This window comes from Colossoma macropomum, unplaced genomic scaffold (genome assembly GCF_904425465.1).
Source record: "Colossoma macropomum unplaced genomic scaffold, Colossoma_macropomum, whole genome shotgun sequence".
Taxonomy (NCBI): domain Eukaryota; kingdom Metazoa; phylum Chordata; class Actinopteri; order Characiformes; family Serrasalmidae; genus Colossoma; species Colossoma macropomum.
The window spans coordinates 35,795,648-35,939,826 of record NW_023494790.1 but is presented as its reverse complement, the minus strand read 5'-3'; the positions used below and the strand labels follow the sequence as shown (position 1 = coordinate 35,939,826).

The 144,179-nt window shown below is 39.4% G+C and overlaps 3 protein-coding genes and 1 long non-coding RNA gene across 5 annotated transcripts; 3 read left to right on the top strand and 1 right to left on the bottom strand.

The window, feature by feature from the left end:
• Positions 1-29,847: 29,847 nt before the first annotated feature.
• On the bottom strand, positions 29,848-33,502 carry LOC118808895 (neurexophilin-1-like). Its single transcript, XM_036571777.1, has 2 exons — positions 33,180-33,502; positions 29,848-30,634 (listed from the first exon to the last, which is right to left on the bottom strand). Exons 1-2 carry the CDS (start codon positions 33,231-33,233, stop codon positions 29,897-29,899), a joined length of 792 nt encoding a protein of 263 aa, XP_036427670.1. The 5' UTR covers positions 33,234-33,502; the 3' UTR covers positions 29,848-29,896.
• A 13,419-nt stretch (positions 33,503-46,921) lies between these two features.
• LOC118808894 lies at positions 46,922-52,136 on the top strand. Its single transcript, XR_005007317.1, has 4 exons — positions 46,922-46,967; positions 49,909-49,968; positions 51,962-51,985; positions 52,109-52,136. It is a non-coding gene; the product is annotated as an uncharacterized LOC118808894 (long non-coding RNA).
• A 2,220-nt stretch (positions 52,137-54,356) lies between these two features.
• On the top strand, positions 54,357-86,767 carry LOC118809689. The gene is made up of 34 exons (XM_036573213.1): positions 54,357-54,367; positions 54,781-54,798; positions 55,792-55,797; positions 56,252-56,269; positions 58,899-58,913; positions 59,380-59,397; positions 61,149-61,163; positions 61,628-61,645; positions 63,426-63,449; positions 63,661-63,684; positions 63,888-63,911; positions 64,103-64,126; positions 65,667-65,797; positions 66,817-67,074; positions 67,151-67,252; positions 67,365-67,491; positions 70,919-71,049; positions 72,469-72,726; positions 72,803-72,904; positions 73,037-73,163; positions 73,753-73,877; positions 76,278-76,541; positions 76,614-76,712; positions 76,839-76,956; positions 77,280-77,407; positions 79,685-79,948; positions 80,018-80,119; positions 80,215-80,332; positions 82,172-82,279; positions 83,193-83,371; positions 84,483-84,646; positions 84,735-84,980; positions 85,197-85,359; positions 86,404-86,767. The coding sequence occupies exons 9-34, from the start codon at positions 63,434-63,436 to the stop codon at positions 86,506-86,508; spliced, it is 3,507 nt and encodes a 1,168-aa protein (XP_036429106.1). The 5' UTR covers positions 54,357-54,367; positions 54,781-54,798; positions 55,792-55,797; positions 56,252-56,269; positions 58,899-58,913; positions 59,380-59,397; positions 61,149-61,163; positions 61,628-61,645; positions 63,426-63,433; the 3' UTR covers positions 86,509-86,767.
• A 34,881-nt stretch (positions 86,768-121,648) lies between these two features.
• On the top strand, positions 121,649-141,063 carry LOC118809695 (pancreatic secretory granule membrane major glycoprotein GP2-like). 2 transcript variants are annotated; one of them, XM_036573219.1, is made up of 13 exons: positions 121,649-121,687; positions 129,150-129,206; positions 130,225-130,248; positions 131,261-131,281; positions 131,385-131,411; positions 133,162-133,182; positions 134,247-134,267; positions 135,374-135,484; positions 135,712-135,896; positions 137,852-138,009; positions 138,099-138,344; positions 139,595-139,757; positions 139,940-141,063. In XM_036573219.1, the coding sequence occupies exons 2-13, from the start codon at positions 129,161-129,163 to the stop codon at positions 140,027-140,029; spliced, it is 1,113 nt and encodes a 370-aa protein (XP_036429112.1). In that variant the 5' UTR covers positions 121,649-121,687; positions 129,150-129,160; the 3' UTR covers positions 140,030-141,063. The 2 variants fall into 2 exon arrangements, with proteins under 2 accessions (XP_036429112.1, XP_036429113.1); XM_036573220.1 differs by having other exon boundaries at positions 121,652-121,697.
• Positions 141,064-144,179: the final 3,116 nt, after the last annotated feature.

Here is a 144,179-nt window from a genome sequence, read left to right as displayed (position 1 = left end):
CTGGACCGCATGGTTTGTTGTGTTTTTTTTCAGCAGGGAAGCGACGTGGCCCAGAACTGGAACTGGAGTAGCAGGGTTCTGGATTGATTATTGGACTTGTCAATTGCCCAACGCTGTACATTTCCGCATTGATTAGCTTTCATAACTCGCCAATCCTTTACGTTCTTTTAAAGTGATGGGTTTTTGGACTCAAGACTTTAAAATAAGTCTAAAAGCGTCTAAAATAGTTTGTGGACGGTGACGCCATCACAGAATAACACGACGTCTGCCCACTTTTCTGGAATTACAGAACGCTTTCATGGTGGCAGTTGAGCCCAAAACAGCTTAAACACACCGGCACTGAGTCATCAACAGAGGAACAGAAACACCGTAATCTTAGCAAACGACAAAACACCATGACGTCATGATAAACATGTTTTTTCCCCTTCATAGCGCAAATCACAAGTAATGAAGACCAAAATGGCCCATTCCGAAAGAAATCCATTTTTGGACCAAATTACAAAGACCCCCAGGTATCAAAAAGACAAGGACGGGGAAGAAAAGAATCAAAATCACCCCTGAGAACATCGCAAAAGCACTTTTTTCCCCTCTTCTGCGCCGGTCTTTGAGGATTGCTTGTGAGCCTGGGACAAAAACTAAGGCCAGTAATTGGTGCAAGGCCCGGGATTGATCGCGGCGTTCACGCAAAGGGCCTCGCCGGCGCCATTTCATATTCCGCTCTCGTCCTCGGAATTCCTCCGTTCCTAAAAACTCAATTTCAGAGAAGTATGAGCTATTGATTTTTTTCCCTCTCCTTTCCCCTCCTGCCACAAATATCGCCTTGTGTCTGTCGCGAACGCCACGGCTCCCTGCAAAGCTTGAGGTGTTCGTTGGAGGGATTTGGCAGGGCTCAGGACCACCGCCGCCTGGGTTTGACCCCGACACCATCGAGCCTTCCTGGTTATGACTTCTCGTCCGTTTAAAAGGCCCCTGGAGAGGGAGATTGCAGAGCTGGGTATTTGAACTTCCATATATTTGAGGCTGTTTATGACCTTATCTTTGGAAATGTTACCACTTAAGCCTTTGTTTTGAGTTTGTAAAAGAGGAAATTCACTGATTTTTCAACATTTCTGCATAATTCAATTGCAGAGTGGTGATAGGAACCAGGGGTCGCCATGACTACAATGCAAATATAGACATTTATTTACCATCCAAAACCACCAGTGCACTCTTTTGAGTTTGTTGGTAAAATAGTGGTAAATTTAAAAAAATGACTTTGGGTACTACTTTGACTTACAACACCTTGCATGTATCAATCCACCATGAATATCTTAGAGACCCAGGGAACCTAAATCTGTGTTTTCTTTGATAAGGTTTAAGCTTAAATAGGTTAATCTTATTCTTTCAGACAAACAGTAAACAATTTACTAAGTAAACCCTTTAAAAAATGCTCTAGTGACCAATAAATGACCGATATATTTCACCACATTTCTCTCCTCTCAATGTAAACTGGGCCTAATCTTGGGTAACTTCTCCGTAAGCATTCCCCTGACCAATCACAAGGCTGCGTCTCTTGCCCCTCCCACACAAAAGAGTTTCAGAGTCAGAGAAGATTAGCGAGCTAATGCTAACCCAGCATAACCAAAACTATCAAGCTAGCCCACCTCTCTGCAGCTGCCTGTCACCCATTTATTTGTTTATCCAACACCAACGCTGTTCATCTGTCCATTTATTTACACATTGCTTGTCTGTCCATCCGTGAATATTTTTGTCCAGTTTCCATCACATAAAGAGTGGATAATGATTTCAGTTCTGTATGAGGGGCGGAGCAAGCTAGGAGTGTTAGACAGAGAGCTGTCAATCAAGCTGCTCATTAGCCACACCCACACGGTTCTCATATAGGTCTGGTCAGCAGTTTTTAAGCTGTGTTTTATCATATTTATGGCATATTTTTCATTCAAGCTTTGCTGGAGGTTTAATATAACTAAATGTATTAAAGACAAAAAAAATCTAAGATAAAAATTATAAACTCTATCCTTTATATAAACTCGATTCACAAAAATTAACAATATAAACATTAAAAGCAAAAGAAACTGCAGGGATATTTCACCCAAATTGCAAAAGGAATATTGCACATGGAGTATTGATTATATTGATATATAGATATATAGATATATATATATATATTTCACAGCATTAAACTCTTGAGGCATCTGGTTCGCCACCTCTGTCAACAATTTTAACTTGATAAGTTTCTTTAGAACAGAGCATTAAAATTGTACATAAAAACCCAGTTCACTCACTGTTTGTTCACTGTGCTCTCTCTGGATTATGCTGTCTTGACATGGGGAATCTTACATGTTGCATGCAACATCATTTCTATGCAACTTACACAAAGCAACTCAAAAACAGTTGCTTGCAACATGTTCACATATTCCCCCCACATGTATACTTTTTCCAGTTTTCACTGTCGTTTTTCTACGTCTATATCAGTCTTTTATCTATCTAAGGTTCTTTACTATATGTTTCTCCTCAAGAGAGGAGAAAATAAATGTAGCTATCACGATTGATCATGATAACAGCATGCTAACAAAGAAGAATGAAAGGTGGCACAAGCAGCTGTTTAAACAGCTGTTAGCATTAGCTGGCTACTTAATGCATCTAGTTACAGAAATGCTACTTTTGAGAAACTCATGTTGGCGCAGAAAACTGACAAAATGAAAAATGACCAACCTTGAGTCAGTCGTCTGCCTGATAAACCATATTCCGTGTCATTGTCTTGTCCGCTGATCCGCCGAAAACAATGGCTGGGCGGTTGATGTGATCACGTGATGTGTTATCGCCATTTTGATTGGCTGTTTCACGAAACGTGTTGAGACGCTTGCAGCTGTTGCAGCTGAGTTTCAAGTGAGTTGCAGGTCACTTTCCGTTCTACAATTTGAGTGCAGTTTACTTTCATGTAGGTTTCAAGCAACCAGGTTGCATGAAAATTTCACCGTGTACTGCCAGTCTTACAAAGTTACATCCATCTTTCTTGACTTGACCAATCAATGCACATCAGGCTTATAATACATTGGAAAAGATGGCAGAATCTTGGACGGAGGAGAAAGGGGAGCCTCCTTTTGCAGTTATTTGAAGATCATCCATCACTGTATGAGTGCAGCGCTTCAGGGTATTGTGTAACATCAAGAAAGTGAATGCCCTCCGGGAGATCGCTGGTATAATTGCAGAGTTAATATGAGCCTTTCCCCGGGTGAACTGCTGTCACGGAAATTCGTATTTTTGCAAAAGTGTCAACAGCTCAACCGATCAATGAAGGTATAATACGAGAAAACTTTTCAGTCTTTCGCCTTCAGCTCCTCAGAAAGGTTAAAATACACACAAGTGACTGTGCTGTCACATCAAAACCCACTCAAAAAACTCCCTGCTCGGATCTCACCTTCATTAGCTGCATTAACAATTACCAGAACAACCTTGTCAACTTAAAAATGTAGCCAGAATCAAGGTTTGGTGTCCAAACAAGAACTAGAGACATTCATCTATGCTTTTATCTCCAGTAGGGTGGACTACTGTAGTGGTCTCTTAACTGCACTTCCCAAAAAGGCCATTAAACCAAGTAGGTCTCTTAGATCCATGCATAAAGGACAGCTAGCAGATCCCAGAGTCCAAAGTAACTGTGGTGAAGTAGTGTTGAATTCTAAGACTTGCACTTTATGCTTACTGCACTTTGCCTTTAATAAGCAAATTTTATTAATACTTAGGTTTTTCATTTCTACTACTGTACATTTCATATTTTTAGCACTTTATTTTTATAATTTTTTACTCTTAAGCCATATAGCTGAATGAAGAGAAACCCAAGCTATACCTGGAGGTACCCAGGCCAGACTGGTGTTTCTCTTTCTAGGCTTCTGTTATCCTTCATTGTGTTTTTGACAGATCAGAGTAATCCCACCACATCCCACTGACCAGAGGCTTTCTTGTTGTCTGATGAACTGGGCAGCATTTACTCTCCTTTTGACCCCTCTTCCCGCCTGAGGAGTGTCCGTAGCGGTTATTTGACTACACATTGATCACTGCAGGTCATGGTTTGTGTAAACTCATGTCTGATTTACAGAGTTTGGATGTTCAAGTTTGGAACATCAGAGTTTGGATCACCAGTGTTTGATGGTCAAAGTTTGGGTTGGCAGAGTTTGGATGGTTCAGGTTTGGATGACCAGAATTTGCATAATACAAGGTTAGACCTCTAACTGGCAAAGTTTGGACCACCAGAATTTATAATCACCAAAGACTAGATCACCAATGTTTGATGGTCAAAGTTTGGATCATCAGAGTTTGGATTGGTAAAGATTTGATGAGCAGAGTTTGGACTGATAAAGTTTGAAAGACAATTATCAGGTTTTCATCACCGTAGTTTAGGTCACCAGTGTTTAATGGTCAAAATTTGGATCAGCAGAGTTTGGATGGTCTAAGTTTGGATCACCAGAGACCGTACAGGTCAAGTTTGGATTATCAGAGTTTTTAATGACCAGAGTTTGGATCACCAATGAGCGCTTACATGTGCAACAACAATGTCATCATTATCTGATTTCAACTGTTATCTGATTATTCAAGCAACCCCTTAAAGAGCATACTCTGAATCATTGGATCGGATAAAAGAGTCCTCAGGTATAGGCTTTATCAGATTTCTTTTGTTTTTCTGTTGAACCAGATAGACTCAAGCTGCCCAGGAAACAGCAAACAGCAAACACTTATTTCAGTGCTACAACTGTGAAATGAAGACAAATGACTGTATTATGTGCAATTCTGAGGCATGAAAACTGTTTAAAAGTAAAACTGTCATGAAGTTTAAATTTTGCAGGACATGAATCTATTTGTGAGTTTCTAAGCAACAGTCAAAATGCACATCATACAATCTGATTGTAATGTTTGACCAGTAAGCAGACGCTCGCGGATATAAAACACAAAAGAAGTTTTACTTGGGGATTCTGGCAAGTATAACGTCGTCAAAAAACAGGCATGGGTCAGTTCCAAAGTAAACAGCAGAAGACACAAGACGACCATAACCGACAAGAGAAAAAACAGAGCAAAGTCCAAAATACATGCGAATAGTCAAAACCGAAAATCCAAGAAACCAGACAACAGTACAGAAGGGCAAATCCAAAAACAGAGTCAACTAGAAAAAGGGTAGGCAAACAGTCATACACAATAACTCACAACAGGAAGAACGCTCAGTCGTTTCACAATGGAAAGCAATACCTCGCAACAAACCTAACTATAGCCCGGGCTAAAATACTAGCTAGGTAAGTCATATGACCCACAGGTGAACATCATTAATACTCAGGCGAACTTGAGCGGTGATAGGCCGCTGATGACCTTTCCGGAGTCACGTGAGTATGCGGAGGATTCTGGGAAGTCAAGTCCGGAGTCATGTGAGCAGGCGGAGGATTCTGGGAATTGTAGTTCATTGGTTGACTAGCCGAATGCGTGACACTGATACATCATCAAATCTGATTATTGAGTGACTCTTGTAGATGAGTTTTCTCATCATCAGATCACTGAATTGCTTGGATGAGTCGACACATTGAACAAATAATTGCCAAAGTCTGATTTTCTGTATTTATCATGATTCGATAAACAGACTCAGAGTTTGGACTGTTAAAGTTTGAGTTTCAGCTCAAAATTCAGCTCACCAAACGTTGGTGTGGTGCTTTTGTTGCAATGTATATATTACAGTGTTGATTTGAGGATGGATACTGAAAGATGCAACAAATAAACAGGCTCGAAGTTTTCAAATTGCACCACTTTCATCTCTTTCTCGGTATCTGGAGCACAGAGAGCAGATGAGATGGAGCGCAAGTGGAAGACGCCAACAAAGACTGATGATTTGGAGGACGGCAATAAAGAAATGCGGGGAGGAAGATAGATCTGTAAATCCCTCATTTTTCCATCATTTTTTTCTTTTTTCCTTCCCCCTGCCTGCTGTGATGACACATCTTTCTCTTATTCTCTCCCTCCTTCCCCTGTCATTCCCAACCTTCGCTCGAATTTGTCTGCTCCGTTTCCCCTCTCCTCTTTTCTGTTCTTTGTTTCATTCTGTTAGCATTGTGTCTTTTTTTGGGTCTATCCATCCCTTTCTCCTCTGCTCTGTCTTTTTCTGTTCATCCAGTTTGTTTCATTCAGGTTTTCATTTTACTGGTATTTATTCATCATCCCTCTCTTTCAGCTTCATGCCAAAGCAAATAATCCTGGGAAGACAGAACACTGTGCTGCGTTATGGAACTGTAATGACAGCATTTAAAGGGGAATTTCACTGACTTTTTAGCTTCTATAAAGTCTTCTTTAAAAATCTTAACTCAGACTCGACTACTATAAAGTCTTGGTCTTGACTCAGACTCGACTACTATAAAGTCTTGGTCTTGACTCAGACTACTATGAAGTCTTGCTGACTCAGACTCGACTACTATAAAGTCTTGGTCTTGACTCAGACCCGACTACTATAAAGTCTTGGTCTTGACTCAGACCCGACTACTATGAAGTCTTGGTCTTGACTCAGACTCGACTACTATAAAGTCTTGGTCTTGACTTAGACTCACTGTGTCTAGGTCTTGGTCCTGACTCAGACCCGACTACTATAAAGTCTTGGTCTTGACTCAGACTCGACCACTACAAAGTCTTTGTCTTGACTCAGACCCGACTACTATAAAGTCTTGGTCTTGACTCAGACTCGACTACTATAAAGTCTTGGTCTTGACTCAGACCCGACTACTATAAAGTCTTGGTCTTGACTTAGACTCACTGTATCTAGGTCTTGGTCCTGACTCAGACTCGACTACTATAAAGTCTTGGTCTTTACTCAGACTCGACTACTATAAAGTCTTGGTCTTGACTCAGACCTGACTACTATAAAGTCTTGGTCTTGACTCAGACCAACTACTAAAAGTCTTGGTCTTCTTTCAGCCTCTGCCATTCCCGGTCTCAGTCTTGATTCAGCTACTAAAGACCATTGTTTCTTTTTTTCCATCCGGTCTATCCATCCCTTTCTCCTCTGCTCTGTCTTTTTTCTGTTCATCCAGTTTGTTTCATTCAGGTTTTCATTTTACTGGCATTTATTCACCATCCCTCTCTTTCTTACTCTGTCTGTTTCATGCCAAAGCAAATAATCCTGAAAAGACGGAACACTGTGCTGCATTATGGAACTATAAAGAAAGCATTTAAAGGGGAAATTTACTGATTTTTCAAGTCTTCATAATTAAATGGTTAATGTAAAGTCTTTCAGAGTGGTTTGGTGTGAAATGCTCTGTTTTAGAGAAACTCACCCAAGTCCTGTTAATTGTTCACAGTGGTGGTGATAGGAACCAGACGTCCGAAGCTCCCTCATAGAAAGTTTTTAAACAAAATGGTTATGAATATGCTGCCGGATGCCTGAGACTTTGTTTTTCGATAGAAGTTTTGTCCAATAATGCTTTTTAAAATTAATTCATGGTGGAGGGGTACATGCAAGGTGTTTTAAGGCAAAGAAAACTACCTTTATTTACCTTTATTTTACCATCATAAACATTCCATAGAAAAACTCAGACTTATGTGTGTTTACTGGTGGTTTTGAATAAACCGAGTCATAACCAAGACTTTATAGTAGCCGAGTCAGACTCAAGACCAAGACTTTATAGTAGCCGAGTCAGACTCAAGACCAAGACTTTACAGCAGCTGAGTCTGAGTCAAGACCAAGACTTTATAGTAGCTGAGTCCGAGTCAAGACCAAGATTTTATGGTAGCCAAGTCCGAGTCAAGACCAAGACTTTATAGTAGCCAAATCCGAGTCAAGACTAAGACTTTAGAGTGGTTGAGTCCGGGTCAAGACCAAGACTTTATAGTAGCTGAGTCAGAGTCAAGACCAAGATCTTATGGTAGCCAAGTCCGAGTCAAGACCAAGACATTATAGTAGTCAAGTCTGAGTCAAGACCTAGACTTTATAGTAGCCAAATCCGAGTCAAGACTAAGACTTTAGAGTGGTTGAGTCCGGGTCAAGACCAAGACTTTATAGTAGCTGAGTCAGAGTCAAGACCAAGATTTTATGGTAGCCAAGTCCGAGTCAAGACCAAGACATTATAGTAGTCGAGTCTGAGTCAAGACCTAGATTTTATAGTAGCCAAATCCGAGTCAAGGCTAAGACTTTAGAGTGGTTGAGTCCGGGTCAAGACCAAGTCTTTATAGTAGCTGAGTCCAAGTAAAGACCAGCTGAGTCAGAGTCAAGACCAAGATTTTATGGTAGCCAAGTCCGAGTCAAGACCAAGACATTATAGTAGTCGAGTCTGAGTCAAGACCAAGACTTTATAGTAGCCAAATCCGTGTCAAGGCTAAGATTTAGAGTGGTTGAGTCTGAGTCAAGACCAAGACTTTATAGTGGTCGAGTCTGTCAAGACCAGCTGAGTCAGAGTAAAGACCAAGACTTTATAGTGGTTGAGTCCGAGACAAGACCAAGACTTTATAGTAGTTGAGTCTGAGTCAAGACCAGATGAGTCAGAGTAAAGACCAAGACTTTATAGTAGCTGAGTCTGAGTGAAGACCAAGATGTTGTAGTAGCCAAATCCGAGTCAAGATCAACACTTTATACTTAAGCTTCTGTTTGAGGATTGAGAAGTAAACAGTGTTGGGATTGTAGAGATGAGTGACATCACAGCGGTGTTGGGAAAGATGTACCTGCAGAAAAGCTGCATTAAAATGGATAAAAGGGAAACGAGTGTACGAACACATACATCAGGCAGACCATTACAGCTGGAAGGCTGGACGAAGAATATGTCTGTTACCGGTCACTCTCGCTGTCAATGTGACTCTGCTGCAAGAGGCAATCATCGGGAACGGGGAACACGGCAGAATTTATGACCCTGCCTCCTCACTCAAATTGGATTTATGGATGGAGGAATAAAGGCCACATTTCAGCAGAGCACAAGAGAACCACAGAGCGAACACATAAGAGAGAGTGCGAATGAGAACAGGAGCGAGAGAGAGAAGAGAGATAGCGAAAAAGAAAACGAAAGAAATAGAATGTGTTCCAAGTAATTTACAGGCCTGTGTTTGTGTGTGTATTTATGTCTTTGTGGGGACCAAATGTCTTCAGTAAGTTGAAAACATTTAGTAGTTTGCTGTTTACCATACCAAGGTCAAGAGGTCAATGTGTACGAAATTTGTCAGACATCTTTATTTGAGAACCCACATCTGTTATATAAGTTGAGACCACTGGAAAAATTTGTGTTCAGCTGGCTTCATAATGGCGTATAGTGCTTGGACCCCAACGATTGCCGCTTGTAATGTAATCTGTACACGGTTGTTTAGCTCTCATAGCAGTTAGGACAGTTCACAGATATTTAATGTGTACATCAATATTAGACAGCAGATGAAATGGTAGCTGATTGTATTGGGTAGAAACTATACTTTGCATATGTTAAACTGTTAACCTTTTTTCATTCACCTTTCAAAAGAAATTGTAGAAAGAAATCTGAATTAATCACAGCCTGAATATCTAAACCTGGATTAATCACAGTCTGAGTATCTAAACCTGAATCAATCACATTTTGAGTGTCTAAACCTGGATTAAACACAGTCTGCGTATCTTAAAAAATCACTGTCTGAGTACCTAAACCTGGATTAATCTTATTAAAAATCTTAAATCTTAAAAATCTTATTAATTAAAAGCCTGAGTATCTGGATTAATCACAGTCTGTGTGTCTAAACCTGGGCTGATCACAGCCTGAGTATCTAAACATGTATTAGTCACATTCTGAGTGTTTAAACCTGTATTAATTACAATCTGGGTATCTAAACCTGGAATAATCACAGTCTGAGTATCTAAACCTGGGTTAATCACAGTCTGAGTGTATAAACCTGGATTAAACACAGTCTGAATATCTTAAATAATCACAGTCTGAGTATCTAAACCTGGATTAATCACAGTCTGAGTATCTGGATTAATCACAGTCTGAGTATCTAAACCTGAATCAATCACAGTCTGAGTATCTACACCTGGATTAATCTCAGTCTGAGTATCTGGATTAATCACAGTCTGTGTGTCTAAACCTGGGCTGATCACAGCCTGAGTATCTAAACATGTATTAGTCAAAGTCTGAGTGTTTAAACTTGTATTAATCACAGTCTGGGTATCTAAACCTGGAATAATCACAGTCTGAGTATCTACACCTGGATTAACAGAGAATATTGTTAACTGCTGTTGGAAATCAAGTTAACTGTGTCTGTATCTGTTGGGTTTTGTGAAGCTGAAACTCATTCAGAAAGCTACTTCTTATTGTCCGACTACAAGCCAAAACAAATGGCATAACAAGAACACCACAAATAAACAAAACATATCTTTATCTTTAAGCTTTTTTCTTCATCTCTTTTTCAGTTTTTCTGTTCCAGATGTGTACATTCTTTTTTGAGACAGTTGCTTTTTTCCCCCTCACTCAAGCATCTTAGAAAACATATTGATACAGTTAAAACCCAGAGGTTATAACCCAGAAGTTATTAGGGGCCCCCTGGTGGTCGCTGGGCCCTACGCAGCTGCTTATGTCGCCTATTAGGTACAGCTGGCTCTGGATGTGTGCTGTAGAGAATCTTATTCGTCTCTGTCCGGTTGGGAAGGAAAAACAGTTAGAATATTTTTCTCTGCAGTCTGTCGTCCGTGCGGTGTGTAAAACCACTTCACGTATCATTACCCTTTCTCCCCTCTGCAGCCATTTCTCTCTCTCTCATTTTGTCATCTTTGCATTCATTCCTGCCCTTGCTTCCCTTAACCTCTCACGTCCAGAAATACACCAATGCCCCTCGGGCTTCCATCATCACCCCCCTCCCATTCTGCTCCCACATGTTTGCAGAGATGCCTCTGAATAGTATCTCCTCACAACTTTGATCTCCATCCAGTTGAGCAGCGGACGTTTGTGAGTTGCCGTGAAGTTGAGTTAGTCGATATGGACCCCAGCACCAGCTTTGTTTTATCTTCTCCTTTCTTTTTACTGTTGTAACTGAAATGCACAAAACAGCCTGTTCTCAATTCATCATGGCTGTGATGTCATAACCATGAACACATTTGCATGTGAATGCACATTGATAAGGAATGATACTGATAAGGAATATTGGAGCAAGTTCTTGGAGCGTTTACGGTCCACTTTTGTGGTGCATAAAACCACATAAAATGATAAGGGGACTAGAGGGGAAAATGGAAGAATGGAAAACATCAAGGCCCAATCCCATTTTTTGTTTTTACCCCTACCCCTTGTTTTCGAGTGTCACCTTGCCCTTTGGAACTTAATTACAAGGGTAGTGGTTGAAATCTTACCCTCAAATAAAAAGAGCATTACTTCATTAACAGCTACCAGCGCTGCTCTGTAGGCGACGCTGCCAGTCTGCAGTGACAGCAGAGGAGGGTAAAGTTCAGCTCCTCACTGCTGGGCTTTAGTTACATTTAGGGAATCATATGCCTTCAAAGGGTGAAGATACAACCACCCCTAATTCTTTGGTAATAGATATTCAGATATTCGGCAGCTTCTTGTTTAAATTTTCCTGTTCCACCTTAAATTGAGCAGAAGCTTTGACACCTGAGGCACCAGAATGTAACACCTGCACCATTTAAGGTGGAAGGGGAAATTTAGCTAGCTAGCTATGGAGACATCAGCATACTACCAGCAATTTTTTATGCTTGTAACAGACCATAATACGTTGAAACGACATTAAACTAAGATAATACAATGGTTATTGTAATTACTCATATTTGTGGGTTTCTTGGCCGTCTTGCTGATCTTTCTTTTTTTCTCATAACACTCTGTTTGGAGTGTTTCTGAAAAACCTCCGTTTGGAGGGTCATGTAGCCCTAACACTTCGCCCTCCCCCTCTATCTCAACAAAAATTGGGACACCCTACCCCTAGATGTGAACATGCAAAACAGAGGGTAAGGGCTTAGAGGTATGGGCAAGGGTTGAAATGGGATTGGGCCCAAATCTGAAATGTTATCTTAAAAGTTTGTAAACTTGCTTAAAAATAATGTATAATGGAAAAATAATGTGAACATGAATAGAGGAGAGCCATATGACTGATCATGTCCAGCATTAGTTCTAAAACATGACATGTAGCAACAAGTACCAGTGAAAAACTCCAGCAGCACTGCTGTGTCTGATCCACTCAGACCAGCGCAACACACACTAACACACCACCACCACGTCAGTGTTACTGCAGTGCTGAGAATGATCCACCACCCAAATAGTACCTGCTCTGTGAGGGTCCATGGGGGCCCTGACCACTGAAGAACAGGGTAAAAGGGGGCTAACAAAGTATGCAGGCAGATTGGAAGGATCCATTTTCAGGTTTATTACCAAGCACAGTAGATACAAGAAAAGAGGCAGAGTCTGAAGACCACAGCACACCAGACATGCATGCAGGGTTCTAAAGTTGCCAGATGCCACCCTTAAATATCTGCCGGGTCATTGGTTTCCACCTTGCTGTGGGGCGGGTGTTTGCACCTTTAAGAGGAGAGTTGTTTGCTGCTGTTTACTCTTCACCCCTACGTTTGCACGTTCATCCCCCCTGCAATGCCCCCCCACGCACATTTTCATTGTGAGCATGTGTCTATCAGCGGTCAGCAAAACAACAGTCCAACAGTCCACTTGCACTTTCTCTTAGCAAGTAGTGAACAGCGGAACTGACACTGCCCCCCCCACCACCGCTCACACTTACAAAGATGCCTACATGTTGAAACCACCCCAATCACCCCCCTCCACACACCCCCACCTTCCTTTTACACATTGATGCTGCCACATTGCCAAAACCCCCTGCCACCCCTTTGCCAACCCTGGTGAAATCCCCTAGAACCCCCACTGTAGATAGGTTACTGGGCATTTCCTTTACCATTGTTTTTGCTTGTGCATTCTGTTTTCACGCTCTTACGTGGTAAAATGTAGCCATAAAATTACTCAAGCTGCCCAACAGGTAAGATTTATTCATAGACTCGTTCTATTTATAATGTTTTTATGAGCGTGACATAGAGATTTTTATTCTCTTGAACAAAGCTGATGAAAACAGCTCATAATTTTGTTGCAACATTTCAGTTATTGGCTTGAATTTAATTTGACAGCTTTCCTATGGAGGCCTAACTCAGTCCCATAGTCCCAGAGAGAGAATTCATTTTTATTGTATAGCACTTTCCACAGTCAGGGTCCCAAAGAAACTCTCCAGAAATATGGATCCAGCCTCCAAATGAGAAGTGCTGAGGGAGACAGTGTAAGGAAAAGCTTCCTAAGAGCACAAGGTAGAAACACTGAGAGGAACCAAAACCCAGAAGGACAGGCCATCCTCCACTGGGCAGCACTGGATAGTGCAGTTAGGATACGAGTAGGACAAGGAAGAGTAACCAGAGGCACTGAGATCATACAAAGAAAGACATGGGAGATACGCTGATGATTGATAGGAAAATAGGTAGAATAGAACATGGTGGAACACATACAGGATGGTAGATGTAGAACGTGGTGGAACACATACAGGATGGTAGATGTAGAACGTGGTGGAACACATACAGGATCATAAAACTCAAAGACCCAAATGCATTCATTTTAGCTATTAAAATCAACTAATTACAATATCTAGTTATTACACAAGTCAATGAAAGAACCCATGAGGGAAGTAATACAAGTTTGTGTGTGTTTAGGAATGAATGTGTGGGTGGACTGGTGTGTGTGTGTGTGTGTGTGTGGGTGGACTGGTGTGTTTGTGTGTGTGTGTGAGTGTGTACGTGTGTGTAAGTGTGTAGGTGGATGCTTCTCTGTGTGTGTGTGGGCAGGTTTGATGAGATCTTACTGTCCTGATTCCCATCAGATTTGCAGCTCCTGTTTATTTACTGTTCATTTTTAGCTTTAATTGCCATTGTGGTGACTATCGACTTAGTCATCTCAACTATTGATCAGCTGCCTTCAATAGGGCCAGGGACAATCTATCCTCCAAGTGAGTGTGCATACATGCGTGTGTGTTTTCCAGTGTGTGTACGTGCATGTGTGACAGAGAGGAGACCAAAGGAACGTACCGGTGCAAACAATCGACCAAATGTGATGAGGTTAAGTCCCCTTGGCCCAGATGGACGAGCTAATGGTATGGAGCGGCGGTGAAGGTAGGGGGGACAGGGTGATTTTAGTGGTGTATTAGAGCTCAGGCATGTTATTTATATCTAAAAAACACCTCACTTTCTGTTTGCATCCTGCTTTATTTGCATGACCTTGCATGATACGATGGTTGCTTGTTGTCCTTTTTAATGTTGTTTCTTCCTACACTGTTTGGGGGATGGCTGCACATGGTAAGCTTTATTTGAAGATCTTTCAAATGGAAATCTTCAAAAACATGTTTAATGATGACTTTGCAGTAGTAGCAGTAGTGCAGTATTGTCCAAACATCAAAAAAGTTTCTTTTTTCACTATAAACACTTTATAAATGTAGAATAAACACAGTTATTTGGTTTCTGATGTCTTAGTGCACTTGAGCTATTACATGGATTTCTTCAATTCCATCTGCAGCTAGGTATTGGGTGGCAACTCCTTGAGGAGAGTTCTGGAAATTGTTGAGCAAATAAATTTCTTTCTGCACATTTAAATGGCTTTAAATATCTTTTTCAGAGCTTTATCAGACACCATCATGCAAACAAAGCCTTTGGGACATTACAATGCCGACATCAAACAGAGATCTTTGACATACCGCCATCCAAACACCACTCAGAGGTTTCTGGGACACTGCCATCCCAACACCAATCAGAGGTCTATCAGACATCACCATCCAAACACTATGCAGGACTTTATTGCACACTGCCATCCAAAGACCAACAATGAGACCTGGGAGAGCACCATCCAAACACCACCAAGAGGTCTATTGGACAGCACCGTCCACACACCACTCATAGGTCTATCGGGTTGGACACCACCATCCAAACACCACCCAAAGGATTACTGGACAAACCATTCCATCATCCACCAGAGATCAATCAGACATCATGATCCAAATACTGCCCAGAACTTTATTACACACCACCATCTTAACACCAACAATGAGACTATGGGACACCACCATTCAGACACCACCCAGAGGTCTTTTGGACAGTACCATCCAAACACCACCCAGAAGTTTATGGGACACTGCCATCCCAACACCCACCAGAGATCTATCGCACACCACAATCCCAACACCAAAAATGGGGCTATGGGACACCACCATTCAAACCCAACACCAGCCAGAGGCCTATTGCCCCCGCCCCCCACCATCTTTTAAGACACCACCATCCAAACCCTACTCAGGGCTTTACTGGACACCAACATCCAAAAATGACCCAGACGTCTATTAGATGTTACCATCCAAACCCTACCCAGGGCTTTATTGGACAGCAACATCCAAAAATAACCCAGATGTCTATTGGACGTTATCCTCCCAACGCCAATCAGATGCCTATTAAACTCCACCTTCTTCTCAGACATCACCATTCTGACTCTGCCCAGAGCTTAATTGGACACCATCCAAACATGGCCTAGAGGTCTATCAGACACCACCTTCCAAACACTGTATAGACCTTTATTGGACATCACCATCCCAACACCAACCAAAGGTTTATAGGACACTATTATCCAAACACTGCTTTAGGCCTTTGGGACAGCTGTGATGGGATGCAATTGGGACATAAACAAAGCATAAAGAGAAATAAGATCAATGACAGGACACAATCAGTAAATGCAGAGCTGATGACGAGAGGTTTTGTTGCTGCTAGACTCAGGATCAAATGTTCCTCTTATAAGATGGTGTGGAGTTTAATCCATTTGTCCAACATATGGGGGGCAGGAAGAGTTTGACAGTATTTCCACTTGGGTGTTCCTGACTGGTGACTCCAGTGGTGATTCTAGTTAGGAGTAGTCTGCCCTTGGGGCAAAGCACTTAAGGCACTATTCTGATCCCCCAGCTGGGCAATGTTAGGCAGCAAAGTGACAAATTTCCTTTGTTAAATGGATCAATAAAGTAACCTAAATCTTGTTGAAATTTTAGGCGACATTTGAAAAGATTTGGAAGGTGGTCAATGCATTATTAAATGGATGGTGTAACTCTCTCTTGCTCTCTGACACTCTTTCTCTTTCTTTCTGCATCTCTCATTAAGCCTCAAACATCTGCCTTCCCTTCCCTCTCTCTTTCCAAGCTCGGGAGACAGAATTCTCGGCCCTTTTTGCTGACGCTCCTCATTTCCGTTCATTAGTTGCTACCTTCTCTCAGTGAACCCAGCAGGCATTATCCACATCAGACTCTGCCATATGCTATGGCATCTGGCAACACTCTCCTCTCATCTCATTCTCTGGATCTGTGCTACACTGTAGAGCTGCAGACGAGGACAGAGGCAAGAGAGATAAAAGTAATGACCCGTGTCCTGCTTCTGTGGGTTCATCTGATCTTTTCTTTTCGTTTCTCATGTGCACAATTTGCTATTAACAACAACCACTTGACCCCAAAGAACCGACACAGCAGAAAGACGTGAGTGATGAGATATTGTTACTGGCACAAAGTCAAATGAAGATGAATTTGTTAATGAGGGTTAGATTTTGGCACCTGGGATGCTGCTAATTAAAAAAAAAAGTCATGCGGTGCAAAGTTGGTGACTGTCTGGGAGCTTGCACCCAAACTTCAATTCAGTTTAATATTTGTATAGTGATTTCCCAGTAGATACTGTCCCGAAGCAGCTTTCCAAAACTGCGAGTGCGGCCCCCTAATGAGCATCACCAAGGGACACAGTGTCAGGAAAAACTGCCCATGAGGAAGAAACACTGAGAGGAATCCAAGACTCAAAAGGAAAAACTCCATAAAAGTATGAGGAAGAAATACTGAGAGGAATCCAAGACTTGAAAGGAAGAATTCCTTAAGAGCATGAGGGGAAGAACCACAGAGAGGAACCAAGACTCAAAAGGAGATACTCCCTAAGAGCATGAGCAAGAAGCTCTGAGAGGAAGCAAGACTCAAAAGGAAGACCTCCCTAAGAGTATGAGGAGGAACCACTGAGAGGAACTAAGACTCAAAAGGAAGACCTCCCTAAGAGTATGAGGAAGAACCACTAAGAGGAGCCAAGACTTAAATGGAAAAACCCCCTAAGAGTATGAGGAAGAATCAATGAGAGGAACCAGGACTCAAAAGGAAGACCTCCCCAAGAGAATGGGAAAGAATGACTGAGAGGAACCAAGACTGAAAAGGAAGATGAGCATGAGGAAGAACCACTGAGAGGAACCAAGACCCAAAATGAAGACCTCCCTAAGAGCACAAGGAAGAACCACTGAGACGAACCAAGACTCAAAAGGAAGACTTCCCTAAGAGCATGAGGAAGAACCACTGAGAAGAACCAAGAATCAAGAGGAAGACCTACCTAAGAGTATGAGGAAGAACCACTGAAAGGAAGCAAGACTCAAAAGGAAGACCTCCCTGTGAGCACAAGGAAGAACCACTGAGAGGAAGCAAGACCCAAAATGAAGACCTCCCTAAGAGCATGAGGAAGAACCACTGAGAAGAACCAAGACTTAAAAGGAGAAACTCCCTAAGAGCATGAAGAAGAACCACTGCAAGGAACCAAGACTCAAAAGGAAAACCACCCGAAGAGCATGAGGAAGAACCACTGAGAAGAACCAAGACTTAAAAGGAGAAACTCCCTTAGAGCATGAAGAAGAACCACTGCGAGGAACCAAGACTCAAAAGGAAGATGAGCATGAGGAAGAACCACTGCGAGGAACCAAGACTCAAAAGGAAGACCTCCCTGAGAGCAGCAGGAGGAACCACTGACAGGAAATCAAATGAAGCCATATTTACTGTTAGCACTAGAACCTAGCAACACTGCTACAGCCAGACAACCTCACCTCTCCACCAAACTTCACCAACTCAATAAACTTCCAAAAAATTAAAACAGACGTGCACCCAGTAAGGAAAAAACACTAAATGGAAAAAAGACTCTAAAGGAGAAACTCCCTAAGAACATGAGGAAGACATGAGAGGAGCCAAGACTCAAGGGGAAACCCATCCTCCTCTGGGCTACAGAATTATACATGGAACATGGTGGAACACGTACAGGAGGGCAGATACAGAACATGGTGGATACCATCCAGGATGGTAGATATACAACATGGTGGAACACATACAGGATGGTAGCAAAAAGAGGTCTATATAGTACTACAATAATGCTCTTGGACTTATAACAATAGTAGAACCATTTTTGGTGCTATATAGAACCATTTTTCAAAGAGTTTGAGAAGAATGGTAAGGAACCGTATATAACAGGTACTCAATCATGGTGAAGAACCATCTAATTAGTTAAAAAAACATTTAAACATTCATATGGTTCGACATAGTTGTTAGGGTTCTATATGCTACCACTGCCTAAAGAACCCTCAAAGAACCGCCCTTTTTAAGAGTATAGATATAGAATATGGTGCAGAAGTTCAGTTTGAGCCAGGTCAGAATGTCCAGAAACAGGTCAGGAGTTCATGCAGGGGTTGTAGTCTTGATGCTCATTCCAAACCATGATAAACGTCTGATGTGAAAGTTCTTTAAAGTGTCCAGAGCATGGTGAAGCTTTTTCTTGCTGCAGAATGACATGTACAAGCAGATCCGAAGTGGTCAAATAGGTTCAGATGACAGCAGGAAAACCACCCACATGACGCCATAATGAGGGTAAATGACACCAGTTGCAGATGTTCTCACTTATTCACTTTAAATACTCAAACATCAAATCGCAAATGGGAGAGGCCACTTTCCATGCAATGGAAAATAGTCTGAAATTATCCTCCTGGGGTTGTGCAGATGATTGGCTGGTCATAATTCTCTTTACTCTGAGTGTAAAAGTCCACTAATGTGAAGTTTATTAGCTGCATTAGATGCTTTTAGAGTGAATGCAAACAACTTGTGCCTCTTAACCTGCTTGCTGTGCTTCATTGTAGTGGATTAATTTATACGATAGGTGGACCTCATAAAGTAGCCAGTGAAGGGAAGCACAGTGTGTAATCCCAAACACATTCAGTGGTGTTGAAATATGGACTCTGGGGTGGTCAGTCCATTGTTCAGCTTCTTTGTTTGATGTGTCCGTCTCCTTTTCTCAGTGAGGTTCTTCTTGACAGCTACACATCCTTTCAGACCCATAGCGCTGAGTCATCTTCTCACAGTGGAAGGATGGACAGAAACACCTGTGGATGTTTTCAGATCTGAAGCAGCTTGATTTTCACCTCTCTCTCAGAGATGAAAGCTTTAAGTGCTGTTTATCTGATGGGGGCAGTTATGTTGTCTAACAGATCTTCCAGGTGGTTGTTAGGAGTTCTGTACCTTTTAATCACTTTTTGGAAACTCTTATTTTGTCATTTAATTTTTGTTTGACTTTCTTCTTCCTTTTGTGCATGGGTTGTTTTATATACAGTCTCTACAGAAATACTGGTAACACTTTATTTGGATGTTCCACTGTAGATGATCAGTATATCTTTAAGTAACGTTCAACGAAATATCTATTAAATGTAACTGAATTTGAAGCTGAGTGTGGAAGATTTGATTAAATCTAATCCTAATCCTAATGCTAACCCTAACCTCAAGGCAAAACCTACACCTACTCCTGAACCTAACCCTGACCATAATGTTGGTAATAATCAACTGAGTATCACCAAAAAGCTTGTTAATGATTTAAGTATCTGTAGTTCTATAGGGGACCATCCACATAAAGTATGACTAAAATATCTCCTAAAAAATTAATGTCTTGTACTTAATGGCTGTTTGACTGGTCTGTAAACAGGGGAAGAGTGGTCTCTGACTTTTTCACGGTGCTGTATTTGGTCTGTTTTTCGAGCGTGGATAAGGCTTGTCTTGGACTGAATTGACCAATGGTGATTTGCCATTGAAATGCCATCTTAGTTTAGGCTTAATTTAAGGCTGGGAGGCTCTGGGAAAATGGTCAAGAGATTGCTTGTTATAATGTGCTTGTCCTTAAGCCTGTGATTGGTCTCCGTTATTGATCCTGGACAGCAGAGTCTGCATTCTCTTGACCTGCCATTGATCACAGTCAATACATTTAAAGGATAAACAGTGGACATGCCAACAGTGAGACTTTAGTCTTTGTGGTTTGAGATCGTGGATTTAAGCAGTAAAGATTAGATGTGTTTAGTTTTAAATGACATTTATGTCATTTTTAATTTTGTATATATTTGAAAGCCATTATGGAATGAGCTGACCAGTGTGTGTTTACTGTAAGCCTGTTTTGTGAATTAGTGAAATGATCTACAGTCCATGGATGGAATGTATGAGTTATGGTTTACAGCAGGGCTTCTGTTAGCAAATATGCTGCCTCTGTTAGCAAATATTTGACATCCAAAGCATTTGACTTTCAAATACAGATCACAGTAATAAATGAAGACAGAGGGAATGTTGATCAGTTATGAACTGAAGTGCTCTGTCTGACCTTCTGCCTGTAATTTTGTCTTGTATTAAAACCCATTTCCAAAAAAGTTGGGATGCTGTGCAAATGTAAATAAAAGTAATATGTGGAGTAAGTAAGTAGGTGAGCTGAGCGACGTTTGTTTATTTGATGTTCGTTAATGACGTCTTTAGAGGGCGGCGCCGAGCGACGTTTGTTTATGTGATGTTTGTTAATGACACCTTTAGAGGGCGGCGCTGAGCGACGTTTGTTTATGTGATGTTTGTTAATGACGTCTTTAGAGGGCGGCGCCGAGCGATGTTTGTTTATGTGATGTTTGTTAATGACGCCTTTAGAGGGCGGCGCTGAGCGACGTTTGTTTATTCGATGTTCATTAATGACGCCTTTAGAGGGCGGCGCTGAGCGACGTTTGTTTATGTGATGTTTGTTACTGACGCCTTTAGAGGGCGGCGCTGAGCGACGTTTGTTTATGTGATGTTTGTTAATGACGTCTTTAGAGGGCGGCGCCGAGCGATGTTTGTTTATGTGATGTTTGTTAATGACGCCTTTAGAGGGCGGCACTGAGCGACGGTTTATTCGATGTTCGTTAATGACGCCTTTAGAGGGCGGCGCTGAGCGACGTTTGTTTATGTGATGTTTGTTAATGAAGCCTTTAGAGGGCGGCACTGAGCGACGGTTTATTCGATGTTCGTTAATGACGCATTTAGAGGGCGGCGCTGAGCGACGTTTGTTTATGTGATGTCTGTTAATGATGCCTTTAGAGGGCGGCGCTGAGCGACGTTTGTTTATGTGATGTTTGTTAATGACGCCTTTAGAGGGCGGCGCTGAGCGACGTTTGTTTATTTGATGTTCGTTAATGACGTCTTTAGAGGGCGGCGCTGAGCGACGTTTGTTTATGTGATGTTCGTTAATGACGCCTTTAGAGGGCGGCACTGAGCGACGTTTGTTTATGTGATGTTGCCCTTTAGAGGGCGGCGCTGAGCGACGTTTGTTTATTTGATGTTCGTTAATGACGTCTTTAGAGGGCGGCGCTGAGCGACGTTTGTTTATGTGATGTTCGTTAATGACGTCTTTAGAGGGCGGCGCTGAGCGACGTTTGTTTATGTGATGTTCGTTAATGACGCCTTTAGAGGGCGGCGCTGAGCGACGTTTGTTTATGTGATGTTCGTTAATGACGCCTTTAGAGGGCGGCGCTGAGCGACGTTTGTTTATTTGATGTTCGTTAACGACGCCTTTAGTGGGCGGCGCTGAGCAACGTTTGTTTATTTGATGTTTGTTAATGAAGCCTTTAGAGGGCGGCACTGAGCGACGTTTGTTTATGTGATGTTTGTTAATGACGCCTTTAGAGGCCGGTGCATTACTCACCACCACCCTCTGAAGGTCCTATTACGAAACATCAAACAAACAAATGCATTCTTAACAAATATCAAATAAACAAACATTACTCAATGCCGCCCTCTAAAGGTGTCATTAACAAACATCAAATAAAGGAATGTAAAGTAAAGTAATGACACGTCTCAATAAATATGTTTTCTCCTTTCTTTTATTTGTTATCAGCTCAACTGATAAAAACACACATAAACAAATTATTGTAAAAGCTACCAGCTGTGGAAAATAATCACAGTCATCTTAGAGAATTGTGATTAGGCGATTGTGATTATGTAACAATTGTATCCTGACTACAGACACTTGAACCTTCAGTGACTTTCTTGGCCTTCTTGATAAGCAGACTGACCAGGGCAGTGTGTTGAAAGGTCTAGTGTAATTTGAGAGGGAATCTGGTGAAGGTCATTGATCTCCTCTGAGAAAGTGAATAAGCAATGTAGCACTAGCAATTTTACACGTCCTCACACACGCATGTCCTTTCGCTTGGTGTGGGTGGGCTGCATCTCTCCGTGTTCAGAAAGAGAGAAAGTCACTCTGTAACGCTCCCGAGCCCCTTACTGAGCTGGAGGAGCTGTTTCTGCTCTCTGTTCTATTACGCCTCGGAGGAACCATCGATACACAATCAGCGTCTCTCATGACTTTTCATTTCAGTTCCTAAGAACAAGATTTAATTCAGAAGCCTCTCCATCCAAAACACCCACCATTCCAATCCGTCTCATCATCACAGAACTGAGTCTTCATAATGAAGAGACCTGAGCACCCAAATCTACTGAGCTTATGAGTGACGGTGATGAGGCTTTGGTAAACAAACACAGACATCAGGCAGTGATTTATAACCATTTCATGTAGTAACTTTCTGTGGGGGAGCTTGGTGGACGTCTGGTTCCTATCACCACCACTGTGAACAGTTCTGACTCTGTAAGTTTCTCTAGAACAGAGAGTTTCACACCAAACCACTCTGAACGACTCTGTTTACATATTAAATTAATTTAAATTAAGAATTCGGAAAAAACTGTTAATGTTATGTATTTTAACAAAAATGACTTTCAGAATACAGTATTCTCATTAACTATTATCATTTTTATTTTTAACTTTTTTTTTTAACTTTTATGAGTTATGACTTTTTATGTTTATGCATTTTATGAGTTTATCTCAAATGAATTTATTATGGCAATATTTCATCTATCTCTCTTTCTTCCTTTGTTTCTCTCTCTCTCCCTCTCTCTCTCCCTATCTGTTTCTTTCTTCTTTTGTTTCTATCTATCTATCTATCTATCTATCTATCTATCTATCTATCTATCTCTTCCTTTGTCTCTCTCTCTCTCTGTTTCTCTGTTTTGCTCTCTCTCTCTCTCTCTCTCTCTCTCTCTCTCTCTCTCTCTCTATCTATCTCTCTTCCTTTGTTTCTCTCTCTGTTTCTGCTATCTATCTATCTATCTATCTATCTATCTATCTATCTATCTATCTATCTATCTATCTATCTATCCCTTCCTTTGTCTCTCTCTCTCTGTTTCTCTGTTTTGCTCTCTCTCTCTCTCTCTCTCTCTCTCTCTCTCTCTGTAATTAGAATGTGTTGAGCGTCCGCTGTAGCTGGATGCTCTCTGGATTAGGTGATTGATTGCCAGAGGTGGAGGGCTCTGTATAGAGGGTCTTGTTGGGGGGGTGTGAGGAGAAAGAAGGTGGTCTCAGCTTTTGTCTACTTCCTTTAGTTCATCTCACTGTTCTTCCCCTGACACAATCCGTCATTTTCCACCAAACACCGACTGCAGCCAGTAACGGCAGTAACTGCTACATTTATCTGCTTTAACTTGAATTCAGTTAAAATAACTAGCTAAATAAATGACATTCAGTCATATGCTGAAATTTGGGCACCCCTGATCAGATTACATTTCTAGGTGAAATTAAGTTAACACATCCTCTACAGTGAACAAACCTAAATATGGCATTTTCTGCTCATTTTAGTGCACCATTTATATTTTAACATATTGGTAAAAATATAAAATGTGCCATAACTTTGCACAGAATATTTTTTATGTTTTTTTTCCTCCAAGTATGTTAAATTCAGCAAATAAACAGTAGTTGTGCGTTAAAATGTGTTTTATCTGGGGAGATTTTTTAATTTTTTAATTTTAAGAGATCTATGACTTTTAGTTAGATTTAACACGTCTGCTAAGTAATAATTCCAGAGCGAATTGCCTTCTGTAACTCTGAGCTCCCTCAGTCCTGTTTGAATCACATCACAGTGATATAATAATAAAACCGGTAATAGAAAACAGTGCTGCAGTTTTTTTTTCCTTTTTTTCGACCTGAAGACGGTGCTAACAGCTCAAATGGAGCTTGATTTGACCCAATTCATTAACCCTCCTGTTCATGACTGAAATCCACGTTTTTGTTGAAGGCCGAATTACAAAGAGAAAGAAAATGGACTCAAAAGCTCCTCTCGTAAGGCAGTACATTTTCTGTCTTGTTGGGTGGCATTTGGTAAGTTGAATGAACCAGAAACATTACAAAGGAGGAGGAGACGATCACCGGTCGAAATATGATTGGGAAAGCTTGTAACGCTCAACATGGTGTCTATTAGCGAGAACGTCCCGCCCTTCAGTAAAACGAGCCAATCAGCTTGCTGGTTAAGCCGTGAGCAGGAAAAGGTCCCCCTTGTTGTGGAGATTGGCACAAGCGCAGCAGCAGAGCAACCTGAAAAAACATGTTTTTTGTGTGTTACTGAGCTGAAGGCTACAAACTATTCCTGAGTTTTAAGTCAAATTGTATCAGTGGTTTCAAATCTGTTTTGAGTTTTTAGGTCTCGGGTTTGTAGGAAATAGTGTTGCAAAGATGGCTGCCGAGTGAAGAGACTTTCCTATAATAAACCCACTTTACTAGCCTTATGCTAGTCTATATGCCATTTAGTCGCACAACATACCGTAACAGCATACGCTGCTGTATGCCTGTTTCAGCCAAGGTAATTAAAATGTCAGTTCTTTTCTTCTATTACACCTTATATATATCCCGTATGTAACTATTTACTCCAAAAAAGTCAACACTGTTAGAACAGAATGATGAAAATGAGTGTAATAACGTTTCTTTCATTTTTTGAATACTCTTGCCTGGATCTGTCAGTCCTGCTCTGCCTCAATCCAGACTCAATGACACATTTTAATTGCTTTATCTGGCCATTAATCACCGTAATTCAAGTGTCACGGAGGCAGAGCCTTCAATTATATGGTTCACGCAACTAAACAGAGACTGACCGCTGAATGACATCACACTTTCAGAGGAAATTAGTTTTATAAAGCCGCCTGAAAAGGTCATTTTCATTTTAGATTTCTGTGTATTGGATTACTGTATGAGGTCTAATGATCTAAATTCAACAATATTAATTAAAAATTGACTTTAACATTGATTTAAAGCAGGATTTCTTTTTTTTCTCTTACCCCAATGTCTACTTCCACCCACTTGCTAGGCCTCCCTCCATTCTACCAAGGTGGAAGGGTACTAGCACGTTCTTCAAGGCACATGAAGCTCCACCACAATCTTTTCAAACTGCTGTTAACAAAACATCATTGAGGATATGCTAAATACGAATTGTATTGCATCAGCCAACAGCTGCACCCATTGGCTAGCATCACACTATGTGTGATGGCGGGGGAGAGGGAGGACCATCACCCACCCAGAGAGCGTGAGGACAGATATGTTGACCTCACAATCCCCCAACAATAGAGCAAAGGCGCCACGAGAGCCTCAAAAGCATTGAAATGGCCTCTTTATTGGTCATGCATTCCGGCAGACCACACAGTGTTACTGCACTGTAACTACAGTCCGATGGTTAATGTCTATCACCAGCACTGCTGAGGATTCATTCAAGCATGATAGGATCCTCAGGGTCACACTGGCATGATGAGCATATTTCATTACACAACCTTCCTAATTAGTCAATCTCACATGTGTATGTGAAACGAGGATGATGAAGGTGTTTGATTTCATCATTAGAGACGGCCCTCAGGCAAGAAGGAAAAACATCTGTTCACTGAGATCAAGGAAATGAGTGAGCGCCAGGTTCAGGTCAGGTAGTCTGAGACTGAGCTGTAGGACATCGTAAGGCCGCGAAACGCTCAGAAACAGCCCTGATGGTCAACGCAGCAAAGCAATTAATCCTTTCTAATTAATGTTTAAATACACTCTGCTGTCATTTTATAAGTGACTACTATGAAATATTCAGTATCTACTATAAATAATTCAGTAACTACTATGAATTATTCAATACTTACTTTCACTTATTCAGTAACTGCTATAAATTATTTAATACCTCCTACAAATTATTCAGAAACAACAATGAATTATTAAATAACTACTATAAATTATTCAGCATATGTTATGAATTATTCAATAACTACTATAATTTATTTAGTAACAACTAAAAATTATTCAATAACTACTATAATTTATTTATTAACAACTATTAATTTTTCAGTAACTACTATAAATTATTCAGTAACTACTATGAAATATTCAGTATAAAATTACTATAAATTATGTAATTATTGTAAATGAATCACTACTAATTATTATTCAATAACTGCTATTATTTGATACCTACTATAAATTATTTAGTAACTACTATGAATTTTTCAATAACTACTATACATTATTCAGTAACAACTATAAATTATTTAATAATTATTATGCATTATTTGGTAACTACTATAAATGATTCAGCATCTGCTATGAAGTATTCAATACATACTATGATTTATTCAGTAACTACTATAGATTATTCAGTAGCTGCTATTAATCATTATAAAAATTATAAATTATTTTAAAAACTATAATTATATGCATTAAACAATATTAACTATTTTGCTATATAGCTTTGGCAGATTCAGGCTGCAGTTTGAGTGGCTGGTGTTGGTACATATCAGTGTTGAGGTTTAACAGTAGACTAATTTTAATGTGAGCTCATTTAATACACAGGAGAGTGAGCTTATTTGTAGCACTGTATAACAATATCTTATTTCCATTTTGATGATATTATAATTCAGCAGATGCAGTGACAACCAGAAGAAAAATGTACACAGGACAAAACAAATCAGGTGTGGAACATTTTTGTTTACCGCAGGGTGCGATAGTGGCGATTTAAAAAATGCCCTCTTTTTTCCATTTAGACCTGAAGTTCATTATACAAGCTTTACGAGTGGAAAATATGGCAAAATATGACATCACAATACTTTAAGACATTTCAGAATGCATGACACGCATCACAGTGTTAGTTTTGATACTGAGATTTGATAAGGATGAACAGCCAAAATAGAACCTGCAGTGCTACACATAAAAAATGCTATAATAAACCCACAACTATAATGTTTTTTATGTTTTACAAACTGAACTAAATCCAATTAAACTTAGTTAGGCTCACTATGAACTGAAACATGTTATTAGTCAGTGTTCGTTAAGTACTGTCGATATCCACAATATGCTCAGAAAAGCATATTAGTACATAATTTATCACAATATCGATTATATATCATCATATTGTCCACCCCCAACAAGCATGCCACCGGCTATAAAATGCCATACAGCTTTAGAGGCCAATTAGCACACTGAATTTTTATTTGAATGTGTTTGTAGTTAGTAGTTACCTATACCAAGGAACAGGACAGATGTTGATTAAAAGTGTTTCTGAGGATTGAATCCTTTTCTTACAGTACGATTCTCAAAAACGTGTATATTTTATGTCTAGAAAATGTAAGTAAGAGACTGTAATGTCAAGAATAAGCTGTTGAGCACATTAGTGGGATTAATGAAAGCCTATTGCAGGCAAACTGCTCAGTGTGAAGGACACTAAAAGTGACTTTGAGGGTACTTTTTAAAGATGGAATGGTTTTCTGTGACCTTGGAGTTGCAGTTTGACAGTTATGCTGTCGTCATCTCAGGATTAGTCAGGATTATCTCCAAACCAGTCGTACAATGACAAGTTCATTTTGTTTAATGCAGACACATACATACAAATCTTACCTAGGACATATATATATATATATATATATATATATATGTATTTTACAATAGTGTCAGGTATGCCGCTGTAGAGCACCACCATGGATTTGAAATATAGCAGTTAAGATGTGATTGAAGACTTTAGCTTTAATTCAAGGAGTTTAACAAAAATATTGCATTAACCGTTTAGGAATTACAGTCATTTTTAACATACTTCCTTTTTCACAGACTCAAAAGTAATTGGATCAGTTTCATGGCCAGGTGTGGCCAGTTCCCTCCCCCTGTTAAATTTAAAGAGATAAAAGCTCTGGAGTTGATTCTGAGTGTTGTTGAAGAGGGTCATCATTAGGCTGAAAAAACAAAACAAACGAAAGTTTAGGAGCGGCCAAATCAAGAAGGAATGCACTTGTGGGCTCAGTAGGCCCCAAAAGGCCAAGAAGACCCCAGAAGACAGGTAAAGTCAATGATTGCATAATTGTTTCTGTGGTGAAGAGAAACCTGATCCCAACATCTACTCAAGTCAAGCACATTCTAGACTACAGTGATCTATAATCGAGAGATGCCTTCATGAATGAAAATACAGAGGAATTACCTCAAGATGCAAACCAGCTAGAAGACATCTAAAGTTCTGGAACAAGGTTCTTTGGATTGAGGAAACCAAGATCAACTTGTACCGGAATGAGGGAAAGAGAAGACTATGGAGAAGGAAAGGAAGGATCCAAAGCACACCACATTATCTATGAAACATGGTGGAGGTAGTGTTATGGCGTGAGCCTGTGTGGCTGCCAATAGAACTGGGTCACTGGTGTTTATTGGTCATGTGACTGCTGATAGGAGGATGAATTCTGACGTGTATACAGCTATAGTTTCTGCTTTGATTCAGTCAATTGCTGCAAAATTGATAGGACAGCGTGTCGTAGTACAGAGCATACTTTTCACTTAGTGAAGACAAAACTGAAGGCAGAAAGACCTACAAACAAGCAGCAACTGAAAGCAGCTGCAATAAAGGGCTGGCAAAGCATCTCAAGGAAGGAAAATTAGCATTTGTTGATTTCTATAAGTTCCAGACTTCAGGCTGTCATTGACTGCAAAGGATTCTCATCCAAATATTAAAAATAATCCTTGTATTTACAAGTATGTTAGTTTGTCCAATTACTTTGAAGCCTGTGAAAATGGAGGGACTATGTAAAAATGGCTTTAATTCCTAAATGGTGAATGTGATATTTTTATTAAAGCCCTTAAATGAGTAATGAAAGTCTGCACATCTTGACCACATCTTGGTGGTCCACAAAGGCGAAATGACCAAAATTGTGTCACTGTTCAAGTACTTATAGACCTGACTGTATATATAAATTGAAAACGCCAGCTGCTGTTTACAGTCTGTCAAAATTTCATGACAAATCGATCGACACACAGTCTAAAATGCTATTGTGCAAAAGTTTTACGCAGCCAAAACTGTTTAAAACTATATAACATTGGAAAAAATACAGATGAACATTAAAAGAGTAGAGTTTGTTATTAAAGTGTACAGAAGAATACATTTGGAGGAACACAGGTTTGGGTTCTGACTTCTGCACGCCGGTAACAGTAAATACTGGACTTCCTTGAGGACAGCTCTGAAAATGGTCAAGCTAACTCACTCAGGCAGAGAAAATCACAAGGCATGGTTTATTTATTTATTTCTATTTACTCTAATGTTAGTGTTTTTTTGAACAAATAAACACTGCACAAATAACTTTATACATAACTGTTGGTACTGTATTGTAAGGTTTGACTACTTTGGGTCAAATTATATTTTTTTGTTCACCATTCAGACTCTTGCATAGGACTGTAAACAAACATTTATTTAACATATGTATATAATTCTTAATAGTATGTTAAGGAATGAGATGCACGAATGGGAAACATAACCGGATTATTCATGTTATTGAGACATTGTTCAATCTGAATGCATTAAATGAGTGGAAAATAAAAAATCCTTGTACGTCTTATATGTAGTATATGTATTCTCAAAACTCCATGACCAGTTTCTCCTATTTTGATGCTCCTCAAAGTTTCCTTTCATTGTCATATATACAATTTACTCCATGTCAGCATGCTCATTTACCCTGAGGGCAGGTAGGGCATTGCATTGTGGTAATTGTAGTCCGGGCAGACCTTCTGGACCAGCCTGTAGTCCGTGCTGTAGAAGGAGACGTAGATGCAGATGACCCTGAGGGGTCTGGAGCAGATCCAGGAAATGTAGCTTTGCGTCTGGCCCTGAAAGCAGGTCTTTGATGGATCGTAGCTGCACAGTGAGGTGCGCTCGCTGCGCTCCACCTTTTCGTAGTCTACACGGCAGGTGAAAGTCTTGGAGTCTTTGGGGTAGACCACACTTTGCCGTTCCAGGTCAAACTCAACCGCCTTCGCTGGTGGCACCAAGCTGACGGAGACGTTGCCCTGGCCTGTGGAGTTGTGGCGGAAGTAGACGCTGAACGTTCCATTGCTGTGGTCCACGATCTTCCCGGTGATGAGCAGGTTCAGTCGCACCGTTTTGATGTTGGAGTAGAAGTCGCCCCAGCCAAACAGCTTTTGGAACTTGTCGGTCTTCACAAGGGGCCACCGTTTCGCCCAAGACGATGACTGAGGACGAGCATCTCTGGCCTTGGACTCCCTCTGCGCCTGCTTTTCCTCCTTTGGGAAGCGACTATTGAGCTCCAGGAGCAGACTGCTGGAAGACTTTGTGTTGATGGATCGTTTCCACCTGGGCAACAGAGCAGCTCCATTCTGGAACCGAACGTCCACTGGCTCAGACTGGACAGAAGATGAGCTGCCTTGGGCATTCTGGTGGCCAAGAACTGACTAAAGTAAGGAGGGAACAAAGACATAAAGGGGTAAAAGATATTTAGTAACAGTTAGTTTATCTATCTGTTCATTTTCTTTTGCCTATATATAAATATAATTTTATTCTAATGCTTGTACTTTTCAAATAATGTGCAGGAAACTGTAAACGATATTAAGAATTTTTAGATGTGAAATAGAATGTCTCATATTAGAAGAGTGGTTGTCAAATCAAGAGGAAGCTGTTATAACCAGTGGATAATTTTAGTGTGTTATCATTTAGTAACTTCTTACTGGTCCCCAAAATATGAAATGTTTTATTAAACAAAAAAAATGAAATACCTTTTTTGTATCTAGCAATTTTTGTAGTAGCAATTGTCATGTTTCCAAACTTCTGAACAGTCATGTCTCTACACAAAATTTGCACATTATTGGTCAGTGGTCAGTCAGAAACATATCGCTGTTGTCGGAAGAAAACCTCATATCTCCGAAAATGGTAACTTTACAGGAGAAGGAAAAAACCTACTTTACTTTTAATGGAACCAGACTTTTTTCCAAGTCATTTTGGGCCATTTCTTTCGGTCCATTCTTTATGAAATTTACACACAGTGTAAAGGACAACAGACATTTTCAGATTATGTCAAAAACTGAAAAATGTCAAAAATAGAGGTACAAGGTTTTCTTCCGACAACAGCGATATACAACACAGTGCAAAGGAGTGTACTGTGCAAAACTGTGCAGACACCACCCTTCATTCCTCCAAACTTCAGTCTTACAAGTTGGTTTTACATTTTCTGCTTCTCCAATCACAGTAATCCCAAACACATTCAATGATGTTGAAGTCTGGACTCTGGGCTGGTCAGTCCAGTGTTTTGAGAACACCAGCAGCTGGAAATGAACTGCTCAGTGTTACTGAGCTCTGTTAAAGCTGAGTAGACTGATAAATCAATGTGATCAGTTATTAATCTCAGTGTTACTGAGCTCTGCTAAAGCCTGAGTAGACTGATAAATCAATGTGATCAGTTATTAATCTCAGTGTTACTGAGCTCTGCTAAAGCCTGAGTAGACTGATAAATCAATGTGATCAGTTATTAATCTCAGTGTTACTGAGCTCTGCTAAAGCCTGAGTAGACTGATAAATCAATGTGATCAGTTATTAATCTCAGTGTTACTGAGCTCTGTTAAAGCCTGAGTAGACTGATAAATCAGTGTGATCAGTTATTAATCTCAGTGTTACTGAGCTCTACTAAAGCCTGAGTAGACTGATAAATCAATGTGATCAGTTATTAATCTCAGTGTTACTGAGCTCTGCTAAAGCCTGAGTAGACTGATAAATCAATGTGATCAGTTATTAATCTCAGTGTTACTGAGCTCTGCTAAAGCCTGAGTAGACTGATAAATCAATGTGATCAGTTATTAATCTCAGTGTTACTGAGCTCTGCTAAAGCCTGAGTAGACTGATAAATCAATGTGATCAGTTATTAATCTCAGTGTTACTGAGCTCTGCTAAAGCCTGAGTAGATTGATAACTCAGTGTGGTGATCAGTTATTAATCTACGCATTATTAAACTCTTTTGAGGGATGATTCGGCAGTGGACATGTTTACGAGTGATAAGTTTAGCATCAGTGTTGTGCTGGACTAAGAAAATAAACAGAGAATTTTGTAACTTCATACAAATCATAAGTGGAATTTTCTGTAAACATATTAAGGGCAAATTACACAAAGAAAACTGCTCGCACGCAATAGAGGGGGGAAGGTGAGAATGAAATAAAATTACAACAGCAGAGTTTTTCCCAGGTGCCTTATCAGTATGTATTCTAAATGTATTTGCTGCTGTCTGAAGAAAACCTTGTATCTCCATTTTTGTCGTTTTTCAGTTTTTGACATAAAATGAAAATGTCCATTGTTCTTTACATTGTGTGTAAATTTCATAAACAATGGACCAAAATAAACGACCCAAAATGACTTGGAAAAAAGTCTGGTTCCATTGGCTTACATTAAAAGTAAAGTAGGTTTTTTCCTTCTCCTGTAAAGTTTTCATTTTTAAGATACGAGGTTTTCTTCCCACAACAGTGATATGTTACTTTATTATGTATTGTAATGGAATATGTTACTGAATACATTTAGGGCAATGTATTCAGTGTTGAGCCATCATTACAATTTTAAAGTATTTTCCCCAACCCTGCTAATAAACTGCAATTAAATCCCTTTTTAATGTACTCTGTGTGGTCATTTCCCTCAAAGACCACAGCTGGGCTTCCCTGGTCAATACATTTCTCAACTAAAGTAAAAATCCACACAGTTGGCAGATTTTTCCAGCGTGACCCCTTTGCCCCCAAACCCCTGACCACAGGAGGGCTATGTGTGATATGACTGATGACCCCCAGCTCTAATGAGAAGATTCAGTCCTTCAGGAAAAGGTAAAATCCTGGACTGGTGCCCTTTAACTAATGATCCAACCCCATGGATCCGTCCCACGTGTTATCATTAATAACTAATGCTCGTTTGAAGATCATACCTTCCAGCAAGTAGGGCTTCAGAACTAGTTGGAAAGGCTCTGCTTACCAGGCACACCGTCCCGTTGAAGAGGAGCAAGGCGAGTCCCTCTGGAGAGCGCATCTCCTCCAGCTGCTGCTCGCTGATCTCCCTTATTACTCATGCATTTGAGTCCGTATTCACGTCCAAGCGATCGAGTCCAGAAACCCCACTTTCAGAGCTGAACCCCACAGCAAAAGTTGCATGATGCAGAAGACGAGGAGACTCAGTCAGAGTGCTCCAAAGATCTGCTCCAAAAAGTGATTAAAATGTACGGAAATGTACTTTCCAGGTGACGGAAAGGTGGCTGCTACTCGTGGACAGCATGAGCAGCGAATGGGAGCAGCAGTGCCTCCTCCTCTCTCTGCACTCTGAGTGCTGATAGAGCGTGTAGCGCTCCCAGCACTTCAGCGCTGCTCTCCAGCGCCCCTGCAGGACTCAGAGAAGAACTGCAAGGGGGCGTGGCTTCGCTTCCAAAGCAGCGCCTCGGCGTAGAAAAACCTTAAATATAGGCGGGGACTGTCGTTTAAGTCTGTGGTCATGGTGATGCGTGTCAGCTTACAGTTACAAAAGTGTAAGCAAACCCTAATTTACATTCTTATTAGCTCTTAGTATCAGTATTCTAGTGTCCTGCTGCCCAAAGCCTGTTTACTGTGTAAAAAGTAAATATACAGGTGAGTTTTCTTTGCTGTTTTAGTGAAATAAATCATTCTACTTTCTAAAATTAAAGGAAGGTCCTGGACAAGCAGTTAGAAACTGTTTTAACTCTGTCTGTCTGCCCTGCGATGGACTGGTGACCTGTCCAGGGTGTTCTGGCCAATGACTGCTGGAATGGGCTCCAGCTCCCCCCGCGATCCAGAAGGATAAGCGGCTTAGAAAATGTGTGTGTGTGTGTGTGTGCGTGTTTTTAACTGTCTTTGTTAGTTTAGCTCCACTCACCCCCATTCATTGAGGACTTGTTCAAGTGCGCCCTCTGCTGTTCATCAGTGTAACAGGAGAAACAGAAAGAGGCCAGGCTCCCTTTAAACCGGCTCTGGAACTTTAAATATGAGTGGTGATTGTTGTTTAGCTCCGCCCCCAGTTCAGTCTTATGCAGTGACTGGACGCTCCTGGACTAATTACATGCTTTTGTTGATTTTCTTGATGAAAAGAAGTGACAGCACACTCTACAGAGAACACACTTCTGCACGCTTTAATGCACAATTATTGTTCATTTGCTGAATTTAACAGATTGGAAAAATAAATACAACATAAAATGTGGCCTGTGCAAAAGTTATGGCACACTTTGTATTTTGTGTTTTATTTTTTCCCCAGTATGTTACACAATAGAAGCTGTGCACTAAAATGAGCAGACAGATGACATATTTAGGCCTTCGTGTGTTCCTCGTGGAGGATGTGTTAACTTATCTTCACTCAACATCAATCAACATGTCATTTGACTGGGGGTGCCCAAACTTTTGTACCAGCTAACAAGCATTACCATGGCAACAGACTTCTAAGAGTAGTAGTAATTCAGACATAGTATGTTTTTCTACACTCTTAAAAAGATGTTTCTTCAAGGGTTCTTTTTGAAGGGAATGGTTCTATTTAGAACCATGAGTTCTTTAAAGAGATATTTGAATGCTTAAATCATTCTTCAGATTGATGGAGAATGTGTTGTAAATGGTTCTATATAGAACCTAAAGCACCAAAAAGGGTTCTGCTTTTGTCTTACTCTCTTAAAAAGATGTTCAAGCTGCTCAAGAGTTCTTTAGGGAACAGTTCTATTTAGAGCCATGAGTTCTACGCTCTTTAAAAAGATGGTTCTTCAAGGGTTCTTCAATAAAGATAATGGCTCTATTTAGAACCATGAGTTCCACACTCTTAAAACAATGGTTCTTTAAGGGTTCTTCAGTAAAGGGAATGGTTCTATTTAGAACCATTTTGTGCTGAAGTGGTTCTTTGATACAGAGATACAGAGAGAATCAATAACACATTAGTGTTAAGGCCCAAGATCCTAGATGTTAAATGGCCCTGGGCATTGATCCACACTCCCTCCAGCAGGGGTGCTGGGGCCCAGTTACTTCTCTCTTTGTCCAGCAGAAGGTGCTGTAGATCATATATCATCGGCGGTTTCTGAGTTTGCAGCTGTACAAACATTGCAGTCTTGGAAAGAATCATCTGATGAAAAATCCAGGGTGAGCAAATGCCTGACGATGATGCTGTCAATGCCATCACCACTGCTTTGATAAGGGAACATTCCAAAGTCTGAGATCGTTCCTCAGTTTCTCTGAAATGAAACAAAGAACTGTTCTTTTGTGAATTTCTCATACCATGAATATTTTTCTCCTGTAGCATTTCACTTCATTTGAGGCGTAAAGCAGTGCCGGTTAAACCACTTCAGCTTGGCCTGTTTGATCTACCTTCAGGCCCGTCCGTGGTACGAGTTCATGAGCACTTATGGTCCACATTCAAGTTGGTTTCAGTTGTTATAAGCTTACTTGTGTTTCATTGTTAGACTGTATTTTTGAACGAACGGTTCTTTATTTTCTGTTTTTGTGTCAGTTTCAAATGGAGATTAAATATGTGAGCCTATAAAGAATGCGGTGTTATTATCTGACATCAGTAAAGCGGGTCTTGTACAGTAAAGGCTGTATTTACTCAGCAAGACAGGCAGGCCTACTGCACAGATAAGACATGTTGCGCAAATTATATACATATTTATGCAAAGATGTGGAATTACTCATACTTTTTTGTGTTCAGTAATATCTAATGATCAATAATAGAATTTAGGGATAACATACATAATAAGTCTAACAACAACAACAACAATGATAATAACAATAACAACAACAAAAAACAAAACAACAATAATAATAAAAAGTTATAGAACAAGATGTCAAAAGGTTATTTTATATGGTTGACTAGTATTCAGTAAGTCACTATATATTTATTGTTATTTCTTACTTTAAAGTATTTGTTTCGAGATTTGATCAACACTTTGCAAATGCATTGCTTCCTGGATATTAATTTTATTACAAATAGTGATGCACAATGATATCAGAATCATATCAGTGCTGGACAGATGAGCAACATTTCAAATCACTGTTTTATCCTCCATGAGAGAAGAATATTTGGGCTACTGCACTAAAATATCTCCACAACCCTTCAGAAATAAATTTCATATTTTTCTGTAATGTTAATCTGAGCAGATATAGTGTCAATTTTTACATTCTACAAATGTTTATGTATCGGCCTCTGCAGATATATACATGAAAAAAATCAGATATCAGCATCAGCCATTCCCTTATCGGTACATCCATAATTATGACTTCATTCATGATGCAGGTCAGCTTTCCTAGTCATCTCTAGCACTATTCATCATTCTGAGCTCATTTGGCTTTTTTACAGCTTCCTACACATTTTTTAAAACCTATGAAGCTACATAGTAACACTGTACTAGAGTTTTGTTATGTATATAATGTATATAATGACACAAGTATGAAATGACATTTTTTTAATGATGAAATGTTGATTCTTTAAGTATATAATGACACGTATTAAGTATATTATGACACTTTTTAAGTATAAAATGGCACTTTTTAAGTTAAAAGGACAGTTTAAGTTGAGCTTAAGGTGCTTGCTTATATTATTTTAGCACAAGTCACACATTTTTTCTTGCTATTCTTATACCATGAAGATTTTACTGCATTTCACTTCCTTTAAAGTAGGACTGGACGATTAATCAGATTTTATTTACAATTATGATTTTTGTGCCATATTCCATTTCGCAGTGGTGCCCTTGTTTAGTCCCTCACTCTCAGCCAGGCCATGGTATGTTCAGTTCAGCTCGAGCAAAGACTACAGAAAGAGGACCTTTGGTCAACAAGAAATGTGAATCTAATTCAGCTGTTTGGAAACACTTTGGTTTCAAGGAGTCCAATGAAAAATAACAACAATTACTGTGCAAGATTCCTTACACAGTGACGCCCAAGGCAATATGAACAATTTGTTTAATCATCGCAAATTCTGTTAAAAAGGTTTTTGGAAGTTGAATAAATACACGATGTTTCCAAAGTCAATGAGTAATCACGTTAAATAATCATAATCTCAGTATTGACTAAAATAATCGTGCCTTCATCGAGCAGCCATAGCATACCAAGGTAGTGCAGGTTACACGATTTTCACTCTCATGTTCCACATTCTTGTGAGCTTCGATTAAACCTTTTACAAACTCACTATTGTTTCATTGCTGGATTTCATTTTTTGACAACTGTGTCTGTATATTGTTTCCATTTGATGTGTAAAGGTGCTTAGCAATGCTATTCTAGTGCAAGAGGTGCGATTATTGTGGATTTTAAGACCAATAAATGATCTAAAATGACCTTGTGTGACTTCTCAAACATGACAAAGTGTTTTTAAAAATAAAGGCTGTATTTCCTCATATGAATGGCACCAGTAAGACCGGTTGAGCTATTGCACAGATGAAATTGCAGTTCCACAAACATGCTGCACACTTGTGGAGTTACTGAAATTAATACTTTAAAATATAATGCAAATATTCATTATTTTTATTTAGTAGAATTCTTGGTACTGTACAACTTTCACATCATTCTGGACACATGTAAAATGTCTTCTTTTATATATGAATAAGTGAAGCTTATTAGCACCATGTTTGAACTTTAAAAAGAAGCAAAATATATATATTATCTAAAAAATATTTTGCTCACCCCTCCCTGTTTCTAAAAAGTACACTGTTAGAAATAAAGGTTCTTTTGCAGGTACATTTTTCATTCATCAAGGTACAAACACTGTAAATGTTCCCTCAAAGGTACAACAGTGGTTTTAAGGCCCGATTGTGAACCTTAAATAAGTTTTTCCAGGTGAAAAGTTCATATTTGTACCTTTTCATAACCGAATGTTTTAAAACAGAACAGTATAAATAAAAGCCTGGAGACGAGACGGGAGTCAGTACAGCTTAGAACATATCATTTCAGTGGATTATGGTTCAGTTATGTTCCCTGACTGAAGGTACTGAGATGGACCCTTGAGGGTTCCACCCCAGTGACAAGAGGGGCACTGCCCCAGAGACAGTTCTGTACCTTTTTTTCTGACAGTGTAGGGGAGGAGCTTATATCTTTAGTTGTCCATTATCCTTTCCTTTTCTTTATATCCTTTCATCCCCTGAGGACACGAGGAAGAGATCCTGAGATAAAAAAGTGAGAAATGGAGGAATCAAAGCCTTTAAGCCAAAGTTTATTTATTTATTTTACAGCAGGCATTGTCACAAAGCAGCTTCACAGAAAATCCGGGTCCGTGCCCTCATGAGCGTCACCATGGGTGATAAAATCAGTGGTGAAAAAATCTCCCTAAAAACATGAGGAAGAAACCTCGACAGGTAGTAAGAATCAAAAGGGAACCCATCCTACTCTGGTCGACACCAGAAAACAAGACAAAAACAAAGAGCAAAATGAACAGAAGATAAGATTTTACAATTAATATACAATATTGAAAATAGAGAAAAGGAAAAGAAGAAACCAGCCGCTCATTGGACAGAAGTAACCAATGATAAGAAAGATGACTACTGTTAGAGGCCTTTCAGAGTAACAGTGAGAAACAGATCTGTGAGAATCTCACCGTTACCAGTGAAAACCAGTGACTGCTGTTAGGGGCGAATCACAGTTAAAACCATGAAAGTCAGTGACTACAGTTGGAAGCCTGTCATGATGATACATTAGTCTGAGTATGAGAAGAGCTCTGAGTATTATGAGGCAGGCGACACAATGTCTACAATTAAATTGTTTCAGTCAGGCATCAGTATCGACCGTGGCATGCAGGAGAGGCTTTCTGCCTAGCACTGGACAGCAGGAAGCTCCATGGTGGTCAAACTGGTCCAGAAGGTGGGCAACCAGGGGCATCTGAAGCAGATGAAGCAACAGCATCAGACGCACAGGATGGGCAGTTGTTCAGCTCGGCAAGGAAGGTAACAGACATGAGGCTCCCTGAGATGTCAGTGCCCCTCTGCTCCACTGTCAACAAACCTGAGTGAGTGAGTGCGTGAGAGCAGCATGCTGACAGCACTGATGTTGTCAGTTCTCCATAATATTCTACGTCCATGAACCCCAGATCTGCACCTTTAATCTAACAGGAAAAACTAATTACCAAAGGCTCAACTACACAAATAGGATTTTAGCCTAGACTTAAAGACTGAGTACTGAACACTGACTGGAAGGTTGTTCCAAAGCTGGGGAGCTTTGTATGAGAACACTCTACGCCCTGAAGTAACTCTATTAATTCTAGGTACTAATAGTGAGTCAGCAGCTTGCGATCTAAGTAGGCCTGATGGTTCATAATAAGAGATAAGTTCTCTCAGGTACTGAGGGGTGAGGCTCTTTAGCGCTTTATATGTCAGTAGAGGAATGCAGAATTTAATCCTGTTCGTCTGAAGATTGTTCCCGTGCTGAAAGATCTGCTTCGCCATTTGAGCGCTTTCTTCTGCAGGTTTACATCCAGCATGTCTTTGTACACTTTGGAATTAAAGTGGCAGGCTTATTACATACTAAATCTCATTACTCAGTAATTACAGGGACTTCAATGCAAACTGGCTGAGCTATTCTTAAATTATAGAAGTATGTGATAAAACTTTGGGCCCAGGCCATTTAAGGGGTTAATGATCCCATCACACAATGTTTGCTCTATTATGCTCTTCAGCACGACAAATGAACACCAATACGTTCAATACATTAGAATGCTAATAGCACTGCTATGTCTGATCCCCTCGTACCAATGCAACACACACTAACACACCACCACCACGTCAGTGTTACTGCAGTGCTGAGAATGACCCACCACCCAAATAGTACCTGCTCTGTGAGGGTCCATGGGGGCCCTGACCACTGGAGAACAGGGTAAAAGGGGGCTAACAAAGTATGCAGAGAAACAGATGGACTACAGTCTGTAACTGTAGAACTACAAAGTGCACCTATATAGTAAGTGGAGCTGATAAAATGGACAATGAGCGTAGAAACAAGGAGGTGGTCATAATCTTATGCCTGATCAGTGTATATCAGTTCATAAAATGAATTGAACTGTTCTGAAATAAAACACTGACTGGGCTTATTGAGAGGATACGTTGGCCTTAAAGGATACAAGGGACTCCTTAAGCATGGTCTTGACTTTTTTAATTTCACACATAAAATGTGCTTGACTATGTTAAAAGAGAGATGAGTAATAGTTTATTATGGTGGGCTTACTGGGGGCTAAAACTTCTAAAACTTGTTTTGCCTTTGATGGGAAAATTTGAATAAATACACACTTAATCAATAGTCAAATAGATTAGGCATGTAATCAATAATCAGATTAGGCATTGGCTAAAAGAGAATATTAATTTCTCTTAGCAAGGGGGAACATAGGAAAAGCAATAGGCCATAGACTGCGTGCATTCTAGCTTAGTGAACTCCCGGAACCTACATGCAGGTGTCTGAGTGAACTTTGTGAACTCACATGATATCAAATAAGAATGACCTTGTAGGATGGGATGGACTGGTGCGAACTGGATGAAACCAGCTTTTTAAAAAGTAGTGTTGTTTACATTTGGAAATAAAGGGGGGCTAAGTAATGAAGGGGTTTTGTATCTAATGGTGACTAAATGGAACACCACAAAAGTTGATAAGAAGGGTGGGGTGACATTATAGCACCCCAGATAAAGGGTATAAAAACGCTCTCTTCAAAAACTGTATTTTGCAGTCGGGATCTCCGGAGACCACTTGACATTCGATGCTCATTAAAGCAAAAAGCCTTTTCCCTCTTTCCACAAGAGCGTCTGAAGTCTTTTTTCCACTTTTTCCTTTTTTGAGAACTTTTTCGAATTAAAGTAGTTATTAGTGTAAGTGTTCACTGTTACTTTACCTGATTACTGAGTTCACTGCTGTTCAGACCATAACAGTCTGCAACATAATAGTCTGTCTTTATTTGTCGGCATTGCTGGAAACCTGTTTCCAAATTCCATGGTTGGGTTGCTTGTTCTGGGTGTGGAAACATTCTTAACATTATGAACATCCATGTAGCCAGTCCACAACAAGAGATCATTCCTACCGCCAGCTCAACCATTCACATTAGAGGTCACCAACTTTTCTTGATGCGAATCACAAAATCCCACGAAACAGAGGAAAAGCTTAAAGCGCTAGTCAGACGAGCTGAAGATAAATTGGCCAGGCACTGCTCAAAACCAAATGTACACTGTGTTTCTTCAGCGGGTGTTGGAAAAGATTGTGATTACAGTCTTTTTTAAATTTATTTTTCAGCCATTATGTATTGAGGTGTCAGCGAAGAAAAAGATGTGGGTAATATTTGCGCTTCAAAGGCGAATGCTCTTTTATTGAACAGGCAGTAAGGGAGAACCGCTGCTCAGCGCTGCTAAAACGACCGAGACAGCAGACCATACACTGCGTAATCCAAACTGAATAGCACAAGCAACACATCTTTAAGCCAACAACAACAACTTATTTGCAATAAACGTCTCTCCTACCGCAAACACAGCGCCTCCCAAGAGCCTCCTTGCATGGCCATGCCTCCTAGGCACCAACGGCAACGTGAGCCAGTAGCAGGATACTATAATATTAATTAAGATTAAAAATCTCTTTTAAAGGCATGTTCCCTCAAAGTTGAATTTTAATGTTAATTTCAAATGGATTATGAATACGAATGTGCCTGTATTGAGTCACCTTTTACGCTGCACCTTCTGCAATAGTGTTGCCAGAAATGCACAGACTACTACTGTCTATAAATGTATGGCAGTCTATAGAGTATATAGCTCATAAAGTGGCTATTGATCATATGGGGAAAACACACACATTATACAAAATTAATAAGGCGCATAAGATGGAGAAAACAGTGAGATCACAATAAAAGAATGTACTTCGATTGCATGAAGGTGTTTGCTGATGACAATAATACCTGCGAAAATTTCAACACTGGCAATCGTTTCAGGAATCCTTTGTAGTTTCCTAGAAAGGCAGAACCAACCTCTCACGCATATGCCATGTATGCCATTCCAGTGATTCCTTTCTGTTCAGTAGCTCTGCATACTGACTTAACTCCTACCTACATAGTTGCTCATTATAGGCTTAGTGAATAAATAGTGATGATATGAAAAGATAAATTGTTCTTGTCACACCTCATTGCTTCATTGTGCAACTGGTAGAGAGTGAAACAGGTATATTTATTCCATGCTACTTGAGGCTAGACCATACAGGCCATGAACCTTTGACAGGAGGCAACCATGCATTAGCATGTTTTATTAGTGCATGTTTTCAACCAGTGAACAATCACTTTAAAATGGGCTTTTGAAATGCACTTGCTGTTCTCAGGAAAAGAGCAACAACTAATGTAATGTGCTTGCACGCAATCATAAAGATACACTCAACATTTTTGTTCTTAATGTGACGACATAATGTCGTATCTTGTTATGCATGTCCTGGTCTGCAGTGTGGTTTTCTGCCAATAGTTGTTTTCTAAAATGTCATCTAAGGGGGTGCGGGAACAATCTAAAACTTTTTACATTCCCTAGCCGCGGCCTCCCACCAAAATTCAGAGTGATTGGTCAGCGTTTTAAAGAGATCTGTGCCAAATAGTGTTTTCAGGGCATGTAAGTCATTTGTGTGAATGACAAAATCCAACCTTATATCACTTTAATCACCATCTTATTTCCTACAACGCAGCACCGTTTTGGTAACTAAGCCACCTTTAGTAAACAAAGCCTAATAAAGTGAACATTGTCTTTTTGTTCCATATGTTTACACAGATTTTAAGATGGAAAAAGAGAAAACATCTGAAAACAGGGATTTTCTTCTACTTTATTAGTATCTTTCAGATGTCAGTATTTTGGTTTTAAGTATATTAATGAAATTGACAGTAACAGCTGGTAAAGCTGTAGTTATTCAGAAACAATGTTCCATATTTTACTGATGTGTGATGTTTTTATTTTCCTTCACTGGACAAAAATAAATCTGTCAATGTTTGACACACAGACTCATGTCAGTGTTCATATATAATTTGATGTGTGTGTGTATCTATCAATTGAGCTGTCTGTCTGTCTTACTGATATATAATATATAATGCAGTTTGGTGGGAATATATATATATATATATATATATATGTGTTACAGTGAACCCATCCATGGGCTAAACTGTAACACTGCACTTTCTGTCATTTTGGGTGGAATTGTACATGAACGGTAGGTGCTAGAACAAAAGGTTCAAGCAGAGATGTATATGATGCTTGAATAAAATAATGATTATTCCAACTTAAATATTTTTAAAATTATTATTAAGAACGAAAATGCATTAGGTTGTGCCCCACTCTCCCCTTCTCGTTTTGATTTGTACTAAAGATCAGAAACTGAAAGGCCACAAAACAGGCAGTTGACATTGGAATAAAGGATCTCAAATACAAAAAAACCTTGATATCTTTTGATGTATAGCGTAGAATGTAATGATTCTTGTTCTGAATGTTTATTTAGAAGGCTGGACAATTAATTGATTACGGCTATTTGACAGTGCGACTTGTCCCTTGTAAGTTTTCTATTAAATAGCCCCTTTATTATTTTGTTATGTGGTGCATAAGGTCTCAGAAACATACGTTTAAAGGATATTTAAAGGGGGGGCAGTCATGGGCTGGGGGTTAGGGAACTAGCCCTGTGACCAGAAGGTCGCCGGTTTGATCCCCTGAGCCATCAGTACGTGCCCTTGAGCAAGGCACGTAACCCCCAACTGCTCCCTGGGCACCGCAGATAGGGCTGCCCACCGCTCCGGGCAAGTGTGCTTGCTGCCCCCTAGTGTTTGTCTTCAGCAGTGTGTATGTGGTGTTTCACTGCACGGATGGGTCAAAGGTAGAGGTGAAATTTCCTCGTTGTGGGACTAATAAGGGCCACTTAATAATAATATAAGATCAGGTGGAAACACTGTTAAACAAACTTTAAAGTGAAACAATTATCCAAACAAAGGGTGCATGGTGCTTGTTTTTACTGGCCCTGCAGCGTTGCTGTGGGTGTGGTGATGATTTGATAAATTGTCAGTCAAGTACATAGCTGGCAGACTGACAATTCAGAAAAACTTTAGATGAGAAATCAGACAAGAATTTACCTTAGGGGAAAAACACACACACACTTATATATAAATATATATATATATATATATATATATATATATATATATATATATATATATATATATACACACACAACAGAAATACTCTATACACTATATAGCATGTTCCTTCCACAATATAAACAATAAAATTTGTACAGACCCAGAATATAATGGTGAAAAATAACAACTTCAAGGAAGTATCGTACCAGAAATATGCATTAATATCATTTGTAATTTAGACAACATTGGTGTGGAAAATCCTTACAGGAACTGATTGAATCATATCCCTCCCAACCTTTTTTAAAAGCTTGTACATTTTCTATTTTAGGCCTAAAAACAATCCATTGTTCTCATCACCTCATGAATGGATGTAAGACATTTGGTCTTAAGCAGGTTGGGGAAAACATTACATGGTCATTATCAGGAACGAAAGTAGTTTTTCACAACAAAGCAGGTTGTACATGTTTGTTGACTGCATATTTCAGGTTTGTCATGTGACTCTTGCTATTGTGATGAAGACATTTGCGGAAGGATTGTCCTTGATTGCCATTTGCAATTTTCATTTCAGAATCAGAAATCATAGCCGTCGGATAAGACAAATAAAGGTTTTATTTAGAACATTAAAGCTTCCTTATTCCTTCTTCTCTCCTGCGAATTGTGCAGGTGAGGTCTATATAATGTTGCTCAGCAGGAAGCTCCATGATGGTCAGACTGGTCCAGAAGGCTGGCGAGCAGTGGGCACCCAATCAAGGCAGATGAAGCAACAGCTACCAATAGGTTAGAGAGAAAGCCAGTCCTGAGCTCAGATACTGCTAGAATCAGAAAGTCATTGACACCTAGTGAAAAAGGGACAGAGTTAAACACAGAACAGTGCAATACAATACAATACAATACAATACAATACATAAGTGCTGTACAATACATTCCAAATCAATACTTAATTTAGTGCTCATTTAAGTGCTGAATAAACAGGTGAGTCTTCAGTCTGCGTTTGAAGACAGCGAGAGACTCTGCTGTACGGACAGCCAGTGGGAGTTCGTTCCACCACTTGGGTGCCAGCACAGAGAACAGTCTTGATGCTTGCCTTCCGCGCGCCTTGAAGGATGGTGGGTCAAGCCGAGCTGTACTCGAAGCTTGAAGGGCTCGTGGTACAGTTCGAGATTTGACCATTGCCATCAAGTAGGGAGGGGCTGGTCCATTTTTGGCTTTGTAGGCAAGCATAAGGGTTTTAAATCTGATGCATGCAGCCACAGGAAGCCAGTGAAGGGAGCGCAGCAGTGGGGTGACGTGGCTGAACTTTGGGAGATTGAAGATGAGTCTTGCTGCATTCTGGATGAGTTGCAGAGGCCTGATGGCCTGCGTTGGAAGACTAGCCAAGAGCGAGTTGCAGTAGTCAAGCCTTGAGATGACAAGAGACTGCACTAGCACCTGGGTGGCCTCTCTCTCTCGAGAGAAAGGGTCAGATCCTCCGGATGTTGAACAGGAGAAATCTGCATGACCGAGTTAGAGTCGCAATGTGAATCGAGAACGACAACTGGCCATCCAGAATCACACCAAGACTTCTTGCCTCTACAGACGGGACAATCAGAGAGTTCTCGAATGAGATGGCAAGATCATGATGAGGACCTGTAGTTGCAGGGATGAATAGTAGCTCAGTCTTGCTAGGATTGAGCTTTAGGTGGTGAGCTGCCATCCATGAAGAGATGTCAGACAGACATGCCGAGATCCGACTGGAAACCTGTGTGTCAGAGGGTGAGAAAGAAAGCATTAGTTGAGTGTCATCAGCATAACAGTGATAAGAGAAGCTATGAGATGATAATCAGAATCAGACGCACAGGATGGGCAGTTGTTGAGTTCGGCAAAGAAAACACACAGAGAGTCAGTTCTGTAAAGAGTGACTGATTACAGTTTACAGTGTTAACAGAGTGCAGCAGTGACTCGAACAGGCTGAGCTATTAGAGCATAACTAAAAATGTTGACAGCACTGACATTGTCAGTTCTCCATAATAGTCTACGTCCATGAACCCCAGATCTGCACCTTTTAAATAACAGGAAAAAGTAATTACCAAATTCTCGACTAAACAAGCTGGTTTTTAGCCTAGACTCAGGCTGTGTCTGAGTCCTGAACACTGACTGGAAGGTTATTCCAAAGCTGGGGGGCTTTGTATGAGAAGGCTCTCCTCCCCGATGTAACTTTATTAATTCTGGGTACTAATAGTGATCCAGCACCTTGTGAACTAAGGAGGCGTGACGGTTCATAAGAAGAGATAAGTTCTCTCAGGTACTGAGGGATGAGTCTCTTTAGAGCTTTATATGTCAGTAAAAGAATTCTGTACTTTTTTAAAAAGGTCTATAACATCCAAATTAAAACTATACTGAATACTGTTTGCATGAAACTCTACATATTGACATATTGTGTTGATGTGCCTCTTCTGGCTTGACCAGTCCTAGAATGCTTAATGAGAATGAAATAAGTCATACCTACCTAAGTGATGTCATATAGCTTGTGCCGAATCAGAAGGTATGGAGTGAGAATGTATTTTAAGAGCGTGTATTTTACCTGGTAAAGCAGGTTCATCTTGATTGATGGCTGCATATTTCAGCTATTTCTGTCTTAGCATATATAAATTCTTCCCATCAGGTGGCGAGCACAGAGCGGCTCCAGACACTGCGCTAGTTGCCTACAACCTGGTAAGATATTGCTTATTACTATTTGATTTGCATCTCAGATTCCATCATTCTGTCATTATCATATCAGGTGCCAGAGTTATAGGCTCTGTTATTCCTGTACATTTAAAATAAATAAATGGCACAAAACATTTACAGTAAAATGGAAATTATACATACATAGAGCAAACAAGCAATAAATTAGACTAAAGGAGTAACTGAAGAAGGCACCCGACCTTAGTTTAGTAGTCTCTATCTCTTTTTTTGTTGCCTTAAGTTAGGGTGGAATAGAGTAACCCTACACATCAAGGGTGGGCAACTGCAGCCTTGGGGGTCCAGTGTTCAGCACCTTTTGGCAATTTCCCTGATTTACCACAGCAAAAAACTTAAGCTAAAAAAAAAAACACTAAATTTGAGGAGAAAATGATTTGCTGTCCATGCAAAATAATTGTACTTTACAAGAAATCTTAAACGTTGCAGTCCAGAAATTAGTAGCTCTGATAAGAATTCAAAGGTCTGAAAAAAGTAGAAAATGCTGTATTTTAGATCAAAGTACTTGAGATCAGACTTGCTACAGCACAGTAATATATGAAATAACACTGAACATTACCAAATAATTCTTGATGAATTTTTTTTGCATTCTTAAATTTAGCACACTGAAAAAAATGGCCGAGCAAGAAGACTGAATACTAGATTTCCTGACTAAGTGCAGAGGGTGCCGGTCGGACTTCTCGATCATCCAGTTGTGTTTTTGTTATGTGCTGCCAGAGACTGTCTGGGCGCAGACTGTTATAAATTAAATATTTAGAAAATCGATTTTTGACATTTGTGAATCGATTCAGAATCGTCCACGTCTGCATCGCGATGCATCTAAGAATAATTCTTTTTTTGCATTCTTAATTTTAGCACACTGAAAAAAATGGCAGAGCAAGAAGACTGAATACTAGATTTCCTGACTAACCGAGGAATAAAAGACAAAGAGACAGACTAATAAATAACTTCTAAAACAAGATTATTGATCTCATATATCCAGATCTACAGTATGATTTTAAATCTTGGCAAGTGCAGAACAATTTGCATTGAACATACCTGATTCATGAGGTAATTACAAGGTTTAGCTGGTGTGTTAAAGCAGGAAAATGAGCAAACTGTGCCCTCCAGGGCCACAATCGCCCACCCCTAACATACATAATAGCTCAATACAAACGTATAAATCAGCAGTGATGAACTGAAATGATTCTGTCAAGTCGAAGCTCCTTAATGTCATGCGCACCGAGTGCAACAAAATTCCTACTTGCACGTAGTTCCTACTGACATCAACAATATAACACAGCAGCAATACAGTACATTGAGTAATGACTAATAAACAGTATTAAACATAGATAGTAGTGACAAACCTCGTCAATAAAGTGACAGACTTATTCGGATGGGATATTATATTGCTGCTGCCTGGACAAAACTTGGCATTTCCAGTGCATAAAAGAGTCACAATGATTGGACAAATATAAATGCTCCAAAATTACTTGGGAAAAATCTGTTTACATTAACTTCAATTATAAGTCAAGAGAGTTTTTACCTTTTCCTAAAAACCTGTTCTGACGATGATATGTAGGTGTATAGCAGAACAGGGCAGCTTATTCTAAGAGTAAACAATAGAAATTACAGTTTTAAGATATATTGATAAAAAATGTATCTAATAAAAGTTTACCTGCCATTATTTGCAAATCTGTATTATTGCATGGATCGTGCAAGCATCATTTTGGTGACTAATGAAGTTCTACCTTCAAGACTGAACTTAAACAAGTAACATAATGTAATGTTTTGGGCTTGAGATCTCAACATTTACACTGACACCTTTATACTGAGTGATGGGCACTGTCCCCCTGATAGACAGACAGATAGACAGAAAGATAGATAGATCTGAACCCAAACTCACAAGGAATTGCGACCACAAAACCTTTGTTGAATGTTATATTAATTAGGATACCCATTAGATATAACCTTAAAGGGGAATTTAACCTTAAATCCAATTTTAACAGGGTAATTAAATAAATAACCACTGCAAATAACTACCAGTAACTACAAAATGGTCCAGCACCAAACCTTCATGGTCAGACAAATGTCCTGGGCATGTATAAAATTCTCAGAGTAGGAGTATTGATCTAGCATCTGATCTTGTCTGTAAGCTCTTCATAAATAAGAGAGGAATCTGATTCACTCCTACTTCCTAAGTCAAAATCCAATTAAATCTTCTTTTTTTATTACCAAGTATTTTCATTATGCCTGAATTATGACTGGACTGGGGAATCGAGTATCTTTTGAAAAAAGTGAGACGTTGACACTTTCCGTGACATTCCTCACTCCTATTTAGATGTTAATCTCACCTTAAGGTTTTTTTTTCCCCTGGAGGGGCAGAAAGCTGTGGAATGCGAAATAGATTTGAAAAGAAATCCTGAAATAAAAAAAATAAATAATAACATGAAACACAATTTATTTCTTGCCCTGTTCAAACTGTTACAAATGCATGTAAAGCATCGTCCACTTTATCAGCTCCACTGACCATATAGTTTCACTTTGTAGTTCTACAATTACAGACTGTAGTCCATCTGTTTCTCTGCATACTTTGTCACCATTGAAGAACAGGGTAACAAAGTGAGCAGAGAAAGAGATGGACTACAGTCTGTAGCTGGTGAAGTGCAAAGTGCTCCTATGTCATAAGTGGAGCTGATAAAGTGTGGAAACAAGGAGGTAGTTTAATGTTTTGGCTGATCTGTAAACACGTTTGGTGTCCATTTCAAAATGGTTTATAACTAAAAGCCAGTGTTAAAAATTGCAGATCCTCTGAGCACAAACAGCTGATCAGCTCATCATCACTATCAGCAGCTCATGCACGGTAGTTTGTATGCATGCACTGATTCTTCTGTGATATTGTGAAAAAAAAGCATTTTGTTTTATAATTTTTCAGATCTTCTTCTCAGGATGGGGTATCTGCTTCCACTGTGTTTGGCCGTCCTGCTCTTTATGAGTAAGTCCATGCACTGAACATTACGCCTGAAGTGAGGTCAAAGGTTGCTACTAGATCTTGGTTTTTATTGTATGTAATATCATTAGATGATCTAGTACATGTTTCTGTCCACCTACCTTGTACTTCCACTCACTGTTCACTACACAAGCTCAGGCTTCCTTATAGGTCCACTATATAGGTTTATAGTTACAGACTGTAGTCCATCTGTCGCTGCACAGCTTATCAGCCCCTCGCCACTCATCATAGGTCAGTTTCCGACCACAGGGCCACAGTTGTCTGGATATACGTAATGTACTTTTCAGTATGAGCCTCTCAAGTCGTGCGCACAGGCATCGAACGTTACATTCAACAGACTGAAAATATCACTTCCTCCACACCTCAACCTCGAGAGCAGGGAAGAGGCACACCCCTTGCCAGTGTATGTTAGCCCCAAGCTCATGGCTAGCAGGTTATTACAAAATATTGTACTTTTATAATGTTGAATGCTCTAATAAACTGAAAAAATGATATTTCCAGGCACTCTATATTTTTGCTACAGACACCACTGTATCGTATAGAACCGAATTTTGAATTCCATGAATCGTTACACCCCTAGTTTTCTACACGTCAGCGTCAACGCTAGTTTGAGAGTGGTCCACCATCCAAACTGACCACTCATGAAGGAATAGAAGATGGCAAACTGTGCACCAACAGATGGGCTTCAATCTCCAACTGTCCACTAGCAAGGTGGAGCTACGAGAGAGGCCTTTGTAACTAAAAAAGTGATGTGTGAATGTAAATATTATATGCGATTCAGTGGATCTCAAATGATAATAAACACATTTATGCTGAAGTCTCTTTCCCACAGGGCCTTTGCTGTTGGGTAGAGGGTTGATTTTAGTATTTTAGTGATAATCCTTTAGTCCCCTTGTTTGGCAGTGCTACTGAAGCCTCTTATCCAAAGTGGCCAAGCTTAATACAACTGAACCAGTCACTTTGAGGAATGAGTCACTGTTCTTCAAACATAGAACACTGGCGACATCTGCTGGCCAAAAGTGTGTAAATGTGCTGTGAAAACTTGAACGAAAACATCCTGAAACAAATGAACATGAATTTATTGATAATATAGGCATTTATATATTATCATTTTATTATCATTTTATATTTAATAATTTTCATCATGTTCATTATATGATTTGTGTATCACACAAAGTGACAGCCGAAGTATAAAATAATGTACTTTAGTATATTATTTACTTAGTACAGAATGACACGCAGCTTCAGTGGTCTATTTAAGTGTTCATTATTACTCAGGTTAACCTTAAAACATATAATATGAACAGGAATATTCAAGATTTCACTCATGAATTTCTAGGGGTGCCAACACCTGCATATCGTCGCTGTCCAAAGAAAAACAAATATCTCCTTCACAGGAGAGGGCAAAAACACTCTTACCTTTCAGTGCAAGTTAATGGAAAGGGATTTTATTCTAAGCAATTTTGGAGCATTTCTATTGGTCCAATCATCATGAAATTTTCACACATTGTAAAGGACAACTACTGAGCTCAAATGATGCAAAAAAGTAAAACTCGTAAAAAATGGAGATACATAATTTTCATTAGACAGCAACGATATATAGAACTGAAGAAAATATTTATTTCATGATAAGACTGAGGTTTTTGTCTTAATCATTGTACTTCAAATAAAGATAAGATTTTTGTTACTGTTTTTAATGAAAGATCAAAAGAACAAGCAATAAAGAATGTTTTTCCGGCCTGTTCATTCATGCTTTCCAGGGGTGCCAGTATTTGTGGAGGGCACTGTAGCTAACACCTTTTATTAAAATGATGTTCAGATAACCATGTATTCATAAGAAAATCTAAAGTTTGATGGGTGTTCAAGGTTCTAAATATACATGATCACATGTATATATAAGGACGTGGAGGTGAGTGAGTGATTCATGGTTCATTCATTCTGACTCTTTGTTTCTTTCTGTTTCTCTCTCTAAAATTAGGCGGAGTGGCAAAGACATATGGAAGTAAGTTGAGAGATATTTTCCCGTTTACAGAGTTAAAGAGGTTAAAGAAATTATCATATTGCATAGTTCCTGTGCTCTTCATTTACAAACATAACCTCTCTCTCTCTCTCCCCCTAAAATTAGTGCCAATGACAACGGACCCGGAAGGCAAGTTGGCTGAAATTTTCTTGATGCATATGTTTATTTAAAGAAAAGGTTGAATAACAGTATCAATAACAATAAGTAAAGTGAAAGCGTGCAAAAATGAATGCTTATTGGGCCTCGTGAAGATGATCAGATATTAAAATACTGAATATATATTTATATATATATATATATATATATATATATATATATATTTTGAAAGGTTTTGAAGGGTATAAATGTCAAGAATATATTTATAAGGAGTTGGAAGTGAGCCAGCAATGTTTACATTGGTCTGTCTCTTTTTGTTACTCTCTCTCTCTCTCTCTCTCTCTCTCTCTAAAATTGGACTTGGTAGCCACGACAGTTGAACAAGGTAAGTTGACAGTCATAATTTACTGCATTTAGAGTGCCACTGTCAAATTCCACTCTCGAGAGGAATCTGTATCAGACATATTCTCTTTTTAAAGCAAAGTCTCCCAAATCTCCCATATCTGTTTGAGTCCTGTGCAAAACAATGCATGTTGCAAACTCTTGAGGCTCTTTAACTCTTTAGTAAAGACAGTGGTTGCATTTAGAACCATAAACACTCAAACCAATTGCATACTCAAATGGTTCTTCGTATGGTTGTTCTTCAGACTGATGAAGCTGTACATGGTTCTATATAGAAGCTTTTTGAAAAAGTTCTATAGAGCACTTTTCTGATATTATTACGAAGCTTGTAAATATATAAGAATCCTTTTTGTTGCTATATAGAACTCTGTTCAGAAAGGTTCTATGTAGAAGTTATATGGTTCTACATAGAATCATGCAAAGAACCATTCACGCATGCATATGGTTCTTTTAGTGTTCATGGTTTTATATAGAACCACTGTCTTTACTAAAGAACCCTTCATCTTTTTAAGAGTGTTCAGAGGTATTGTATTCCAGTCCCAGATGGCCAGTGTCCAGCATGGTTTAGTAATTCCCCTATTAAAACCCACCCACTGAATAAACAATAAAGTTTCCAGCAGCTCCTGACTCGATCAGCGCTGGAGAGAGATGTTAAGAGCCCCAAATTAGTGTTATTGGTAGTGTGAATTTGCAACTTTCAGTAGGAGAGTATAAAGTCTCACTGACCCTTTTGGGGTTTTTATAATGGCCACAGTAGAAGCAAAGCCCTTTGTGCATGCATTATTGCCGTTCTATTGCAGTGAACTAATAAGATTATCTAAAGTAATGGATAACTGTGTGAATCAGAAAGATGATATCACTATCCTTACATGCCAGCTCTGAAGATCTACAGAACTTCATTAAGGCTTTAACAGTAGACAGTTTTCAATGAATTATCCTCCCATCCAGCCTCTGCAGCAAGCATACAAAAGTTCAAGGCATGCTCAGCTGCTGTCTTGTTACCTTGTTTAAGAAACAGCAAAAGCTCTCCAGGATCTGAATCCTGGGTGATCAACAACCTCTCTATATACACATTCAAAGTCTGAGTACATGGAAGAATCGGGTACATGGACTCACCATATAGCTGTGGCCGAGGAGAGAGCTTTACCTGTGAGCAGGGACATGACAAAGGCCATCTTAGTTGAATCTGTGGGAAAAGGATGTGTCAGGACTTGTCAGGAAGGGCCAGCCTAATAGAGAGTAGGGATGAGCCAGAGGTAGATGGGGAAGGCTTAAAGACTACGGACCACATGGAGCATTTCATTGAGGGTGGTATTGAGGTGCAGTAGTTGCTGAGTATGAGAGCCCAATAGTTGCCCTTGGGCCAAAACAGCTGCCTGGAGATCAAGCAGGCCTTCTGGATTCTGGGCGGGGAAGTGTTCTCTCCAGACATGTCTGAATCCGTTGTCCCGTTTACTCAAAAAACACAGTATTAAAGTCCACAAAACCAGAAGCAGAGTCAGAAAACAGTCCACAATAGTCAGAAAACCAAGATAGATCCAGCAAAAGTACCAAAGAGAATCCAAAAGGCAAAGTCCAAGAGTAAAGATGACTGTCCAAGTACACCATAAATCCAGGAAACGTGGAGAAACAAGGCTTAGTGCGCAGACAAACTGGCAATACTTCACAGAGAGCATGTGACGTTGTGGGTCCTTATAAAGGGAGATGGATGTGCTGCAGGTGAATGAAAGGAAGGTGTTACTAGAAACAGTTATTCATAATAATACAATATGAATATTCAATATTCATAATAATGTGTATATTTCTCTCTCTCTCTCTGTCTGTCTGTCTCTCTGAAATTGGACTTGGTAGTCACAACAGATGAAGGTAAGTTAACAAACATAGTTTACTGCATTCAGCGTGCCACTGTCAAATTCCACTCTCGAGAGGAATCTGCATCAGACATATTCTTGTTTTAAAGCAGAGTCTCCCAAATCTCACCTAATGAATAATGTATTCCAAGTTTGATTCGCATGTTGCAAACTCTTGAGGTGACTACACTCTTAAAAAAGACGGTTCTTCAAAGGTTCTTTATTACAGACAATGGTTCTATTTAGAACCATAAACACTCGAAGCAACTGCATGCTTAAATGGTAAGGGTGGTTCTTCAGACTGAGCAACAAAAGGGTTATATATATTTGTAAGGATGTGGAAGTGAGCCAGTAATGTTTACATGGTTCTGTCTCTTTTTGTTACTCTCTCGCTTTCTTTCTCTGTCTCTCTAAAATTGGACTTGGTAGCCACGACAGCTGAACCAGGTAAGTTGACAGACATAGTTTAATGCATTTAGTGTGACACTGTCGAATGCCACTCTCGAGGGGAATATGCATCAAACATATTCCTGTTTTAAAGCAGAGTCTATTAAAACCCACCCACTAAATAAACAATAAAGTTTCCGGCAGCTCCTGACTCGATCAGCGCTGGGAGAGAGATGTTAAGAGCCCCAAATTAGTGTTATTTGTAGTGTGAATTTGCAACTTTCAATAGGAGAGTATAAAGTCTCACTGACCCTTCTGCGGTTTTTAGGGAGAGTGGGGTGATCACTTTTGAAGTGTCCTTGATGGCCACAGTAGAAGCAAAGTACTTGGGCTTGCCACAAAGCTGTGGCCCAGGAGAGAGCTTTACCCATGAGCAGGGACATGACAAAGGCCATCTTAGTTGAATCTGTGGGAAAAGCAGCAGAGGCACAAAAAAATTAATCAAGCACTGCATTGAAAAATCCCTTACACAGGCCAGGGGACCTGTTGTATTTGTCAGGAAGGGCCAGCCTAACAGAGAGGAGGGATGTGCCAGAGGTAGATGGGGAAGGCTTAAAGTCTACGGACCACATGGAGCATTTCATTGAGGGTGGTATTGAGGTGCAGTAGTTGCTGAGTGTGAGAGCACAATAGTTGTCCTTGGGCCAGGAAACGTGGAGATACAAGGCTTAGTGCACAGACAAACTGGCAATACTTGACAGAGAGCATGTGATGTTGTGGGTCCTTATAAAGGGAGATGGATGAGCTGCAGGTGAATGAAAGGAAGGTGTTACTAGAAACAGTTCAAAACTCAGGTGAGGCTGACCTCTAGTGTCGAGGGCAGATATTACACCTGACAAATGTAGTCCATAAAGCTTTTGTTCCAAAAGACACACCACCTACTGATTTTAAGAAAAGAAAATAATAATCAGATATTCAAATATTCATAATAATGTGTATATTTCTCTCTCTCTCTCTCTGTCTCTCTGAAATTGGACTTGGTAATCATAACAGATGAAGGTAAGTTGACAAACATAGTTTACTGCATTCAGCGTGCCACTGTCAAATTCCACTCTCGAGAGGAATCTGCATCAGACATATTCTTGTTTTAAAGCAGAGTCTCCCAGATCTCACCTAATGAATAATGTATTCCAAGTTTGATTCGCATGTTGCAAACTCTTGAGGTGACTACACTCTTAAAAAAGACGGTTCTTCAAAGGTTCTTTATTAAAGACAATGGTTCTATTTAGAACCATAAACACTCGAAGCAACTGCATGCTTAAATGGTTTTTCGTAAGGGTGGTTCTTCAGACTGATGAGAAGCTTTTTGAAAGTATTTCTATAGAGCAACAAAAGGGTTATATATATTTGTAAGGATGTGGAAGTGAGCCAGTAATGTTTACATGGTTCTGTCTCTTTTTGTTACTCTCTCTCTCGCTTTCTTTCTCTGTCTCTCTAAAATTGGACTTGGTAGCCACGACAGCTGAACCAGGTAAGTTGACAGACATAGTTTAATGCATTTAGTGTAACACTGTCGAATGCCACTCTTGAGGGGAATATGCATCAAACATATTCCTGTTTTAAAGCAGAGTCTATTAAAACCCACCCACTAAATAAACAATAAAGTTTCCGGCAGCTCCTGACTCGATCAGCGCTGGGAGAGAGATGTTAAGAGCCCCAAATTAGTGTTATTTGTAGGGTGAATTTGCAACTTTCAATAGGAGAGCATAAAGTCTCACTGACCCTTCTGCGGTTTTTAGGGAGAGTGGGGTGATCACTTTTGAAGTGTCCTTGATGGCCACAGTAGAAGCAAAGTACTTGGGCTTGCCACAAAGCTGTGGCCCAGGAGAGAGCTTTACCCATGAGCAGGGACATGAAAAAAGCCATCTTAGTTGAATCTGTGGGAAAAGCAGCAGAGGCACAAAAAAATTAATCAAGCACTGCATTGAAAAGTTGGCAAGCTCTTCAGTGGCAAGGCACCGGGGGTGGATGAGATTCGTCCGGAGATGCTTAAGGCTCTGGATATTGTGGGGCTGTCGTGGCTGACACGCCTCTGCAATAGTGCATGGACCTCGGGAACAGTACCCTTGGACTGGCAGACCGGGGTGGTGGTCCCTATTTTCAAGAAAGGGGACCGGAGGGTGTGTGCCAACTATCGGGGTATCACACTGCTCAGCCTCCCTGGGAAAGTCTATGCCAAGGTGCTGGAAAGGAGACTTCGGCCGATAGTTGAACCTCAGATTGAGGAGGAACAATGTGGATTCCGTCCTGGCCGTGGAACAATGGACCAGCTTTTCACCCTCTCACGGATTGTTGAGGGGGCATGGGAGTTTGCTAACCCAGTCTACATGTGTTTTGTGGATTTGGAGAAGGCTTACGACCGTGTTCCCCGAGATATCTTGTGGGAGGTCCTCCGGGAGTATGGGGTGCCGGGGTTACTACTCCGGGCCATTCAATCTCTGTACGCCCGGAGTGAGAGCTGTGTTCGTATACTCGGCATTAAGTCGGACTCTTTCAGTGTTAGCGTTGGACTCCGCCAGGGTTGTGCCCTGTCTCCACTCCTGTTTGTGATATTCATAGACAGGGTGTCAAGGCGTAGCCGGGGTCAGGAGGGCATTATGTGTGGAGGCCGGAGGGTGGCGTCTCTGCTATTTGCAGATGATGTTGTTCTTTTGGCTGGATCACATGGATGCCTCCAGCGCACACTGGAGTGGTTTGCAGCTGAGTGTGAAGCGGTTGGTATGCGGATCAGCACCTCCAAGTCTGAGTCCATGGTCTTAGCCCGGAAAAGGATGGTATGCCCACTCCAGATAGGGGGAAAGGACTTGCCCCAGGTGGAGGAGTTTAAGTATCTCGGGGTCTTGTTCACGAGTGACGGGAAGAAGGATCGTGAGATCGACCGCAGGCTGGGACAAGCGGCAGCAGTAATGCGGTCGCTGTACCGGACTGTAGTGGTGAAGAGGGAGCTGAGCCGTAAGGCGAAGCTCTCTGTTTACCGATCGGTCTACATCCCGACCCTCACCTATGGTCATGAGCTGTGGGTAATGACCGAAAGAATGAGATTGCGAATACAAGCGGCAGAAATGAGCTTTCTTCGCAGGGTGGCGGGCTACACTCTATTTGATAGGGTGAGGAGCTCGGCCATCCGGGAGGAGCTCGGAGTAGAGCCGCTACTCCTCCGCATTGAGAGGAGCCAGCTGAGGTGGTTCGGGCATCTGATCCGGATGCCCCCGGGACGCCTCCCGGTGGGGGTGTACCAGGCACGGCCTACCGGAATAAGACCCCGGGGTCGTCCTAGGACCCGCTGGAGGGATTATATCTCCAAGTTGGCCTGGGAGCGGCTTGGGGTCCCCGGGAATGAGCTGGAGGAAGTTGCGGGGGACAGGGTCACCTGGGATTCTCTGCTCTCCCAACTGCTACCGCGACCCTATCTGGACTGAGCGGTTAAAGATGATGATGATGATGATGATGATGCATTGAAAAATCCCTTACACAGGCCAGGGGACCTGTTGTATTTGTCAGGAAGGGCCAGCCTAACAGAGAGGAGGGATGTGCCAGAGGTAGATGGGGAAGGCTTAAAGTCTACGGACCACATGGAGCATTTCATTGAGGGTGGTATTGAGGTGCAGTAGTTGCTGAGTGTGAGAGCACAATAGTTGTCCTTGGGCCAGGAAACGTGGAGATACAAGGCTTAGTGCACAGACAAACTGGCAATACTTGACAGAGAGCATGTGATGTTGTGGGTCCTTATAAAGGGAGATGGATGAGCTGCAGGTGAATGAAAGGAAGGTGTTACTAGAAACAGTTCAAAACTCAGGTGAGGCTGACCTCTAGTGTCGAGGGCAGATATTACACCTGACAAATGTAATCCATAAAGCTTTTGTTCCAAAAGACACACCACCTACTGATTTTAAAAAAGAAAATAATGATCAGATATTCAAATATTCATAATAATGTGTATATTTTTGAAAGGTGTTGAAGGGTATAAACATCAAGCATATATTTATAAGGAGATGGAAGTGAGCCAGCAATGTTTACATTGTTCTGTCTCTTTTTGTTACTCTCTCTCTCTCTCTCTCTCTCTCTCTGTCTGTCTGTCTCTCTGAAATTGGACTTGGTAGTCACAACAGATGAAGGTAAGTTAACAAACATAGTTTACTGCATTCAGCGTGCCACTGTCAAATTCCACTCTCGAGAGGAATCTGCATCAGACATATTCTTGTTTTAAAGCAGAGTCTCCCAAATCTCACTTAATGAATAATGTATTCCAAGTTTGATTCCTGTGTAAAACAATGCATGTTGCAAACTCTTGAGGTGACTACACTCTTAAAAAAGACGGTTCTTCAAAGGTTCTTTATTACAGACAGTGGTTCTATTTAGAACCATAAACACTCGAAGCAACTGCATGCTTAAATGGTTTTTCGTAAGGGTGGTTCTTCAGACTGATGAGCTTTTTGAAAGTAGTTCTATAGAGCAACAAAAAGGGTTATATATATTTGTAAGGATGTGGAAGTGAGCCAGTAATGTTTACATGGTTCTGTCTCTTTTTGTTACTCTCTCTCTCGCTTTCTTTCTCTGTCTCTCTAAAATTGGACTTGGTAGCCACGACAGCTGAACCAGGTAAGTTGACAGACATAGTTTAATGCATTTAGTGTAACACTGTCGAATGCCACTCTCGAGGGGAATATGCATCAAACATATTCCTGTTTTAAAGCAGAGTCTATTAAAACCCACCCACTAAATAAACAATAAAGTTTCCGGCAGCTCCTGACTCGATCAGCGCTGGGAGAGAGATGTTAAGAGCCCCAAATTAGTGTTATTTGTAGGGTGAATTTGCAACTTTCAATAGGAGAGTATAAAGTCTCACTGACCCTTCTGCGGTTTTTAGGGAGAGTGGGGTGATCACTTTTGAAGTGTCCTTGATGGCCACAGTAGAAGCAAAAGCCCTTTGCACATGCATTGTTGCACCCGGTCAATCTCCATAGGCTCGGAGGTAGAATGACCAATTGAAAGGCTAGGAGAGGAGCTAGAGGCAGGGCGGCCTCTGGAATGAATGAGATTATCCAAAGTGATTGACAACTGTATGAAATTGGAAAGATGTTATCACTATCCTTGCATACAAGCTCTGTCTGAAGAACTTCATTGAGGCTTTAACAGTAGGCAGTTTTTAATGATTTCTCATCCCATCCGGTCTCTGCAGTGAGCATACAGAAGTTCAAGGCATGCTCGGCTGCTGTCTTGAAACCTTGTTTGAGAGGTAGCAGAAGCTCTCCAGGATCTTTACTGTAAACTGGGTAATCAACAACCTCCCTATATACATGTGCAAGTCTGAGTATGTGGAAGAATTGGGTACTTGGGCTTGCCACAAAGCTGTGGCCCAGGAGAGAGCTTTACCCATGAGCAGGGACATGACAAAGGCCATCTTAGTTGAATCTGTGGGAAAAGCGGCAGGGGCACAAAAAAATTAATCAAGCACTGCATTGAAAAATCCCTTACACAGGCCAGGGGACCTGTTGTATTTGTCAGGAAGAGCCAGCCTAATAGAGAGGAGGGATGTGCCAGAGGTAGATGGGGAAGGCTTAAAGACTACGGACCACATGGAGCATTTCACTGAGGGTGGTATTGAGGTGCAGTAGTTGTCCCTGGGCCAAAACAGCAGCCTGGGGATCAAGCAGGCCTTCCGGATTCTGGGTGGGGAAGTGTTCTGTAATGAAGCCTCTCCAGACATGTTTGAATCCATTTTTTTCCATTTACTCAAAAAACACAGTATCAAAGTCCACAAAACCAGAAGCAGAGTGAGAAAACAGCCCACAATAGTCAAAACCCAAGATAGATCACAAAACCCAGCAAAAGTACCAAAGAGAGTCCAAAAGGCAAAGTCCAAGAGTAAAGATGACTGTCCAAGAAAACCATAAATCCAGGAAACGTGGAGATAGAAGGTTTAGTGCACAGACAAACTGGCAATACTTCACAGAGAGCATGTGATGTTGTGGTTCCTTATAAAGGGAGATGGATGAGCTGCAGGTGAATGAAAGGAAGGTGTTACTAGAAACAGTTCAAAACTCGGGTGAGGCTGACCTCTAGTGTCGAGGGCAGATATTACACCTGACAAATGTAATCCATAAAGCTTTTGTTCCAAAAGACACACCACCTACTGATTTTAAAAAAGAAAATAATGATCAGATATTCAAATATTCATAATAATGTGTATATTTTTGAAAGGTTTTAAAGGGTATAAACATCAAGCATATATTTATAAGGAGATGGAAGTGAGCCAGCAATGTTTACATTGTTCTGTCTCTTTTTGTTACTCTCTCTCTCTCTCTCTCTCTCTGTCTGTCTGTCTGTCTCTCTGAAATTGGACTTGGTAGTCACAACAGACGAAGGTAAGTTGACAAACATAATTTACTGCATTCAGCATGCCACTGTCAAATTCCACTCTCGAGAGGAATCTGCATCAGACATATTCTTGTTTTAAAGCAGAGTCTCCCAAATCTCACTTAATGAATAATGTATTCCAAGTTTGATTCCTGTGTAAAACAACGCATGTTGCAAACTCTTGAGGTGACTACACTCTTACAAAAGATGGTTCTTCAAAGGTTCTTTATTACAGACAATGGTTCTATTTAGAACCATAAACACTCGAAGCAACTGCATGCTTAAATGGTTTTTCGTAAGGGTGGTTCTTCAGACTGATGAGCATTTTGAAAGTAGTTCTATAGAGCAACAAAAAGGGTTATATATATTTGTAAGGATGTGGAAATGAGCCAGTAATGTTTACATGGTTCTGTCTCTTATTGTTACTCTCTCTCCCTCTCTCTCTCCCTCTCTCTAAAATTGGACTTGGTAGCCACGACAGCTGAACTAGGTAAGTTGACAGACATAGTTTAATGCAATCAAAAACCTCTCTATATACACGTTCAAAATCTGAGTACGTGGAAGAATTGGGTACACGGGCTCACCACATAGCCGTGGTCCAGGAGAGAGCTTTACCTGTGAACAGGGACATGACAAAGCCCATCTTAGTTAATTCTGTGGGAAAAGCAGCAGGGGCACAAAAAAATTCAAGCACTGCATTGAAAAATCCCTTACACAGGCCAGGGGATCCGCTGTACTTGTCAGGAAGGGCAAGCCTAATAAATTGGAGGGATGTGTCAGAGGCAGATGGGGAAGGCTGTACGTGGCCTACATGGTCCCCCCCCACATTGCTTTTTTGGGCTGAGCCACCAGGCGCTCACCGAGGAACACTACCCCAGGCCTGGCTCCCGGGGTAGGTCCCAGTAACCCTCTCCTGGGCACTGTCTTTTGTGTCCCTTAGTCATGGAGAATTTTGGATTGAGTTAGTCTGGGGCTTCACTCCAGACCTGTTCACACTGGGAGATCGTACCAGGAGCATACTGCTCCAGACGACGTAGCTCTGAAGATCCCTTGATCACACAAGCCCTTCCTCCACAACATGGCCCCGATCCAGGAAGGGAACATATGACCAGCGCAATATAAACCCCTGTTTTGCTCATATTCTTTTTGGTATGGATGCAGAATTAGAAAAAGAATCATTGTTTGTTTGTAATTGTTTGTCCATCTGTATTTCTGCCGGCAGTATGTCCATATTTTTATTTGGAACATTTGACTTTTCTTCTCCAGATAATGACATTTTCTATAACATTTGACTCAGTAAGTCAGAACATTGACTTATTTTGTAACAAAATGACATTTTGAGATTAAAATTTTGAGAAAGTAAGTTATTGTTTCAACATACTTTGCTGAAAAATATTGATGGCATGACATTAATTAGTCATAATAATGCTAAATTTTAAGAGGTCAATCGTGAGACAAAATTTGACATACAGCTGCCAGAAACCAGACAAAACAAAATGGACTTTTCACCTGACAGAAATAGGTTTATATTTTGTTTGACATGCATCTCTAAAAGCAATTTTGTTGGTGCCAAAAATACATCAGTCGTTTCAGATGTTAAATAGAGCACATAAACATAAACGTGTTTACCAGCCTTTTTAAAATCTCAGCTTTGTTTAGTTAATATAGATGCTAAATTATAATCATCTCATTGCATTTTATGCTTTGAAAGGGAAACACCAATAAATGCATCTGCAGTGAGGCAGAAATAAAAAATAGTAGCAACTGCTCCTTTGATCTTATTGTGTTCCCTAAGAGGCGTATTCAGTAAATTACAAGTCATTTTTCAACACCAAAATAGTGTTTGCAAGAGAAGACAACTTTATTGGATCTGCCTTTTTGTTCTAAACATTCATGTTTTATAGTTTGTTCTTACTTTTTTAATGATTTCATGTATGTTTACAAATAAACTCTCAAGTTTCTCAAGTGTAAGCTCTTAATCTGCCTTTTAATTATTAGCTGATTAAGTGAATCTGTTCTGGTGCAGCAGACGAATACTGTAATCCTGTTAAGCAGATGATGAATATGGTGGACTGAGGATTTTGTGCTGAGAAACTATCACCAGCCGATCGCATTAAAACAATGTTCAATCAGCCATATTTTCATAAAATTAAAAATCCGGAGGCTGATGAAGCTTATTAATATCAGGCAGATGTTTACAAGAACAGGGAGGTGAGTAAGTAATTTGTGGTTAATTAGTTCTGACTGCTCCTCTCTCTCTCTGAAATTAGCTGTGGCCATGACAACTAATGAAGGTAAGTTCTTGTGTACAAATTTAAATAAAGAAAAGATCACATTACATCATTCATTTGGTCTTGATTTACAAACACTTGTGTACTGTTCAAAATTTTGAAGGTACTGAAGATTATAAATATGAAGCATTCAGTATATGTACAAGGATGTGGAAGTGAATCAGTAATATATGCTTTTCTATTCTGACTCTTCGTTCCTCTCTCTGAAATTAAGAGCTGACAACAACATCTACTCCAGGTAACTTGATGTATATATTCGAATAAGGAAAAGATCATATGACATCATTCATTTGGTCTTTATTTACAAACACTTGTACTGTTCAACATTTTAAGGGTACTGAAGGTTATAAATATGAAGCATATATGTACGAGGATGTGGAGATGAATCAGTAATTTATGCTTTTCTAATTCTGACTCTTTGTTCCTTTCTCTGAAATTAAGACCTGACAACAACATCTACTACAGGTAACTTGATGTATATATCTGAATAAAGATCATATTACATCATTCATTTGGTCTTTACAAACATTTGCATACTATTCAATATTTTGGAGAGTACTGAAGATTATAAATATAAAATACATTTATAAGGATGTGCTGAATCAGTAATTTATGGTTCATTTGTTCTGACTCTGTGATTCTCTCTCTAAAACTAGGCCAAGTGATGACCATCAACGAAGGCAAGTTGACAAAATCTATATGAAAATTTGATCAGAATAAAGATTATATTCCATCATTCCTTTATATTTATTTTAAAACACATGCATACAGCATCCTCCATAAATATTGGGACAGTAGGTCAAAATTTGGTTACAAATGAAAAGATGAACATGTTAAAGCGAAAGTCTGAATCTGACATCTTTAGTTACACAATCAGTTCAATTAAAAGATCCAATTCCAGAGTGTTTAACAGATGCGGTGACAAGCTTTGAATCAGCAGAAACATATTTAGATTTTTCTCTTCCATTTTATTTAATCGTCTGCTACAGTTTTATCTGTCTTTGAAATATAAGCGAAACTCTATTGCCTGGCTTCAGTAGTTTTGATGAACTTGTCATTTTTCATTGTCGAATATTCCCCCTAGTGTAATAGGTACAATTAGATAGTTGTAACAGCTTTGCGGGGCATAGTCACTGAAAGAGTCCTACCTGTCCAGGAAAGCGTTTGATTTTTTTGAACTATACTAGCATAAACTCTGCCTAAGCGTGCAGTTTGTGGGCCATATGCATTGCCGAAGTAATTTAAACGAAAATACATCAAATTGTCATCAATTCAAGTGTATTATCTAGAGCTACACTCTTAAAAAAAAGATGACTCTTTAAGGCTTCTTTATTAAAGAAAATGGTTCTATAAAAACCATGAAATTCTTTGCATGATTAAAGGGTTCTTTGTATTGTAAAAGGGTTCTTCAGACTGATGGAGAATGTGCTGCTGATGGTATATAGAATTTTTTCAAAACGGGTTCCATATAGCACCAAAATGTGTTCTTCTGTTGTTACAAGGTCAAGCTTGTGACCCGCTTTGGTGGTATATAAAACCCTTCTCAAAAAGGTATTTATATGTTATACTTACAACTTTGTGGGAACAATTTGGGGATGGCCCCTTCCAGTTCCAACATGACTGCACACCAGTGCACAAAGCAAGGTCCATAAAAACATGGATGAGCGAGTTTGGAGTGGAAGAACTTGACTGGCCTGCACAGAGTCCTGACCTCAACCCGACAGAACACCTTTGGGATGAATTAGAGCGGAGACTGCGAGCCAGGCCTTCTCGTCCAACATCAGTGTCTGACCTTACAAATGCGTTTCTGGAAGAATGGTCAAAATTTCCCATAAACACACTCCTAAACCTTGTGGAAAGCCTTCCCAGAAGAGTTGAAGCTGTTGTGGAAAGCTTGTGGAAAGCTGTTATAGCTGCAAAAGGTGGGCTGACATCATATTAAACCCTATGGATTAAGAATGGGATGTCACTCAAGTTTATATGCGTGTGAAGGCAGACGAGCGAATACTTTTGGCAATATAGTGTATATATGCATATGTATACTCTCACATTTGTTCTCGAGAAAAGTCCTAAGAAAAGTCTACGTCAGATTCATGATGTGTTCTTATACCTCAGAACTGTTCGCGCCTTTGTGCTATTGAGTGTGTGTAGAGTCTGATAAGTTTTTTTTTTCTTAAGAATGGTTAGTATTTGAGGCCCAATGTTCTGTCATTTGACCAGGTCTATCTTGGCCGCTCTTTCCTCCTGGACCTGGTGTCGTTCCACGTGCTGTTACCGGTGATGGAGGCTACACAATGATTCAGCTGAGCCAGCCACTACAGTACTTCAGTAGAATGTACAACCAGTTATATGTGAGTAACACAACAGAGCAAAATGTTTAAATATGTATTCTGTTAAATGTCTTTTTTGCACTGTAGATTAATCTAAGCAAAACAATAAAATGCTGATTTGTATTATTTAAATATTTATTGTGAAAGACATATGACAGCCATAGACATCATCTGCTCAGGCAAAAGTGTCCCAATGCTGCCATTCCATAGATTTCACTGATAGGTTGACAATCACAAGGAAAGTCAGGAAGAGAGAGATTCGTTCACATGAAATCAGATCACTCACTGGTGGAACCCCTGATATTCAGAATAGAGCCAAGAGGTCAGTCCTTAAAGTCTCTGCAGTTTGTGGGAAGCCTGGCAGTAGCTGTCTTCTGTTCTTGCAGCAGGTCATCTGTTAGGGACATGAGAAACAATGCTGATCCTAGATGAAGAGCTGTTCTTGACGGATGATGTCCATCATTCACAACATCACATAGAAAGAGGCAATGTCTATAGCTTGGTTGTTTTCCATTTACCAGTAGCCCCTACTAGGGTTTTACACAAATCACTTCATGCGAATCCCAGTTTTAGGTCTTTGAAATGCGAATCTGATTTGAGTCTCGAGTCTGCAAGGAGACTCTGAGACCGATTCTCTGAGGTGCAAGTCTCAAGTTTCTAAACTAAACATCTGTCAGGTTTGACACAGATTTGATTCTTTCATTAAAGAAAAACTTGCAGTTTGAAGGACAGAACTGAAGTGCTACTCACAGTAAATGTGTTAAAAGAAAGTCTATAGTTTGTAGCATAATAGGTAATCAAGCCAACGTTTTAAGACATTTTAAAGAAATGTGATCTGTAACTTACTAAAACATGAGCCTAGACTAGGTGACAACTGTGCTAAATTAGCCGGTGCACTTCACTGCAGTGCTGAGATTGTCTCACCACCACTGAGCAGAGCTAATTTCAAAAGAGATGCTCTGCAACAGTTTCTGTGCTGCTGAATGAGCTTTCACACAGTGTTCAGAGCAACTACAGAATTCAATTTTTTTCTCTTTCAGCTCAGCATGGACGGCTTCCTTTCTTTCACATCCCTCTCCTATGACACCTATGTCCAACTTTCGAACATTGATATCATCGCTCCACTGTGGACCGATCTTGACATGTACACCAGAGGAGAAGTCTCCTATGAGCAAGCCACAAGCGGTCCTCTTCTGCAGACAGCCACAAACGAAATGAACCGGATGTTCCCTGGTTTCACTGCTTCCTGGGTCTTTGTGGCCACGTGGGAGAAGATGGAATTCGAGCCTGATACAGGAGTAAGTGCCTGTCCTTAGAATTCAGTCACAGCCTGTATGCCATCAATTTTTAACATTGATCATTCTTCTCTTGAAGGAGGTGACTTTCCAAGTAGTCTTGGTCTCAGATGTTCAAGGCCACATTTTCATTCTGATGAACTATGGTCCCATTCCAGCTGTCAATTCAGAACCCTGGAAGGTAAGAGAAGCAAGCTCAAGTTAATTTTATGATGCTACATTCAAAGATGAGATAGCTAAATGTAATTGTATTTATTATGATGTTAAGTTTATTTAAATGTTTCTCTTTATAGGCTGGCCTTCAGACACAGGAGAACTACCAAAATTTCACCATTCAGATACCTCTCAGTGGCCTTTCTACAAGTACTAATGTTGGAATACCTGGTCGCTGGGCTTTCCAAGTTGCCGGTCCAACATTTGGTAAATTTCTTGTTATTTTGTCTTTGATTGAAAGTCTCTGAGAACTCTGAGAACTTGGGCTGGAGTTTTGAGCAGCTCCTGCCTGTAGCTAGAAGGCCAGGCCCCGCCCCCCCAATAGCTGAAGTAGGACTGATGTACGATTGAGGAACAAGGAGGAGATGGGGTGGTGGTGGGGATTGCAAACACTTCATCATGGGAACGGAAGGTGAGGATGTGAATTTATAGGGTGTTAGATTGGAAGAAGGAGGGGTTTCAGGCATGTTCCTCTCCCAAGACTTCAGAAATAACATAACTATTTTGTGAGTTCAGATCATGCCTTCAACATGTGGTGGTCGTATTAGGGAAGATTGAATGAGGGAGGGAGGGAGCAGGGCCCTGAGAACTTGGGCTGAAGTTCTGGGCAGTTTCTGCAGCTGGAAGGCCAGACCCCAATAAAACTCCAGGATGAACATTAAACTACTGAGGTCTGGGACTGAGTGATATTTACAAGATGAGAAGGACAGATATCCAGAAATGAAAGTTTTTCAAGAGCTGATTCTGAAGTGACAGAAACTGTAGCTGCTTGGGTAGGGAACTTGTTATGACTTTGCCAATGGAATATGGAGGAAATGGATTCAGAATCAGGTTGGTCGGACAGTCTAGCATTTGGGTATCTGAGGCTTAGTATGGTTAGGAAGAGAAGTTTGGCAAAGGCAGACATGACGTGTGTGACATGGTAGCATGCTGCTTTACAGATATCTGGATCTGAACTCCTTATGAGCAAGCCAAGGGTGACAGTGGCAAGTAAAAGTCCCAGAGAGGAAGAAACCTTGAGAAGAACCAGGACTCGACACTGGTCGACACCGGATTGTGAAGATTGTGTTAAACATGGCAGGCGAAGGGGTTGCATGAGCATAAAGCTGATTATATCCTTCTGAATGAAATGAACACAGAGCAGAAATGGCTGATAGAAGGTAGTTGGTCCACATGGCAGTTGATGGGCTTGATTACAGAGGCTACTGGATGATGAAGTAATTTCCATGAACTTGACATGGAGCCATGTAATTTAAAAAAGGAATTGCAGAGCTGGGTTGCAGGAGCTGTTCTGAGATGTTTGTTGAGATGGAGCAGGGTTGACATATAGCTTAGATGGGATGGAACTAAGATGGGATGGAGGCCTGAGGTAGAGGGATTAAAGGTGCGGGGGTGGACGCATGATGAAAAAGGGTGAGCGAGAGAGAGAGAGAGAGAGAGAAAGATCAGGGTGCACTGGTGCATGGTTGCGGCCCAGGCAAGAGTGCAATTTGGACAAGGCTCGCAGAGAGCAAGGGCAGGAACAGAGCAGCGTGAGCCCTTGAGGGTTCAGGTGTTGCAGCCATAATGCAAGCGATGGAACTGGGCAGGGAGAGAGAACAGCAGGTACGATGAAAACAGATTTCTGTAGGAAATAAACTGGACCGTGTCTGCAGAAGGAGCAGGCAGACAGCCAAAGGGAATTTAGAAGAGAGAGTCGAAGTCTGAGAGAGTGGCTCGTAGCTCCACTGGCAACTCATAGCGCATTAACATAATGCATTAACACGGAACACATGTAAGCTCAATACTGAGTGAAGGTCAACAATGATCAACACTTACTTGTAATGCATCAATTAAAATTGGACAGCTAACATAGACAGAAGAAAAAAACGGCAAACTTAAAAACCAAACTGTTAAGTAACCTAAGCTAAAGTGTATTGCTACAAAGGGCAAAGGATTTTTTTCACGCAAGTCTTACCTTTGATTACTTTGTGCACGGAAGAAGACCGTTTCTAGATCACACAACGACAAGGCCTAAATAGTTAATTTTTTTGCTTGTACCGCTAGTAAAGTTCCCGACGTGAGCAAAGACATTGGTTTAAATTTTGTCATAATTGCTCGTGAGTGGACCTTGGGCGCACACCCATCTAACCCATAGGATGATCCAGGCTTGATTAAGAACCCAGGCTCTGGAAGTGTAACATTATGCTACTTTCCTAGAAAGAAATTTCTGTTTTTCCCTAAGAACAAAATCTATATAAGAAAACATTGATGAACATTAAAATCTCCACAAAAACTGCGGTGTTAAGAAAAAGTTTCTAAAAACTGTAATTAAACTGTAATTCAGCATTAATGAAAACACAAACATCAACATCAATTGCCAATCTTGTTTGCTGATTATTAGATTAACAGAAATTGCTGAATCTAAAACTGTTTATTTATACCATCAATAGAGGTTAGAGCAACTTTTCCAGAGGTCACCCCCATATTTGTACCACCTTTCACAGATGAGGTGATTTGCACTGAATCATTAGCATTTTCCTTTTCCCACACGTTCACCTTTCTAAAATTTGAGTTTTATCTGCTCAAAAAAATGTGATATGAAACTCTGAAGACTCATTTTTCATCATATTTGACAAACATCGTTTGGTCTTTTGGTGTTTTTTGTGCAGATGGGAGATTTTAGTCTTGTGGCATAGCTTTCCTAATTCTGTAGACTACATTTGAGGGGAAACAGTACATTTTTACACACAGTACATTATATTTAAACTTTTTAAACTTCTTGAATGTCATGTTTGTAAGCATCTATAAACGCATTCATAACATGTTATAATGCATTCATAAGTCTTATAAGTTATACATATTTATAAAAATTAATTACACTGAATTACACTTCATAGCCATATTTATTATACGTTATGAATTGTGAATATAATGCATTATAAGTAATGTTAATAGTAATGAGGCGAGATAGTAGAGTGCTGTCATTGTAATTTGTTCCCTCACTGGTTCTAATGTCAAGCACTAGAACCCTTCACTCTCTTACACTACACTACAGTACAGTAATGCTAATTTCTGCTAGCATTCTATTGGATATGCAGTGGTAAGTTAGTGAGTTAGCTAGTTTAATATCTGACATTTGAAGCTTGTAATGCGTTTTATTGTGTATGTTTTAGTGTTTCAGTAAATTCTTTCAGTAAACACTGGAGGAGGGTTTAGTACAGTATGCCTCACTTTACTTAGAGCAGACAAATACAACTTATGAACTCTTAGAATTTGTTATGAACAGTACTTATAATGCATTATGTTAACAATTCATAATGCATAATAAGCATGGCTATAACATGTAATGCATTTTTATAAATATTTATAGCCATGTTTATGATGCCTTATAAATGCATTATAACATGTTATGAATGTGTTTATAGATGTTTACAAAGGTGACATTCATAGAAAGCGTTACCGTTTTTTTCTGTTAAAATTGAAAGAAGTAGCATTACTGAATCAAGAGTAAAAATATTATATGTTTCTATATACTTATTTCCACTCATCATTCTGTTTTTGCTGCTGCTCGTCCATCTCGTATTCTTGCTCACTTCCCTCTGCAACTCCGTAATAAATAAAATGATGACATAACTTTGCAATTTTCTTCCAGGTTCATCTTGGACACTCTTCCCACATGGACCTGCCGTCGTTTCACATGCTGTTACCGGTGATGGAAATTACAGACAGATCCAGCTGAACCAGCCACTTCGCTACTTCAGTAGAGTGTACAACCAGTTATATGTAAGTAAAACAACAAAGCAGAATGTTTAAATATGTATTCTATTAAATGTTTTTCAAAGCTTTTGCATCCTGGATTAATATGAGCAAAGTAATAGAAATGTTTATATGTGTTATTTAAATATATATTTCAAAAGATATATGATGGACATAGACATCATCTGCTCCCAATGCTTCTTTTCCATACGTTTTAGTCTCGTAAGAATGATGTAAGAATGACACAGAACATAGCTCTTCTTAACATCACAAATATTTCATTGTTAGGTTGACAATCACAAGAAAACAACCATGGCTTCCAGCCAGAGAACAGGGAGGTTCTTACCTAACTGATCCTACCCAATCGATCCTTCACGGGTGGAAACCCTGATATTCAGAATAGAACCACGTGGACAGTTTCTGTAGTCCTTGCAATCTGTGGGCAGGCTGACAGCGGTGGCATTCTGTTCACACTGCAGGTCCTTAGTTAGGGAAACTATGCTGCTCCTGGATGAAGAGCTGTTCTCGACGCGAGTCTCTAAGAAGTCCTAAATGATCTCCATCATTTACAACAACCTCAGACAGAAATAGGCAACATCTACAGCTTGGCTGTTTTCAGTTCACCAGTGGCCCCTACTAAAGATTTACACAAGTCACTTGACATTCAGAATAGAGCCAAGAGGTCAGTCCTTGCAGTTCATGAGAGGCCTTGCAGTGCCTGTCCTCTGTTCTTGCAGCAGGTCATCTGTTAGGGACGTGAGAAAACAATGCTGATCCTAGATGAAGAGCTGTTCTTGACAGATGATGTCCATCATTCACAATGACCTCAGACAGAAAGAGGCAATGTCCATAGCTTGGCTGTCTTCTGTTAACCAGTAGCCCCTACTAGGGATTTACACAAATCACTTCATGTGAGTCAGAGTTTCAGGTCTTTGAAATGCGAGTCTGAGTTGAGTCTCAAGTCTGCAAGGAGACTCTGACACCAGTCTCAATTCTCTGAAGTCCAAGTCTCAAGTTTCTAAACTACACATCTGTCAGGTTTGACACAGATTTGATTCTTTCATTAAAGGAAAACTTGAGAGTCTGAAGGACAGAACTGAAGTGCTACTTACAGTAAATATTTACATCTGCAATATGTCTAAGAAGTGCACTTGCTAGCTAACATGATAGCTAATCAAGAGAAAGTTTTAGGATGTTTTAAAGAAATGTGATCTGTAATTTACTAAAACTTCAGCTAGACTAGGTGACCACTTCAGCTAGATTAGCCGGTGCACTACCTTGCATACTTATCAGTGTCACTGCAGTGCTGAGACTGTTTCACCACCACTGAGCAGAACTTATATGAAAAGAGATGCTCTACAACAGTTTCTGTTCTACTGAACGAGCTTTTACACAGTGTTCAGAGTAACTTCAGTATTCAGAAATTCTTTTCTATTTCTCTTTCAGCTCAGTATGGACGGCTTCCTCTCTTTCACGCCCCTCTTCTATGACACCTTCGTCCAACTTTCGAACATTGATATCATCGCTCCACTGTGGACCGACCTTGACATGTACACCAGAGGAAACATCTCCTTCGAGCAAGCCACAAGCGGTCCTCTTCTGCAGACAGTTGTAAATGAAATGAACCGGATGTTCCCTGGTTTCACTGCTTCCTGGGTCTTTGTGGCCACCTGGGAGAAGATGGAATTCGAGCCTGATACAGGAGTAAGTGCCTGTCCTTAGAATTCAGTCACTGCCTATATGCCATCAATTTTTAACATTGATCATTCTTCTCTTGAAGGAGGTGACTTTCCAAGTAGTCTTGGTCTCAGATGTTCAAGGCCGCGCTTTCATTCTGATGAACTATGGTCCCATTCCAGCTGCTAATTCAGAACCCTGGATGGTAAGAGGAGCAAGTTCATGCATGTGTTTACTCACTAAATTTATTATTCCCCCATTCCAAGATGAAGTAGATAAATGTAATTGTATCTGCAATGTGAATTTAAATGACGTTAATTTAAATGTTTCTTTATAGGCTGGCCTTCAGACACAGGAGGACTACCAAAACATGACCATTCAGGTACCCCTAGGTAGCCTGTCTACAAGTACTAATGTTGGAATACCTGGTCGCTGGGTTTTCCAAGTTGCCGGGCCAGCATTTGGTAAATTTCTTTTTATTTTGTCTTTGCACTGATGCACCTTCTTAAACCATTTTTCAAGAACTATGATACTTTGTAAGGTGTAGAACAGGAGTTAACCTGGGGGTCAGGAGCTCGGTGGGGGTCATCACTTGGTCCCAGATGGATCACCAATTGGTGCTACAGGACAAACAACAAATATCAAACACAGAGAAAATAATTCTGATAAGGGCAAGTGCTGCTGAATTGCTTCACTGACGGGCCACAGCAGACAGGCTAATGTGATGCTTTAGGGTTTTTCTTAAATATCTCTAGTAACATTCAGTATACTTTTTTATGCATTTAATTATTTTAAGGCATTTAACTGTACTTTGCCCACTGGCCAATGTCCACAGTTACTCATTTTAAGAATTAGGTGGGGTCTGGATAGAAAAAGTGGAATAATTCCAGAACAAATAAACATGTTTAAAATAAATACTCATAAAACGAGACAGTCTCTGATTTTGGCTCACTAATTTAGTAAACATGAAGAAAAATGAAATTTTACTGTGCTCATACTTAGAGGGTGCTATTACAGTGTTATTAACAGTGATGATTCTCATCTTTCTTCCAGTTCCAACTACGATGTTTCCCATTATGCCTTTTGCTAGTCGTCTTCCTTTCTATGATGGAGATTCTATTTTGGTCCAGCTTGACCGGCCATTCACCTACTTTGGATCATCTCACACACAATTATATGTGAGTAAAAGAACAGAACAGAATTTAAAGATGTATTCTTTTATGGTGCCTTCCTGGATTATTCACAGCCTCAGACAAGGCTGGAGTGGGTATTGGTCTAAACTGATGGACCAGTAGCATTTCAGGTTGATTACTGTGGGCTAACAACACAGCATTTATAAATCTGCCTTGCTGCAGATTTTTTAGGGTGCATAAGCAGCCCCTTTCTTTGTGTGGTACAGTGCCAGACTGTTAGCAAAAAGGTGGAATATACTCAAATATAGCAGCATATGCATACACTGACCTTGTATCTACCTTTATTGGTCATTTTATCAGTTACCTTATAGGAGCATGTTCTTCAATGATCAGGACCACCACAGAGCAGGTATTATTTGGGTGGTGGATCATTCTCAGCACTGCAGTGACGCTGACTTGGTGGTGGTGTGTTAGTGTGTGTTGCGCTGGTGCAAGTGGATCAGACACAGCAGTGCTGCTGGAGTTTTTAAACACCTCAGTATCACTGCTGGACTGAGAACCAGAAATATCCAGCCAACAGCGTCCTGTGGACAGCATCCTGTGACCACTGATAAAGGACTAGAGGATGACCAACACAAACTGTGCAGCAGCAGATGAGCTACCATCTCTGACATTACTTCTACAAGGTGGACCAACAAGGCAGTGACAGTAGGGTGGACAGTGAGTGGACAGTGTTTAAAACTCCAGCAGCACTGCTGTGTCTGATCAACTCGCATCAGCGCAACACACTAACAAGGCACCACCTTGTCAGTGTCTCTGCAGTGCTAAAAATGATCCACCGTCCAAATAATACCTGCTCCATACTGTATTTCCATGCTTTCTCAGAAGCCTTTGGAAGCTAAACAACCCCCCAGCATCACAAACTCACCACCACATTTAAAAATGGGGAGAGTTCTGTTCTGCATGTACACATCTATTGCTGGTATTTGTTACCATAAAGCTCTATATTTCATTAATGCCAGGACGACATCTCATATCTGCATTTTTGTCCTTTTTTAACATGATTTTAAAATGGCAGCTGCTCTTTAACTTGTGTTAAAAATCTTCATTACCAGGCCAAAGAAATGCTCCAAAATGCTTGGAATAAAATCGGTTCCACCATATATTGTGTCTCTAATAACTGTGTAGTTACATGTGAACAACATATGCAACAACAATGTAACTACTAATGACTTAGTCACGGTTACAGATGGATCACAGAAGTTCACCTTATGTAATTATACATGCATATCAACTTCAGCTTTGCCTCATGTAATTACACAAGTGTATCTTGATAGTTGTAACAGCCTATTCTCTCATGTAATTACACAAGGGTAACAACATTAATGCAATTACATTTGTAATCAGACTGGAACAACAAAAAACAGCAGTTTTTTCAAAACGTTTTTTTTCCAGCAGTAAAAGGAAGTTACTTACACTGTATCTGCCAGCTTTCCTAACATTTAGCTAGCATTTATGTTGCGAGTGCTGACACTGTAACCAGTTTCCACTTTAAACCATTCCGTATGTATATGTGACAGTAGAGTCCCCTTACCATGTAACTGTTATGACATTAATTAAACATGTTGCATTAAACCCAAAGAAATGTCTATATTACCACTACATTATTACACAGTAACTACATAACAATTACACAGGAACTGTCCACTTTAAAGTGTAACTTTAACACTACAGGAAAGTTCCTCTGTAGAAGATACACTTGTGTAATTACATTAAGCAAAACTGAAGTTGGTAGGCGTTTAATTACATAGGCTGTACTTCTGTAATCCATCTGTAACATTGACTAAAACATCAGTAGTTACAGTGTTGTTGCATATGTTATTCATGCATAACTACACAGTTATTAGAGACACTGAATATAAAGTGGAACCGTAACATCTTTTTACATGAACTTCCATTCAAAATTACTTGTTAGTTGTTTTCCCTTCTCCTGTTAAGTTACAGTATTTGAGATAAAGGTTTTGCTCCACAGATGACAATTTGGTGTATTGGACCACAGAAGCTGGACTAGATAAAAGACCCAAACTTCAATTTCTTACATTTGTGCGTTCATGAGTGTGAAATTTTTCTTCATCGTCAAATCCTTCACATGTTTACAAATAACTGGTTTCAGACCATTTTAGGAAGTATAGGTGAGAAAATATTTTATCAAGGCTTTTTTCTGTGAAGTGATATACGTTAACTGATTTAAAAACATTTAAAAATCTAACTATTAAGCAACTACAAAAAACTCTGAAAGCTACAAGCTATAGTCAGTAAGAATCTATAAATTACAAATAATAACCAGAACTTTTTTTTTCTTTCAAAACATCAGCAGTCTGAGCTTTCATGCAGTCTGAGAAGACTTTTATAGTGACTCAATATTTGTAATTATTTCTCTCTCAGTTCGGTATGGATGGTTTCCTGTCTTTTGAGTACATCTACAGTGATGGCTACTACTCACTGACAAACAAAGACATGATCGCCCCACTGTGGACCGACATTGACACCTACTCCAGAGGAAATATCACCTACAAGCAAGCCACAAGCGGTCCTCTTCTCCAGCTGGCCACATACGCAGTTAGGCGTTATTTCCAAAAGTCAGACTTCACAGCTTCCTGGGTCTTCGTCGGCACCTGGGATAAGGTGGAATTCGAACCTGATGTCGGGGTAAGTGTCTGTCCTTAAAATTCAGTGTCTGCATTGAAGCTGACAACTTTTAACATCTTTCTCCTCTTGAAGGAGGTGACTTTCCAAGTAGTCTTGATCTCTGGTGAGGATGACAGCTCTTATGTCCTGATGAACTATGGGAACATGCCTGCTGATCCAGAGTCCTGGATGGTGAGAGGAGCAAGTTCATTCTTGTTTTTAATAATGTTATGGTGCTTCATAACATTCCAAGACAAGTAAGCCACATGTAATGGTTATAACTATGTAATCTAAGTTTATTTAAATGATTCTTTCTAGGCTGGCTACATGACGGCAAACAACGGCAATCGTTTCACCATTCAGGCAGCCAGTACCTCTGACCTGCGTAGAACCACTAACGTCGGAATGCCTGGTCGCTGGGCTTTCGAAGTTAACGGTACAGTCTCTAGTGAATTTACTGTTATTCTATCTTTCACTTAATGTGCAGTTGTACGCATAACATGGCAGTTAAGATGCCATAATGTGGGCCAGTATGTCATATTTCATAATCTCAGAAGTGTCTTCAGCCTCTTTCATTTTACATTATTTTTTTTGTTATTTTACAAATAGAAAAGTTCAGTAAATGAATATGGATATGTTTCTTATCAGATCTTTTATATCTGTCCCAATACTTTTGGTGGGGCCTATATATAGATTTGCACTGTTATTGCCAGTAAAACAAAAAGAATAATGACAGAATGATTCCGAACATTCTTCCAGTTCCATTCAGGCTGTTCTTCCCGGTTCTACCTGGTGCTGTCCGTGCTGTTACCTATGATGGAGGTAATACACTGGTCCAGCTCACCCAGCCGTTCTCCTACTTTGGAAGAGACTACACACAATTATATGTAAGTAAAAAAACAGAAAAGAATTTTTAAAACGGCTTTAGACGTGTTCTGTTGCAGTGCCTTCCAGGATTATTCACAGCCTCAATTAATATGAGCGAGATAGTAAAACATATTAAATATAAATGTTTTTATAGTGAGCATAGTGATAAAATTTCTTATTATGATACCACTGTACATAAGAAATAACATCTTTAACACAAATAGTAAACCAACAAACAAATAAATTAATATATAATCATCCAGAAAATTATAGCACTTTGGCAGTTTTACATTTTTTCTTTGCCAGAATAAGACCACTTAGTGCTCTTCTGTAATTAAGCTATAGAACCCGAGAGGGAGTGTGTTATCGCAAAATAACATCACGGCTGTGATTTGGTCGCCGTAGATCATCACAGCCATGATGTTATAGCGATAACACACTCCTCGAGTGTTCTTTTGCTTTTATACAACAGTTAAATAAATAAAGTAATAAATTAATAAACTGGGCCGTGAACGCGGCGTTTAATATGTTTTAATGTTCGCAGATCCTTCCGCCAAATTATAGCTCCTTAACAAGCAGCTTATTGCTACGTCAGAGTAACAAGCTCCGCCCACTCGCTGCACAGCCGGCAGTTCGTTCTCCAGCTCTTTACACTAAATTCCCAAACTGTCATCACCACTGAGCAGCTTTTTTTGTTTTTTATTGCGTAAGTTTTATGGCTCAGTCCGATTCGGTCAGACTCTGAAGATCAGACTACACGTTTGGCGAATGGTATTGGGTTCATTTCTGGCTGATTCCAGGTTGTTTAGCTGTTCTTCTGTCACAGCTGCTGACTGAAAAGCTGCTCAGTGGTGATGACAGTTTGGGAATTTAGTGTTGTCTCATCTTCAGAGTCTGACCAAATCGGCTGTCGGTCAAATGTGATCTTAAAAGTATAAACTCGTCAAACTCGTTGCTTAGCAACGGTGTCTTAGCAGAGTGATACAATGATTGTGAAAAACCTGCAATGTTATGGCGAAATAACAGCACGATTAGAATGCCTCTCAACCAATCAGCTTGCATGGCCGGAACTAACTGTTGTTTAATTTGTGATGGAACACTTAGGAGGGAACAAGACCTTTCCTACATCTCTAGGTTCTTCAGAGTTCTTAATTCTCGGTACTAGACCATCCTATTCATTTCTACCCAGTTTTTCAGGGGAGTTTTATGTGAGGGGACATTGGTGGTCATTGTGAAAGATTTTTATTTATGTGGATATGAGGGAATACTTTGGATCATTGCCCTGATAGAAGATTCAGTGATGATCAAGCTTTCTTGGACAGGTTTTCTGGATGTTCTAGAATGTTCTGGAACTTGACACAGGTCATGTTTCCATGCAACCTAAGGTTTCCAGAACCATTGGAAGCCAATGGACCCCTCAGCATGACCACCACTTTTCATAGTGAGGAAGATTCTGCTTTGCATAACTATCTCTATTTTTAAAAGCCAAATCCATCTTTGATACCTTTACCTTAAGTATCAGTGAAATATGAATGACACTACCTGGCTTGACAAAGCTGTTGCTATGGAACCCTAAGTTGTTGCTAAGGTTTTACTACGCTATCCCAAGGTGCTTACTAAGATTCTGCTGGGTCACTGCTATGGAATTCCAGGTTGTTGCTAAGGTGTTGCTGGGCCATTGCTAAGCCATTGCCATCCCAGATGGTTGCAAAGGTGTTACTAGGCTGTTGCTATGGTATCCCAAGTGGTTGCTAAGGTGAAAAAGCATGCATCCGATTGGTTCCAAAAACACAAGCACATTATTATTGTATAGGCCTTACGATCCTGCAAAGGTTTGTGGTTTTAGTTCAAAAAACTGCAACCTGTGAAACCATGCAAATAAAACATTGAATAATAAAATGAAGAACTGTAAGTTGTCTTTGTCAAGCCAAATGAACAAGCAAAATAATGATTTATATTTAAGATTTTTTAATGCAATTTTTTTTTCCATATTTCAAACTGAGCAAGCTAATAAACAACCAAACGTGTTGCTCTGAATGCAATAAGCTGTGGTTGACAAGAAACTGTTTGCATAGTTTATGATAATAAAAATGACATGAAGAGTTTCTTGGATCTCATAAACAGTATTTGGTGTAGACAAACACCAAAAACCAAACCCTCTTTTTCCCTACAAGACAGGTCAAAATGCTTTTATTACAGGGCACCTCAAAAAGATGAGATGTTTTAGCTGTTGCTTTCATGTTGTCTTTTGGAGAACATCATTATCTAAAATATATTTCTAATTATTTTTTTTTCAGCTCAGCATGGATGGTTTCCTTTCTTTTGAGTCCCTCTTCTTTGACGGCTATGTCCCAATTTCAAACAAAGATATCATCGCTCCACTGTGGACTGACATTGACACTTACACCAGAGGAAACATCACCTACCAACAAGCAACAAGTGGACCGCTTATAGCACAAGCTACAGCAGAAATTAGACAGATGTACCCCGGGTTGGACTTCACTGCTGCCTGGGTCTTCGTTGGCACCTGGGAGAAGGTGGAATTCGAACCAGATTGGGGGGTAAGTGTCTGTCCTTAGGATTCAGTCGCTGCCTCCAAGCCGGTTTTTAACATCTTTCTTCCCTTGAAGGAGGTGACTTTCCAAGTAGTCCTGATCTCTGATGAAGACAGTGACGTCTCTTTTGTCCTGATGAACTACGGTCAAATTCCAAATGATCCAGAAGGCTGGATGGTGAGAGAAGCATGTTGATGCATGTCTTTACTGATTTCAATGTTTCATAATATTCAACATTAACAACGTTCATTTTTTTAAAAATATTTTTTTAGGCTGGCTATCAGACAGAGGACAACGCCTATCAGTTCAGGATTCAGACGGCCAGTACCGCTGACCTGTCCAGGAGTTCTAATGTTGGAAGGCCTGGTCGCTGGGCTTTCCGTGTTGATGGTATGATCTCTAGAGAATTAACTGTTATTTTGTCTTTATTTCAGTGTGCAGCTTTTTAAACTAAGTTGTAAGCCTGATGCAAAAATGAGAATTCTGAAAGATTATTGTTACATCACTGTCACATTTCCTTAACCTATTTTTGCAATTTTAGGTCCAAGTCAAAGTCAAAGTTTAGAAGCAATTACCTCAGTGTAACTCCTTAGATGTGCATTTAAATGGGTCAGTTTAGCTTGCAGGACTTCACAAACTTGGTGGGTTCTGTCTCGTATAGTAAATCCGTGTATGGGATTTCCTAGGTAGGACATAACATACAGTACTAGTTCACAGGGTTGATTTAGGATAAAAGAAAGCAAAAGATCTTTATCATGAAATGCCGTTTACTTGTGTTTTTCAGAGTTTGCTTAACTTTTTTTTTGAATTTGCTCAGTTTTTTTAATTTTTGAGGTTTCTTTAAAAATGCTATATGTTATTTTTTTAATGAACTTCTGTTCGGTTCCGTCTTCCTGGTCCACCCTCACCTCCTCCCCTCCAGCTCCCTCTTCCATTTGCTAAACATTAAGAGATCCAAACAGATCATAGCATATCACTTATGCTGTGGGCCTAGGCTGTACATTTCATAAACAGTCCCAAAGAAATAGTTTAGCCTTTTATGTTGGTAATTTTTCCATGTGTTGGGAGCGTCATACCATTACTAATGCGAACAAAATACTGCAGTAGTCATACAGTCATATGCAGTAGTGGAACACCCCCAGTCAAATGGAATTATTGTTGATTTTCTGATTTTTCTGCACATTTTAATGCACAGTTTTAGTTTCTGTGCTGAGTTGAAAATATTTGGAAAAAATATAAAATGTACCCTAATATTTGTTCAGTCAAATTCAGCAAATAAACAGTAATTGTACATTAAAATGTGCAGAAGTGTGTTTTTCTGTTAACTTATTTCCAATTTCAACAAAATGTCATTTGACCAGGGACACGACTATATATCCAAAAATATAGGGTTGCAGTCAGTAATTTTTGTGTCTTTGAGTGGCTGTTCTATATTAGGCCTTGAAACAATTTACAAAAAGATATGGCTTAATGTCATATTTAAATATTAAAACCTTCGTTCAACTCGCATGAAAAAATAACACTATATAATAATAGTGATAACAGATAATCTATATAGAGGAAATTGTTTTAAATGCATTGAATATAATTACGAATTTAACATAATTGCCCTGTGATGGACTGGTGACCCGTCCAGGGTGTATGCTGCCTTCCACTCAATGACTGCTGGGATAGGCTCCAGCTCCCCCGCGACCCAGAAGGATAAGCGGCTTAGAAAATGTGTGTGTGTGTGTGTGTGTGTGAACATAATTAATACTGTGGTGACACTTTATTTGGATGGTCCACTGAATAGTCATTAAATGCCACTGAATTTGAAGTTGAATGTAACTTAGATGGTTCACTGTAGATGCTTTGTAAATGGTCAGAGCCTTTCAATAACATTCAACTAAATCTCCATTAAATTCAACTGAACTTGAAGTTCAGTGTGAAAGAGTTTATTAAATCTATCCCTAACCCTAAACCTAACCCTAACCTCAACACAAAACCTACATCTACTCCTAACCCTAATGTTGTTGATAATCAACTGAGGATCACCAGAAAGTTTGTTAATGATTTAAGTAGCTGTAAAGCATCTATAAGGGACCATCCAAATAAAGTGTGACCAATATTGTTAATATAACAAAATTCTTATTAAGTCAGTAACTGTAATGTGATTACAATAATGTAACTATGGGGTGCCTGACCATGCCATATTGTGTCTGTCTGTCTAATACTTTTCTCTCTCTTTAGCCTGTGGGGTTCTGGACTGCAGTGCGAATGAGGTGTGCGTAGCGAGATCTGGAGTTTATGGCTGTGCCTGTGCAAACAGCAATCCTAGATTCGATCCTGACCATTTTGGTAAATTTCACTTAAAAAGAAATTTTTTAATTCATCCGAAGTACTAAAGAGTAGTCGGTGAGACACATAACTGAAGATGCTACTCTGGAATTTACTTTTCCTGCTATCTGTCTTTAAATGATCACCAAAGTTTCATTAATGAGGCAAAATCCATTCTTAAGTTACTGTTTATGTTCTGCAAGCATTACACTGAAAGTTTCACCAGATATATCCTGGTGGTCACTTTACAGGTGAGGAGAATAGCCTATTAATGTTGATGCAAAATGGTGGCTGTTTCTGTTATTTAACCTGCTGTTCTCCATTAATGACATGATTTCTCAGTGCTGCTGTAGTATTCATTCGATATGTCAATAACATGACCTAACAAAGCCAAAAATTCATAGATTTTTGTTTTCATCTCCTACCTTTACGAACAAGAAAACACATTAATAGAAATATAAAGTCACTCCAAAGAACCTCATCTGACATCATTTTAAAAGTTGTTTGGAAGAATTAGCATTTTCTCAACAACAATCACTTGGATGCTACTAGAAATGGCACATCTAGTTCATTCCATCCCCCAATTATTCACCCACTGATGCTGCAACTGATGATTTATGCCACATGCTGCAGCAACATTTGACTTGTCAAGGAGCTTAAGCTGGTAGACAAAGCAGAGTGTTTTTGTTTGAGTTTGATGGTTTAGCTGGTCAACTGGCTTGACCAAGCATGACTAGTTTGACCAGCCAAGTTGGTCTACCAGCCTAACCAGTATAGGGTGTGTTTTTGTGAGGTCCAACTTGTCAACCTCTTAGACCATCAAAAAACAGCTTAGACCATCAGACACCAGATACCAGTAAAAGCCATTTTATACTTGATACTGTAGCCATTTTAAGAGAAATGTTTCTGACACTGTTTACTCCATTTTTCTCAGATGCCACTGAGAGTTGTGATGGCACTACTAGGTCAGTGTCTCTGTCCCGCTGCCAGCTCTTTGAAGCTGGATATCCTGCAGAGGTCCTCCATCTCAATGATCCCTCATGCAAAGGGGAGGCCCAAGATGGCAGACTGGTGTTCCATTTTGATAACAATACTTGTGGCACTATTCTGGAGGTACAGTAATGGCTCTTTCCAAAGAGAGATAAGGGCATTACACACACTGACCAGCCACTTCACTAGAACCTCCTCCTTGTTTCTACACTCACTGTCCATTTTATCAGCTCAGCTCACCATATAGTTGTACAATTAGTACAATCAAAAACTCCAACAGCACTGCTATGTTTGATCCACTCAGACCAGCACAACACACACTAACACACCACCACCACGTCAGTGTTACTGCAGTGCTGAGAATGATCCACCACCCAAATAATACCTGCTCTGTGAGGGTCCATGGAGGTCCTGACCACTGAAGAACCGGGTAAAAGGGGGCTAACAAAGCATACAGAGAAACAGATGGACTACAGTCTGTAATTGTAGAACTACAAAGTGCACCTATATAGTAAGTGGAGCTGATAAAATGGACAATGAGCGTAGAAACAAGGAGGTTTAATGTTATGCCTGATTGGTGCATCTTGTCAAGGTTAACATGTTCGTAACATGTGATAAACAAATGGCACTTCTTAATCCTGTTAACACTGTTTGCTAATTTGAGCCATCAAACCATTTGTAGCTCCACCCTGAAGCTCAGCTGCTTGCACGTTGTATGTTGATATAACTGACTTCATGAATGTAGACCTCTTGTTCAAATAGTTTTTACACGAAGAGTTTCAGTGATGGCTTTCTTGATAAAACTGTCTGTTGAACTGAATGCTGTGAATTTGTTTGTCACCAAAGTATGTCAAGTCTGAGGTATTATTCAGAAACAAAACAGCAGCAGCAACATCAGTAATTCATCAGACTCTGTTGACAGTACGTATGAAATAACAGTGGATAAATCAACAAGCAGCAAGCTAACAAAAGCAATAACAAAGTGAATTGCTACACTTCACCTCAAACCAAGATGTAACATAGCGGTAGGAGAGCGTGAAGAGATGAAGTATTTTTTGATGACGAAAACTACAGACTGTGTTCAGCGTATTTTCATTTTCAGCCTGTGTTCATGTGATTTCATGTTCACGTTAAATGAACCCTGCATTCTTACGATGAAAATGATGTAGAATCACTGATAGTAATAAATTCTGAAGAAGCTTATTTTTCTCAAACTGTAACATCTGTCTTTCAGGTTAATTCAACACACTTCATCTACCAGAACTCCATTCAGTCATTCTCGAGTGTTGGACCAAGGAGTGTGGTCAGTCGTGACAGCTGGCTGAACCTTAACTTCTCCTGTGTGTACCCGCTCATCCAGAGCATCTCTGCACCCATGACCTTCCAGGCTATCGATAGGTAGCAAAATTTGTATCACCAGCAGACAATCTTTTTGTATGAGTCTTGAATTAATGTTCTTTAAATGACAATTTTTCTTCATACACAGTGTGATCAGCAAGAACCTGCCAGGTACAGAGGGTACATACCAGATCCGCATGGTGCCCTACAGCGATGTTTCATTCACCAGTCCTTTCTCCGGTACTGTCACACTTCAAGTGAACCAGCAGGTCTTCATATCTGTTGAGGTGGATGGAGTCGACAGTCAGGTGTTCTCCACTGTGCTGGACAGCTGCTGGGCCACTCCCTACAATGATCCGAACTACTACGTCCACTGGGATCTGATCACTAAAGAGTAAGAAGCATATAATCATGTATCTTAGTAAACGTGAGCTTCGGTTCCTGAAAGGAGATGATCTTTGTTGATGAAATATGGTGTCAGATGGTGTTTGTGATGTGTGGCGATCTAATCTGCCGTTTTGTTTGAATGAAAATGCTGTATTGAATATCCTAAGAATCAGCATGTGCAGCCTACATTTCCCAAATCTTTAATTCTTCTTTCGCCCTCCAGGTGTCCTAACCCTAAGGATGGCACAGTGGAGGTGTTGCAGAATGGAGTCTCGATATCCAGCCACTTCTCTTTCAGGATGTTCACCTTCACTGGCGTCAGTAATTCTTTCTACCTGCACTGCAGGGTCCACCTGTGCCTGGTGGATGGAGGTCACTGCACACTGGTGAGTTTTAGATCATCCATTTAGCCAATCACTGGCCAGTTCTTCAGCACACATTACTTGTGAGTTTTTGCGATGCTGATACGGGTCTTTCACAAAAGAATAGTTGAAGTACACTGTTAAAATCAGGCAAAACCTGATAACTAACACATACACAAACACATTTCCTGAAACCGCGTATTCCTCTGGGTCACGGTGGGGTAATGGAGCCTTTCCCAGTGGTCACTGGGCAGAAGGCAGGATACACGCTGGACAGGTTGTTAGTCCATCGCAGGGCAGACAGACAAACATATACATTCACTCACACATTCACACCTAGGGGCAATTTAGTATATCCAATTGGCCTGACTGCATGTCTTTCGACTGTGGGAGGAAACCAGAGTTAATAATTAACAGTAGAAGTATATTTTTTACCAATGACGGTAAAAATGCATTAAATTACAGTCATTTAAGCCATTTAATTTTTTAGAAAAGTTAAAAAATTTTAAAATATTTTGATTGTTTTTAACAATAATACTACAAAAAAAATTACACCATGAAAATGAGTGCAAATGCCTTAAATAAAAGAGATGAATTGTTTGTGTGAATCTAAATTCTGTTTCTATAAATGTTAACAAGACTTCCCTTATAAAGATTTTATGAATGGTTTAAAATTTTTATATTAATGCTTATTAATCAGTTCATAAACACCCTGAAAATCAATAAGCAGTTACAGCACATAAAAAGGGCAACAGTGAATATCAGTGCTTGCCTAATAGCAAACACTAATCGTAAACCCACATAAATTTATATAGCTAAAACTCAGATGTTGCTGGTTCAGCATCATCACTCAGAATTAGACCCAACTGCTTCATCAGATTCATTCTCATCACACAACAAATAATTTGCATTTATATTATTTATATGCATTGACTCTTTCTGTCGACATACGGGTACTGACCATTAAATTTTACTGTACTTTCACAGTAAAACTACAGTGCAAGTTAGCAATTGCTGAAATACGACGAACAGTGTTGACTAACTCTCATGTTCGATTTTCTTTCTCAGCCGTGTGATGATGATGATGGTGATGACGATGATGAGCATCCCCTTGCCAGAAGACGCAGATCTGTGGACTTCCATGACACAACTTCCATCAGCATGAGCTTCTGATTTACTTGGTTGACGCTTGCATTTGTTGTTAAAGGGCTATGCTAAAATTTCTTTATTTTCATTGCTGTTGTTAATTCCTATATGAAATCAAAAGGTTACTACCTAATTACTTAATAACCGTTGAACACAAATGATCATAATTAAATCATAATTAAACTGCAATTTGTAATTTCAAGAATGTTTTAACAGTGGAAATTTGGGTGTGATTGTGGAGCCTTAATTCTGTTGAATTATCAGTGAAATAAACGTCTTAAGCATTTTCATTTCTGTTTTTATTTTAGAAGATTTAGAATTCTCTTCTTTGTTTTATGGTGTTGGATGCCCTTCTCATGCCTACTGAATTTGAGAGACTTTGGTATTTGCGTGCAGCATCAAAACAATTAGCCACAACCTCAGGATTTCTGGTACTTGTAATGGCAACCGACGCACTGTTTCTATCGCAGCTCCTCTGATGAACAAGTTACTCATATAAGTTCTGAGTTTTGCTGACCGTGCAACGCAACGGTGTCAACCCAAACAACAAAATACCTGCCGTAGTACAGACAGAAAACTTTTTTTTTAGCACTATTTTACCATCAGCATAACATAAAACCTTATAAGGCACATGCAAGTTCACTGGTCATTTTGAACAGCAGATAAAATGGTGATATCTATAGTGTAGATATAAGGATGTCTGGTTCCTAGTACTACAATACCGAACAACTCTGACTCGATGAATTTCTCTAGAAAGGCGCATTTCACACCAAACCCCTCTGAATGATTTTGTTAACATCTAAACCATTGAATGATTAAGCAAAATCAATGGAGTCCTCCATTAAAATAGAACAAATACAACATATGAAATGATTAAACTTTTCAATTTTAGTGAAAATATATGTCCCCATTTTGAATTTGACACGTTCAAAAAAGTTGGGACAGAGACATATTTACCACAGTACGGCATCACCTCTTCGTTTAACAACACTCTGTAAGCGTTTGGGAACTGAGGAGAACGATGGCTGAAGTTTTGAAAGTTAAACTGGGTTCTAGATTTGAGCTGCATCCAATTGAGCGATTCACACATGAAACATATGGGAGGCAAATCCAGCCAAAAAAGACATTAAAATTTAAACAATAAAATGTAAATGCACATTTTTTTTTTGCCATTTCTTTTTCCAAACATCTGTGCAAATATCCTGCCAAAATTGAAAATGAAATGAAATACCTACATTTGCAATTTCATTTTTTGTCATTTGTGACAAAAATAAGAATAAATAAAAATAAATTTAATACGTTTTTCTCGAGACTCGAAGTTGTTTAGCTTTTGAGGAATGATGCCGCTCTGACTTGGAGGTCTGAGGATGCCCTAAAATGTACCCCGTAACCCTGCCTAGTGCTAATTAACATATATTTGCATGTTTGTCAGTTTGAAAACAAAAAAGCAAAGTGGCAAATGAAAAGTAAATCTCCAGCAGGTGGCGCTGATGTTCGTTTGCATTTGCCTTTTCATTTTGACACTTCAAGCGCGTCCACACCAAAAAACTGAATCACAAACTGTCACTTTGCTGTTGATTTATCCATTTTGCATTTTCATTTTGTCAGACATGCAGCCGATTGCTATGAAAAAGAAATAAGAAGATAAACACTGCATTTTGATTTTAGTTTTGACACGTATTCTGCATTTCATGGAGAAAAGCCAAAGCCAAAGTGAAGCTTGGATTTTCTTTTCTCTATTAGCTTTTTCATTTTAGATTTGGCCATGAAATACCAGAATAACGACTAAAATGAAATGACAAATAGCTGTTTTAAATTTATTTTTATTTTTGTCACAAATGACTCGTGCTCATGTGAAAAACGAAATTGCAAATGAAGGTATTTCATTTCATTTTCAATTTTGGCAGGATATTTGCGCAGATGTTTGGAAAAAGAAATGGCGAAAAGAGGTTTGCATTTACATTTTATTGTTTAAATTTTAATGTTCTAATTTTTTGGCTGGATTTGCCTCCCTTAGAAGCAATGGTGAGTTCTATATGGACACCTCAAAACAAATGTACATAGAGAATTACAATTTAAACTGGCTGGAAAACTGAGAGACTACAACAGACAAAAAGCTTTGACAAGAGAAAAATACAGTTATTTAGTGAGCAAACTGTTGAAATTTGCTCATCATTTTAAACAGTAAAACTTACCTGAACACAAGAGGCTTGGGTGACAGCGCGCATGCGCCGAGGCTCTCTCGCGCGCTCTCTCTCTCTCTCTCTCTCTCTCTCTCTCTCTCTCTCCTGCCTGCACGAGGCATTAAAACAAAAACTACTGAGGTTCCAACTCTGGCATTAAAAGCGCCGTTTACACTTAGGAGTCTGGAGAGAACATCGCATATACATGTACAACAGTACTACGACTTCACAGTTCAGTGTTTAAATCCTTAGAAATGACTTTAAAAGCATCCTTATATGCTTAAAAAGAGAAATACGTGGGAAAGAGCGGAACCGCCTGCTTACCGTTCAGCATCCACGACGCTTTTGACGACTGACCGGGAAAACACGTTATACAGGCGCTGTGTCGCAGTAATTAATGCCCCACCTACAACCATCAAGAGGGAACCACGACAGGAGTCATATACGTAGACCACAAGTCATGCGTTATACTGAAAAAGCTGAAAAAGCACCATTAAAAAACAAAATTTAATTAAAACTAAAACTTATGTATTGATCCCATCTGGAAACGATCAAATGCATTTAGCATCAGCCATTGGTCAGCTGTTAAACCATTAGGCAGGGGTGTAAAAAGTACTGCAAATCCCTACTTAAGTACAAGAACTGTTACTGTAGTGATAATTTACTCGAGTATTAGTAAATAAAATTACTCAAGTAAGAATAAATAAGTAGTTTATTTAAAAAAAAATAATAAGTACTCGAGTCACAACCTGAATATATTTCTGAGCTGATTCAGCTACATAATTGGAAATAATCCGTACAAAAAAACACTAAAGCAAAACATGATATTATGCAGGAAAAAAGTTCTGAGAGCTGAGATTGATCACAGTCCGCTCTGCTAGTGAAAATGAACCCAAGTAAGAGTAAAAGTACTATGATTTAATTCTACTCCAAAAAGTACCATTACAGGGAAAACTGTACTCAAGTACAGTCACAAGAGTAAATGTAATTCATTACTTACCTCTGCCATTAGGATCTTCTACACTGTAGTATTAATCCATTAAAAAGCCAAAACACATTACAAAACCATCAGGAACCAACAAAAACACTTCATGGTTTCTATGGGTTTTCTAAGGGTGTATTTTGCGTTATGTCCATATTTGGAACTCTGGGTCTAAGCTCAGTTTCTCTCTCACAAAATAAGTGTTTTCGAAAAAGCGCCTCTATCACACCCTGTAGTAAATAAAAATGTTCAGAACCTGATACGTCTTGTCCTGCGTACATTTTTGCTCATATATCACTGGATATCTCTGACTTACAATGTTGTTAAAGAGTCGTAAAGTACATATGCTAAAGCTGCTGCGCATCAATTTGATGTCGCTAAGCTATGCTAATGTTTGGCTGGTGTTCTGAAGAAATGTGCTAACGTTGCCTTGTTGAAATGTCCTATCGTGCTTTTTTATAGTTAGCTCCATACATAAATCCTTTCGGTATGCTGCTGTGATAGCTTAAATGACCTTAAATCTACCAGCATTAAAACTGTGAAGCTGAATTTAGCTTCTCATTGTCCAGCTTTTTGTTTGAATTTTCCCGTTCCACCTTAAATACAGATGTTACAATGCCTCAGGCATCAGAATGGAAGTGTTGCACTATTTTAATTTCAAACAAGAAGCTGGCAATTGTTCTTATCAGAAAATAGTTCCAGCATTAAAAGAATAATTTGGATATTTTGATAAATCAGCTCATCAGGGAGTAAGTAGTATTAAGCTGAATCTGTATTGAATTAACATTAAAACACAACAAAACAGTTACAACGCTGTACTAATGATATGCGTGTGCTCGGTAGGACCGCTCAATGGTGCTCGAATCATTTTGTGAATTTATAGCCGTCTATAAGGACGATCAGAGGTGTATTAAAAGAGGTGAAAACCACTTTCCGTCTGGTCATGTTGAGCAGTGTAGCCTGAGTGCAGGTCAAGCATGCTGGTTTGCATGTTTTTTAAGGAACTTTCACACCTTTATCTCCAGATCATAGTGTTGTAGTACTCAAGTCCGGTCTGGGTCTCGAGAACATAAACTAGCAGCCTCGATCTCGTCTCGGTTTATACCTCATTTGGACAATGCCTCCTTCTGAGGTAACTGGAAGCTGTATTTCCTTTGTTTTAGACATGCTTGCTCTGAAAATTTAACCATAACTAACATTTTCCCAGAACAATCAATGAGATTGATATAAATATAATGTTTTATTTTTGCAAATAATTTGTCATATTTAAAATTACATTGGGTTAAATGTTTGTATTATAACAATTTACAATAAAAACTGCAATACCAGCATGGCCCACAGTTTGGCCTGAGATGTTTCACGGTGGTCTCTGGGAGAAGCTGGAGTTATGTTGCTGTTGGAGCTGATGGAGTTACAGTCTGGTTAGAATTATTTACTAGACTTGATGTTTATGCTAGTGATGTTTAGCTCTGTCTGTTGATACTGTACTATGTACCATGTTGCCTGTTTAACAATTACTATAACTTACTACTCACACCTACGTCGGGGTGAGTGCCGTCTGTTTTGGTGTATCCTTTTCTCCTGTTTACCTGTTGAGGGAGGTAGGCTAGCACTTGCTGTATTTTCAACAAAAGCAAAGAAAGTGGATAAAACCATTGAGTAAGATTTAGTGGCATCTAGTGGTGAGGTTGCAGATTACAACCAAATGAATACCCCTCCCTCACCCCATCCTTTCCAAGCATGTAGTAGAATCTACTCATCACCTGTCCTGAGTTTGTTTTGCCTCTTCATGTTTTCATTCTTCGATGCTTTTTCTTGTGATAAATAATAAGTATGATCATCCATTTTTCATTTTCGGTTCTCAAACTTCTCGCAACAAAAACTGGTTAGCAAGCACAGTTATTAATCTCAGTAACACTGAGATTAATAACTGATAACATTGATTTATCAGTCTACTCAGGCTTTAGCAGAGCTCAGTAATACTGAGATTAATAACTGATCATCACATTGATTTATCAGTCTACTCAGGCTTTAGCAGAGCTCAGTAATACTGAGATTAATAACTGATCATCACATTGATTTATCAGTCTACTCAGGCTTTAGCAGAGCTCAGTAACACTGAGATTAATAACTGATCATAACATTGATTTATCAGTCTATTCAGGCTTTAGCAGAGCTCAGTAACACTGAGATTAATAACCAATCATCACATTGATTTATCAGTCTACTCAGGTTTTAGCAGGAACTTCAGTGTTTGTAAAGAAGCTGTTAATCGAGGTTCTCTTTAGAATCTGTCAAACAAGCATGTTTGCTACATTACATGTGGTAGTTTTAAAATAGTTAATGAACAGGCACTGATGGTGTTTCTTAAGATTGTATTTTTGTATTTAGTGGGTACGAATTCTAAAAGTATTCTCCTAAAAATGTAAAAAGTAACTGTACTCTAAATACTGCCTTTAGAAAATGTAACTGAATATAGATTAGTTAGTTTTTGCATTCTGAATATGTATTCCCAACACTTGTATTCTATTATATCCCAACCGTTTCTGTGATAAATCAGCTATAAGTGCTTCAGAGTGCTTTCCTTCAGAGAAATAGCATTAGACAAAAATAGGATTCAAATCGTAATTTATTAACTGTGTCCTCTATTTCTCGTCAGACTTGTTATGATGAGAATACCTCAGGCAGTCATAATCGTTTGCCTCGAGCTGAAAGTGACATTGAGCAGTGACCTCCTTTCATTTTAAATACGAAGAGCATGCAAAGAATGGAGGAAATTCTTTTCCTGTCAGATATATTAACCATGCTATGATAGATGGAGACGAACAGAACTCGTCAACCCTGTTAGACTGAAATCACGCAGGAAAGAAGTAAAATATTTATGAAATGCAATTATGTTTGGAAATGTTATTATAACTGTATTTGAGTGCATGAGCAGCCTCAACACATGCTTCACCATTTAGCTGATTTAGCATGCAAATAATCAGTCCTGTTATTGATAACCTTGTTAGTGCTTTTTTGCAAAAGTGTTGACTCTACTGCATTAGTGCCATTGCTGGGACACATAATACACTATAAAATGGATTCACAAATGGATTCTTAAAAACTCAGTGAAAGAGATTTAGTGCACTTCATTTCATTATATATAGATTTTAATGGGATGGTGCCACTGTTCCCTCCAGTACAGTTCCAGAGACTTGTGGAAACTATACCAAGGCACACTGAAGCTGTCCTGGTGACTCGTGGCATTTCAGTACAACACTGATGTTTTTTAATAATTCCTCACATATTAAAAAAGTTTGAATGTTTGTGAAACGTTTCATCAACGTTCTAGAACAGTCATCCCCAATCTTTTGTAACTCACGGTCCACACAACTGACCACAAAAGCTTCCGCAGTCCACAAGATTTTACTAACCATATCATTTAAAGTGCTAACAAATATAATACAGTAATCAAAGTAGCCTATTAATTTTGCCTAATGTTATAATATAACGCAACACAATAAAGTCTAAAAAATCAGCGAACATTTGTTTAAACTCACCTAAAGAGTTAGCTGATGTTGTTTGGCAGCTACCAGCGCTGGATGACATGCTGAATAAATGTAAGTTGTGAAAGGAGGTCAGGCTCTGTCCAATAGGTTTACATACATTCATGATTAACGTCCAATTGGCAGCATAATTTGTTTGGCTTCAAAGCTTTATTTGAAAAGGTCAGCACAGGGTGCTAATTATTCATTTTTTGCTAAAGGCTTCACAGACCGATAACAGCAGTGGTGGACGAAGTACAAGCTATGTACTTGAGTTAAAGTAGAGATGCTCAAGGTAAAATATTACTCCAGTAAAAGTAGAAGTTCCTCCCTTTAGACCTCCACTTGAGTAAAGGTACAAAAGTATTTGCCTTCAAATGTACTTAAGTATCGAAAGTAAAAGTACTAAAAGATTAATTATGACTCTAATGATCTATTATCATTTTTGTAACAAGACTCTTGCTTTATCAACTCATTTTAGGTGAAAATACTCCAGTGTCTCTCTTGGTAAACCAGTCTTTTAATAGAATATCATTAATTGGTGACGCTGATGTCTATTAAAATTATCATAAGCACAAAACACTGAAGGCAAACAGTTTCCATTAGGTAGAACTGAGTGGCTCTGAAATAGCTTTTTACAAACAAGCAAAGTTTCAGTTTTAGATTTATTTGCAACTTAGTTACAAGTTTAAGTTTAATAAAAACTTTAAACTCAGGTTCACAAATGAGTTTCCTTTAGTAAACTGCATCTGTAGGTCTCTGTTCATAAACATAAACTAGACAAAACTAATTTACGATAAAATGAAATAGTGTTTGTATAAATTCAGAAAAAAGACACATCAGTCACAACTGCATATGAGTACATATTTCTATATTGTGGTCTGTTTACACAAAGTTAGGTTAGTTCATCATTTATGTTGAATAGACACTCCCAAAATGTGACTCAGATGTGTGTCTGTGTGAACAGATAAACACACTGAATCTGACATTTTCAGTTCCGATTTGAGACTCTTTGCTATGTGGTAAAACATTTTTATTTGATAAAGCAAAATTTATGTGACAGTATTTTTTTCTTTTTGCTGGAAATAACATGATTATGTAAGAATTTGCATTGCTATACATCAATTTGCGACAAATGAGTTGCTGGCTGTGAAGTTCACAACCATTTTCTTAGTGCAGCATCCGAATGAAGTTGATTGAAACCCAGCTATTCATAGTATAAAGGTGCTGTGAATACAGGAGCAGAAGAAGTAGGTGCTCCGGCTCCCCTCCCATCCCACAAAGACCTGATGTATGAATCAATTTAATTTCTAATTTAACAATTAAATTCTTAAAACTTTACGTTATGCAGAGGTTTGTGAGACCTTAAAAATGTCCCTCATGCTCACAAACCTCATTCACAAAAGTGGTGCTCGAAAGAACCGTCCACTGAAATATTCTTTAGGGAACCAAACTGTAAACTGGCTATTCAGCTTTCCGTGACATCTGTCTTTCTCCAGATTGTTATCATCATATGACCTTATATAGGAAGAACTTAAAATATCTGGCACTGGTTCAGTTTTCAGTATCAAGTTTGGTACATCAGAGTGTTCAGAATGCGATATTAATTGCTGCTCCTCAGCAAGATATTTCAGGAACATTCATATACGAAGCCACCTGATGTTTTCCTCGTTCCTCATTCCTCTCTCATGAAGCTGATACGAGATTGACCTAGAAAAGTCACACTGTGACACGTAGAACAGGTTCGAAAAAGAGCCGTAAAACAGAATTTAAAAATTGACAAGAAGAATAGAACAGAAAACAAGATCACAACAAAGATGAGCTGAAATACAAGAAACCAACACTGAATTTGAGGAGAAAGCGTCCTGCTGTCCATGCAGGGAGACCATTTTACATGAAGAAATTAAAATCAGTTCCAGTGTAGAAATAAGTAGCTCTGATAAGTGTCCAAAAGTTTTGGAAGAAGTAGAAAATGGCGGTTTTTAGATCAAATTACTTGAGATCAGACTCAATACAGCACAGTAATAAGTGAAATACACTGAATATTAGCAAATATTCTTAATTCAGTTTTTTTTACTCTTCATTTTAGCAGATGACGCTGAGGAAGAAGAAAATAAATCAGTAATTGAAGTGGAAATGACTGGATATTAGTGGAGTAATGCTGTACACACTGAGAGACAGAAAATGGCTCTATGTAGAACCATGAACACTCAAAGAACACTGTGCATGATTAAAGGGCTCTTTGGGTCATGAAAGGGTTCTTCAGATTGATGGAGAAAGTGCTGTAGATGGTTCTTTGGCTACGTTCACACAGCAGGTAAAAGTGGCTCAAATCTGATCTTTTTCTTCATATGTGACTCAGATGTGTGTCTGTGTGAACAGATAAACACACAGAATCTGGCATTTTCAATTCTGATTTGAGACTCTTTCCTATGTGGTAAAAAATTTTTATTTGATAAAGCAAAATTTATATGACAGTATTTTTTGTATTTTTGCTGGAAATAACATGATTATGTAAGAATTTGTATTGCTATACATCAATTTGCGACAAATGAGCTGCTGGCTGTGAAGTTCACAACCATTTTCTTAGTGCAGCATCCGAATGAAGTTGATTGAAACCCAGCTATTCATAGTATAAAGGTGCTGTGAATACAGGAGCAGAAGAAGTAGGTGCTCCGGCTCCCCTCCCATCCCACAAAGACCTGATGTATGAATCAATTTAATTTCTAATTTAACAATTAAATTCTTAAAACTTTACGTTATGCAGAGGTTTGTGAGACCTTAAAAATGTCCCTCATGCTCACAAACCTCATTCACAAAAGTGGTGCTCGAAAGAACCGTCCACTGAAATATTCTTTAGGGAACCAAACTGTAAACTGGCTATTCAGCTTTCCGTGACATCTGTCTTTCTCCAGATTGTTATCATCATATGACCTTATATAGGAAGAACTTAAAATATCTGGCACTGGTTCAGTTTTCAGTATCAAGTTTGGTACATCAGAGTGTTCAGAATGCGATATTAATTGCTGCTCCTCAGCAAGATATTTCAGGAACATTCATATGCGAAGCCACCTGATGTTTTCCTCGTTCCTCATTCCTCTCTCATGAAGCTGATATGAGATTGACCTAGAAAAGTCACACTGTGACACGTAGAACAGGTTCGAAAAAGAGCCGTAAAACAGAATTTAAAAATTGACAAGAAGAATAGAACAGAAAACAAGATCACAACAAAGATGAGCTGAAATACAAGAAACCAACACTGAATTTGAGGAGAAAGCGTCCTGCTGTCCATGCAGGGAGACCATTTTACATGAAGAAATTAAAATCAGTTCCAGTGTAGAAATAAGCAGCTCTGGTAAGTGTTCAAAAGTTTTGGAAGAAGTAGAAAATGGTGGTTTTTAGATCAAATTACTTGAGATCAGACTCACTACAGCATAGTAATAAGCGAAATACACTGAATATTAGCAAATATTCTTAATTCAGTTTTTTTTACTCTTCATTTTAGCAGATGAGGCTGAGGAAGAAGAAAATAAATCAGTAATTGAAGTGGAAATGACTGGATATTAGTGGAGTAATGCTGTACACAATGAAAATGGTGATTGTATTCATGATGGTATAGGGGTGCATTAGTACACACAGCATGGGGGACGTGCACATCTGTGAAGGTATCATTATCATGGCAACATATGCTGCCATCCAGACAACGTCTTTTTCAGGGAAGGCCTTGACTGTTTCAGCAAGACAAAGTCAAACCACATTCTGCATCTATTACAGCAGCATTGCTCCGTATTAAAAGAGTCCGGGTGCTAAACTGACCTGCCTGCAGTCCAGACCTGTCACCAGTGAAAACATTTGGTGCATGATGAAATGACAAATATGACAAAGGACGCTAACACTGAAAGAGTCTGACTTAATGCCGAGTATACGAACACAGCTCTCACTCCGGGAGTACAGAGATTGAATGGCCTGGAGTAGCAGCCCCGGCACCCCATACTCCCAGAGGACCTCCCACAAGATATCTCGGGGAACATGATCATAAGCCTTCTCCAAATCCACAACACACATGTAGACTGGGTTGGCAAATTCACATGCCCCCTCAACAATCCATGAGACGGTGAAAAGCTGGTCCATTGTTCCACGGCCGGGATGGAATCCGCATTGTTCCTCCTCAATCCGAGGTTCAACTATCAGTCGAAGTCTCCTTTTTAGCACCTTGACATAGACTTTCCCAGGGAGGCTGAGCAGTGTGATACCCCGATAGTTGGCACACACCTTCCGGTCCCCTTTCTTAAAAATAGGGACCACCACCCCGGTCTGCCAGTCCAAGGGTACCGTTCCCGAGGTCCATGCAATATTGCAGAGGCGTGCCAGACACGACAGCCCCACAATATCCAGAGCCTTAAGCATCTCCGGACGAATCTCATCCACCCCCGGTGCCTTGCCACTGAAGAGCTTGCCAACTACCTCAGTGACCTCCACCAGGGAAATGGAGCTTGACATGCCAGAAGCCTCTGGCCCTGACTCCCGTGAGGGAGGCATATCACCCAGATTAAGGAGTTCCTCAAAGTGCTCCTTTCACCGACTGACAATATCCTCATTTGAAGTCAGAGCTTCCCCACTCCTGCCGAATATAGCTTGGGCGCAGCCACCCCGACCGCTCCTGAATCGCCGGACAGTCGTCCAGAATCTCGCCAACATGAGCATTGAAGTCTCCCAGTAAGACTATGGAGTCTGTAGGCAGGACCCTTTCCAGAACCCCGCCCACTTGCTCCAAGAAGGCCGAATACTCCGACCTGCTGTTGGGTGCATAAGCACACACAACAGTCAGATTTTTCCTCTCTGCAATTTTAATTCGAATTGAGGCGACCCTCTCGTCCACCGGGACGAACTCCAACTGCACGGCTGCCAGCTGGGGACTCGTGAGTATCCCCACACCTGCCTGGCACCTCTCACCCTGTGCAACCCCGGAGTAGGAGAGGGACCGACCCCTATCAAGGAGTTTGGTTCCAGAGCCGACACTGTGGGTGGAGGTGAGCCCAACTATATCTAGTCGGTACTTCTCAACCTCCCGCACAAGCTCCGGCTCCTTCCCCCCAAGTGAGGTTACATTCCACATACCAAGAGCCAGTTTCTGCCACAGGGGCCTAGGCCACCAGGGGCCCCCCCACAATCTCCCACTGCCTATACAGCACTGCACCGCTCCCCCATGCTGGACCTTGCGGGTGGTGGGCCCACATGGTCCCCCCACGTTGCCTCTTCGGGCTGAGCCACCAGGTGCTCGCCGGGGGACCCTACCCCCAGATTGTCTGTGTCCATTTTTCATAGAGGTTTTTTGGATCGAGTTAGTCTGGGTCTTCACTCCAGACATGTTCGCCCTGGGAGACCCTACCAGGAGCATACTGCTCCCGACGACTTGGCTCTGAAGATCCCTAGACCACACAAGCCCTTCCGCCTCGACAAGGCCCCGATCCAGGAAGGGATGTGCATATCATTGCATCCTATTTTTATTTACATTCTGCACAGCATCCCGACTTTTTTGGAAATGGGGTTGTACATATAAAGTGCAGGAAAGTAACCCTGGTAAGCTATGCTGTGGTTATAATATGTACAATTAAGGTCGGTAGAGTGATAAATAAAAATAGATACTGCTGGAATACATATATACATTTATATATATTGGTAGAATATAATACACATATATACATATGCGTATATAAAAATATAAAGAATGATACGATTCATGGTAGCAAAACAAAAGAAACTTTGTCTATGTAAACAGTTTTATTAGCTGCTGCAGTTAAAACAAGCACAACATTTACCACAATTATTTTAATCATTTTATTGATCTTATATTATTTTTTAGAATTAAAAAAAATATATATAGTTTTAAAATAGTACAAAGAAAATTCTTTCCATGTGTAGTTGCACTGCTCTTTGTGTGTACAAGTATATCTGTCATAGTTAACCATGTGCCATGGATTTTTTATATTTTTTGGAACAAAAAAATTAATATACAGCCATACACTGATAACATACTGTCATTAAATGGCAATATTACTGTTACTGTATCATTGTTGGCTTCAGTGTTCAAATGGCATTAAATTAGCTAAGGAATGCATACTCACTTGTTTAGGACTCTAAGATTAAGACTTCAGACTTGACTTAAGACTTGCCTGTATTGACTTGGGACTCGACTCGAGCGTCAAGACTTGTTACTTTCAAGTTAGTGACTTGTTCCCACCTCTGACTATTTGTTTAAACACACACACACACACACACACACACACACATATAAACACAGCTTTCCTGGCAGCAAAACAAGTTTCTTCATTTAATATTGTTTACATACAACGTCTGTCGCTTTTGCAGCCTGAAAGCTCTGGGTTAGCTGTTAAATGTGCATCATATTGTAACAAACACCACGTTGGAAATCACAGCAAAGAATCATGAATTTAAAATAGACTAAATCCTCCAGTTACAAATGGTCCTCAATAAGGACAACAGTTCTCGTGAAATTTTACTTTAGGCCAAGTTTAAGTGCTGGTAATCGTGTCATGTGATCTTTAAGAATTTGTGCATAACCGTAGTTCTTGGAAACACTGATTATCTCACATTTTCTTTTACCGACTTTTCAGAAATTCCCTTAAAATTGAGAAACGATTGAAGAGACCCCTATTGATGTAATTTTGCACATTATTTTCTTCAATGCATACATACAAAAAACTAATAAAAACCCAGACTGCACCATTTCATACGATGTGCCAAACACATACAGCAGCATTCTTAGAAGAAATGAACGATCAGCCCACACTGCACCACTTCAAACATTTACCGAAACACGTACAGCAGCATTCTAAGCAGTTAAAATGTTCAAAAATAGGTCCGATAATTATCTTAAGTGGTTTGAATATTTAATTATTATCTTCCTGAGAACGGATCTTTTCTAATAATCCAGCCTGACATGTTGACTTTGTTAAGAACCGAAACAATTTTGCTTTCTCAGGCATTTCTTTTAAATATTCATTGAATGAAGAGACACATTACAACAAAAATGCCAACACACCAATGTATACATGTCTGGTGGGTGAAAAACCTCTGACTGTATTATACAATGTATTATAATTACATATAGGGTAATGAACCCTTCAAGATAATATACACATTATTTTTAATCAGAATCAGGCTATATCGCACAGGTATGTTTGCTCATACAAGTAATTCATCATCAGTTACACAATAACTGACAATAGTAGTTTCACACTCACATTCCTATGCAAACGTTGACCAACCCTGTTTAAATTACATGTCAGCATGTAATGTATAAGTCAACACACCCCCTACAGGGAAATGACATAAATATGGTCTTTTTGCAAATGTTAGTGCACAAGTTCTATTTATTAGCTGAGTTTAACATATTTAAAAAATATATAATACACAATGTACCATATTAGCTCTCAGTGGGGCAGTTTTACGTGGCTGCAGAGCTAACAGTTCAGAGATGCCGGACAAAGCAGGGCAGGCAGTGGCCCATTTAATGAGGGCTGAAGTGTCACTTGACAGTCACCAACCTTGCAAACACACCAGAAAAAAAAGTTCCAAAAAAGAATATAGTGCCAAACATGTGACTTTCATTCCTGCTACAACATAATTGAAAAAATCTGTTTTCATATTTCAGCTTTAAGCAAGTTTTCGTTAACTTTTCCACATCATCCAAGTGTAAAAACGTCTTTTGAGGCATATTTTTCTCATTTCTAGCTTTTACATCCAGGTCGTTTTTATGCATGTTTTAAAAATTCAAAAAAACCCAAAACACTACCATTGTGCTACTCTAAAGTCATGGTTTATGGTCACTACACCACAGTCACTTTTTAAAAAAACAGTTAATGCTTGTTGTAAGTCATTTTAAAATGATGTCCTATAAGTACCATAAATAAAGATAATGAATTAATTTTAAATCTAAAATTTCCTACATTTTTGTCAAATTTTGTCCTACATTTTTGTCAAATTATATATATTGTTTTCCCTGGGGTTCACGTAAGAAGTTTGTGTGGCTTCATGTACTAAAAACAGTCTGCCTTTAAGAGTAATATGTAAATAATCTGTTCTGATAAAAGAGCAGTCCTAGCTGAACTACTCTTTATGACTATAAAATGAAACGTAATTAATATACTTTTCTTTTGATGTTAAAGACTCTGGAAAAGGCACTGTTGTTCATTTCAATGTTTTTTTCAGAAAATGAGGGAAAGTGCTTTGAAAAACACACTTGCTCAAGAAGCTGTTTTAATACCTTCTTTTCTCTCTCAATTGAGTTCAAATGTATATGTATAGCGTTTTTTATAACTGCTGTTGTCACAAAGCTGCTTTACAGAAATCTCTATGTCTAGACCACTATTGAGCAAGCAGAGGGTGACGGGGCAAGGAAAACTCCCTGAGAGCAAGAAAAAGAATCCTTACGAGCAGATCGAGCAGTATGGGTAGTTAGAGATTCTGGAATGAGTTCCTGTGTCTCCTTGGGAATCCTGCTGTGTCGGCAGCACAGGCTGGAGAATATGTTAACCAAAAGCTTGAATTAACCAAGTCAGTTAACCAAAAGCTTGTATTAACCAAGCCAGTTAACCAAAAGCTTGAATTAACCAAGCCAGTTAACCAAAAGCTTGTGTAAATAGGCAGGTTTTCATTCTAGATTTGTCTGAATGTGTCTGATTCCCAAACTGAAGCAGGGAGATTGTTTCAAAGTTGCATTCTGGACTAGTTGGAGCTGGTTTGAAGATTCACAAGAGCTTTCTCCCAAAAAAGCATTACAGTATTTCAGACTCCAGCTCATATAGGAAAGCAGCAGCATTTCTAGTGAAATGTTAGCCTAGGCCCAGTTTAGGTGCCGATAATTCTCTATTTAAACAGGTTTCTCCGCCTTTGCTGCTACACAAAAAATGGCAAGCCGGCACAGGTAAACGGAATGCATCCCCGTTTCACTTCATGTGTGTGCAAGGGTGTCGTGTGATCTTCAAGAAACACTGCACCACTTCAAACGTTAACCGAAACATGTACAGCAGCATTCTAAGAAGTGAAAATGTCCACAAACAGGTCTGATAATTATCTTACACAGTTTCAACATTTAATTATTATAACAAATGCCTGACGGATTATCTGGAGCTCCTGCTACCTTTCACCAGAGCATGGAAAAGATTGGTCAGGAATATGCACTTATTAGAAAGCTTATTGTATCTGGGGGACCTCACCATGTTTGGCAGGAACCTAGAAGATCGCTTGAGTGATGAAGGGCTCAAGGTATCACAAGTGCAAATTCTGTCAACCTCTTGACCACATTGTATCGCAAGAAGCAGTTGTTTGCTGTGGAACTTGGACTTACATACTGACCTTAGATAAGTTGGATGCTGCCAGATTCTGATGGTTAGCGGTCCTGTCTTATTATGATTTTGGCCTCAGGTACAACCAGGGAAGCAAAACAATGATGCTGATGCTCTGTCTTGGCGCCCACATCCAAATGCATCCAGGAGTCAAAACTGAGCAAGCATCTCATCTTCTGGGTTAAGAGCCATGTGTCAGTTGGCAGAGTTTGATAAGCCTGAATGCCCTTCAGTCAGCAGTCATCAGCTATTTGGGTGGTTCCTCCAAAAACTACAGCTTACTGTAACATTGCTACTTTAAACACAGCCTCAGTACTTAGCGATAAGATGAGCCTCTCTGACCTGTAGACCTCTAAGCAGGAAAGTTATGGAGTGCAGGCATGCCTACAGCTAGACACACCACTTACAAACATTTGGGACATATTCTGTTTGCATACTCACTTCAACACTGAGTGCATTTACATGCCCATAATTCGATCATAATCAGATTTCTGCAGTTATCTGATTTTTCAAATGGCCAATGAGTACACACTCATTTCTTAGATCGGAGTAAGGTCTAGTAATCCGTTCAAGAAATCTGATGAAGAGAGCTGGATTTTAGCTCAGTAATCAGATTTCTCAGTGCATGTGAACTCTTACTCTGATTTCTTTCACATTTCTCACTCCGCTTGTAGGAAAAGAGATGGCAGCACCGAAAATAAGCAAGCAGCATTGCAGTGAGATGGCAGTAAAACACTTTTGGAGCGATGCTGAAACCAACTACGTTCTTGATGAAATGAAGGATTTAAATATTCTTCACCTTCCTGATGATGTACGAATGAAGCATGAAGTTTGAGTTCTACATGACGTTTACATCACGTCTTCTTCTGTGAGTTTATTGGCTGGTTGCAAAGTAGAAATCCGATTACTGTCTGACTCATTGTCAGCACAGCAGCACTGCTGTGTCTGATCCACTCAGACCAGCGCAACACACACTAACATGCCACCACCACATCAGTGTTACTGCAGTGCTGAGAATGATCCACCACCCTAATAGCACCTGCTCTGTGAGGGTCCATGGGGGTCCTGACCACTGAAGAACAGGGTAAAAGGGGGCTAACATAGTATTCAGAGAAACAGATGGACTACAGTCTGTAACTGTAGAACTACAAAGTGCACCTATATAGTAAGTGGAGCTGATAAAATGGACAATGAGCATAGAAACAAGGAGGTGGTCATAATGTTATGCCTGATCGGTGTAAACACACTCACTGTTGGGCCCCTTAATAGGTTTTCAGCAGAAGAAAAGATTATTGTACTCATTCAGTCCTTGTTTTCATTGTCCTGGCATCGTTGTTGTGTATGATGTGTGAAATGGCATAAAGAAGCCTGACGCTGAACAAGCGTAGATTGTTATTTTGAGGCATTTCAGGCTTTATATTAATACGCTATACCTTATCGACAAAATTCCAAAATCACTTTTTGCAAAATGACATGCAAACCAGAAAAAGAAGGGAAAAGACTGAAGAGAGTTCAAACTGATAAGAGAGAGTAAAGAATAAATGTTGGTATGCAAAGAAAAGATGTGCAGGCAGTGCTGAAGACCACCCTTCCAAGATGGTTGCCTTTAAAAATATTGAGCTGGTTCAGTTTGTGATTGTTCATAGGATTTTATTGCACTGCCAGAAGGCTACAGTGAAAAAGTTTTAATGGAATCATTACTTATGTCAGTCATAGAGCAACATAGCATGAAGCCTATTAATCCCACCTTACCTGATGTCCCACTTTTGCTGAACTCACTCCACCCAATACAGAGAAAGTAATGCTGTCATAGAATCAGTGACAAGCTTCTTGATCTATGACAGAATCTGTGTGAACATTATCAAAAGCCTCAGTGATACACAATCTGTCTATTGCTTTGAACTTCTCTGCAATTTCCTACAAAGTTACAAATAAAGCAGTGTATTTAAACAGTGTTAAAGAAGACACTCTTCTTTTCTACTTTCACTCCACCACATTTGAAAGTCAAATATCTTACTTTTTACTCCACTATATTTTGCAAAATCTGTCGTTCCTTTTGGTTTATGTGTGCATAAAGACGTAACGTCAAAATAAAAGAAGCGCAAAGCAAGAACACCAATCAGGGCACAGCGCGCACTTTGTTTTGAGCTTGTTTTGACCTGTTGGTCATACCGACCCAGTGCAGCACACGGTTCAACATCAGTGCAGCAGTGTAAAATTTTCAGAGTGTCTATTCCAACATAAATGATGAACTAACCTAACTTTGTGTAAATAGACCACAATATAGAAATATGTACACACATGCAGTTGTGACTGACGTGTCTTTTTCTGAATTTATACAAACAATATTTCACTTTATAGTAAATTTGTTTTTGCTAGTTTATGTTTATGAACAGAGACCTACAGATGCAGTTTAGTAAAGGAAAACTCATTTGTGAACCTGAGTTTAAAGCAAGTTTTTATTAAACTTAAACTTGTTTAAATTTAAACTAATTTTTATTTAAACTAAGTTGCAAATAAATCTAAAACTGAAACTTTGTTTGTTTGCAAAAAGTTATTTCAGAGCCACTCAGTTCTACCTGATGGAAACTGTTTGCCTTCAGTGTTTTGTGCTTATGATAATTTTAATAGACATCAGCGTCATTAATTAATGATATTCTATTAAAAGACTGGTTTACCAAGAGTGACACTGGAGTATTTTCACCTAAAATGAGTTAATGAAGCAGTCTTGTTACAAAAATGATAATAGATCATTAGAGTCATAATTAATCTTTTAGTACTTTTACTTTCGATACTTAAGTACATTTGAAGGCAAATACTTTTGTACTTTTACTCAAGTGGAGGTCTAAGGGGAGAAACTTCTACTTTTACTGGAGTAATATTTTACCTTGGGTCTCTCTACTTTAACACAAGTACATGATTTGTGTACTTCGTCCACCACTGGTGTTTCAAGAAATGCGTAATGACAGATTACATTGGGATCCAAAAGTCTGGGACCACTAGTGAAAATGCTTATCAGCACAATGATTTGAGTGCAAAGTAGAATCTTTGAAAAGTTTACATAAATTTCAGAATTTCTTAATATGGTATTTGGTCTGTCACCCCTTGGCTTTAATGACAGTGTTCACTTGAGCTGGCATGAGCTTCGTAAGTTTGAGCAAAAGACTCTGATGATAGATCAAAGCCATCTGAGAGTTGTCTGAATACAAGCTTCAATGAAAGAGATAAGAAAAAAAAAATTAATAAAAATAGTGGCCTTGAAATAGTGCAGAATCTTAAATATGCCTGCTTTATTTGTTTGTTTAAATTATTTTCACAATTCTAAAAATTGTCTCTTGTTTTTGTCCTGGTTTAACTTAAAAAAATCCCAGATATGGGGTCTCTGACTTTTGGACCCCCAATAATGTGCATCACCAATAATGTGCTCCAGAATGAATCAAAAAAGAAAAAACATGTTTTCTGTTCTATTCTTCTTGTTTTTTTGGATTTTTCCCCAATTTTCTTCCCAATTTAGTCGTCTCCAATTCCACCCACTAGTTAGGACTCCCCCACGATATTACCAACGCTAGAAGGGTGAAGTCTAGCACAGGCTTCCTTCAAGCTGCCGCTCTCGCAATGTCATTGGACAGCCGAACGCACTCAGAGGAAAACACCAACCGCCAGATCTGCTACGTCAACTAACAGACGCCTGCGCTGACTAGCATCACATGGAGTGATGGGGGGCCATCCTACCCACCCAGAGAGAGCGAGGCCAAGTGTGTTGTCTTGGACTCCCAGCTACGGATGGCTGTAGCATCACCAGGGATCGAACTCATGATCTCCTGATGACAAGACCAACGCTTAGACGGTTGCGCCACTCGGGAGCACCCGTTGTTCATTTTTTAAATTCTATATCAGGGCTCTTCATATGAATGTTCCTGAGATATCTTATTGAGAAACATCAATTTTATCTCGCATCCTGCTCACTTCTGATGTACCAAAATTGACACTGAAACCTGAATCAGTGTCAGATATTTTAAGCTCTTCCTACATCAGATCATATAACAAAAACATTCTAGAGAAAGCCAAATGTCACGGAAAGTTGGGTAGTCAGTTTACAGTTTAAACCTATACTATACTCTCAGCAACAAGCCAAAAAGGGTTCTTTACACAACGCCATTTTGTTCATTTGTGGAAATTACGGGGGGACAGTGGGGTCCCGACCTTCCACTTTCCGACAAGAACATATATAATAATACTTGAAAGAACTTGTGTGAATTACAGACACAAAAAAAATAGTTTTTAAGTTTCAATAGACTACATTCCCCCTTCATGTGCCTCACAGTGATTTGATCAACTGTCATCCACAAAGTATAGCACCATTTTGTAATTTTGAACTTTTCTTAAACTGCTGCTCTGTAATTGTACTGAATGCAGTCCAGCAGCAACGCTGACTGCCCAAAAATGGTGGCACCGTTGACGTGCCTGGGCCGCCATTTTAGGATGATCAGCCAGGCACAGGTTTAGCCAGACACGTCAATGGCACCACCATCTTGGTGCAGATATCAAGATATCAAGAATCTAGTGAGGCACATGCCCCCACCAGCTTAAATGGGCATGATGGCTCTGATTACTGTATTATATTTGTTTGCACTTTAAATCACCTGGCTGATAAAATCTTCTGGCTGTGGCAGCTTTTGTGGTCAGTTCTGTGGGCTGCAAGAAACAAAACATCAGAAACCTCTGTTGTAGAACACTGAAGAAACGCTCCATAAACATTAACACTTTTAAAAAAATGTGAGGAACTATTCAAAAAGCAGACCTTTTAAAAATGTGTTAATTCTCCAGCATTTTTAAAAAATGTCATTGTAACAAAATACATAAAGGCAAGACTAACATAATGATTTAAAGAAAGAAACAACAAAGTGTCCTAGTGAGGTGTTGGGCTATCACGAATCACTAAGGCAGCTTCAGTGTTACTTGGTATAGTTTCAATAAGACTCTGGAACTGTACAGGAGGTGTGGAGCACCGTTCCTCCAAATACACCATGCCATTAAAATCTATATTCAATGAAATGAAGTGCACTAAATCTCTTTCACTGAGTATTTAAGCATTAATGCAAATGACAACAATTTGCAGGCTAAATCTGCAATATTTCACCAAATAGTGAAGCATATGTTGAGACAGCTCATGCACTTTAATACACCAACATGTTTGCATTTCTTAAATATTTTGCTTCTTTCCTGCGTGATTTCAGTCTAACAGGGTTGACGAGTTCTGTTCGTCTCCATCTCTCAAAACATGGTTAAAATATCTGACAGGAAAAGAATTTCCTCCATTCTTTGCATGCTATTCTTCTTTATAATGAAAGGAGGTCACTGCTCAAAGTCACTTTCAGCTCAAGGCAAACAATTACTGAGGTTTTCTTCTCATCATAACAAGTTTGATGAGAAATAGAGAACACTATTAATAATAAAATCAATAAAGATCTGATTTGAAAAAAATGTAATGTGTAAAATAAAAACAACATTTTCATATTTTGATATCCACTTTGAGTCCACTTTCCTGTGGTTTCTCAATTACGCTCAGGGACTCGCCATTTTACTGACTTTTGAAGATGCTGTTTATCTGATGTGGACAGTGTTGAGGCCTCAGCGTACTTCTTGCAAAACAAAATTCTCGAGGGTTGTGCGAAGCTGAAAGCGCCTTCACGAGCTTATAAGCTCGCATACATTCTGCGGTTTCCTGTTGCGGATGCTCCACGTGACGCTATGACAGTTTATGATAAGTTTCATGACTGCTGGAACACGATTCTTCCACAGTTCTAACTATGGCGACGTTTGAGCTCAAAATACTGCCACCATTTAAGATGGAACAGCAAAATTCGAACAAGAAGCTGGTGAATAGAAAGCCAACTTCAGCCTCGTCCTCTTGTGAACCTAAATATAAGATGACCTATATGTTTTGGTGCTCAGTACTAGTTAGTACTACTGAATAATAGACTTGGCATCTGACAGATAGGAGATATTCGTTGTTTATTTAACAAATGCACGTCTCACAGTGAAATATTAGTGTGTCTGTCTAAGTCGAAGCTCCTCAAAGTCATCCATCTTTGTTTCATGGCAGGTCTCTTTTTTACTGACCAATCAAGGGCTTTGTCACATAGCGTCTTCATCCACTGAGTTGAAGCCAGGCAAACGTCGTCTCCGCAAGAAGTATGCTGAGGCCTTTAGTGTCCACCAGGTCTTCCAGGTGGTTGTTGGGAGTCCCATTTTCTCTGTAGCTCTTTATCATTTTTTGAACTCCAGTTTTGGAAACTCTTGTGTTTTGTTTTTTTTTACTCTGACTTACAATTCCTTGTACAATTGGAACAGTGCTGGAGTGAGTAATCGGGAGAGTCGGGAGAATTCCCAGTGGGCTGGTGGTGTTTTGGGAAAGGTACTATAAGTTAATGTATAAACACATATAGGCACAACAACAAACTTTAAATGTTACATACAAGTGTCTTTTTGTAGTAATTAGGGGTGAAACCAGTGGCCCTCACCTCGAGGCCTGATTTGCTGGTTATAACTGAGTCTCGTACAGTGGATAGAAATTAGATGAAGTTGAAGTTCCACCTTAAACGATCTAACAGTTACATTCAGACATTAGCTGCACTATTTAAGGTGGAACAGAAATTCCAATAAGAATCTATCAGCAGCCTTGACAGATTAGCGTATCAAATACAGGGTGACGATGGGAATCCTGTACTGGCTGATACTGCAGGCATTGCTCTAAAGAGTTCATTGCTCTTTTATGATAATTTTCATATAGAACACAGCAGCAAGAACTGCAAAATAGCAACGTGGCACCAAGAAGACAAGAATCAGAAAGCTACCTAAGGAGGATGAGGACGTATCCGAGCAGATGGGCAGTGAGAAATGCTTAACTTATTTAGATAGCTTTCGATCATGATTGTAACATTTGAGACAAACATCTTCGCCAGTTTTCATTTTATCACTAGCTAGCCATCTTGGCTATCTCAGTGTAGCATATAAAAAATAAATAAGTGATAACAGTCAGAAATGAAGAAGATGAAAATGCACAGATTTTAGAAAAGGTGGTCTGGTGGTCTGCACCTTATAAACCTTGGTCTGAAAACAAGCCCCTCTCCAGCCCTGAATTGGTACGTCTCATGTCGAATCTCCCTGAAAAATAAAATAACTCAGTTTTGACTGGAGACAAAAGCTCTCCTAGTATCAAAAAAGAGATCTCAATAAGGTCTCCCATTGTGGTAAACTTACCAAGATAATCCTTATGTTTAGTGACTAAGATCATTGGAGTAATAATATAGACATCCATACCTGAGTTCTACCACACTTATACAGTAATAGACATCCATACCTGAGTTCTACCCACTTACACAGTAACACAGACATCCATACATCCATACCTAAACTCACGTGCACAATGTCACTGTCATGCAAACACACATTTTATTGGTTCTGCTTGTTATTTGCTTACAGAAAAATGTTTGAATACAAAATCTCATATGAGGAACTGAAAATGATCTGTAATGAAAATTACTTCTGGGGAAAGAAACAAAAGTGCTTCAGGCGCCTCACCTGCAGAAATTACTGCACAAGAATGTACCCCACCTAAACGCCACAATGACAGAAACATGAAAATGTCAAAAGCTATTTCTTTTATTTTCATACAGAGAATGATTGATGTGAGTAAAGGCCCGTTTCACAGATGCTATTTCTGCAGTGTGAATGGCACACAGAGAATGTGTACAGGTGCAAGCATACCGTAGTCATTACAATATAGCTCCAATTTGATTATAATTTATAATGGACGTGCATTGTTCCCACAGATATAAGCTACATAGTCTTTCTATTTTCTGGTACCATTTTTAAGTGAAAATTTTTGATTCATACAAATCTTATTGTTGGAAATGCTAATAGTAGTTGTTGAAGTTTTACAAGTGGATTTTTTTGCACATTCTTGCTTGATACTAAACTTTGGCTACTCAACAGTCCATGGTTGTCATTGTCTTGTCATCTTCATGATGCACCATGTATTTTCAATAGGAGATAGATCTGGACTGCAGGCAGGTCAGTGACATGCACTCTGTGTCTACGAAGCCAAGCTTTTATAGCTCATGCAGAATGTGGCCTGGCATTGTCTTGCTGAAATAAGCATGGACGTCCTGAGAAAAGACATCATGGCAGCATTTGTCTCTCTAAAATCCCATTATATGTAGTAGCCCTGTAAAAGGGAAGGTAATTAAAGGACAAACTCTCCGTTGTGCTTTCTCTTCTCTGTCTTTACAGCGAATAAATTTCAAATACATATTGTACAAGATGTACATCTAGCTTATGCTTACATTACATGTGCCAAATTCAGTATTTTCCATTCATACTTTCTTTATCTTTTCGTCATGAAATCGATGAAAACAAAAACATAACAAAAACAGGCAAGCTCGTCACAGGAAAGATTGGATTAACATGTCAATTGTTATTTTTCCTCTAAACCATTCACATTCAACTCTTATAAACCAAAATACAACTACAATAATGTGTAAATTACTATGTTTCTACCATTGCAATCTGACATTCAGAAGTATGTAGGTTACTACTTTTTAACCAACTGTATTCGGCATTCGCACACACTATTCTAATAAACGTAGCACGCAGTGTGCCTCGTGGTCTTTTGCTAACCATGGGAGGATTAGGCGCTTAGCCATTTCACCGCTCACAACAACGAACATATTTAACTACATACAAAACGCTTTTCCATCACAGAACACACATTAAGTATGGCTATATACTGGATTCAACTTGTTCTTAGAAAGAAATGTTTATGCTTTGTGTGTTTTTACCTGTAAAAGGGAAGATAATTAAAGGACAAACTCTCCGTTGTGCTTTCTCTTCTCTGTCTTTATAGCGAATAAAGAGAGGCACAGCGAGAGCGCCCCCTCTTGGCGGACACAGGCATGAGCAATCGATCATCGATAGTCTTTTCAATCCAGTATATAAGCCAATACCTAAAGACAGCAGATCAGTTTCTTTTTTTACAGGTACCAACATGTTTTGATAAAGACCAATAGATTTTAACCCAAAATCCTCCCTTTTAGCTAGCTGCCACAGACATCAAGAAAATAATGTATCAAACATGAATAAGAATTAAAACTAAATATTTCCTATTACCACAATAATTTCCCATTGCACACAAACATCAGTTCTTTAAATATACATTAAGATGTAGAATTATTTTAACAGTTAGTCAGTGTGCTGTTATATTAGCATTTTTTAACGGGTTACACACTCCCCTTCAAAATTAGAGGTCGTCCCGACATCTCCATCAAAACTCTTAATAAAGTTATTCCCCTTCTTTTCCCCTTTAACAGCCTATGTCAATAATAGCATCTGTGAACCACATCTTCATTGAAGTAGGAGCAATACATCTAAATTGTGGCTTCAATTCAGATTCTAACATTTAACTAACATTCATCAGTTTTGCTTGAGGAACACAAACAATTACTTAAAGCACACTACAGTCCAACTTGAAAACTCAAAGTCCATGCTAAGCTTGGAGATCAGCTCAAAAGCATGTCAGCATGTGAAACAGTCCATGACCTGGAATCAGTTTAAGCATGTAACGATGTGAAATAGTCCATGCTCAACTTCAAAATCAGCTCAGGAGCATGTGTATAATAACTAAAAGTCCATGCTTAACTAAGGGGTGTCAGTCCTGAGGCACATGAACAATACGAAAGCATCTCTGACTGATGAAATGCCTCGCTAAACAATCCATAGTTCCCTTATTTATTTATTTATTTTTGCCCATTTCCTTTGAAAAGGTGCCCTATTATTGCAACAGTCCATGAGCACTAGGGCAACTCTCATTTGTTGAACCAGTCTATGCCCATCAATTTACCCTAAACAGTCCATTTTTTTCTGAAGAGGCACAGGATTGCGGGCATGTGTACGGGGGCATACATATCCAAGGAGCAACTGTCTGTGTGCCATTATAACTCAAAGGTGTGTATTGGCAAGGTGACCAGTTCACAACTCTCACATGTTGACAGGTAGGAGTTCCGGGTATGTCGTAGGTGAAACATCTTGGTGGTCTTCTCTCTCGTTTATGTAGCTGTAAGTCCTCTGAATGTTGTACAATGTCACTTTCTGTGCTGTTATTTACAGGGACTGGTTCACGGGCATGTAGCTCTAGTTCATCACTGGATGGCATTTCAAGGGCTGGATCAGGCTCATGGTCCAGCAAGTGCGGCTCACTAGGCAAGGACGATGCAGACTCCAGAGTGGGTTTGTAGACAGACGTCAGCCGTCCCCTCTGGCTGTGATGCTGAAACTTTCATTGGTGTCTGCTGTTCAACCGAAGGGCTTGGCTTTGTCTGAAGCTGAGCACTGTACTTGTAAGTCTCTCCCTTGCTTAGCTGCAGAGGTTCGATGCAGGGATAGGGACAGTACCCATCATCACTATCACTTTCTTCAGTTGTATTTTCAGTAGTCACTGATTTTCCCCTTTTCTTTTGTGAAGGTTTTTGTCTTCGTTCAGTGCTTGGTTCTGGGTCGGGCTCCAATGGTAAGTGTTCGCAGGGCATAAGAAGGTTGCGATGAAGTACTCTTGATCTTCCCTTACCCTGTTCAGGTTTTATTTCATAAAGGGGCATATCATCTCCAACTTGGCGAATAACAACATGAACACCTTCTTCCCAGTAATTTCTGAGTTTACTTGGACCCCCGTGGAGTCAGGTTTTTTACCAGTACTCGATTTCCAGGCTGTAATTCTGTGCATCTCACTTTCATGTCATAGTTCTTTTTGTTTCTCTCCATACCTTTCTTTGTGTGTTCTCTCACGATCTGATACGCTTCCTGCATACCTTGTTTCCACTGTTCCAGGTACTGACTTTGGTTGGTTGTGCTTTTGTCAAATAACAAAAAAAAGGAGAAAATCCGGTTGTTTCACTTCTGGTACAGTTATAGGCGTAGACTAATTTGTTGAGTGACTCTTTCCAATTGGATTTTTGTGACTCCGTCAAAGTCCTCAACATCTGCAGCAATGTACGGTTACATCTTTCAACCTGCCCATTTCCTTGGGGATGATATGGGCTTGTTCTCGATCCTGCAACACCACTATACTTCCTCAACTGTGCGAAGAGCTGGTTTTCGAATTCACCACCTTGGTAGAGGTGTATTCGGGAGTGGTCTATTATTACCAGGATATATTCATATCCCCCCTTACTCTTTTCCAGATGAAGAAAATCAATTGAAACATGTTCGAATGGCTGTGTTGTGACTCATAACATCCTCAATGTCTGTTGGCATCCGAGACAGGGAATCAGCATCAACATTTTCTTTCCCTGGCCGATATCGGATTGTGAAATGAAAATCGGCTAGCTTGGCGACCCATCGGCAGCCAGTAGTGTTGAGCTTCGCTAATGACAGAACGTAAGTCAGAGGAATATTGTCGCTGAATACCGTAAAGGTTGGGGCATAATAGAGGTAATCTCTACATTTTTCGGTGACTGCCCATTTAAGAGCAAGGAATTCTAGCTTTCCACTATGCAAGTGGTAGTTCTTCTCTGAACGAGTCAAAGTTCTTGAGCCATAAGCAATTACCCTTAGTTTGCCGTTTTGCTTCTGCACCTAACCCATCATTAGAGGTGTCGGTGTGAAGAACAAATGGCTTAGAGAAATCGGGAAACCCTAGGATAGGTGGTTGAACCAGGCAGTCAATTAACTTCTCCAGTATTTGTTGATGTTCTTTGGTCCAAGTTATTGGCTGCAGAGAGTTTTTTTCTGTTGTATTGCTGATTCTGATTTGCCTCATTGTCTGGTGCTAACTTCAACAGGTCATACAAGGGGTTGGCAATACATGAGAAATCTTTAATATACTGGCGATAGTAACTAAGAAGGCCCAAGATTCTTCTCAGCTCACCAACTGTACTGGGTTTCTTATCTTTCAGAGCAGTGACAGCCACTGTGTCTGCTGGATCCATGTGACTCCCCTCTGCTGATATAATTCTCCCCAGGTAACGCACTTCACTTTTAAACAGCTCACATTTCTGAGGTTTAAGCTTGACTCCATTGCTGCACAGACGCTGAAGCACCCTTTTCACAGCACCCACATGTTCACCAAAAGTTTTTGTGAATACCAAGATGTCATCCAGGTAAGGCACGCAAATCTCATCCCTCAGGCCTTCAAGAAAAGTTTCGTGCAACGTTGAAACGCAGCAGGTGCATTCATAAGTCCAAAAGGGACCCTCACCCATTCATATAATCCCCAGAGGGTTATGAAAGCAGTGAGTGGTCTGCTGTCCTTCGCCATGAATCCCTGGTGATAGGCTTTTTCTTGGTCCAGCAGGGAAAACCAAGCATTGCCCCCCAGGCTGTCCATAATAACCTGCACTCTTGGAATAGGCTGCCTGTCAGGTAGTGTTTTCCTATAAGGCTCTCGATAATCAATGCAGAGTCGTAAAAGTGCCATCTTTTTTTTCTCACACAAACTACGGGAGAAGCATAAAGGGAACTAGATTTCTCCACCCAGCCCTGTGCTATCAGGTAATGCAGATAATCCTTCATTTCTTGATACAGAGGTTTCGGAACAGATACGTAAGTACGGGCTACAGGCTCTTGATCTTTTAGTGTTATGCTTAGCTGGAGATTTTGGATGCAGCCAATGTCATTATCACATTTGGAAAAAGAATGACATTCTTCCCGTAACATCTCCTTTACCATCTGCTGCTGGTGTGAGTCCAGGTGGCTAACATCGACTGGGGGATCCCATGGTTCATCAGTATGTTCCCCATCAACTCTCTCGACCTGGGGCTGAACTGCGGAGACAGTGGCATTGCCTTCCTGTGCAGTGATAGGAAACACAGACTTGACTGACTGCACAGTCCCAAGAAGGGTTTTGCCTGCTAACACACTGTCATGCTCAGTTCCATTTTGCACATCAACAATAATATATGAGTTACTAAGGTTTCTCACAATTCAAGACCCTCAGGCCATTGCGGATTAACATCTGGTTCAAAAAGCAGAGTTGTGTCCTCTTTCACTGATGGCATCTGGGCATAGCACTGAATCTGCAGAACGGACTTCCTGGGTATTTTCACTGTCTCTTTTGTTGTCCTGACACGGTACACGCTGGAATCTTTGTTACTGATCAAATTAATAAAGGCCTGGATTTTGTTTTTCTTGATGCTTGGGAATGCTGCCCTTACGGTGTCATACAACAATTCTTTGCCTCTTCTCTTAGCTCTCTGGTGGTCATTTTGCTTGATAATCTGTTCAATAACATTAAATCCAATGATGGGATGGGTGGTTGCCTTGCATAACAAGAACAGGGATAAGGAGCTCAGTTGTACTAGCACTGTGCGAAGCTAATTTGAAAGTGATCTCAACCCATCCTATGTATGGCAAATTTGATCCATTAGCTGTTACTAACTTTAGCGCATTAGGTGCTTCTACTACCTCAGTCACGTCTCTTAAAACTGCTTTGGGTATGTGTCTACTTTTCCAGTCTTCATCAATAATGCATACTTGAGAGCCCGTGTCCCACATAGCCTCACTTTTGTACCCTTGTAAGAAACATTCCACAAGGCACTGTCTACCAACCAGTGAAGTTACAGAGGAATGCTGGGTGACACGACATTGTGCCACTCGGATATCAGCAGGTGGATAGGGCTGGGCATGTGATATATCTCTACACTGTTTGCGATGCTTACCCCAATGTTCTACCTGGCATTTCTTTGAGCAATAATAGACAACTTTGCATTTGGAGCACCTGGCATTTGTTCTTTCCATATCACAGCTAGCACACTTGGCTCTACAACCTGCCAGGAAATGTTCACTGCTTCCACAGTAGTAACAATGAGAACATGGTTCCTCTGCTTTTCTCTGCTGGCAGTGAAAGCACTGTCTTGCCCGTGCAGGGTGGAGCTGTCGAGGCCTGGTTAGAAATTGACCCTGAGTTACACCATGCAAAGGCTGGGCAGTGTACTGAGGTGGTGCTGTATACTGTGGAAGTAGGGCTGGAGAAGGTTGCTGTAGTACTGGAAACTGGTGTGGTTTGGCATTGGTTGGGTACTGCTGGAACTGCATAGGGTACTGGTATGGAGTAAGAGTTTGCTGTGGCTGAAATACTGGAGGCTGAGACACATAGTCATCAACAGACTGATTTTGTTTCCACAGCTGCTGTCTTTGTTCTATACGGGGCCCTTGCTGCTGATCATTTTGGATTATACTCGGACCACGAGGCTTTTCATATCCTGCAACACCCCATTCTGGTGACCGCTGGTAACTCTGAGGTAGATCTTTTGAAGATGGTTGTGTTGCGAACACTTCTGATTTCTGACCGGAGACTGCAAAACATTGCTGAGGTACCGATACAGGTTGCTCTATTGTCTCTTTAATTTGTGCAGTGTCCTCACTGAGACTTCTTAGTTGTGACCAAATATCTTGTTTCGTCTGTTTAGCATGGCACTTCAGTTCAGAGGAGTGTTCTCCTAACTGTGCACAACTGACAGTAGCAGTGCGGTCGGACCCACATGCTTTACGTTTGTTTTGTTTTTCTGTTTCATTTGTGCATGCTATGTTTAATCTTTCAAGAAGCACTTCATCCGTAATGTTGGGGTCTAAGAGGTATGGCTGAAGATCATGCTGAATACGGTCACTTTGCAACCCAGTGAGAACAGCATGTAGAAACATGCTTTGAACAAGGGCAGGATCATATTTTAGTCCAGACTCAGCTTCTTGAGAGGCAAACAGAATGTTCTGCCTTAAGTCCAGCGTGCGTATTAGGACGCTTTGTGGTGACTCTTTACTGCGCTGAGCTTCTGTAGTGAGCTGTTTATATAAATCTGTTGCCCCTTTCTCTTGATAGTGAGACCGAAGAATTCGTCTGAGGGTGGGCAAAGTCAAGTCTGCTTTCCCCTCTAAGTAGCTGCGCAACTGAAGCCCTGGTGTGACAGCTCTGATTACTGCATCAATGATTTCCTGCTCTGAATAGCCCTTATTCAGTCCGGTTTCAATCTGACGAGCAAGACTGGAGAATGATAATCTATCTTTTTGGCCAGGTTCACCGATTTGACCAGATAAGTCTCTATGCCACACTGGCTGAAGGGTTTGTCTTGGTTCTATGTACTGAGAGTTGGCAGGGTTAACTCCAGAAGCCATTTGTATTGCATTCATATCTCCTGGAGAGTTGCTGTCGTGACTGGAGAGAGCAGTTATTTCACTCTGTTTCTGTTTTAATGATTGTAATTGTAATGTACTGATTTCGTGTTTGAGTTTCTCTTTTTCACTACTCATTGACTCTCCTTCAGCAGTGTTCATAATAGGAGCAGCCACTAATTCGTTCAACTTTTCCCTAATACTTAAGAGCTCAGCCGTGCCACAGTTCTCTAAGTCCCCTAGCTTCTTTTGCACAAGATGATTACTAATCAGGGATATGAGGGACAGGTGTGTACTGCTTGCTAGACCTCCACTATGAATGTCGAGGAAGCTGCTGAGTACTATGAGCTTCTCTCCGGATAATGTGCACAATATTTCAGCAGTTTCCTCCTGAGTCTCCATTAGTGCATCCATTCCTGCAGTGTGAGTGAGTAGTATTGTTGTGGCTGGACAGCGACTTTAATACTGACCGGACTTTGCTGGCTCTAGCACACCTTGTACCTCAAGTGCATGCACTGCTCCGTCAGCTGCCTACTTCACCTCCACCTCAGTGTCCTACCCCACTCTGCTGCTGGCTTGGGTGTTTATAAAGGGTGTGCGTAACAAGGAAGACTGCTGCCTGGTATGGACTTAGCCCCCCTTTACACACATCCCAGCGGTGCCTCCAAAATTGTAGTAGCCCTGTAAAAGGGAAGATAATTAAAGGACAAACTCTCTGTTGTGCTTTCTCTTCTCTGTCTTTACAGCGAATGAATTTCAAATACATATTGTACAAGATGTACATCTAGCTTATGCTTACATTACATGTGCCAAATTCAGTATTTTCCATTCATACTTTCTTTATCTTTTCGTCATGAAATCGATGAAAACAAAAACATAACAAAAACAGGCAAGCTCGTCACAGGAAAGATTGGATTAACATGTCAATTGTTATTTTTCCTCTAAACCATTCACATTCAACTCTTATAAACCAAAATGCAACTACAATAATGTGTAAATTACTATGTTTCAACCATTGCAATCTGACATTCAGAAGTATGTAGGTTACTACTTTTTAACCAACCGTATTCGGCATTCGCACACACTATTCTAATAAACGTAGCACGCAGTGTACCTCGTGGTCTTTTGCTAACCATGGGAGGTTTAGGCGCTTAGCCATTTCACCGCTCACAACAACGAACATATTTAACTACATACAAAACGCTTTTCCATCACAGAACACACATTAAGTATGGCTATATACTGGATTCAACTTGTTCCTAGAAAGAAATGTTTATGCTTTGTGTGTTTTTATCTGTAAAAGGGAAGATAATTAAAGGACAAACTCTCCGTTGTGCTTTCTCTTCTCTGTCTTTATAGCGAATAAAGAGAGGCACAGCTTGGCTGACACAGGCATGAGCAATCGATCATCGATAGTCTTTTCAATCCAGTATATAAGCCAATACCTAAAGACAGCAGATCAGTTTCTTTTTTTACAGGTACCAACATGTTTTGATAAAGACCAATAGATTTTAACCCCAAATCCTCCCTTTTAGCTAGCTGCCACAGACATCAAGAAAATAATGTGTCAAACATGAATAAGAATTAAAAGATCTGAAGCAGCTTGATTTTCTTCTCTTTCTCAAAGATGAAAGCTTTAAGTGCTGTTTATCTGATGGGGGCAGTTTTGGTGTCTACCAGGTCTTCCAGGTGGTTGTTAGGAGCCCCGTTTTCTCTGTAGCTTTTAATTCATTTTTTTGCTCCATTTTTGAAAACTCATGTTTTCTTTATTTCTTTTACTTTGACCTACAATTCATTGTATAATTGTAACAGTGCTGGAGCGAGCATTCAGGAGAGTCGGGAGAATTAGGTAGCCTCTGGTGCCACTACAGCAACCGAGACCCCAATGCGTTATGGCAGCCCCCCTACAGTACAGCAGCCCCCTTCAGTTAGCCCACTTTTTTCTCAAAATATAACTTTCTTCTCGAAATATTACGACTTTTTTTCTTGAAATTTTATGACTTTATATTCGAAATTGTATGATTTTCTTTCTTGAAATAGTAGCACTTTTTTCTTCAAGTCTACTGTTTTTATTTTTATTAACAGTGACCCTAAAACGCCATCGTATTTACTGAAGCAGGATCGTGCAGTCGGTAAAAGCGACCGACATTGCCAAATCAGGGCTGGAATAAAACCACTGAGAAACGCCTGTAAAAAGTGACATTACCTCACCTCCTCATGTAAAACTAATCCCGTCAGAATAGTGCTTTATACAGTAACACAGACATCCATACATCCATACCTAAACTCACGTGCACAATGTCACTGTCATGCAAACACACATTTTATTGGTTCTGCTTGTTATTTGCTTACAGAAAAATGTTTGAATACAAAATCTCATATGAGGAACTGAAAATGATCTGTAATGAAAATTACTTCTGGGGAAAGAAACAAAAGTGCTTCAGGCCACCCTCACCTACCGAAATAACTGCACAAGAATGAACCCCACCTAAATACCACAATGACAAATATGAAAATGTCAAAAGCTATTTCTTTTATTTTCATACAGAGAATGATTGATGTGAGTCAAGGCCTGTTTCACAAGTGCTATTTCTGTGTAGTGTGAATGGCACACAGAGAATGTGTACAGGTGCAAGCATACCGTAGTCATTACAATATAGCTCCAATTTGACATTATAATGGACTTGCATTGTTCCCACAGATACGTCTGTTTTTCCCCAAAAACATGCTGAAACATGGACTCATCTGACCACAGCATACATTTCCACTGTCTTTCAGACCATCTGAGATGAGCTCAGGCCCAGAATTGATGTATGGCTTATATTGCTGTATCTCTGGATTGCATGATTTCAGTAGTATTGTGACACCAGTACACAGATGTACTAAGCCAGGGGTGTCCAAAGTGCAGCCCCAGGTCCAAATGCGGCCTGCAGATAGATTTTAAGTATAAGTGGCTCGCCAACCATTACATTGCAGATTTTCCTTTCAGCTGATGGTGGAAGCAGTACTGTAGAATTACAATGTAATGTGCTGCACTGTTAACATTCTTAGCTCAAGTATAAGAGCCTTTCTTCTCTGACTAGCCCTGCAACTTAATGTCATTACCGAATGACATTTGGTCAAAACTACCGCCACAAAGCACAAACGTAACATTGAAGAGTCACAGTGAATGTGCCTCATATTTCAAATGACTAACAAATTTAATATCAACAGACGTGAAACAAAGAATGAACGTTTTGAATCTTTTATGCAGTGAGAGGAAACAGTAGCAAACAGAAAGGTCCAGTTCTAAGCATTGAGACATTGTACTCTGCATAAACACACATGCTGTAACTCTGCTGGCATCAAATTGTCAGAATGGACACTTGGTTTGTTTCAAAATGGTTGTATTATTCCTATTTTGGAAATTTTATATTTTTAATCATTTTGTAAATAATATTTCTATTTTTACTTGGTGTGAACTGGATGTCTTTGACACTGAAGTTTGGACACCCCTGCACTAAGCCATACTGCCACTTCTAACATGTATAGAAGTTAAATACTCTTATAATTCTCTTACAATAAAACTTAAAATTACTAATATTAGACATATCGACCTAAGATGATTGCATATGTCAAGATATCATGTTATGTAGTGAAAGCACTGTAATTAAGCACAATAATTAAGAAGCTTAAGGCTCACCCTGCTATACTGACATGGTGATGGGCCTCCTCTCCTCCAGTGCCAGAGGGCTTGATGAGGAGGAAACAGGTCATACTTCATAGTGATGTCGTGTGAGCTGATTCCGAACTCCTCAGGGGGTGTAGAGTGAGGGTGGTATCATGTGCTTATCAAAAGAGAAATAATTTTCCCGCCGCAGCAGGTTCATCTTGATTGACAACTACATATTTCAGCTGCCGTAGCACGTATAAATACAGGCAAACAGTGATGCTCCACTCATCAGCTGTCGCATTGCTCCAGACACAGCGCTACCAGACTGCAACTCAGTAAGACATTGTGTGTTCCACTGACTTTTAGTTGTATTTTTAAAATCATAGTGCAGTAGTAATGATAAAAATACTACTAATAATAATATTAATAGTAAAAAAAATTATACTACCACTACTACTTCTATTACTACTAACTTTAATAATAATAATAATAATAATAGAAAACTATGATTATACTACTGTTGTTATACTACTGCTACTACTAATTTTAATAATTATTAAATTATAATTGTAAACTATGAGTTTAGCACCATTGCTACTACTACTGCTACTACTACTAATTTTATTATTATTATTATTATTAATATTATTAATAATAATAATGTTAATAATAATCAACTACGATTATACTACCGTTGCCACTACTACTACTGCTACTACTACTCATTTTAATAATAAATACTAATGATGATGATGATGATGATGATAATAATAATAATAATAATAATAATAATAGTAAACTATGAGTGTACCATCATTGCAGCTACTACTACTACTTTTGATAATAATAATTATTATTATTATAATTATTTTAAACCTTTTTGAGGATGTAATTGTGATTCAGGCTTGTAAAATCTAATTTAGGGCTTTAGGTTTACTCTTTATATCAGGAGCTTGGGCTGCAGGACAGGCAGGACATCTAAGATTTACTAAATACTAATTCACTATTGTTCTGGAAACCTCCAAAATGTCTGTTCATCAAGAACCTTCAGAGCAGAAATAGGCAGAATATTCACCAAAAAAGAAAAAGATGATCTGCCTCTTCATCGTTTGTATCAGGTGTAGATCTAATACGACGCCCGTGCTGTCCATCCACTTCCAACAGGAGCAAATCAGGCAGCGGTGCTGAAGTGTAGTGACCCTGTCTCCTCTGTCTTAGACCAACTGTTATTCAAACATGCAGATTAGTACTTAGCATTTGTGAAATTAGTCATTTTACTATTCACTGTTTTTCTATTTCGAACAATGAGTTAAATGTAGAACCATTTCACGCTTAAATGGTTCTTTGCCTGGTGAAATGGTTCTTCAGATTGACTGAAAGTATGTTACATATGATTCTATATAGAACCTTTTTGAAAATGGGTTCTGCTATTGTCACAATGTCAAGTTTGTGATTGTAGAAGAACCTTTTTGGTGCCATGTAGAACCATGTACAAAACATTCTATGACAGTCTGTGCAAAGAACCATTTTATCAGGCAAATGGTTCTTTGAGTGTTCAAAGTTCTATATAGAACTATTGTCTTTGCTAAAGAACCCTTGAAGAAGCATCTTTTTAAGTGTGCAGTTCAGCCAAGGCAAAGCTGGATTAGTGCAGCAACAGCGCCTCCCCCTGTTCACACCCTGCAATCACAGTATATTGGGAATTTGGAGGCACCATAGAACAGCTGAAAAGCACATGCTGCCTCAAAGTCCTTCAACAAACCTGCAGAGATGACATTCATCCGTCTGAACTGAGTGATGAAACTGAGTGGAACCAACATGCTTGTTAAACTTTGCGGCACAGTTTACATTTTGACTCCAGAAGTGTATGTAGAATATCTGCTGTAGGATTGGATTTAGATTGGACACTTGGCTGCTTTTCCAGCCAATGAGCCGAGTCTCTGAGAACGCTGTATGAAGAAAAGTCCTAATCTCTGGGAGGAGACTATAACAGAGAACTTGTAGAGAGGAGAATTTCCACTCTGTAATGTCTTCCGAGTTTCTCAAACGCTAGAGGGCGCTCCTGAGCGAGTCCAAAATGAATGAGTTGATATGGAGCATTTCAGCAAAATCATAGTTTATAAACACTTAACCTCTTATTCTCCAGGATATATTTTGGTTTGTTCATCTGAATTTACATGACCAAATCATAAGGCAAATTATTCAGTAACTGCATGAAATAAATGTAAATTTGTATCTTATTTATTTATTTATTTATTTATTTTAAAACCTCCCCTCAAATTAACAGAACGTGTTTTATGATCATACACATATTGCTATATGCTTACAATTTACTGCTGAAAGCCAAAAATCTTAGACGCTCTTTGTATTATTTTATATAAATAATTTTTACAGAGCAGATCACTGAAGAGACGCCATCTGATTATAGTTTATAGCCCAGATTTGTGGAAAAATGGGTCGACTTTCAGTAGAAAAACTGTGAGTTCAGCTTCTTTTATTATAAGGGTTTAAAATTACATCACCCACCAATTTGACTGGAAAGAAGATAGTTCTGGATAAGTGATTAGAAACTATTTTAACTTTTTTAACTTTTACTCCCATTCATTGAGGACTCCCTCGTGGGTGCCCTCTGCTGTTTGCTGGTCCAATTTTTGATATAATGGGGAAGTAGGAAGTGGCCAGGCTCCTCATAAACCGGCTCTGACTGTAAGCTCAAACAAGTTAATATAAGTTCCTAAAAATATCAGGTTAATAGTTTCCCTAAAAAAGTTAAAAAGTTACAAAAGTTTAAGTTCAATGTGCACAAGAGACTAAACACTGCATGTTAGAATAACTTAATCATGTATCATGAACGCATCTTTCCGCAACTGTAACGTTCTGATTTTGATTTTAACCTGAAATCTCAAATTAAATTCCAAGTTCATTCTTTTTTTTTTTTGAATGAAAGGATTCATACAATAACATCACTTACGACAACCAACAGCCAGGGGTGTGCTTACACGTTCAATAAATCATAATCAACATATAATTCCAAAGTCCTTTTTGCTTTCTTGTTTGTTATATTTTTTAAAGAAGTGCCATATTCCTTCAGCTCACAGAGGAAATGTGTAAAGTTTGGCTTATAATCAGACCATCTCTTCTTATGTAAAGGATACGTACCCATAATAATTAAGTATTGTACAAAAAGAAATACTTAAACATCTAATCTGTCAATAGTCTTTCTTCTCACAAAGTTTTCCGCATCAATTCGAAACACTTCAGTATGAGTACATTGGTAAAACAGATCAATAATTGTTTCCTTTTCTAAGCCACAAAAGGTGCAGGATATTCATTAATACTTCTAAATCTCTCTAAAACACTTTTAACAGGGTGGATGTTGTGTAAAATGTTAAATGTCACTTCCTTTATTTTATTATTCATACAATATTTATCACAAATTGTCTATACTGTATTCCAATTTATGTTCCCAAATACAAAAGACCAATATGGTTGTTTGTAAATTCTTTCATCAGATATTACTTTCCTACTATACCTATTTGTACATTTATATTTAAGGATATCAGTGTCCCCAATAAAAAGACCCTATGACATCCCTATGACATCCATATCACTATTTGCTGAACGCTTAAGAAGCTGTAACATTTGTTGTGGTACAGCGTCAAAAACTATGGCGTATTCTTTAGTTGTGACTGGCTCTCCAAATTTATTAAGAAATTCACTACGTCAACAAAAATCCATCAGCATTCAAAAGTTGTTTCACTAATATAATATTATTATCAAACCATTTTTTAAAAAAAGAGAGATTTATTCTTAAAATGGATATTCCTACTATTCCAAGTAATGCCTTTGAGGAGAAAAACTATGCTTATAAGCCAGTGTCTAATTTCAGGTTCATTCAGCGGTGCTGTGACTGTTTTATGATGACGTAACAAAGCCATAACCGATCCAGCGAAGGCAGTAAAACACGTTTTTAAACACTTTTTAACTTGTAAAGCACATGAACCAAAGTATTTAACTGTACTGACTTGATTTCATTTGATTCGTCTTTGTGGTGATGAACCGAAAACTGTAATCTAAATGGCTGAGATTATTATTATTATCTTCGCGTTCCAAACCGCATACCAGCTCACTACGTAGTGTACAATGATAGTGCTTATACCATTAGAAGTGCTCTCATTAGTGTAGTAGGTGAAGTGCAGAAGTGTGTGGTTTGGGATGCGACGGCGCGATCAGCAGCTTAGATGGCTGATTATAGCTTCGCTGTGCTGCACATTAACAGCCACTTTTTTAGTTTTATGAAATTTCACACACTGGAAATGCTCTGGACTCTGGAGAAATGCAGGTTATAGTTACAAATCCACCAAGCTAATCTCCTCAGCGTTTTCCGGAGTCTGTGTTTAAAGCATCTGCATGTCTTTACATCATTTTAGTGGTCTTTCTGGCCTATTTTGCTTTGTTTTTATCCACTTGCGGGGTTGTAAATGCAGTGACAGTGATGAGACGAGCTCTATCAGAGCGCAGGCAGAGTTACAGTAGAGCCGGTTTATGAGGAGCTTGGCTTCTTCCTGTTTTTCGCCAGAGGGCGCCCGCAAGCAAATCCTCAATGAATGGGGGTGAATCTAGCTAAATGGCTAAAAACGAAAAGTTTAAATAGTTTCTAATCACTGAACCAGAACTTTCCTTTCATTTTAGAAAGTAGAAGAATGTATTTCACTAAAAAAAGAAAGAAATCTTACCTGTATATTTACTTTTTTTTTTTTTAAGCAAACAGGTTTTGGGCAGCAGAATGCTAGCATTACTGCTATTGAGTGCTGATTGTTTAGCATTACTGCTACTGTGTGCTGATTGGTTGGCGAGCGGAGCAGCTCATTGGCTGTTCATGCTCACTGACGTCATGAGATGTCGTTTTAAATTCCTATAACTCATTTAAAAGTTCAAAAGCTCTTAAAAATATAACAGCAGTGTTAAAATGTTTTATCCTGTTCAGTGTTCAGGAAATGAATGTGTTCTTTTACATTAAAAATGTTTCAGCATTTATAAACTATGATTTTGCTCAAATGCTCCATCTTAACCCATTCATTCTAGACTCGCTCGGGAGCGCCCTCTAGTGTTTGAGAAGACTTTAGAGTGGTAAATCCTCCTCTCTGTAAGTCTCTGGTTAGAGCTGACATGGTCGTCTTAATGACGTAGTTGAATACCTTAAAAAGCTAATTACATAAGTAGTATTGACAACTTGGCCAAACACTAACTGGTTAACTCTGGTCACTGTAGAGCCCCACCAGTGTAGGACACACTCAGCAGCAGGGAGGATGCCAGTGCGCCCTTTAAGCCAGTGACACAAGTACAGGCATTTAAGCAAATATGTGAAATTAGACGCCTAAGGGAAAGTAGTGTGGGTGGAATATAAACACATTGACAGTAAGTCAGAAAAAAAGCAAAGAAATGCCCAGCGTGAAAATAGATGGAGCCAGAGGCAGGAAATAGTGATGAGATTGTGTCAACCTGACAGACAGGTCTTTTAGGTAAACTTAGTGTCACTCAGCAGAGTTACATTAGTGGGAAATGAGAAAGCTGCAGCCGTGCAGTATCATTTGTCGAATATGAGGTTTCAAAGTTGCCACTGGCAACAGACTGCATTGCAATAAGTTGTTTCAACTCAAAAATGCCATTTGAGCATAGAGAATTATCAATACCGTTCCCTGAACTTAAAATAGGTGAGTAACGTGTGGAGTAGATTGGGTTTTATGCAAAACAGACTTCATTTATTTGGATTAAAACAAAGAGTAGGATTCTGTACAGCAACACTTTGCTCCTGTTTATTTTGCTGTTGTTTGCTCTATTACAGTGTCAGTGTTAAGATGCACCAAATATGAGCTGATACAGTTTTGATAAGTGTCATCTGTTTATTAGTTTACTGAATTCCAGCAGTACAAAAAATCGAAATCACACGGTGCTAAAAGAACAGATAAACTTTCCGCATGCTGGAAAATGAACTTTCCTGCCCTGCTTTCTATTTATGGAAACACGTGCGGCATCTGCGCGATTCAGGTTTCCTTGTTCCTCGTTACAAGACTGTCTTTGAAATTCGTCTTAGAAACCTCAGTGGTTTCTTTTACCCACTGAAAGGAAATAGTTTTAAAATGTGGAACAGATAGATTACAAAAATACCAAAAGATGAAATACAAGAAAAGACTAATAATATAAATTTATTTATTTGAAAAAAACATACTAAAAGCACGTGTGAGTGTTTTCAATAAGTTAACAAATAATTAATTGATGATTTATTTATTTGATATATTTATTTGATTTATTAATTTTTTGAGTTGAATAAAACAAGTTCAGTTGCTTGTTACTACATGTAAGATCTGACAAGCCATTTCTTAGTGTGTGTATATATATATATATATTATATATATATATATATATATTTTAGTGCGTATATATATATATATATATATATATATATATATATATATACACACACACTAAAAAATGGCTTGTCAGATCTTAGATGTATATATATATTTTAGTGCATATATATATATATATACACACACTAAAAAATGGCTTTTCAGATCTTACATGTAGTAACAACCAACTGAACTTGTTTTATTCAACTCAAAAAATTACACTGAAAGAATCGTTCCTGTTAAATTCATTCAGGTTGAATAATAGTTAATTTACTTGTTACCACATGATGAGCCCTTACATATATGCGTATATATATATTTTATGTTTATATAAAGGAACAGTTTTGGAATGCAGAATACATTAAAACAAAATCCTGCAAAAAAATACAAGAAAAGGATGTGAAATAAAAGAAAAGTTTAATGAAATTAATTGAATTTACTTGAAAGAAAGTATATTTAAGCATCTTTTATCTATAAATTTACAGGAGGTTGGTTCAGTGGTTCATGCCCGCTGTTCCTCCACCTCTTACTCACTACATCATTAACTCACTATGCACAGCATAGTGTAAATGCTTGAGTTAATAAGTTGATACTCTTCACAACAAGTAAAACACTTTGTGCTCTGATTAGATCAAAGAGAAATTCTAAGAATGTTGCTAAGTGGCAGACACTGGATGAGTCTGTGTGACAGCAACGCCTTTGAAATACATACCATTCTCTAGACAATCATCTAACCACAATGTTTTTCTCACTGGAGAAACAGAAAGAGATGATCATGGTGGAACGCGGAACAGATTCGAAAAAAAATGAGCATGAAATAAAATAAATCATGCAGTGTATCTTGCTGTTAATAAACTCATAGGAGATTGTTTCCATGTTCTGTCCACTCCACCACCAAGTTCACAATCTTTTATAACTTAACTAACACTGCAATTTTTAGTCATCAGGCTTTTCTGCTTGTCACAGTACTGTCATCTGGGCACATGTGACAGTGAACATGTTGGACGACTGTTACTGTACTATAAGTAAGGTATACAGTACAGTATACAGAACTGTCTTACTGATGTTAATAACCCTTGGATGTGTGCCATAGTAATATTGAGGATTTTAGATGTGCAAATTACACAAAAATAAAAACAGCTGTAACGGTAAAGAGATAATGTCCTATCTTTATTGTATGTTAATGAGCATGTAGGGTCTCCATTGTAAAAATGGCTCAGAACTAAAAGACAGTGTTAAATATGATGAAGGACAAACAGCTGATCAGCTCATTATCATTAACATTAGCTCATTAGCTCATGCACAGTTGTTTGTATATATGCACTGATTCTTTTGTGAAATAAGAACCTGTATTTACATACATTCTGTTTCCCTTTCTGTGTTGTAGATTAACCCAAAATGAGGTCGCTGCTTCCCCTGTGCTTGACCGTCCTGCTCTTTATGAGTAAGTCAATTCACTGAACGTTACAGCAGAAGGGAGGTTAAAGGTCACCGGAGTGTCTGCTACTAGGCTTTGTTTACATTTATACTGATTCTATCTGTCATTAGATTATCTAGTAAAGCATGTTTGCCTTTGTATTGTATTGTAAAATACGCTAACCGTCCACTTTATTAGAAACACTCACTTGCAACTTTATTAGAAACACCCACCTTGCGCTTCCTTGCACTGGCCACTTTATTAGAAACACCCACCTTGGGCTTCCACTCACTGGCCACTTTATTAGAAACACCTACCTTGTACTTCCACTCACTGGCCACTTTATTAGAAACACCTAACTTGTACTTCCACTCACTGGCCACTTTTTTAGAAATACCTGCCTTGTACTTCCACTCACTGTCCACTTTATTAGAAACACCCGCCTTATACTTCCACTCACTGGCCACTTTATTAGAAACACCTGCCTTGTACTTCCACTCACTGCCCACTTTATTAGAAACACCTAACTTGTGCTTCCACTCACTGGCCACTTTTTAGAAACACCTACCTTGTGCTTCCTCGCACTGGCCACTTTATTAGAAACACCTACCTTGTTCTTCCACTCACTGTCCACTTTATCAGAAACACCCACCTTGTACTTCCACTCATTGGCCACTTTATTAGAAAAACCCACCTTGTGCTTCCACTCACTGGCCACTTTATTAGGAACACCCACCTTGTGCTTCCACTCACTGGCCACTTTATTAGAAACACCCGCCTTGTACTTCCACTCACTGTCCACTTTATTAGAAACACTGACCTTTTTCTTCCTCCCACTGGCCACTTTATATAACAGAAATCCATATATATGCTCGTATTTGTCATATATTTGAAATTCATATATCAGATTTCCTTATGTTTCTTTCTCAGATTTCCACTGTATATGTTTAATAAATGTCACATTTATGAGGTTGTGGAGGTCAGTCAGGTTCATTAATTCTCTCTCTCTCTCTCTCTCTCTCTCTCTGTCTCTCTTTAAAATTAGGTGAGATGGTGAACTCCTCATTTGGTAAGTTAACTGACATGTACCAAATTATAAAAAAGGAAATATTAATTTACATGATTAATTTAAATGCACTCCATTTATAAACCCTCTTCAGATTCTTTTCCATCATGTCCACACTGTAAAATAAAAAAAAAAGTTTGTCAGTTCGACCTAATAAATTGCTCGGTAAACAGTTAAACAGTCTAATCTTTGTTGATCCTATGAGACTCATTAGCTGACCAAGCTTCAAAAACAGCCTTTAGTTATTTATTAATAAATCTTTCTAAAAACAGTATTAATTAATGTCTCGTGTTCCTACACGTACAGTAGATGTGTTCAGTGGTTCGTGCCCACAAGTTCACGTTCTACCACATTCTACCAGCTTCCCTTAGACATTCTATTGTGGAGTGATCCAACCACTTCTCACCTATTCATTAACTTTAATTATACACAGTGCAATGTAGTTGCTTGGGTGGAGATAATAACATATAATCACATTCCAACCACAATGTTTTTTGCCCTGGAGAAACTGAAAGAATTGATTATAGTGGAGTGTAGAATAGATTTGAACAAATTAACATTAAATATGAGAAACCATGCAGTATATCTCACTATTAATAAACGTACAAGAAATGTGTTCCAATGTTCAGTGGTTACTCCACCACCAGGTTCACAGAGTTTGATATCTTTAGCTAACATTACAGTTTTTATTCATTAGGGCTGGAAACAGTTTCCATTCATGAGCCAATCTAACTGTAGAAAGACCAGAAAACCACAAAGTAGGTCAGCTAACAAGCTTATGTTGTCATATATAAAAACTTCTTCATGTCTTAAACTTATTTATTTGCTAGAATGAGAAACCAAGCTGACCTGCTGGTGATGAAATGAAATCTGGAGGAAGCTTTAGCTTAAATGTGGCATTATAGTTAATATGCTGTAAAGAAACTCGTACATTTGCAAAGAAGTGGAGGTGAATCAGTAGTTTACAGTTCATTCAGTCAAACTCTCTCTGTTTCTCTCCCCCTCTTAACATTAGGCGATGGGTCAGGAAGAAACGGTAAGTTAAATGTTGTTTCCTTGTGTACAAATTAAAAAAGAAAAGACTGTCACACAGTATTCATTCTCTCTCTCTCTCTCTCTCTCTCTCACGCACACATTAGAACACGGGTCAGGAGGATTTGAAGATGGTAAGTTAAATATCATTTCCTTGTGTAAATTAGATTGAATAAAAGACTACATCAAATTTCTGTGCATTTTGATTTAGAAACACTAATGCTGTCGCCATACACCTTGAAGGGCCTGGGTTCGATTCCCTGGCCAGGCGACCAGAGTTTCTGTGTGGAGTTTGCATGTTCTCCCCATGTCTGTGTGGGTTTCCTGCCACAGTCAAAGACATGCTTTAGATAATGTGTGTGTGTGTGTGTGTGTGTGTATGTGTATTTACACACACACTGCAAAACATGTCACCATGGCAAGTAAATCTAGTGTTTAGGTTTTTTTGAGATTTGAGATTTCCATGTTCAGATTGTTGCATGTTTTCCAGATTTTTATTACTTATTTTAAGTAATTTTATCAAACAAATCTATCTCACTATATTGGCAGATAATTTTGCATCATTTATATTTATATTTGAACCATGTAAAATTATATGCCAATATATTGATATGATGGTACTTTTTAAAATTGCCTCAAACAAGTAAAAAATGTCCAGAAATAAGTTTAGTAGCCTTAAAATAAACTGGTAGAGAGTAGGTGGAAATAAGTTTTTGGGTAGGCCTGTGTAAAATATATATATATATAATATATATATATATATATATATATATATATATATATATATATATATATATATAATATATATATATGTATATATACATCACTGTTGTCAGAACAAAACCTTGTATCTCCAAAATGGTAACTTTACAGGAGAAGGAAAAAACCTACTTTTCTTGCAATGTAAGTCAATGGAACCAGACTTTTTTCTAAGCTATTTTAAGCCATTTCTTTTGGTGCATTCATCAAGAAATTTACAAACAATGTAAAGGGCAACAGGTGCTTTTAAATTAGGTCAAAAACTGTAAAATGACAAAAACGGAGATACAATCTTTTGTTTCCGACAACAGCGATATATACACATGTTGTTGCTGTTGGGACAAAACCTTGTATTTCATTTTTTGGCATAGTTTGAAAAGGCCAGCTGCTCTATATTTTGGCTCAAAATCTTGTGATGATTGGACTAACAGAAATGGTCCAAAATTACTTGGAAAAAATAATTTCTCCATCAACTTCTATTAAAATCCAAGAACATTTTTCCTTATTCTGTAAAGTTACATTTTTGGAGATACAAGGTTTGGTTCTCATGGGGCCCTAGGTGGCTGCCTTCCTTTGCCTAGTGCAAAGGTTACCCCTGACCAAACCCCAGCTAATCGGACTCTTACAGTAAACTTTCTTATGCTTGTTGTACCCCATAATGTGCTGGTAACACAGAACACAACTGTTTAACTACCATTCATTTCTCATTGATTGCTAATATAGCCAGCTAAGGAGCTTATCACGTTACCTAACCTGAGCAGCTGGAAATAAAGCATGCTGACAACATTACGAGTGATCAAATAAAAAACAAGTTATGGGTTTGCATTTTACAGGCATAATCTGTTAAACTCATATTTATATCATAGCTGTGTTGTAGATCAGCCTGTAGTAACTTATGTGTGTTGTGTAACTGAACATCTCCAGAAGTTAAAGTCACTCTGGCTAATGTTAGCGTAGCGTCTCATACAGTTAAATCACATTTAGTTAATCATATTCTCATAAAGTTTTTGAATGATGTTGAAGGGTATTAATATGAAGAGTACATTACAAAGAAGTGGAGTGAATCAGTAGTTTATGGTTCATTCAGTCAGACTCTCTCTGTTTGTCTCCTCCTCTTAACATTAGGCGAGGGGTCAGGAGGATACGGTAAGTTAAATGTCATTTCCTTGTGTGCAAATTTGATTAAACACACTTTCTGTTTATTTGCTGGAATTCAACATCAAGCACAGGCCACCTTTTATGCTTTATTTTCCCAGTATGTTAAACTCAGCAAATAAACAGTAATTGTGCATTAAAATGTGCAAAAATGTATTGCCTGTAGAGGATGTGTTCACTTATTTTCAGTGAGTTATTACTAATTACTAATTTTTCCTTATGAACTGACTTGCTATGCCATTATTTTGCAATAGTACATCATACTTTGCAATATGAAGTCAGACACAATCTCATTATTTTTAAATACTCATACTCTAAGTCATTATTTTGGAACACTTTCTCATTGTTATAAGATACTAAGTAATTCATCTGAGACACTATCTAATTATTTTAAGACACTACCTCACTATTTTACAATATTAAGTCACTTTTCTGAGACACTATCGCATTATTTTGAGACACTACCTCACTATTTTGAGATACTAAGTCATAATTTTGAGACACATTATCCTCCTATGATGACAGGCCGCCATTCCATCACAGTATTTTGAGGTACTGTCTCATTAGTTTGAGATACTAAGTCATTATTTTGAGAGACTGTCTCTATATTTTGAGATGTTTTATGCATTTGAGATGAAAATCTAAATAAATGTAAGCATGTAAAAAATAATCAAAATAATGAGATTGTATCTCAAAATAATGACTTATCATCTCAAATTAATGGGGTAGTATCTCAAAATAACGATTTTATGTCTGAAAATAACGAGAAAGTATCTCAAAAAGATGACTTAAAGTGTATTAAATTTATGGCATAGCAAAAAACTAATAATTAGGTGGTAGAGTTTGTCATTTTAACTGGTGGGAATGGGCCTCCATTGATATCTATACATTCTTTAGAAAATCTACTTCTTCAAGCGTGTTGAAAAGTATAAATTTCAGATATATATTTAATATGATGAGGCGGTTAATCAGTAATTTGTGGTTCGCTGTTTTAACTCTTTTTGCCTCCCTCTCTCTCTCTTTGTCTCTCTCTCTCTCTCTCTCTCTGACATTAGACGATGAGGAATATGAACACGGTAAGTTGACTGGAATTTCCTTCCTTAAGATAATAATAACATTTCTCTGCACATTGTGAACAAATGTTGGAGCAAAGCATTTTCTTGTGAACTGGGCTCCAGAACCTTGAGTTGATAAAGGGCTCCCCAGTAACTGAACTCATCGCTCTGAGAATAGAAAAGCATCAGTGTTTAGAAAGGAGCATGGCTTGTCCTACTACTCTTTAATTGAGAGAAGGATTAAGGCAAGATGCCAGTGATGCTTCTAATGGGAGCCCTGCCTAGTCAGCCCTATCTAGGTCACGGAACTGGATGGCCTGGGTGTGAACGTCTACAAGCCAAGTTTCAGTATCAGTTACTAGAAAGACTAAGCCAGCCAGTAGGGAGATACACCGATCAGGCATAACATTATGAACTCCAGCAGCACTGCTGTGTCTGAGCCACTCGTACCAGCACAACACACACTAACACACCACCACCACCACATCAGTGTCACTGCAGTGCTGAGAATGATCCACCACCCAAATAGTACCTGCTCTGTGAGGGTCCATGGGGGTCCTGACCACTGAAGAACAGGGTAAAAGGGGGCTAACAAAGTATTCAGAGAAACAGATGGACTACAGTCTGTAACTGTAGAACTACAAAGTGCACCTATATAGTAAGTGGAGCTGATAAAATGGACAATGAGCGTAGAAACAAGGAGGTGGTCATAGGGTCAGGTCAGCAGAGGGTCTAAGAGGGGTCATTGTATTGTAAACTTTTTTTATTAAAGCAATCATGTCAGGTCATAGGACATACGGTGCAGGGTAAAAAGCAACAAAGAAGTATTTCTTGTCTCACTCTGACAGGGTCATGTTCCCTAAGTTAATTGTTAAATGGGAGAGGTGGCACAGAACATCTCTGGTTCATAAATCAGCCTTTCATAATAAAGTATTTCAAAACAAGCCCATTCCAGCTGTATTATGAAATCTGAAATCTTTGTGGAACTGATCTGGTGTGGATCAGGTGCTTTCATTAAACACCAAGTTGCTCCATCTTGTTTTTTCTTAATTAAAGACTGACTTGTGTTTAAAAATTACACACTCCCAGTTTATTGATGCGATTGTGGGGTGTCTGTCTCTCATTAGAAAGGTGTGAGCATCTGCACTGCACCCGGAACGAGGTGTGTAAGGAGAGAAATGGCCATTTTGGCTGCGCTTGTGGAAGGCACAATCCAAAGCCCAACCCTGATTCTTTTGGTACGTGTTATTTACATTTCTTTGTTCAGTTATTTGTTACCCCTAGTTTAGTCGTAGTTAGTTCCCTTTTACATTTATCCTATGGTACTACGTGCACTGTGAGCCCCTTTCTTAGTGTTATTCTCTGAAGTTCTGGCATTTTCTGAAATCTTCAGCTCAAAAATTCCTTCACCTTGTCATTATATTGTCATTTTGGCTGTTGACTCCGTTTGCTCCATTTTTCTCAGATGTCCATGAGTCATGTCAGAGCAGCTCTGGATCGGTGTCTCTGTCCCGCTGTCAGCTCTTTGATGCTGGATTTCCTGCCGAGTACCTCCACCTGAATGATCGCCACTGCAAAGGGATGATCAAGGACGGCAGGGTGGATTTCCATTTCGACAACCATGAGCACGTCTGTGGCACAACTCTGGAGGTACAACAGTTTCTCCTGCCGAAGAAAATAAGAATTTCTACACAAGATTTTTTCTGTTAGTCTAATCCAATCTTTAGTAATTTTTTGCTCCCATTTCTAACAATTGTAAAGATTTTTTTGCTGATCCTTATTTTTGGACATTTTACATGTGTTATACAGGGAGATTCACTTGAAAGAGGCCTTGAATATTCTGTTGTAACTCCCGTTAGAATGAATCAATCTGAACAAAAAAATACACTACACACCTTGACGTATGTGTAATCGATTGCATTACATGCGGTGCTGGAAGTGGATCTATATTTTCTGCCAGACACATGAAGGGGTACGGGGGGGTCTGCACCCGGAAGTTGCAAACAGAGGTTAAATGTCGTGACGGCTGTCCGGCACCTACCTCATCGCTCCGACGCAGGGGCATCCCAGTTTGTTCAAAGCTCCATACACTGAGGAGCACATTGCACATTGCTTCATCCTAGCGAGAGTTATTACAGAATATTCAGGGCTTCTTTCGAGTGAATCTCCCCTTATTTCTACATATAAACTATATTTGAGATCTCTTTGCCAAGAGATTGGCATATATAATAATTTTAGTCAAAACAAAATAACTCTAATTATATGCATTTGGTCACCCCCCATCAGACATGCACACTTCAAAAAAATGTATAAAACATTTTGTAGGCCAACGTCATTGTATGGCAAAAAACAATGTAGCCAACCTTGCGTCGCACATTTATGAGTCCACTGAGGAGAGTCCACTGGAGAAAGCAAATGAATAAAGCACTATAGTTGAAATGGCTGCAAGATGCACAGCAGGTTTAACCAGCAACACCCTTTCCTATAAAGCGTTTACTTACGACGGGCACAACTAAAAGAGAAAAGTTTGGTTTTTTTTGACGTTTTGGCTTTGGAAATGGTTCAGTCAGGAACTGCTAATGCTTGACTGAGGTAATGCCAGAAAGTGACAGCTGTTGATCAGTGATTGGAGGGTTCAGAAAAGAGAATTGGGTGGGATTAGAGTGTGCGTCATTGTGTTGTGGGCTGTAGCGCCTCTAGAGGTGGCAAAGGGGTGGCACGGAGTTTCAGCAGGGTGGCAATGTGATTGTGTTAACCTCCAGCCAACAACAAAGGGGTTAGAATGACCATGCCCACCCCCCAACCACCATTGATTGTGTGCAAGAATTTGATTGGCCAGTAATTTTTTTGGCCACAATACAATGACAACACTAGAAAACACAAGAAAATTAGTTAGCAAACAGCAAATCACTTTTCTGTTGGAAATACGTCAGGTTGGTTGATCAATCTGGTAGGCGGCTGTAAAATTTATATTATTTTTTCAGTAAAACTCAGGATTTTTCCTGATTCAGTATTGTTTGTTCTTATATGTACTAAAGGCCCTTTTGTATAAATCCCACCAGGGCACTCGCCCAGTTAACCTTAGTGGAAGATCCTGCCATGTTGGTAGCACAGTGGTTTACTACTATGGGTTAATAAGGATTTCTTCAAATAAAATCAATTAGCCTCATAGCTCGTGAGATCAGAACACAAACTGAAAATTACTTTTCCTTAAGCCCACTGTATGTATCAGTTGTCTTTAAGTCAAATTCACACTTAATCATTAATCACATCACAAAGCAATTTTCTCTTTGTCTTATTTAACTGATATTATATTGCAAAGATTTTGTTTGAATTTCTGGCACTGGCAAGAAAACCAGAGCCCATGTTTTGCTACATGAAGTTGTAAAGGAAGAACATCTAAATACTTCTAGATACTTTTCCTGCAGGTTTCAGGACTTCAAAAATAAGATTTGTGATTTAAACAAGTGTATGTTTTTTATGATTCAAGTGTGCAAGAATAAATATAAGGAAAGATCATCAACAACTTCCATGATTTCACCAGGAAACGATTATGACTAGCAATAATTACATTTCATAAAATCCGATCCTCTCTCTGTCTCTAGACTAACAAAACACACTTCATCTACAAGAACGCCGTTCAGATGGTTTACGGCCCGGTTCATTTGATCAGTCGTGACAGCTGGCTGGCCATTAACTTCTCCTGTGTGTACCCACTTATCAAAAGCATCTCCATGCCCATGTCCATCTTGGCCAAGGAGAGGTAGCAATGTTTCTGTCACCAACATCTCATCTTTGCATAAGTCTTGGTTAAAAGTTCTTTAAACATTTGGCAAATGTTTTTGTCCACAGTGTGGTCTACAAGGATCTGCCAGGTGAAGAGGGCACATACCAGATCCGCATGGTGCCCTACAAAGATGCTTCATTCACACATTCTTACGGTGGTGATTTTGAGCTTGAAGTGAACCACCATGTCTTTGTGGGCGTGGAGGTGGAAGGAGTCGACAGACAACAGTTCTCCCTTGTGCTGGACAACTGCTGGGCAACTCCACACAATGACATCACCGACAATGTTCGCTGGGACCTGATCGTTAATGAGTAAGAGAAACATCTGAACTAGCTTGCTTCAGAGTTATAAATTTTAGATTAAGAGACCATTATTAGTCCCACAATGGGGAAATTTCACCTCTGCATTTAACCCATCCGTGCAGTGAAACACCACATACACACTAGTGAATGTACACACACTAGGGGGCAGTGAGCACGCTTCCCCAGAGCAGGGGGCAGCCCTATCCACAGCACCCGGGGCGCAGTTGGGGGTTAGGTGTCTTGCTCAAGGGCACTTCAGTCACGTACTGTCGGCTCAGGGGATCGAACCAGCGACCTTCCGGTCACGAGCCTGGTTCCATAAAATTTATTTATATACCAGCTTTCATACTTTTTTTGTTTTTAATTTAAATTTTTAAAAATGCATTTTTAGCTAATTAAAAGAGCCCTCGGCTCTCACTACAAACTTCCAACCTGCCTCTAGGTCAGATCTCTTTGAACAATGCTAAGGGACAGCTGGAGTTAAACCACACCTCCATAGTTTGGTGGAGGAGGGATAATGGTCTAGGGTTGTTTTCATGGTTTGGGCTGGCCCCTTAGTTCCAGTGAATGGAAATCTTAGTGCTACAGCATAGAATGACATTCTAGAGAATTGTTCCTGTTGGCGGTACAGGAAGTAGATAGTAATACTACTAGCAGTAAAAATACATGATGTTAAGTACATATTTGTGTTCAATTAAATCAAGTAGAATTATAAGGGATTATTATTGGAATAGCATTGGAGTCTCTAAAGTAATTGCGAATTAAGTGTTGGCAGAAGAAAGCGGTTAATCTGCATTCTCAGTAGATTTGATAATCCCGTATTTAAATTCTGACATGGTGTATATATGGCTTGGTCATGATTGAATCTACAAAGGCAGATGTGACTAGCTATCAGTCTAAATGAGAATAAAGTGATTATGGTTGAGCTACAACCATGCCTGCTCAGTGTGTGGTGTTCATGCTGTGTCCGGTTACAATTTGAATGGTTCCTCTGGAGCTCTTTTTTGGCTTTTACATCGTAAGCAGCTGATTTTATGTAGCTTATGTGGAAGCAAATCTACTATTTAATCTGCTATTTAATATTTAGCAGCAGAAAAATGAAAAGGTGACGTTTGGGCCAAAGTTAAACCTACATTCTAGAAAAAGTGCCGGGCCACATTGTGCTTTCTGGGGACAGTATTTTGAGACTCCTGCCATGATCTGTTGTTCCCTCTCTGTAGTCTTCGTCACAAATCTTCAATTCTTCTTTCATTCTCCAGGTGTCCCAGCCGTAGGGATGACTCAGTGAGGGTGCTGCAGAACGGAGTCTCGACATCCAGCCGCTTCTCCTTCAGGATGTTCACCTTCACTCACCAGTCTGAACACATCTTCCTGCACTGCAAGGTTCACCTGTGCCTGCGGACGAGTGGTCGTTGCGCACGGGTGAGCAGTCATTTGACCAGTTCTTTACTAAAATGAGCTTACATGCCTTACTTTTGAAAGCAGTGTGGGAATTTAGACAGTTTGTTTTGTTTATTTCACAAAAGAATAGCTAAAATAAAAGGATACACCAAAATATTTCACTTCCGCTTATCAAGTGCACTAACTTTTATTTCCTTTCTCAGTCATGCAATCGTCACCATGGGGAACATGGTTCAAGGAAACGCAGATCTTTGGACTTCCATGACACAGCTGCCATTAGCATGGGCTTCTGATTTACTGTTTGAAAGCTCCATTTATTATAATATAGCTCTATTGTTTAATCTGTAATTAATCAAAGTGAAGTAATTATTTACTCTTTTCCTTATAATCAGAAATACATATGTGATTTTGCTGTACTTTACTGCCTTAATTCTGTTAAGCATAAGCAATGACAATAAATTTCTCAAGCACTACGTGTTGTTCAAATGTTCATTGCAATATGGCTTGTGTATGTCAAAAACTTGGATATGTTAAAGGATCTGCAGGGACTGCCAATAGGTTTTTTCAACAGCGTATATGGAGCTAATGTGTTTACTGTTACACCAAACATCTGATGAGGTCTAGTTCTTGGTGGCTGCTAAAGGGCTACAGCATGTAGGTACCTTATACATCAAGTCAAATATTTGTATAACCCTTTAAGAGATCATGGGCCAGATTCATAAAACTAACGTTAAGAGCAAATAGTGTGGAGGTAACCTGTTTGCTGATTTATAAACAAGGACTACCAGTGAGTTTTACCACTTGCATGATGTGACGCGTGGCTGTTCTTTTGCTTAATTTACATATGGTCATAGCGATTCATAACAGGAAGCACTCTTGCAGAAAAATTACCCCTGAAGAATGCTGGTGGTAGTTTTCCCCGGAAAACAGTTTAAAGGTGAAATCAGCCTCTTGCGTGTGGAAAACAGGTTTAGCTTGTAATCCAAGTGGAGTCATTTGACGTGTTGAAATTCTAATTGTAGGTTCAAATTGATTTTGTTACAAGCAGTTTTAGTTTTTAATCCTATGTTTCAGTTTCCAATGGATTTTACAAAGGAATTCAGTTTACATATGTGAAAATGATACTTGCTAGTAAATACAAATTTCTTGCTAGTGGAAATTAAATTTTCATTAAATGCCTGAGATTAAGACAAATAGGAAATAAAAGCTAAAAAGGCTTGCCATAGTAGTTAGAATTTCAGCATGTCAGTTTTCAGTTGTGTGGGAAAAATGACTACATGTAAAACTAATGAAGTGTAAAAAGGCTTGAATTTTTACCAGTGAGAAATAAAATCTTATATGCTAAAATATAATTCCCACAAACACTATAATGCAATTTTTAACATCTTTACCAAACAATTAACTAATATTTGCAATCGAAACGTCCCTTTAAATTCATAGCTCTGCTACGAAAGGCGTAATTTCCGCCTGTTACCCCCCTGCAATGGACCGGCGACCTGTCCAGGGTGTTTCCTGCATTCTCGGCAATGACCACTGGAATAGGCTCCAGCTCCCCTCATGACCCAGAAGGATAAGCGGAGGGAACTCATCCTCCTCTGGGCTCTTACAAATGTACAAAAGTGGGATTACAACAGTATCACATGGATACAGAGAAAAGATTCAAGACTGATATGAAATTGCTGCCAAACCTCTGGATGATAGAGATAACAAACCATGGCAGCTAAGAAATTCGGTATGAGTACATGGCAGATTTAGAGATAAGCAGGTTAAAAGATCCTGAGATCATGATGACAGATGCTCCATGTAGGATGTAATGGAAGAGTGGAGAATTCAAGAGAAAAGACTGTTGATCTACGCAAAACAGGAAATAGCTACTAGAAAAGACTTCACCTCCAGTGACCAGTTCAAAGCCCTCAGCTCTACGCCTGCCTCAGCGCCACAGACAACAACTCAGGTCAGTGTTTTATTCTTTGAAAACTCCATCAACAGTAAAGTAACTTGCTTTAGTGGTAATGCTACTATCTCTTGTTTTCCAGGTGTCCAGATCTTGGATATCTCCAAGCTGTTTGCCATGGTTCTGAGCAAACACGAGGACGTCGGCACCGTGATCAATCACATGGGGGTGAACACCATTTCATCTCATCAGAGAAACGTCCAAAAGGAGGATTTCAGATTACATCTAGACACCATTAAGAAGGGACAGAGGCCGGGATCGTCATCTCAGGACCTCTGTCCAGGAGGCGAGATGTTCAGCAGGCTCTACTCGCTCCACTGTTGGCTCTAAGCCTGGTGCAATAACAAGGGCTTTGGCTATGTGAGTACCTGGAGTACCTAGAGGGGAATGACCGGCCTTCTACCGCAGGGACGGATTACAACCGAGGCACCATGGTTCTATTAACTTGTTCGAGAACAGAGAAGGTTCTGCACCAGGCTTGAGTGGACATAATGGTGGTAAACAACAGACAGGTAAGTAGTGTCGACAGCAGACAGCTAATAGCTTTTAATAACATAAACAATGGCTCCTCAATTTTTACAATTCCCCTCTTTCTCTGCTGTCAAAATACTAAAGCTTCTATTAGTTATGATATAGTACAAACAATTCTCACAATACTGCGGCAGTTTAATCACCACTCTTGGTGAAATTATATCTTTTCAGTATGTTGCGGTCCACCTATTTAGAGACACTTCTATGTTAATAATTGCAAAATATAGACCCCCCAAGCCAAATAGTAAATTTTGGCAGAAATTGCTGACCTAGCATCAGTTGTATCCACAAACTATGATAAAGTCTCCTCTCTCTGGGGACTTTAACCTGCATATTGATAACTCATACACAGCAATACTATAGAATTTATTAGACATCTAGATATATTTAGTTTGGAGCAGCGTGTGGGCAGTTCTACCTACATGCAGGGTCTGGTAATTAAACACAAATGTGTCCCTAATTTCTGGTGTTTTCACATCGGGTCAGTTCTCTGACTCTTTGAGCCTCTACAGTTTTGTTGTTCTATCTGAGCTATATTATGTTCAAGGGCTGTTAACACTTCTTGTCTTTCTGCTGTAGCACAGGAGGTGTATTGTTGACCAAAGAGTTTAATCTGGGCCTTTCCAACATCCCACACCTGCCTTAAAGAGTCAAAATCAGCTTTCCATTCTGACCACTGAGCACAAAAAGCTTGAAGAATGGCCAATTTTATTATTTGACACCAGTAGAGTCCTGTATATACAATGGAAGAACATATGGGCACCAAAAGGAAGTCACTACTAACTATAAAGGCCTATAAAGTGCTTATGGATTTGAGGTTGCATGTAGAAAACAGGGATTACAGGATGTTTACAGTAAATAAAGCTCATCCAATTACGTTCCAGTTCCACGTCTGTGACATTTAAATTCTGAAATTCTGAAGTTGAATTCCTTTAGTTTCCTACAAAATTGCTCGTCATCCAGGTGGCAGTATGCCTCTTTTTTATAACCAGCCATGTTCTGTGAGACACTTTTACCTTCTTTTATCAGCAAGTTTAATGATGATATCAGTGTCTCTGGGGAGTTCCTGTATGGCTAGTTTCTTATTGAGATTAATATCACTCTGCAAAAGGTTTAGATGAAAGGATTCTAACACAAAGAGCTGCATTTACTTCCAGTTTTAAACACGGATTTATCAGATCCTTGTGTTCTGGATTTGCCAAATATGTACCTCAGTTTAACCTTGCTAAAAAAACTAAATAGAATAAATCTGTTCTGATTTCAAAAGAAGAGCAGAATTCCTCCCACGCCTCGTCTTCCTCTGTCTCTTCCTCATTGGCTGTTTTTCATAGATGTTGCCTCCCAGTTGAATGCTGATAACTCCAAGAAGAGAGACTCAGTAGGGGGCTCACTGTCAGCCATGGTGGTATCAGAATGGCGATTAATCTGATGTCTCTCAGAGGGAAAAGGAGTATGGAGTTAGATTTGAGCCAAAATGTATTGTATTGAATTTTAGTTTGAAGGTGTACATCAGCTGTTTATTAAAGTGCAAATATAAAAAGTAAGTGGAGTCTTATTGCATTTAGTGCCATTTCCAGATGTGCAAATTTGCATTTTGCCCACATTTTGTACTTTTCATTTGTTCAGATCAACTTGTACAAGTTTGCGTTACTGTTGCACTTCTACTGGAACCACATTCGTACATTGTTCCTTGAAACCTGAATCTTACTTGTAAAGCAGGGGTGTCCAATCTTATCCGCAAAGGGCCGGTGTAGCTTCAAGTTTTACTTGCAACAAAGCAGACATCCAGCGTGTCCCAATTCAGGGGCTGGATCCTTCAAAGGATCCAGTCTTTGAAGGCGTGTCCTTCAAAGGTTGCTTAGACCCACGAAGGCTGAACCGAAATGAGACGGCCTGCCCTACAGCAGATTTCCTGTTTGCATCACAGCACCGCTGTTCCCGCCCTTGCCGTTGCGCCA

Excerpts from the sequence above, each read along its gene's own strand:
- LOC118809689 (XM_036573213.1), top strand. Across the intron at positions 76,542-76,613 it reads AATTCGAACCTGATGTCGGG|GAGGTGACTTTCCAAGTAGT; the intron begins GTAAGTGTCTGT and ends CTCCTCTTGAAG. Across the intron at positions 80,333-82,171 it reads CTGGGCTTTCCGTGTTGATG|CCTGTGGGGTTCTGGACTGC; the intron begins GTATGATCTCTA and ends CTCTCTCTTTAG.
- LOC118809695 (XM_036573219.1), top strand. The coding sequence starts at position 129,161 with ATGAGGTCGCTGCTTCCCCTGTGCTTGACCGTCCTGCTCTTTATGA. Across the intron at positions 131,282-131,384 it reads CGATGGGTCAGGAAGAAACG|AACACGGGTCAGGAGGATTT; the intron begins GTAAGTTAAATG and ends CGCACACATTAG. Across the intron at positions 135,897-137,851 it reads TCTGTGGCACAACTCTGGAG|ACTAACAAAACACACTTCAT; the intron begins GTACAACAGTTT and ends CTCTGTCTCTAG.
- LOC118808895 (XM_036571777.1), bottom strand. The coding sequence starts at position 33,233 with ATGCGCTCTCCAGAGGGACTCGCCTTGCTCCTCTTCAACGGGACGGTG. Across the intron at positions 30,635-33,179 it reads TCAACGGGACGGTGTGCCTG|TCAGTTCTTGGCCACCAGAA; the intron begins GTAAGCAGAGCC and ends TCCTTACTTTAG.